This window comes from Lottia gigantea (genome assembly GCF_000327385.1).
Source record: "Lottia gigantea unplaced genomic scaffold LOTGIsca_112, whole genome shotgun sequence".
NCBI lineage: Eukaryota > Metazoa > Mollusca > Gastropoda > Lottiidae > Lottia > Lottia gigantea.
In genome coordinates this window covers 319,762-421,065 of record NW_008707048.1, presented here as the reverse complement: position 1 = coordinate 421,065, position 101,304 = coordinate 319,762, and the positions used below count along the sequence as shown (strand labels likewise).

Here is a 101,304-nt window from a genome sequence, read left to right as displayed (position 1 = left end):
TTTGGGGGGGGGGGGGAGCAATAGGCCTATACCCCCTCGATATAGCCTAATTCTGACAACGGTCCAATTCCGTTACTGCGACACCATACGATATTCAATATTTTTTATTTGCATCTTAGTTTTAAGGAACATCTTCATAAAGATAACAGAAAAATTAATAAAAAACCAACAGGAATGTAGGCAATTTACATTCACCATAGACCTCGACTTTTTATGAGGAGTTCTCTCCCCGGAAAGCGATTAAAGCGACACTGTCAGGACATTGAACTGATCTATATTTACATCAGACTACAAAATATGCGACTTAGTTTCCTTTTCATCGTTATGACAGTCAAAATCTGGTATGAATTTGGTTCTTTTAATTGTCTACCACCTAATTATTTCCCTGTATTGTTTTACTTCGAGAGTGTGTTTAATGTGAGACGGAGAATGAGGAGAGTAGGGCCAGGAGGAAGGGGTGTAGAAAATCCAAAATTGTCAAATGAATTCCTCTACTATTTTGTCATATATAATATGGTGATATAGATCTTCTATTCTTTCTTTACATATTGTAGGCTTGTAAGGACTAAATCATTAGGATTAAAATAATAAGTAAGGTGAAATTTGTAACAGGGGAAAAGCAATGTCTTGCGTGAAAATGGAATGGGGAAGATAAGATCACTACTAGACCTACTGCATGCCTTTTCCTAATCCTGGTCTTTTTTTATTATGTCTGACAGACTATATAGCATAGACTCTTGTAGGTAGTAGAGATATTGACATGGACTGCCTGAACCTTACAGCACATAGGACCTACAGGGTCAGTGACAGTGTCAGAGTTTCTCAGATTAAAGTAGGCCTTCCTGTATAAAGGAGACTTTTGACATGATATATCTAGTTTTAGAAAGAACTTGCATTTATCTATTATATTTTTTTTTTTATTCCAGATGAGATAAGATTAAAAGGATCAAAATGTATGACAGACCAGTCAGTTTACAGGGGTGTTGTGTGGACTATATTTGTGATAATTTAGATTCCTTATGTGAAATTCAGTCATCACCTGAATGCCCACAACCAAAACATGTTTTGAAAGACCCTGATGTGTTTTTTCACAGTAATTTGTCTGAAAAATTGCTAGAAACGCTCAATGACAAAGGTAAATTGAATGACAGCACCATTAATATATTTCAACCAAATGTGACCTCATTAAGGCATGTATCAATTAAAGATGCTTCACTGACGACTAAAGGATTGAGAATTTTTAAATCTCATAAGATATCAGAGTTAGAAATCACTGGTTTGAAGAGTGTCACTGTTAATGATTTGATTGGTTGTCTAGGAGAATGGACTTTGACAAACTTGCGACTACTCAATGTTAGTAATAGTACTTTCATTAACAGTGCTAAATTTTGTGTGGTGGTTTCTCTTTCCAAACTCAGAACTCTGCATTTTCTCAACGTAAGCAATACAGAATTTAGTAAACATGGTCTAGAAATAATTGCTGAAGACTTGCCATGTTTGGAATGTCTCGATATATCAGGAACACCTATCAACGATATTTCACCGCTACGAAAGTGTAAGGATCGATTGAAGATGTTGTCAATGTATAATCTTGTGATAAGTAACACAGATGATCTGGTGACAATATTATGTGAACTCCATAAACTTGTCTATTTGGATGTATCTGTCAATAATTCAAACTCTTCTGGTCCTCAATTCGTAAATTATCCTCAGACAAAGTTTGAAATTTCTCAGTTATTATTGAAGAAAGATTGTCATCCTGGTTTATCATCATTAGATATCTCTGGTAGAGATGATGTTCCAGAAAATGTACTCAGGTAATTTCTTCATTATAATAAGTGATACAGATTAGAGCCCAGTGGTGGTGGAATCAAGAATGTTTTTTGCATTGATAGCCATGATTCTTGGATATATCAACTCACTTAGTTGATTTGGTAAAGGTGCAGGCACACAAGCTGTCCTTGGTCGGAGATTTTTGGCGCTGACTCGAATCTTGAGTAAAATCTTGTGTGTGCCAGCGCTTCCACGACAAGATTATATTTATAATATGAAAAAAAGCTTGATAATTGTCTCCAATCATCTGCATGACAGTCTGTCATCATCCAATCAGATTCAGTTTTCTTTCAATTGCCTGCTCTGCACATGATTATTGACGAGGTGGAAAACGACCGACTGGAGATTTTTGTCTCCTCATCCAGTTGTTGAAACTGACTCTAATCGACGACAAAATTCTCTGACCTAGACCCCTCGTGTTCCTGCACCGTAACAGAAGTTTAATGCTTCTGAGTGTTGTCTTTAGCAATCTGCCCCCATGCCTAAATGTTACTATGTTTCCCCTGTTTCTGATTCAAACAATCAGTGTTTTCAAACTTCATACTTATTTTCAGAGATTATATGGACAGTCATAACAAGTTATCTTTCCTTGGTTTAGCTTTAACCCATACTTGTCAATATTCAATGTTTCTGCTGGAATCTCCTGACTTTAAACAAGAAATTGTGGTAAGTATTTTGTTGGATAGATTTAAAATTTATAAATATCAAGAAACTTTCACAAACTTAAATTACGGTACCAGTAAATAAATTTGGCTGATAAATTCTCTTAGGGCCCATATTTATCCAAGACTGAAGAATAAATTCAAATTTTTTTATCTATTTTCAGATTAGATACGTTATAAGCTTATATATTAAATTGGTTTATCTTTGAAACCTCATGATTTTGATTGAATTATGAAATTTTGTCCATTTGTTTTATTGCTTGACAAAGTTTTTCATAGCGCTATCTTTGTTTTTATTATCACATATCGACACATGTATTGTTTATTACAGGTGACAGGTGAAGCTGATGAAAAACAAATCAAAGAATCTTTGAAACGTTATGTGTCAAGATATATGTATATGCAGAGAGCTCTGTATAGATTATTTAGCTTTTCACAACATATGACAGAGCCCAGGGAAGATATAATCAAGGTGATTTATTTTTCTACTGCTGGTATTATTATAAGTATTATAATAATAACTGTGATATATATATTCAGTAGGGCAGCAACAATTCACCGAAAAATCCACCAACGGGTTTTCTTTTCTATTTGTTGATGCATTGCGCTGGATAAAACAAATCACAATGTATCAGCATGATTATTTCTTATCCCCTTTCAATAACAAATGACACAGAATCCTTGTGTATAAGAAATGATGTTATGATTTGATTTTTAGTATAATTTTAACATAAATTTTAAATAAAGCATTTCTGACTTCAAAAATCCAAAATTTTCTTTCCCAATTCGTTACGTCTAAATGTTCTCATACGATATGCTAAATAGTGACAAAAATGTTATAAAAATTTTTGCTTTTTTTTCTCTTTCCTTTTCAAATATATAATTGCGATAATTACTACAATAAATGGCAACTTCAAGAATTGTTGCAGCCATAATGATATTTTCTGCTTCATTTTGATTGATTGCATTCCAAATTTGGTCAAAAAGCCATGTAAAGAAAGAAAGAAAAAAAAAGTTTCGAGTCTTGGCTTGTGTTATATCTCTATTTTCTCAGAGAAAAAAAAAATTTTTTTGGTACTTAGTTAAAAGCAGTGGTTAATTCAAATTATTATTTTAATATTTTAGTTGGTGATTCCTGCAATGAAAGCTCATCCTAAAGAATTAAATGTTCAAATGGCTGCTACAGCATGCCTGTATAATTTGTCTAAAAGTGAATTAGGCTTAAAGATACACCCTGCTTGTCTTCGTGATATTGTAGAATTAACATTACAAGCTATGGAAAATTATCCAAGTCATCAACAGGTAGGTTTACTTTAAGTGTGTTCAAATTTGATTCAAATTCTTCATTTGTTTGTATGCCTAATTGACAGGAGACCTATATGTAAATGGTTTGCACAGTACCGAAAAATATTGACATTGCATAGAAATTGCAAGAGTGGTTATCTTAATTTTGAAATAGTACTACAATCATTTGTAGTAATATTAGTAATAAAGGACTCCATATCTTTAAAATAACGAAATCTATTTGAATTTTTATTGAAACCTGAACACCAGTTTGAATATTCATACGAAGAAAGACTTTTATCATTAAAACTTAACAGATACTTGACCAAGTTTTTAGGATTTCTAAATACACGTTGTTGTTGTTATTTCTTATATATAATATGGTAATGTTATTTTACAGTTACAGAAGAATGCTTTATTAACACTATGTAGTGATAGAATTCTACAAGATGTGGTAAGTTAGACTATTTTTCATCTCGGTTGGCTTCTGAAAGTCTGAAAAAGTCATCTTTCCTCATTATTCCAGTCCACCCAGCTGTAAAAGGGTATGGATGATCTGAGAAAGATCAGCAACAAGTGATCAAGAACCAGCGGTTTCGCTGCATCCTCATGTTTTTATCTGTGTTAAGTATGATTGATTTCACATGTGAACTCTTTCTTTTTCAAAATAAGTCAATATGTTGTCTATTAATTATATGTTGCTGGTTTGCATTCTGAAAAGTGGTACAGATAGCTTAGATTGAGTTCTATCAATTCTGTTGTTTTTTGTAGACATTTGATAGATTTCGATGTGCTAAGTTAGTAATGGATTGTTTATGTACGTTTGAAGATCAGTCTATGAACAGAATGTCTGTAGCTATTTGTTCTATTTTAGCAGCTAAGGTGAGTATTGGAGATTCATTTACTTAACAGCTTGAAATCAGAAAATGCTACCATTTGTTGGCAGAGTTGCCCTCATTGTATACTGCACTATGTTGGCTGTCGTCCTTAGCTCAATTGGAAGTAGAAAATTTTGAGAATAGAATGTGAAACTCCCATTTCATTTCACTCATAGCATCTAAATATGTATGGAAATTCATGGCATAAGTAATATCCATTTAAGTTTAGGATGTTTTGATGGTTTTTTGTCCTAAATACTAATTAGGACTTGTGAATTCAAAATTTATTTATTTAAGGAGGTTTGGATGAATGAAACGCCACTTTCATATTCACAGGAGAAGGCAGTCAAACTTTCCATTTCTATTGCAGATTACAACAGAAGAAACATCTAGATTAGGAGCTAAGTCACGGAATATGAAGAAGTTATTAGGTTTAGTAAAACAGAAGGTGGAATCACAGAGTATAGATATTACATTAAAATTTACACTGAGTTGTTTATGGAATTTAACAGATGAATCACCACCAACTTGTCGTGTATTTTTATCAGAAAATGGTTTAGAATTGTTCATGTCAACACTTCAGGTAACATTATTTACTTGTGTGATTTTCTATATCACTGACGAAATGTCCCACATTGCACACTGCATACAGATTTCCATTAGGCTAATTTGAATCACACATGTAGACAGTTGAAATGTAGAGTTAGACTCAAATTGACCAATCAGATGACTTGAGTCAAAATAGTCTTTGTGTTCATGAAATAGGCCTCCATAGATGCAGGTAGAATTGACTTGGGAAAAGTGTCAAGGCCTGCCTTTGATTTTCACACAATCCATTATTCTACCGACTCTGAAAATGTCATGTCTATGTTTTATAGGTGGTTGGAAATATTGAAACAGACAATAGAGTACAAGTTGAAACTAAAATTCTCGGATTATTGGTAAGACTTTTGTTTTTCGTCTAATTTCATTGACTATCACATGAATGTAAGATACATAAATAATATCTTCAGACTTTACATTCTAGTATTATTTAATTGTGGACACTTTAGTGAAGATCAAGTTTGATTGCTATAAGAAAAAATATACAGTAGATCTTCAAGCAAATTTCATAATATTTGGATTTTTGTCTCAACCAAATTTAGGTAAGGATGCTATAGACTTTCTTTACCTATTGTAGAATAATATTGCTGAAGTGAAGTTTTTAAGAAAAGCATTGATGAGGGAAGACTTCATAATGATTACAAAGTATGTATTAAATTTGGTTGTTTTTGAGTAATATTCACTTTTTTCTTCCATTGTAAGCCCTCCCTGGCATTAATCATTTATCAAAAGTATTTTGATATTAAATTGAAAAACAAGGCTGGTATATTTAGGAAGAGTGAAATTATTAGTAGAAAATAAATTACAATGAAATGTAATATCTCAGATAGATAATTGTATATGAAGATATAGATTTCACTGTGTAAAAATGATGTATTTTATTTCAAGTCGTCTGCTAGAAGCTGAACATATTGATGTGAGTTATTTTGCTGCTGGTATTGTAGCTCATATAGCTAGTGATGGTGAGGATACATGGTCAATATCTTGTACATTACGTACTGAAGTTCTGGATAAACTGGTAAACTTTTCATATTTTAACATCTCTTACCTTTGAACGTTAGGTATCTAAACTTACCAATGTTGCACAGTTTTATGTCACATAATTTTGTGAACATAAAAACAGCTGATTTGGTGAGAGTCAATAGAGGGGCGGCGCGGTGCTCAATTGTACCCCCACTTTATTTTCTGCAAATCTAAATATCTAACTTTTTTCTCCAAAATATGTGTTAAGAATGCACAAAATCAATTTATTTTTTCTAAAATTTTCTTGAGAGAACCCTCTAAGACTCTCTATAAGCGGCTTGTGACTATGACACCACCACAGAGTTTGAAAATTTGATCAGCCTCAGCAGCTGTCCCCCATTGAGTCAATCTGCCCCCAGACAGAAGACATTTTCTCAGTTATTGTTGAGATGGAAAAAAATACCCTTTTCAACTCAAATTCGTCTAATCCAAAATGGCCTAATCTAATGCTGTACACAATATTACCAATAATCTTAACTAAACAATCCCATTTCATAGGCTAAGATATAAATGACTGGATGGATTATGAATGTGCATCTTTAATATATGATGCCACCAATGTAAACATGATTGACAGATGAGTTGAATATATGTTCATTTATTTATAGGGTCAAGTTGTTTTAAATTGGGAGCAGCCTAAAGGTGAAATGGTGGCTTATAGGTAAGACTTTAATGATAAATGACATAATGTCATGTTACCTTCATACTGTTATAATTCTTGGATTACTCGACACTTGATCAATATATACCTTCAAATATCTGTGAATTCTTTACGATACTTTTGATTAGTCAATCATGCTATAAATAAGGACAGGTCATGAATTATTCATGAGAATTAAGTGAGACCAAAGATATCTTTAGTAACTGCAGACTTAGAGATGTTCTTGGAACAGTGGTGAATTCAACAAACAAGTGTTGTATGATAGTTGGAAAGATTGCTGAAAATATTCTATTTAAAGTCATACTACATCTTAGAATGAACATAAATGAAAACACTTAATTTAATAATATTGATAGCAAGAGTTTTTCAATAGTTAATTGCATATTTATGGATAATTACTAAGTTTTTTGGATTTATCGGATTATATAAGGGTTATGTTATTTATGATGCCAGGTATATCTACTGATGAATATATATCCTCTTATTGGCCAAGTTTTAAATTCCTCAATTTTATGTTCATTCTAAGATGTAGTATTCCTTTAATAAACACAATTTTTTTTCCTTTTATAGGTCTTTTAGTCCATTTTTTCCACTATTAGAATGTCATGATTTACCATCGGTACAGTTATGGGCTGTTTGGGCAATTAATCATGTTTGTACTAAAAATGGTAAGAAAACGAAACTATATCTTATACTTTTGAAACTACAAAGGTCCAGTTGGTTGTTAAAAACTATGGATAAGACCATATATATATATAGACCATGATATACTTTGTGTTGAAGGGAGCGAATTTTGTTGATACTAAGAGCTCAATATCTAGGTTTTGGTACATGAGCTTGCTTTGACAAAATTTTCAGAACTTTTTTTTTCGCAAAAAACAAATAAGCATTTGGCATATGATTTACTTTTGGTATAGAAATGTTTCATTTTAAAAATATTTTGAACTAATTTTCAGAGAAAAGATATTGTCCATTGCTGCAAGAAGAAGGTGGAACAGAAAAACTTCATGATCTATTAGCAAATGGGAGTAAAACATCAAAAGTTGAAGAAATAACATTAAATATTCTGAAATTATTACAAAATCATGCTAAAAATCAATGAACCAAAATAATCTATTCAACGAAATATTTATTCCTAGAGTAATTGCATTTTATGAAAAATTTGCATTTCAAAAGGTTAAGACTAAATACTAGAAGATTTTGTGTTGGGATTTCTCTCAGTTACTTAAGTTTCTCATAGAATCTTAGGATCAAAATGTAAAGAATTTTGAAATATACATGAAACTTGCAATGAATTTTAATTGTAACTTTTTTTCTGAAAATCCTTTTTCTGTGTGTGGCATTTGTTTATGTAATTTACTTTTTTTCACGCATTTTTATTGAACAATTTTTTAAGAAATGGGAGATAGCTTTTTTTAACAGCTAATAAATAGATTTGGTAAGTTAACATATCCCTTATATACAGTTGGATTTGGCAAGTTGTCTCAAATTTGACTTTTTTTGTAGAAATGATTAAATTGATAATGGTAAAAGGTGATAACGTGTTGGTAGTTGACTCAAAGACTTAATTGACTGTTTTGTTACTTTGTAATATACATATTTTTATTATTTAAACATCTTGTGTTCTAAACTTTGATGTGAATATGATTAGAAATTGAAATTTAAGTTGTAGCCATTTCAAAAGTTAAAGACTTCAATAGGTTTTTCTTGTTTGAAAGCCAACATTGCTTCAGGTTTCAACTAAGCTGGCTTTTGCATCTTTGGGGCTTTTTTTTTTTGTAGGTCGGAATTTTTCTTTGCTCATATGGGTGAAAACTATAAGCAGTTCAACTATTTCAAACTTTTGAAGAAATTTTACTCTTTGGTGGGTGTAAGAAAACTACTGTACAGATTTAAATATTATAAAGGCCAAATTCAAGAGAAATATGTCTTCTATGTATTCAAAAGGTTTCAACTAATAATATCAAATCTTTATAAGATGCTTACTTAAGAATTAGTACTCTCTGGTTTTAATTAACAAAGCATATTTTAGAAATATTTCCAGCTATAACTTATGTTTTTTATAATGAAAACAGGCGGCTTCAACTAACTGACTGAGCCATACCTCTTCCCATGCATTTATATTGTACCATACTCAATTTTTATAGTTCAGAATTAATTAGTGAATTTACAATTAAGTATGACCCTTTTCATGTTGTTGTTTGTTTACGATATTTTTGCATAGAATTATGTGTTGACTTATGAATGTGAACCCTATTAATTCTTTCTGACTAATTCTGACTAATTTTTTGGAATAAGAAGATATAATGTGTTCAGTTATTTTTGTATGATATTTGTATGTACTTTATCAAACAATGGAAGAATTCATGTTAATTATCTATTTAGTTGACAATGTTATTAAAACACATCTAATGAAAGTGATAACAGAGAAATTGAAAACTATTTTCATAAAAATAAATGCCTGAATGACTCACTGACTTCTATTAATAACATAAAGATTTTTAAAAACTTCCTTATTGGCTATAGATATAGGGACAGGTTTGCCATTTTTCGGGGGTTGATTTGAGTCTTGAATATATGCAAATAACCTTCAGAAGTTCTAGAAATGTACACATAATTCCTTCAAAAATACCTCAAACTAGGAATTTCACTTTCTTTTTCTATATAGTTTTTATAGAGAATGTTGATAACTCTGGACAGTGGACACACATAGATTTGGTGGCTCAAATTCCAACAGTGAGCTATGAACACTATTACTGATTAGCTTAGATAAAGAATTCTTGTTTATGAGACTTCGGTCAAACGGATGGTGAACTTGTCCCTTTAAACATATTGAAATGAGTATTTATAGTCTTTGAAACAAGCCTATTTGACATTTGAATAGCTTCTACAGCATCAAGCTTTCAATAACAAACTTGGTACTGGCCAGGTTTCTGATGAAGAAAACTAGTATTATAATTCTCAAAGTGTTTTCTTGGACTATGATTTGATAAAATCCTGATGGTTTGTTTTGGAGGCCTATTGTAAAAATTTGTTATTGTTTTAAATAAGTGCTGTGGTATATATATATTAATTGTTATTTATTTTCAACTTTAGATCAAATCATGTATTATGTTTTCACCTTGTGAAATTGTGATGATCCTAATAAAATATATTTAGATTGATTTGTTTTGTTTTTTTTAATTCTGAAATTGTCTTAACATTGATCATATTTTTCAGTATCTTTCAAATCAGATCAAACTTTCATCCCATTTTTTATAAGCTTTTATTTTTATATATCCACCACAGTAGGGGTCACATTAGAATAGTTAACGTCAGCTTACAGTAAACTGACATCGAACACTGAGCCATTTTGCTTAGTTTCTTTTAATAATAATCATAACAATATTGGAATCTATTTAATTTTGCTCCATGCGGATATTATTGACCAAGTGGATCTAAATTCCGGCACGTTAAGTTGCGTGAACACCGTCTGTAGCGCCGCCTACCAGTCACATTATGAAAATATTAGCAGCCAGTTTCCAAATCTGAAAGTGGATAACCATGCTATAGAATTAGAGACTAAACATCATACAGAACATATTATTGACAAAGGAGATTATCAACCAAGACAGGTACGGTATAAGAGTCTGGTATATTCTTTATGTTGAATGTTGTCTTTATGATGCCGGCAAGCAGACTCAAACACTATCTGAACAGGACATTTAATGTGAAGGTATCTGTAAAATGCCGTTTAACTTTAACCGGTTTTTCCACCCAAGAAACTGCACAGCAATAGACCTTTGTTTTTATTGCAAGTCGTTTTATCTTCTTAATTCATTCGAAGTTCAATTGACCAGTTTATATTCAAAGTGATAAGACTACTCTCTGTATGACACTGTTTCTCTCTGAAATGAATTTTGGCTATCATTTGAATTGAAATATCAATTTTTTGGGTTGGTGAAAATGTTAATCACTGGAAAAGTTATATTTGTAAACGTGATTTTACAGAGGGCAATTTTCAGTCCAAAAAGTAGGTTATTTTCACATGAATTTTCTGGGAAAGAAGACATTAGAACTAAGACAAATGGCATACAGTTGAAAGTATCTTGTTTATGAAATGGGAGAAAAAATTCAATTCAAAGCTCAATGTAGTTGGGGAGAAGTTAAGACTATTTGGTCCATTTGAAGTAGCCCTTAATGCTTCACACTCAAAATAATTTTTTTACCCAAAAAAAAAACAAAACTTTTCTAACATGTTCCAAATTACAGTTGAAATAATACAAACAAAATTGTTATCTCTGCATGCAAAGTAATAAATTGGTTAAAATTTAGTTATGATTGATACTGGTTAAATTATATTTTGATCTGTTTCTGTCCTGTCAACATTAAAGAAATAAGAAATGGTAGGATACATAAGCTTACGTGAGCTATTGTTCATGACATGTTCAAGCCATTCAGGGTTTGCCTGGAATAATCTTTTGGTAGAAAAACTCATGAGTTATCATCCATAAAGCATGATGACTTGAATTTGATGTTAGCTTCAACTAGGCTTAGGATTTTTTAACTTTAACTCGTAGGTCTGTTACCTTGCCATTTTTTACAATGCTTAGTCTTGAAAACATTTTGTTATTGAAAATTTGATTTGCTTGTTTTAGAGTAATAAGCAGTTTATATACATTTTTATTCAAATTGATGGGCTATTCAGCAGAAGTTTCTAGATATAACAAGAAAAGAGATTTTAATGCCAAATATTTTATTCAGGTGGCAGTTTGTGCTGTAGCCTGTATTAATGATCACCATTGTTTAAATATATTGATTAATCTATTATATAGTCAGTTAGATAGGACTAGCGAGACTACTGATTATTTACTTGATTCATATCTCTCCTCTTATTATTGATTTCTCTATTAAATTTCCTGACCCTGTATATTCAGTAGATTCATCAAACTTTTTTCAAATGAATATCACGACCGCTGATTCAGTATGCATTCAACCTTTTTATTATTCAATTTCGTCTCTTTGTTCAGGCTTATATTCTTTAAGCCTTTCTAAGCTAATCAACAATAATGTTTACGGAATTATACGATTTTCATACATTTCTGGTACCGGTACCGTACTTTTGAAGACTATTTAGTTAAGACCAATATCATCCCTGAAAATGCCCTTTAGTAGAGTCTCAATCAACTTTGTTTGTGACTAAAATAGTCTGAGAGCATCTAGATTTTCACAACTGTTGGCAACTGACAACATCTAAAAGCATCTGAACCTTATCTTGCAAACTTGGGGTTTATGAAACAGATGCAAAATTTCAAAATTATGCCATGTTATGTTTTCGATTTCAGAACTTAAGCCTATATAATTATTTTGAATTTATATAAAAATCTGTATAAATATGGTTAAATTGATAATAATCTTGTGTATAAATCATTAAATAGTTCTGTTACATTATTGAACTGAACCTATAATTCTATACAGATCATTATATACAATCTGTTACCATAATGGTTCACTTGATTAAGTTAATTACAAATTATATATTGATTGATTCATTACACATGTTTACTTTGTAAGATACAGCAAATCTAGTTATTAAACAAAGAGAGAAGAAATAACTCTATTTTACAAGGATAACAACTTAGGTTAACTGTTAAGGATCTTTTCTACCGGCTGGTCCTTGACCAAACCTCTTGGCATTGATGTTTCCCGGATTATCCTTACATATTTACAGCTGGGTTGACTGGAATTATGAGTGAAGATGACTTATTCAAGGTCATCAGACTTTCACACGCCGATCAAGATTGGAACCCACAGCCTCCATTTGCTTGACGTAATCAACTGCGCTATAGAACCTTGAATTGAGTCAAAATTATGATAAAAGAATGGATTAGATTGTATGCTTATAAATGCTTATTATATTCTTTTTTCATAAAAACTTGATTTTGTCTGAGCTTTTTTGTAAGATAACTGATCAACCCAGCTTTTTAAGTGCAGGAAAAAAGATTGACATTGAAATGAGTGCAATAACCATACTAGTTATTAAGTAATTAGTAATAAAGCTTTGTGGAAGAGACCAACAAGAAAAGTCACATTTTATTCAGCAAGCTCTTATATACCTATCGACCATCCTCTCTGCATATCCTGAAAAGGCCAGAGAAAAAAATCCCATATTTCTGTTTGTAATGCCATTTAAACAAAATCTTAAAAGATGTTTTTAAGTGGAACTGATTTTATCAACTATATATTGATAATACAGGAAAATAGGAAAAAGAATTCCAAGAAATCAATGAGGATATTTCCTACTTTCTCTCAGATTAAAGTGGCTTGTTACAGTCTCAAATTACCTCCAGGCTTATTTAATCCTTCAAATATTGACAAGTAGCACAATATTGCTACCTTGTATCAGGTCTTCAGTACAAATAGAAATTCTATATATTGATCATGTATATAACTAGATTTTGTAAGGTTATATTATTTTCTTGTGGACAATCAAGATTAGTCTTAAAGGGACAGATGCACATTCTTTTTGACCAATCATACTTAAGTCTCAGAAACGGGGTTTTTTTTTATCTAAGTCAATCAGTAATAGTGTTCACGGCTCACCATAGAAATTTGAGACTTCAAATTCAGGTGTGTCCAGAATTATCTGCCTTTGAATGTTAAATGATGATTTGTCATTTTAAGATATTCTGTGATATATAGAAATAATAAGCAAAATTCCTAGTTTGAGTTTATATATTTGAAGAAATTTTGTAATTTTTGTACAATGTCTAGTACTTCTGAAGACTATTTGCATATTTTTAATTCTCATCTACATCCCAAAATGCTGCATTTATCCCTTTAACATTGTCTTTTCAAGATCTTATCTTTAGATCCATCAACACACAGGTCTACCTTTATGTCTCATCCAAAGTTGTACACGACTGGAAATTACAGTACATTTGTACAAACACTCAAAAATATGACTTTGCTGCACCCAATTCACTGCGCTGATTTTTCCTTGAATATAAGACTAACAAATTGTAAATACATTCTATGAATTTATTTAACATCAAATTGAGTAAGATTATAAACATTAAATGATGTTTTATACATGTTATTAATGTTTATTATTTCTCAGTAAATTGAAATGTAATAAAAGATGTATTAAATGTTGACTGTAAGCCAGACAGAACTGGAATATTCCATTTCCTGAGCATGAATGTACAAAATGATGATGTTGAAATATTCCACTTCTTGAAAATGGAATTAGGATGGTAGTATGAATTTACTACATATTTCAATTTGAATGGAAGAGTGCTAATTGATCAGTGAGGCTGTCAGGCTACTGAGACTAAGGGCACAACTGGGGTGCAGAAAAGAAATGTGTGGAAAATCACATAATACTTTCGAATTTACCTCAAACTAGATATTTCACTTTCTTCTTCGTCATTTAAACTTTCAAACATGGATTTGTCTGAACAAACATGGATTTAAATTCACAAATTTCGGCAGTGAGCTGTGAACACTGATGTGATAGCTCAAAATTTCTCATTTCTGAGACTATGGTACGAGTGGTAAAAAAATTGGCAAACATTGGCAATATGATCATATTGTATCTTTGACAGGTATCTTATCTTCATCTTCATAGTCTAAAAACTCTGAAGTTTGGCCTCTAATACTTATTTTAAATGTCAATGGTTATTTAATTTGAAGTCAAGGTTTTATTAATTAATAGTTATTGACTCCACGCTATCAATATAGATCAAATATATAGATAGCCTAGTCTCAATAGACATCTGAGAATGCAGGGCTTGTACAGTATAAATTGCTATCTAAATGGATATTAAATGTCTAGTATATTGACAGCTCAACTTGCATAATTTATTGATTCATATGACTTTTGGTTCCCATCCATTTTATGTGTTCAATGAAAGTTGCAGAATATCTGTAGCCTGCATAGATACATATAGTTAATTGGTATGGATTTTCATAGCTTTTGGATTGTATACTTAATAAATATAATGCAAGAAGGGCATTTAAGTGACTTAGCTAAATATGACTTTAGTGTTGGCAAATTTTCTGTGAAAATGACTGTGACATTGCCTTTTTTTTAAGAAGCACCCTTGACTAAAAGGTGTAACATATATTGGAACTGTGCCTATTATCAAGAGCACCCTAGACTGAAAGATGTTTCATATCTTAGAACTGTGCCTATTTTTAAAAAAATACCCTAAACTGTATTAGGTGTTTCATATATTGGAACTTAGAAGTGTGCTGTTTTTCAAAAAGAGTTTGTGGTAAACTTTTTTGTGTACATATAATTTCTATTTTGTTTATTATAATTTATATTTCAGGTCAACAAAATACCCGAGTTATCAGTTCAGAATGCCCATCCAAAAAATAGTGAAATCTTTTCCATCAACTACCTCCAAAGACCAAGTTCCAAAATTATTCCATGAACCACATGTAGAGACTGGATTTCGACACCTTCATCAACCATGGAGTTATTATTTCTTCAGTGTATTTCAGGTTCATAATGAATGTATGAACACGTGGACCCACCTAATAGCATTATGGTTAATTCTATACCGAACTTACCGCCTGGCACTAGAATTTGATTTTATCAATGACCCTTATATGTGGCCTTTATTAGCTAGCTTATTAACTATGATTATATTATATATTTGTAGTAGTTGTGCTCATTGTTTCTCTAACAAATCAGAATCAATTCACTATACATGCTTTATGATAGATTATGCTGGCATAGGTTTATATGGTATGGGTAGCACCATGCTACATTATGCTTACTGTCTTCATACTGATATGGTTGATACATGGGCCCATCACTGGGATGTAGAGTTAGGAGTTTGTTTAGGTGTTTTAGTAACTGTTTGCTGTTCTATATCTAAAACACGTTATTCTAGACCCTACCCATTTGTGAGAAGAATTTGGCAGTTATCGTCTACATTAGCAGTATATGTGTGGTTGATATATCCAATAGCCTATCGAGTTGCACTATATTTATTTCATCATCAGTGGGATTCCGGATTGAGTCATCATATTCAACAAATGATTTGGTTTTTCGCTGGTGGATTCTTCTTCGGATCTGACGTACCTCAAAGATTTTGTCCAGGGAAATTCGATTTCATTGGACACAGTCACCAGATCTTCCATATCTGTATTTTAATGACATCATACAAACAATTAGATGCTGTTTATGAAGATATCAAAAATAACTGGGCTGAAATACACAGATTACCAGAGCCTACCTTAATAAATTCATTCGGAGCAGTATTATTAACTATTGTATTAAATATGATAGCTGTGATGTACTTTAGATCTGTTGCTTGTCGGAAAATACATGACAATAATCAACAAAATAATAATATTAATCACAATAAGACTGATTAGGGCAGTTCAAGGGTTATTAGTGTTGTATTCAGATAACAAGATATTTAAGATTTATTCAGATAACAAGATATTTAAGATTTATTCAGATAACAAGATATTTAAGATTTATTCAGATAATCTGTTTAAGATTTATTCAGATAACAAACTATTTAAGATTTATTCAGATAAACTGTTTAAGATTTATTCAGATAAACTGTTTAAGATTTATTCAGATAACAAACTGTTAGATTAATTTGAGCAACAAACTGTTTAAGATTTATTCAGGTAACAAACTGTTTAAGATTAATTCAGATAAACTGTTTAAGATTTATTCAGGTAACAAACTGTTTAAGATTTCTTCAGATTATAAGGTGTTTCGAGATTAATTCAGATAAGAAAGTATTAAATATTCAGAATTATGTTGAAATAAACAGTATGCTTAAAAAGGTTTCAGATAATAAGTTGCTAAAACTACATTCAGATAAAAAGGTTTAAAAATTCTAAATGTTATCAAGGATTATTTTAACCTTAGAAAGTGTCTAAACTTTTATTTGAATTAACTTTAATACATATTTACTATTTTAAACTTATACATTTTAGAAATTTCTAATGGTGTACATTTAAAATTTCAAGAGTACTTAAACCTTATGAATATGTCAACACATCATATGTACATGTAAACCTTGTGTTATCCTTTATAAATTAATGTACAATGTACAAAAATAATAACCTTAAAAAAGTAAACTTTATATACATTTATAGTGTAAAATGGTATTAGAAGTATGTAAATTGTGAAAATCTATTGTATTTCAAGTATTTGATATTGATAAGTGTTCTTAGATTATATTGTATATTTTTCAGGACAATGTACAATATAAAGGTTAGTGAAAATTGTATAAAAATATACAAAATTGTATAAATATTTGTATGAAAATAGATAATGATCTCGTAATATATAATCAAACAATGTTTTCTAACAGCATAATATTGTTAATGGAAATGTCAAGTCTAATTCTATGTCTAATTTACTTACATATACCTGTATTAAAGGGATTGTAAAGAGGTTTTTTTAATATTTATGTGTATAGTAACACTGATAGCATCAATTTGCACCATTCAAAATTTCAATCTGAGGTCTGTGGTTCCTGCGATTCCACCATTCTTGAAGGCCCTTATGTGACAAAGCATATCTTGCGAAGTTTTGTTCTATGATAAAATACAAGATTTAAGTAGTAGATAGAATTAAGCTTGTCATTTCCATCAGATTTTATATCTGTGTTTGCTATAGAGTTGTGATAGTGTCTTTGCATCATAATAAAATATTCTCAAATACACATGTATGTATATAGGCTAAACTAGTGGTTGTAGTCAAATTGCAGAATTTCCAGGATATACTTTAAGCTTCCACTACAGAAGTAATAGAGTTAGAAAAGAAAACATCAAATGATGGAATTTAACATAATAACGCTTTTACAATAACAGAATATTTTCAATTTTAAAATAGTGCTCAATACATCAAAAGATATAAATAAATTATTACAGAATCTGAAACATATAACTCAAAGTTTCATGCTGACTGAAATAGATCAGTTGTTTGAAGATTGCATTAATTGAAACAACATGTTTCAGGTTCTGTTTTAATATTTCTAATACAGCTTTTGTGATTTTTATAAATAATTGAGGTATATTTTGAAATACATGCTTAATAATAATAAGTAATGCTTTAGAAATTGATTATTAATGAATATTATAGTGGGGATCAATATTTGAAATGACAAAAATGTAAAATACATGAATGTGAAAAGTTCGTAGTTTATAAGGATAATAAAATGATATTTAAATGTATAAGTCAGGTTGTTTCAACATAAATAATTGTACATGTATTAAATGTATTAAAGAGCTTGGTTTCAAATACATGTAACTGTATCACTTTTTAAAATGAATTCAGATTATGAAGTGTTTAAAGATAAGAAAGTCATTAAATGTATTTAGAGTAATCTTTGTAAGACATATAGAAGCAGGAAGGTAAATATTAAGAACACAAGTTATATGTATGTGTTTCGAAACGTATGTAATAAAACTAGAAGTAGTATATCCATATAACTTGTGATCTTAATGTATTTATAGTGTATGCAGATATGATGTATTATAATAATATGCAAGAAGGAATTTAAGACGTATTTCAAAATATTGAGATAAAAAGTTGACGTTTATCTGCTATTACAGAAAAGCATACCCAAGATAGTGTTAATAATAGCCTTGCTGTTTACTTCCATGTAGATATTAACCATATTGAGATGTCAGCAGTCTGTCTGCATGTGACAATGGTAATAATAACATTGATAATGTCTGTTTTTATGTTTTACTAGATGAAATGATTTCAGGTTTTCGTCTAAAAATGGGATCTGAATGATGTGATATAAGAGTTAGATTATATACTCAATTTTGTTTGAGTTAAATTATATACAAAAGTTTTGCCTTGATTTAAAAAATTTAAACAAAATTTGGCTTGATTTAACAAATTCATAAAAAATTTTGGCCTGATTTAGATGATTTATGTAAATTTTGCCTGATTTTTGCCTGAGTTAAATCATATACAAAATTTTGGCCTGATAATTTATAACATTTGGAAATTATATCCAATATACCAAAATTTTGCATTTTGCTTGAGTTATATTACGTTTTTTGATTTAAAAAAAATTTCCCTGAGTTAATATTACCGGTATGTCACGTACATATTGCCTTAGTTTTTAACATCCAACTTGTTAGTTGAGTTTTATTAAGATTTTTGATGTTTTTTTATAGAGTTTTATTTATATTTAGTACTTCGATTTTGTTTTAAACTTTTATGTGTATTATATTTATTTAAAACGGAGATATCCTCGGGATATCCTCAAAAAGACCAGGAGTAGGAGAAAATGACCAACTGAAGTCCATTCTATAGTCGCTTTCTTGTGACACTGTCATATATAGAAAAGACATCTATAGAAATAGCAAAAGAAGTTGAGAAGGAATTATGCGATTTTCATATATTTCTTGTACCTCCGAAGATTATTTACTTATATTCAAAACTCTAATCAACCTCCCAAAATGGTGCATTTGTCATTCTAAGTCAGAATGTAATTGGTTGATTATATATAAAACTGAATGCATCATTCTAAATGAGTACCACATTCCACCATGAACCAAAATATTGAATCTGTTGAGTATATATGTGAAGTGTATAGTTATGAAGTAAACCTAATACTGAATGTGTCTTTCATATAGATATAAAGATAGAATAAACATATTTTAGAGTTATGTTTTTTTCCCATAGTATTTGAGGGGTAACTTAGCAGTTGAGCCCTGGGGTAACTGACTACTCCACCATCACTTCGTTTACAATGAACATCATGTCAAGAAGGTTTTCATTTCTTGAAGATGGAAATTTGGCTGGATATCAACATCAGTTCTATGTCTAACTAGCTTGAATAGACCGGGTGAGGGGAAATCTGTTATCCCATATCACTATGGTATCAGGCTATGACCAGACAAAATTAAGGTTAGATTATTTTTTGTTGTGGGCTTATGAAAGAAAAGAGTATCATCAGTGGTGAATGCAATTCTACTTTCTTTGCCAAAATGGTGTAAGATTTATTCTCTGTCCTGCAAAATTGGAAAATTCTCAAGGGGCCCCCACCATGACTTCTGCCTTCTAAAATCCAGTGGGGAGTGGAGGTACTCGGATGGCTTCCCAATCAATGAAATCATGGCTACACCACTGTCAGTCAACATTGCCCTTGAAATGACCGAATGTGTCAAAATTTAATTCAAGTGGTCTACTTTATTTCTGATTGCTGCAGTGGATGTGTCTACTTTATTTCTGATTGCTGCAGTGGATGTGTGTTATCTTGTCTGCTGGGTTATCTTTTAATGGACTGATGTTTATTGTATTAGATCTTATCATTGCATGTTGGAATTTAGGCTATTAGTTTTTTAGAGGTCCTCAGTTAATTTAAGATGTGACAGTAATTTAGATTGGTAGCCTACATTCAATTAGAACTCGTATTGGTTGAAAATGTGGTTCATAGATTATCTGGATCAGTTTTAAGCGAGTTTCCCCTGTAAAGACAATACGGCAGAATTTACCTACCTTAGTCCGTTACTTTGTTATAAAGGGAATAAACTGTGCATAGCACCGCCTAATACAAATAGACTATCTCACTAAGTGTAAATGATTGAAAGTTGACCTTGTTCCCTGTTGGCCGCATGATCTATCACATTAAGGAATGTCATTCGTTTTATTTGAAGTAATTGTGCCAGCAGAAAAAGAAGACATACAGAATGTTACTCAGGAAAGACAGGAATCCGGAGGTTCAGACAGTGATATGGACGGGGAGGGAGACACTGAATCTGATGCCAATAATGGTGAAGAGGAAGATGAAATCGGGGAGTGGAATTATTCGGAAGAGAAGTCTAAAATTAATGGAAAGAATGACGGTGAGTGCTCATCTACATACGAGTTCTTGTTTTGTAGCTTGATTTTACAAATGCATTTACTCTACTAAAATAAAAGTACAAAAGTACAAATGAAAAAATATAGTCCGAAAATTTCAGACATAATTGTTTAGTATAAAATTAGATACTTCTATTAGGAAGTACTTCTTAGTTCTTTTATGCTTTGTAATTTTGGAATAGTCCCAATGCAATATAATCCTGTTTCATTAATAGATCTATAAATATTCACAAGTAGGACATGAACTTTTATTATATAGGTCTACTCACTTTATAATCTTGGAGTAATGACAGTCATTATATACGGTACTCCAAGCTTTAATTAAGACCTAAGTGTAGGCTACTTATTTATGAATGACATTGCCCTATTGCCCATGAATGGAAGATCCAATTTATAGTTTCATGCAAGTTTGTTAATCACGTTTATATTCACAAAAAGTTTTTACATGAAAACTTTCAATATTGTTACCTTACTACCGGAACAATTTAAAATTAACATAAGGTAAGATAAACCTACTAATAGCCTATCTATTGATATAAGTAGGTTTTAACCCGAGACCTGATTCGAAACTCAAAATATGAGGGAAAATAATCAGGATAGAAATCATTAACAATTGTCTTTTGTTTTCTTCTGTTCTATGTGTGTTAACTCTAGCCTACACTGTTTGATATCATTTGCTTCACTTGTGTGTAACTAACAGTGTGCCATTGTGAATCAGATTTTTAATACATTTCTAGATACTGATAAAGGATGTAGTGGTACAGAAACAGAAGATTCTAAAAAGAAAGATGGCTCAAGTGAAGAAGTGAATTCAGCTGGTACAAAGTCTAATAGTGTTGGTGTCAAACAGGTCTCTACAGCAGCAGACACAAAGTTTACAGTGAAAAAGGTGGATAAGCATTCCCATGAACCAATTGTTATTACTGGAGATCAACTATCAAAAGAAACAGAACTAAATCTCAATGAAAATAATCCACAAAATGAACCATCTAATGAAAATAAGAATAAAACAGAGCCTGAAAAAAATGGTGCATCTAGAAAAGATGATAGAGACAATCAGAAACAAAATGAAGATCAAGCGAAGCATGTTGAGAAAACTGCACCTGCTAATGGAGAGAAACAGTCACAAAACCAAAAACCAAGCGAAAAAGATGCACAAAACCAACCCCAAAATGACAAGGATAAAACAAATCTCAAGAAAACTGTTTCTGGTGAAATGAAAACACAAGAACAATCAAACCAGAATAAACCAGAAACTGAGAAAACTTCAGATAGACAGAATAATGGAGGTGACAAGGATGAAGATATAAAACAACCTCAAAAGAGAAGCAAACGTAAGAAGAAAAAAGATCAATTTGCAGTACAGAAGGTAAAAGATGACCCAAATTCCACTGAATCAAAGAATCCTGATTTTGAACAAAGCAAGAATGACAAAAAGTCAGAAAAAACCACGAAAACAGATGAATCAAAAGGTAGAAAACTATTATGGATGGATTAGTTTTATTTCAAAAAGGAAATGCTTCATTTTGATTCATATACATTTTTTATGTACAGTTATAAATAATTCTAAACTTTTATTCCATCTGCTTTAATTTGATGAATTACAAAATTGCTTTTCTATGACAAATTCTAACATTTTTTATGTGTATCAGGGACACATATAGCAAAATTTGCACCATTCCAATTTTCAATCAGATGATATCTGTGATTCCTTGAATACCACTAAAACTAAGTGTTTGATGACATCACTAATTGCAAAGGGCCTAATGTGATAAAGCATATGCTGCGATTAATGACTGCATTAAACACTTAGTTTTAGTGGCAAATTGGAATGGTGCAAATTGATGCTATCGGTGTCCCTGATACACATAAAAAATCTAGAAAAACCTCTTTACAATCACTTTGATCTCACTTTATGATTACTAATACCACTTTTTTTCACCAAATAGTTTGGTTTGTGTGTTCATAATTATCTAGGGAAAAGCATAATTGTCCTTTATTTAACATGATATTTTGAAATCATTAAAAAAAAAAGAAGGGCAAAATGAATTCAAAATTATATATAACTGAAGTCAAATATCTGTATATATATATATATAAATGTATTTTTATTTCCAATTTTTAATAGAAAAAAACAAATTTGGTAGAAAAGTACAGTTTGAATCACTAAAACAGAAGTCAGGTAAAAAATCTGACAACATTACAGAAGAAAATTCTGGCTGCAACTCAACTGAAAATTCTGGCTGTGACTCAATTGAAAACTCAACTGAAAATTCTGGCTCCAACTCAATTGAAAACTCGGGTGAAAATTCTGGAAATATATCAGATGACAATTCTGGTTATAGTACCGAAAGGAAATTGTCAACTAGCAGTAGAAATACACCCAAATATGAACACCAATTTAGTATGGTGGAATTTATTCCTGAACAAACTTCAACACTTTTAGAGGTAAGTGTATTATGATATGTTGAAACTTGCTAGTTAGTTCTAAGGCTGTAGCTCGGTTAGTTAAAACATTGAATTTTGCTTGTAAATCACAAAACAACTGAGACTCTATCAATACATTGTGATAGGATATTCCAAGATGAGCATGGTCAGGTATCAATAGTTTACAATCGGTGTATCTGCCTCTGGTAGATATAATGAACAGTTGTATGCTAGTAAAGGCAGGCAGATATTAAAAAGGATAGACACAAATGATCTTATTCGTTCATTTTCTATTTCAGTCAGTAAAAGAAACAATAAGTTATTTAGATATTAAAAATTCTGTTATAATTATGACTGAAGATAAACTTTGTTACAAGGTAAATATTTAATCAATAATTTGGTGGACAAAGTTAAAGGGACAGATGTGCCATTTTGAGGGATTGATTTGAGTCTTGAATATATGTAAATAGACTTCAGAAGTACTAGAAATGTACGAAATTCTCATAATTCCTTCAAAAATATCTCATAATAGGAATTTATTTTCCTATGTCTATAAATGTCTTTTGTATATATAGGGTAGTGTCTCAAATACGGATAATTCTGGACACACACGGATTTGAAGGCTCAAATTTCGACGGTTAGCTGTGAACACTATTACTGAATGGCTTAGCTAAAAAATTCCCTTAAAAGTTACTGAGAATGAGGTATGATTGGTCAAAAGAATGGTGCACACCTTCCTTTAACTGCATTTGCAGCTTAATTTAAACTTTTTTAATACTATCCTTTACATCTTTTGATGAAGGTATGTAAAGATATTTTTATTTAGGTATCATTTGTGGAAGAATCTGGCAGTCGTTGTGAATTGATTTTAAAGTTTTTAAAATCATGTGGAGTAGGTCTTAAAGATAAGTCTTCTATCAGGTTTGTAGTCATGTTTATTTGCTTTCTAAAGATATCCTCACACCATAGTGATCATTGGTTGGATATGATTGCAAATAATGAAAGTTTCAAATGCAACTGTATGCACCTGAGATGTGTTCTCCTCTTTTTGACCTAAATGAAGAGCTTCGGATTCCACATTCAGCTTTGGAGAGTCTATTTTTAAAATGATGAAATGTTTATATTTAATTAATATATATCTGACTATTTCAGTGTAATACCAGTGAGTATTTACTATGATATCGATACAGATACTAAAAATAATGAAGAACTAAAAGAGTAAGTACATCATGTTGATGTAGATACTAATAAATTTTCTGAGAGTAGACAGTATTGGTTTATGAAGGGTTCACATAAATAGTGGCAAAAGCAATATTTTTAGAATTATGTAAGGATAAGACCAAGATGAGACTTTTCATAATTTTCAGTGGTCCTTGGTTGGTAGATGACAAGTTAACATTCGCTTCCAGTGTATACTGATATCACAAACTATTAAGTTGTACTAACTCAGACAAATATTTTCAGTCATTCTAGTGGAGAAGATGTAGTTAAAGATGATGATTTTAAGAAATCAGTGAAATCTAGACTAGTAGTAGATCAGGTTAGCTTCAGCCATCATTCTTCTTTCAAACTTCTTCCTTCTTAAACCCCCAAAAATTGATTAAAAAAAATATAAAAACCTCCAAACTTGAAACATCTCCACCCCATGTCCTCGCACTTTTGTTGGTAGTAATTTTTCAGAATATTATTATGTGAATTGGAACACAAGTTTTGTAAAATTATATTTGGAAAAAGCTAAATATTTTACCTGAAGTTTTAAGCTTGAAGGTAATAAGTTTACTTACCTAGGAGAAAGAATCTATAAGATGTTTTTGTATTTTAGGTTGTACAATCAGTGAAGACTAGTGCAGCATTAACATTTGATTATTTAGTCTTAACATTTCTAGCTAGTTTAATAGCTGCTGTTGGATTGATAGAGAGTAGTTCAGTTGTATTAGTAGCTAGCATGTTGATATCACCTCTTATGGTAGGTATTTCTAAGTTATAATTCACAGATGCGCAAAAATGATTGACAGCTCAATATTGACCAATCATCTGCCATGTTTTACCCACAAGCAACAAAGCTTTTAGAATGAAATTTGATATCTGGTTTGACTGTTATGAAGGAAAAATGTACAGTATAAGTTATGAGAGGCCATTATTAAAGGGATTGTAAAGAGGTTTTCTAAATTTTTTATGTGATAACTTCAATTTGCACCAGTCAAATTTTCATTCCTACGTTTGTGGTTCTTGCAATTGCCCTAAAACTAACACGTTTTATGACGTCACCAGAAGCAAATTGATACTATCAGTGTCCCCAATACACATAAAAAGTTTTGAAAACCTCTTTATAATCCCTTTAATATTCTCATGTGTAGGAATAACAGTCTGATGACAAAGGTTTTGATGTTTCAATTGGAAAGTTAGTATCCATAGCGACCAATTTCCAAATCGGTACACATTTGTAAGCTTTTTTCTAATAATTTCAGGGTCCTATTTTAGCCATTGTGTTTGGGTCTGTTATTAAGAATCCGTCTCTATGGAAACTAGGGTTAAAGAATGAATTGATAGGATTAGCAGTATGTATATCTTGTGGTGAGTGTCATAGAGACCACTTTTTATTCTTAGCTTTTTAGAGGGTTTACACAGCTAATATGTGATGCATGCATTGCTAAAAGAGCAATATGACTATCCTAATGTCTACTACTGTAGTATCATGATGCCATTCCTTGACATTTCTTAGGAGTCACTTGATTAGTGAGTTCTGCACATTTAGGATTTACGGAATCAACTTTCAAAAAAACAAGTTGGAACAAAGTACAGAACGCGTTTCACATGTACCAAACAAATAGTAAGTGCAGACAGAATTAAAAATGGTGTAGAAGGAAATAAATGGACAATTTTGAATGTGATATATTTTGCTTCGGTACCGTTTGATTTAGGGCAGAATTGGAACAGACGGAACTTGTTCAGAACTCTCCAATCGAGCCCCACACTAGATATGTATGTCCTTTGTTTCAAACTTTCTGATGTTAACTCTTATTGAGCAAAATTGATTCAAAACTTAATTGGACTTAAGAAATGGGATGGAAGTTTGATGTAATATTTATTATTTTACAGGTTTTATATTTGGTCTATTACCAGCAGGGTTAACTATGATAGGTACTAGTTGGAGAATCACAGAGGAATTCCCTACTATTGAAATGTCTTCCAGGTTGGTTATATTTTTATTTCTATATTATTATAGTTATAATAGCTCACTCATACTAAATATATATAATTCCCTGTGCTCTGTGTGCATAATTGTAATGATGAAGGTTTGCTGAGAGCACCAAAGACAAAAATATGGCAGTTTCCACCTGGTACCTTTCAGATAATCATTTCCATCTTTCTAGCAAAAAATGGATCTTATCCTCTGGTCAATTTTCTTAGAAATATGGATGAATCCAGTTGATCTGATCCCATCTTCAAGCATGTGTCGAATATTCCTTAGCGTTTTTGGTAAAAGTTATCTTCATAAGGTTTCATTACACTTAGATGTAAGAAATTAACTGGATTAAGGTGTATAAGCAGTGCAGAAGATGTCAATATAAAGTCAATATGAGCATACTATCTGTAATATCATGTTGTTTATATTTGATAGGGGTACACCACGTAGTTTAGGTGTTGGTATATTAATAGCTATACCGTCTGGTGCTGGAGTGGCATTATCTGTATTAGGTGGTAATATGGGATCTCTAGTTGGTGTGGCTATATCTGCTTCCTTACTTCCACCAGCTGTTAATGCTGTAAGTATTGCTGTAATTCATAAATGAATATATTTGAATTGTAGCAAGTGACTTAACAAGTGAGGCACAACTATTGCAATGCCTGTCATGCAATGCCAGTCATGCAATAGTAAAAAATGTTTCATGCTATGGATAGGATAATAAATCAAGTCCCTGTATACATTGAAAATCCCTGGTGTCCTCATTGTACACTGCATAGTATTATAGAACCTAACAGGAAATTATGTCCATTTCCAATGGATAAGGGGAGATTTCTAATTTGCTCACATAACCTGGAATATTATGATGTTGTAGAGTATATTATTATAGGGAATGCTGTGGGCATATAGTATAATGACAGCTATTAGTCCACCTAGTACTGTTCCAACTGATTCAGTAAGTTTTATTTTTATTATCAAAAGTTGCTGATGTATTTAGGTGACAGGTATACACTTAAAACTCTTATTTCCACTGTTCCCATTTTTACGGTCGGAAGAATATTTCTCATGTTAATCCAGAAAAACTGCCAATTTACGACATCACTCAAATTCTATTAGTTGTTTATTGAAATGTCATTTTCAATTTTCCAGACCTTCATTTGAACGACATTCTGCAGATTATGAATGCCTTTTGGTACCTTTTTTTCCTGAATTGTAAACAAACCAGTTGCAGATTTTTATTGTAAAGAGTACTATGTATGGCTAAAATTGTACTTTTGATATATTTTTTGTAGTTAGGTAATCTAACGGATGATTTATGTGATCATTTTGAGTTCATAGACAATACCTATCAACCAAATTTTTTCTGTGATATGTGGAAAGAGGCAGCTATGTTGGGATTTATTAGTTTGATTTTAACTATGTTAAATATAGTAGCTATACTACTCATGGGCTTTTTAGTATTAAAGGTAAGTTAATACTTTTTAACTAGAGGTCAATATTTTAGAGTTTAGCAAATTACCAATCTAATTCAAAAAGAATTACAATTTCGTTTCATTATTTTTTTTGTCGGTCTCTATTGTAATCTAAAAAGATTTATACCCAAGACACATACTGTTGATTTTCATTTCAACCAATCACAACGTCTCATACATCAGTGTCTAAATATTGACTATGAATTGTTGGATACCAATACCCAAAGTAGAACAATAGGACCAATGTGATTATGAGACTGCCCATAATCATTTGTAATAGTGGTTCTGATTGGTAGCAGAGTGGCACGTGATTGTCTGCTATAAATAGCTGGAAACATCGCCAGTACGTCGGGGTATAATTAGCTTTAGATTAAAATGGAGACCGACATAACGAAACAAAATTATAATAATATGGAATGTTAGAGACTAGATGAAGTCAGCAAAAGTTGCCAAAAGGGCATTTGTGAGTTTGATCTTACAAAATATTTTGATAACAGAATATCTATTGGAATGGAATATACTGAAAGTGTTTATTGTTAGGTGAAAGAAGTGGTACCTTTAAAGGAAAAAGATACTTTTACTGAGTTCTTCCATAATGATATCAAAGTAAGTACAAAGATTGGGATTCTTAAATACATTCTTTTTTAAGGGGCCTTTGTCCGTTTCCCTCCTTCTTACTCTCCGAAAGGGCTGACTAGCTGACAGGCCCTGGTGCAAAGTGACATCATGTGTATAAAAAAGTGAGCTTTTCTTTCATGGTCAGAGATATCTGTCAAAGTACTAACTGGAAGCTAGGAAGTGGAAGAAAGTTTTTGAACATGGACTAACATAAAGTGTGTTTTTGACATTTCTTTTATTGCCTAGATTGCAAGAAAGTCTTACCAAACACATAAGAATTACGAATCGAGGGCTCTGTTCCATAGAATCTTGGCAAACAGACAGAATCAGCAAACAGTTACCAAAGATGCAGACAACAATGATAAAATCCAACTGTTCCCTAACAATGTTCAAATGATAAATAGAAAGAAATTAGAGGTATATTTTATCTTTTTTTACAAACTTTAGAATAATTTTTGATGTTATTTATTGTTGATTAAGTTATTATGTTATTTAGTGTTGGGATGATGCTTACTTATGTACCAGTTGTGTATGGTTGCGACTAATGAAAGTGGTTCTGAGGAAGTTCTGAACGCAACTCACAACTCAGTTGCATGAGACTTGCTATTCTTCTTCGTAACCATACTAAACTGGTGATCGCTATGGTGTGAGGGCCTATTTTATTAGTTTCATGGATCTATTGTTTTCAACACCCCTTCTCTCTATCCGTCTGCTGATCAGAAAGTCATCATGTCTGCCATTTTGAATAAAATACTGAGTGCTCTAAATGATTTTTTCTTGAGAATTATACATATATCTAAAATATATATGGACAAATAGAGGTTTTGAACGACATATATGTTATATATTGACAAATATATGGACAACTTCATGCCTTCCTTATGCAGCATTCAGAAACCCAAACTAAACAGAAAGGTTTAAAACTCCAATATGTACCATGTGTTTTCTTTTGTTTGTAGATTATTGCAGCTCAAAAGGATGTACAAGATATAACTCGCCGTCTAAATACAGTTAGTTTAATCTCTATTATTATTAATAATTAGGTCAATTAGCGCTATGGGTAAATGTTTTTTGTTTGTTTGATCAATGACAATGTACATCATACTTCTTTTTGTATTGAAAAAAATGAGAGTTAAACCTACTCAAGGTAAGAAAAATTCTGATACCTGTGCCAGTGCTTCCGAAAGATTTGTCCCAATGTTGGTTTTCACCCCCTAACACCCCATTTTTTTTTGTATCCTTTATTTCAGTCAGTTAACTGCAATTATGATCTTTCTGGGCAGAGTTTGGAATCTTTAGTACCAGAGCAAACTAAAGAGGAAACATTGACTACATCTAGATCCAATCGTAATTTTGAGGTAGTCACCTATCCAGATGATATCAGTAAAGACAAAGTCAAAGAGAATCAACCACCAAAAGCAGATGACGATGATCCGTCCATTCAAAAGGAATTGAAAGAATTGGATCGGATTTTAAAGAAACCATCTTCAATAGATCTAGAAGAAATTCAAATGCAGGTATTGAACAAAGATCAATCAGCTGAAAGAGATGAGAATATTGAAGTAGAGGAGCAATTACAGTTAAAATTAGCTGATTTGTTTGAAAATCCTGAAGACACATCCTCCCAGAATCCTCCCACATTGAAGAACAGTAACGATACTGGTGATACCAATAAGTCAGATAGTGATAATAATTTCATTAGTCAAGAAGCTACATGTGATACAGATTCAGAAGGTGAAGCGTCTCAACCATTATTAAATCTTAAAGTATAGGGAGTATAACTTTCTTATACTAGTCACAAAGGGGTAGCTCGATGCGTGAGGTCTGGACGGTCTGGATTGATGGAATCAACTGGACGTTCCATAAAACAAGTTGGAACGTGTGCCGAAACAATAATAGGTGTAGATAGAATTCAAAATGTCGGAGATGGGAAAATTTTGAAAGTGACATATTCTGCTTCCATTCCCTTCGATTGAGAGCAGAATTGGAACTTGTTCAGAACTCTCCAATCGAGCGCTGCCAAAAACAAAGAGAATCATTACAAAATAAAGATATAGATGATTATGTTTACATGGCAACAGCTACGCTACTACTACAAGTGCCATCAGCTTTCTCTCTCAGTTAGCTTCTCCCATTCCGCTTTCGCTTACTCTTGCTCATTACAACAAATTATTTATTTTAGATATTTTACAGAATTTGATTTTCCTGCTGTTATTTTCAGATATTCACTGTAAAAAAGGTAAAAATCTTCCTAGTGTGCTAACCTAGACCATAGATAACAGAATTTTTTACCTTCACATTTGTCAGAGTAAAAATCTAATTTTATGGTATAGTATACTACTCCTGTGTTTCATCTGAAAATGTAGATTGTTGAAACGTAGGAGTAGTATACCATTCATTGGTGTTTCTTTATTTAATAAAATGTCAATAACATTTAATATCTATGGTGTAGATTTTGTTTTATTATTTGGGAGAATGACAATTATGACCATACAAATGTATATAATATAAGGAATTCTAAAGAGGTTTTCTAAAATTGTTCATGTTTATCAGGGACCCATATAGCATCAATTTTCACTATTCCCATTTCAATCAGCTGTCTGGGTTCTAGCAATTCCAATAAAACTAAGTGTTTGATCACGTCTCTAATCACAAAATATGCTTGTATCACACAAGGCCTTCACAATTAGTGATATCATCAAGCACTTAGTTTTTGTTGAATTGCAAGAACCAAAGACATCTGATTGAAAATTGAAATGGTGCAAATTGATGCTGTCAGTGACCCAATTCACATAAATAATTTAGAAAACCTCTTTACAATCCCTTTAAAGTGATTATAAATAGATTATTATTATAAGGGTTTCTGTATTCATGATTGTCATTTTCTGTCAACTTTTTAGATTATTTCTGATGTACAATATTTTTCATTTTACCTTTTCAAATCAAACTATGGAATATGTTATTCAACGATAAAGGAATTTTGCAAAATGATTTGTACTACATATATATTATAAACCTCAAAAACATTTTATCTTCATATTTTTGTAATATATTATGATACATATTTTGAAATGGTTCGTTATATTAGTACCACATAAGCCTTATTTGTCTCAGGAATTTGTCATCATTTTAAATCTTACTTGTATCTATCTGGAAGTTTTTACTCTTTAACTAATAATATACAGACTAATTTAGTACTTACTTTAGTAAGTAGAAAATATTAAGTATAAGTTATTCACCATTTCCTGAAGTTCCTCTATCTAGGACTAATTGAGTGTTTGAAGTTAATTGATTTTGAGATAGGTACTCAACTTTAATTATCTCAGTTGCAGGACTATTGAGTGTTGGAGTTTAATTGATTTTGAGATCAGAACATGTGTACTTCAGAGTAATTTTGGTGAAAACTGGTTTATATTTTATTAATTCAAGATTAACATGTTTATGTGAGTGAAATGATTAATATTTGTTAAATAACAAACATAACATATATTTGGTAGGGGTTTCATGGAAGATATGAAATTTCAATTCGGAATATATTTCATAGTTAAAAAGTATTTATAGGAGTTACATTTTTCTAGGAATTGTAAGTGTATTTTACTGTCATGGTAACGCAATTTCAGAAAGGAGGGAGCTTTAGAATGACTCAAATTAATCTCTATCTCATGTATAGACTTTTAAGTTATTGGTTTTACAAAATATATCTGTTTTTGACAATGATAATAATTTTTTATTTCATTAGTTTTATAGCTTTAATAATTAATCAGTTTTTTAAGGAGCCTCTCAATTGTTGAGTTCTGTATTCATGGAATCAACCGAACGTTCAATAACAGTTGGAACAGATTTCAAAATGCATTCCATGTGTGTTGAAAAAATAGTAGATACACACAGAATTTAAAATGGCATGGAAGGAAATAAGAACATTTTTAATGAGGTCGAATTGGAATAGATGGAACCTGTTCAGAACTCTCTAATTGAGCGCCACCCTTGTTAAAGGGGAGCAAAAGTATTTTAGCATAATTTGTTCAATTTAACTGTGCTCATGATTTTACTTTACTTAATCCTGATTATATATAATATGACACGCATATTGTGTTTACAACTTCCATCAGTCTATTACACAAGATACTTTTCTTATCTACCTTCAATTTAATAGTATTTTAATGCCCACATGGTTATCTTTTAAAGTAATTGTAAAGAGGTTTTCTAAATTTGTTATTTTTATCAGGGACAAGTGTTTGATGGTGTCACTAATCACAAGAGACTTATGTGATAAAACATATTTTGCGATAAGTGATGTCATATAACACTTATTACTAGTGGAAATGTAGGAACCACAGACATCTGATTGCCAATTTGAAAGGTGCAAATTGATGCTATTAGTGTCCTCCAATACACATGAAAAAATATAGAAAATCTCTTTACAATCCCTTTAAGTTATTTATGAAGACAAATCATGATTTTACTGGACACAGTCCTTTAGTCCTTTATTTATATTTTGCATGATGATCCGAATATATTATATTTTGTTTTAATTGTTATTCGTCCTTGTTAAATGTTTAATATTTAGTTACCTCAATTTAAAGGGAATCAATAATTTTATTTAATGTTGACAATGACAGTATATTCATTACAAATTTAATTTATATTTTGAAAAATTGATACCTCTTTGCCCTGGATTGTTGAATTTTCTGTACATCAATATATTAGGTATATTAAGTTTGTATTATATATTGTATCTATGTGTCCCCATGGGCTGAATATTAGACAGAACCATGTCATTTGGTGTTATGGACCTAATTTTGACCCATGTAAAATAAAAAGTTATTTTACAAAGTTTTAATATACATGTACATAATTTAATTTACAAGCTTCTATATCACTCCACAGTTGAAAATTGGCATTTAAAACTTGAGCCAAGCTTTTTAGATTTTGCTGATATTTTTTCATATAGAGATATTTAGAAGAGCATTAAGAACTATGTACAAAGTTAGAAAGAACTATTTATTTAGTATTTAATATTGAAATTTTCACTGTTCAACAGATTTACCAAATAAAAAATGTTTTTGTTTATTATTTTTTTTTTCTTTAAGGAATGAATAAGTTAATAGCAAACAAAATGTTTTGACAATTTCATTGGTTCAAAAAAAAATTTCTATTTATGCACATTCTTAAAGATTCAAACCAAAGACATAACAGACCACTTTATTTCAAGGGAGTTTAGATGACAATAGCACATTACAGCACTGACCTGTAAAGTTTCATTTTCCATTTATTCTACCTAAAAAATAATGGACTGCTCTTGTTTATGATGGGATATATACCTGGATGTGAACATTATCTGCCAGAGTTTGGGATTTATGTTATCATCACAATTTAGTATAGGTAAAAGGAGTGTGATGAAAATATGTAAAATCAGAGGGTGAGTTGTTGGCTATGGCCTGGTTTTTATATCTGCAAATATGTAAAGAATAGGAAACTGGCTCACACAAAAAGTAAAATTTATGAACAAAATTGATCATAACATTTTTAGTGACACAGGGCTCGGGGATTTCTTAGTTTAAAAGGTTACAAGCATCTATTTTTACATGAAGTTGTTGGAAAATCTGATTCTTAATATAACCTCAAAAAGATTTTTATATAGCACTTTTATATACATTAAACATTTTCATTGACAACAGATAATTAAGGTTTCAGGTGAACTTGATTAAACAATCTATCTTTTATAACTTGTGACATTAAACCATGTATAGCTTCTATTGTAGTTTTACATCTAAAAATAACAGAAAATAAACAATCAGAACAAGGTAGGAGAAATTCCTAGAATAGTTTGTAGAATAATACTGGATACCCACAAGTTTAAACTACTGTACAAATTACTTGCAAATAAAATAAAAATGTATTAACTATTTTTTCAGAAGGTCTAGTTTAAATTAGATTGACTTTGAATAAATACTACCCTAATATTTTGTTAATTTAAAATTGTCTTACCCATCCTTCTTAGCTTTGAGTAATTTATCTTCAGATTTCTTTTCTTGTGAATCAATACCCATAACCATAAAACTACCACGACCTAACTGAGCTTCAGATTGTTCTAATTTATCAGCTAAATCAAAGATCTGATGTGTTGTGTACTCAGCATTCTGAAAAACACAAATAATTTAATGGGCATACTATACATGAATTAAATGCAAGCACAATTTAATTGTTTTATGTAATTGATGACGTCACTAATCGCGAAGGCCCTTATGTGACAAAGCATATTTTGCTAGTAGTAACATCTTCATAATAATGAAATTGCAGCAACCAATCTGAACGTCTGGTTGAAAATTGAAATAGCACAATAATTGCTTTCAGTGTCCCCAATACACATAAAGAGTTTTTGAGTTATACAAGTTTAGAGAAATGTTAGTAATAAGGAAACACTTCATCAAAAAGGGTTTAAAATCATTTCAGGGCAAATTGCAATTTTTACTTACTGTGAGTAAACTTGATGAACTGAGTGTATTGACCCAATATTTATTCCACAAAGATTCCAATAATTTACAATCTAACGCAGACTTAAAATAGGATATATCTAATGAATAATATCTGAAATAGAACAAATAGGATATATCTAATGAATAATATATGAAATAGAACAAATAGGATATATCTAATGAATAATATCTGAAATAGAATATATAGGATTTGAAATAGGATATATCTAATGAATAATATCTGAAATAGAACAAATAGGATTTAAAATAGGATATATCTAATGAATAATATCTGAAATAGAATATATAGGATTTAAAATAGGATATATCTAATGAATAATATCTGAAATAGAACAAATAGGATATATCTAATGAATAATATCTGAAATAGAACAAATAGGATATATCTAATGAATAATATCTGAAATAGAATATATAGGATTTGAAATAGGATATATCTAATGAATAATATCTGAAATAGAACAAATAGGATTTAAAATAGGATATATCTAATGAATAATATCTGAAATAGAATATATAGGATTTAAAATAGGATATATCTAATGAATAATATCTGAAATAGAACAAATAGGATTTAAAATAGGATATATCTAATGAATAATATCTGAAATAGAATAAATAGGATTTAAAATAGGATATATCTAATGAATAATATCTGAAATAGAATATATAGGATTTAAAATAGGATATATCTAATGAATAATATCTGAAATAGAACATATAAAGTAAATGTTTAACATCTAATGAATAATATCTGAAATAGAATATATAGGATTTAAAATAGGATATATCTAATGAATAATATCTGAAATAGAACAAATAGGATTTAAAATAGGATATATCTAATGAATAATATCTGAAATAGAATATATAGGATTTAAAAATAGGATATATCTAATAAATAATATCTGAAATAGAACAAATAGGATTTAAAATAGGATATATCTAATGAATAATATCTGAAATAGAATATATAGGATTTGAAATAGGATATATCTAATGAATAATATCTGAAATAGAACAAATAGGATTTAAAAATAGGATATATCTAATGAATAATATCCGAAATAGAACATATAAAGTAAATGTTAAAATAGAATATATCTAACAAATAATATCTGATAACTAGAAATTCCATATAAGTATGCTGACTACAATAAACTTGACTTACTGTTTACAGTGGACACCAAAATCTTCTATTTTATTGAGAGGAATGGATTGATATTCAGATGGACCTTCATCTGGTGGTTTATAACCCTGAAATTTATCTACATATATTAGACACAATAATAATGTCAATAGAATAATTAAATAAAATATTTTCACCGTTAAAATAGTGCTCAATACATCAATTATAGAGTAATAAAGAATTTCATTCACTTTTTATTGAAAAGAAATGTATTGAAATAATACCTTAGGATAAGTTCGAAAAGCTCCAATATTAACTTTACCAGCTGATATAGTTCTTACTGGGTCAATCTGAAAAGAAATAAAATATGGTTAGTATAAATTGACGAATTTCCAGACAACAATCAATGCTTATTTGTCTTTTGATTGGCAAAGCAATCCTCTTAATATCCCAATTTATAAACCTTTCAAGCTCTTGTTACTACTCACCACAATAGCCACAAATGGTTCTTGAAATTGTTGATTTAACATCTGTGTATTGACATCTATACCAGACAGCCAGCAACCATAACCAGGATGACTGTGATACCATCCTATAGCATTCTCTAACCTTCCTACCTATACATATTCATAAATAATGATTAAGTTCTATCTTCTCCCAGCTGGACTATTTCATTATATTTGGTATTGTTAGCACACAAGGTAAGTTCAGTTGCTTACTTAACACCATAACATATTCTTGGGTATAAATGCCGAATTTTTGACATATAAGTCCATATAGGGCATACATATTGACAATCTGTAATCTCTAATTTCTTCCTGTTGAACCTTGAATGGTGATATATAAGCTTACAATATTAATTACCTGTTTTGCAGCATCAGTGTAAGCTGCCATATATTCATAAGCCTGAGCTTGGGCATTGACTCTTGTTTCTGTACCTTCAACTGGCAGAGCTACACCATCCATAACTATCATAGTATTACCATCTACTTTACCTAATAACAATCCCATAACTTCTAAATTTCCACCAGACCTAGCATGCATTACCATCTTTAATAACGCTAAGGCAGATATCTTAATATGTTTAAAGTGATGGTTGCTGAAATGGACAAAAAGTTGTTTAAATCAATTATGGCACAATACTTTAGTTGATTTGAATTAAGCTTAATCATGGCAAACGTGTCTACATAACAAAAAAATTGACATACTACTACTACTACCAGTATTTTGTACTATTTGTACTTATTCTCACTTGAATCTAGATTAATTACATATATTGAGACTTTAAATTGAGCTCAGCTCAAAGAATATCATGCACATTGAAATAAGCTTGGTTCAACTGTCAAAATTAAACAACAGTCAAAGAAAACTGTAGTGTAAAGGTTCTTGTTTAAATATAGCCTCATTCTTCTTTAAATACGACAAAGTGACATACTCTTTCTCCCACGGCTTAGCTGTAAGGATGTCCTGATGTTGTTTACGATCATATCGATAGATATCATCGATAGAATTAACTGTTTCGATGTTATTTGCAAGTTCCCACGATTTCTGGGCATTATGTGAATCCATTTTGACAACCCGGAAGTATATCTGATGGTAAACAAAGGTCTCGCAGAAAAATATTTCACTCTGAAGAATAAATATAATTATCTATGACCTAAAAATTAAATTTCCGATAATGAACCATCCTATGATAATTGCTATTCGAATTAAGGTGAAAATCATTTAGGTTTATTAAGATTTGTTTTTTTTTTGACATGTTCATATCACGTGACTTCCAGCATGGCGGATGTTGCTGAAGAAAATTGACAACAAATTTATGTCATTGGTTGCAATATTGATTAAAATGTAATCAAAACAAATTAACGATTGCGTAATTCGACGAAGAAATAAACATGTTCTTAACTAGAGCATTAGAGAAAATTTTATCGGATAAAGAAATCAAGAAAGCTCATCATTCTCAGTTGAAAAAAGCTTGTGAGGTGGCACTTGGTAAGTCTGCCCCACCACCTGGATTGCATGCCACACCCACCTTTGAGGTGTTCTGCTATTGAGATCTGTCAAAAGTACAGGAACCTATACCACTGACACAGATGCATTGAATTTAATTAATTTGATTTTCAAAGCCAATTAATTCCCTTTCCCCTGTAGGCTATTATGTAGGTATTTCTACTTAATAAAAAATTGACAGTTTGCTGAAGACTGTTTTAATCATAAAGCAGTAGTGATCAGTTAACTATTGGCGAGAAATCCATGTTCGTTTCTTGATATGTCTTAAGTCATAATGATATTGCTTATTGCCAAAAAGAAGGTAAAATTTGCTAATGTGATGATTAATAAAAGTTAAGTATGGAAAATGTTAGTTTCATTTGGTTACTGTGCATTTTGTCTGATATTACTTGACTTGTATATTTCAGATGAGTTGAAAGATGATGCTAAGGTACAGAGGTAAGTATATTTTATCATAATTTCAAAGTTTGTATCTTGAAAATGAGCAAGTGTTTACATGTAAAACTGAAAACCTTTGGTATATCATTTGAAATTCCATTTGTGAAAGTGGTTTTCAAACACTCCAGAAAAAAAATGTGTGCTCAAGTGGTTGGATTATAACAGGTGTCGATTTTCTCTTTACAGACCTGAAAATGAGTCATCAGCATTACCTCAACCAAAGAGACCTGGTGTGGTGGCTGCTGATAAATACTTCTTACCATTTGAACTAGCCTGTCAATCAAAATGTTCAAGGATTGTAAATACAGCCTTGGATTGTTTACAGGTATGGTGTGTTATCTTTTATGATTCCTAATTTAATCATTTGCTTTGTGATATTTAAGTACTGGTGTTCACTTTTGATGTTGGAATTCCAATACACAAAATAAATCAGTAAAATTTGATTCAGCGATAAAAGTATTAACACAATAGAGGACTATTACTTATCCTAGTTGAAATCGGTTGTTTTGTATATTGTAGAAATTGATAGCATACGGTCATCTGACAGGAAATGTACCAGATACTACCACCCCTGGGAAGCGATTAATAGACAGGATTGTAGAAACTATATGTGGTTGTTTTAATGGTCCTCAAACAGATGAAGGTGTTCAGCTACAGATAATAAAGGTATGTTTTATTTATAGTATAGAGTATGCATAATAGACAATCAAGTAATTACTTTAAGGCTAGCGCACATGAGAGCTCCCAGCTGAGAAAAATTTCATTCGTGTCACCCAGCTTAGCTCGCAGCTTTCGTCGGTTTCCCCCGCACACGCTAAGCTTAGAGCTTTCGTAGACGGGGTGTCGAGTCATAGACGTCTAAAAATAACTAGAGCACGTGACATTTTCACGTTACTTAAACAAAATGTCGGACGTTGACAACCCTTTGAATGATTCAGAAAATGAAGAAATTTTACTTCTTCTTTTGTTGTTGCGTCGTCGCCTACGAAGAATACTTGCAAGCTCTTGTAAGCTATGGATATTCCGGCCATATGTCCACTAACTTGCCTTCGATAACTGCTTCAGATACAAACTCGCATTCACCGATGGGTGCAGCCATTTTTGTTTGATCACGTGCTAGCGCATGCGCCCCAGTTCAAAGTTGAAAGCTAAAAGCTTTCGAGTGCGCACATGGTAAGGTATTTTTCATTCGAGGAAAAAATTATCAAACACGACAGATAATTTCCTTAACGCCTCGAATGAAAAAAACCTTACGTAAACTCCGCGAACACAAGAGCAACGAGCTGAGCTGAGAGGCACAAAGGAAATTTTGCTCAGCTAGGAGCTCTCGTGTGCGCTAGCCTTTAAGTTTAGTAATATGTGAGCTCTCCAAAAAAAGATAATAGGCACTGTCACATCTCGTCTAAGACACCCATTTTATTAAATGAACATTACTAAGCTGCAGTAAGAGAGAGGGGGCAAATATATCACTAGTCCAGTCCTCAGCATGGAAAAGAAAGTTTCTGAAGGAAAGTCAGTGATGCAAGGGAATATAGATAAAAAACATTTTGTGTAGTAAATTTAGGAGCTTTTGGAAAAGTGGTTGCAGGCTTAACACATCACAAGAAATGGAGACTACAACAAACTTTGCTGGCCTTTTACACACGATGACTAATTGATTCACTAATGAAATATTTATTATATATTATAGGCATTATTAACTGTAGTGACATCTAATAATTGTGAGATACATGAAGGTACTGTACTACAGACTGTTAGAACATGTTATAACATCTATCTAGCTAGTAAAAACTTAGTCAATCAGACTACAGCTAAAGCTACACTGACTCAGATGTTAAATGTTATCTTTAGTCGCATGGAAGCACAAGCAGTAAGTACACTTACTCATTTATATATATAATAACTACTCTATACAACTCGTTATACATGATTAAAGTAGTGGTTGAATTAATTGGAATGTGTAAGTCTTTTGCATTAGTGTAGCATATGTAAAGATCTGGAGAAATTGGAATTTTGTTGAGCATTGCCTGATGTCATGAACTGCAAATAGATTGCAGGAAGTGATACATATGACAGAAGAGTAATTAGAGCAAAGCCATTCTGCAGCATATATAGACATATATCAATATTGAGGTATGATTTCTGAATGAATTTCTACAGGAAAGTGAAAAGAAGGAAGAGGTTACTGAAGAAAATTCTGCTGAAAAGAAATCTGAAACAGATGACGTAAGGGACAAATTTTTAATTGCCTTTGTATACTGTACTATGAAACAATGGCAGACGACACTGATGTGTTCAAGAAATTGCAATTAATCAATTGCTGTTATATATGCAACTTGCACTCAAGGATTCTCTGACCTTGAACTTTAATTTAGTGTTTCAAAATTGTCTGAGACCCAGAAAGATGTCTTAGTTTGACAAATTCTACCCTGTCTGATTTTGATAAACCTTTATGTTACTGTAGAAAAAAGAAAATTTAGAAGAAAGCAATGAAAATAAAGCAGCAGAAGATTCTAATTCGTCAGAAAATAAAGAGTCAGTTGAAAGGGAGATAAGTAACAATGAAAATAGGGAGAGATCTGGTAGTGAGAGTAAAGATGAAGGAATTGATGGTGAGTGTTTAAATAATTAGATTTCGAAATAATGGTTAATGCCAAAATGATGCTAAATCAAACGGCATCAAAATTCTTTATATAGGCTAGCAATGATAACTATGCAAATCTGGGGATAATTCTGAACATGTGTTTTGAGGTTAAATATCACTAATTGTAACTTATGCTACATTCGATACCTGTATATCAATAAAAATTCACAACATTAACCCTGTAAACACAAGAAATAAAGATAGGTATCGAATGAGGTATTAATAAACCAGATTTATATTGTTTTTATACTACTTAATACTACAAAATAAATTGAATTGCTCATATTTTGTGTTTCAAATGGTCCCAAAAACTAGAAATATACTGTAATACTTAAATAACTGTTTTGTTAAATGTAGTGAAAGAAGAAAGCTCAGAAGAAATAGCTAAAGGCATAATAGATGATTTGATAGATCAAGTTATAGAAGGTCAGTTTTAAATTTATACTCTATTGAAACATTTTACATAGATTTTCTATACAGGCATTGAAATCGGGGATTGTTATTTTAGATATAATTAGATAAAGATCTAGATCTTTTGTTTATTTTTTTTTCTATTGTGATCACTTACCATCTGTGATCTGACAAAATTCTTATGATCACATGTTCGTGCTTAGTAAGATATTAAACCAATCAAATTATCTGTTCAAGAAAAGATTAACATTATACATGAGAAATTTTGGGTATTCAAAGTTAAAGTAATGTCAGTCAAATTTTAACAGACATTCATAGAAGAATTTTTTCAGATCATGAAGAATAATAACCCCAAGAAAAAGCATGAAACAAAATATCTAATTCTGCACCAGATTGAAATAAATTGGTCTAAATCTTGATCATATTGTGCATTTGAATTCTGCAGATCTGGACTAAATGTTTCTATTGTTATAATTTACTAAATCTTTGTTATTGTTGAATAAATAACATATTTCTAATGCATATTACATTTTCCTTAAGTCATTTTCATTTTCTTGCATTTTTTATTTCATTTGAATGTATGATAAAAGGCAATCCTCTCTACCCTTTTCAAGGGGCTTGATTGATTTTAAGAACAACGAGAGATTGTATGTATTAGAGAAATCGAAAATTACATGCATTCTATGGTATGCTCATAAAGTTCTATAAATAATGAATCCTCTTTGAATTCTTTACTGCCTTCTGATTTTTGTTGGTAAATCAAATTTTACTGACCATTTGTAAATGATAGTCTTGGTTATGCACATGTCATTTTGAAATTTAGTTTTGAGAAATTTGTAGTCAAAATTTGCAACACTTGGTAAACTTTCTGAAAATAGTATGTATTTTTTGGATTTGAAGGTTCAAAATATATTTCTATCAATGCAAATAATTGATGCTAATATTAAAAATAATTAGTAAAATGTGATTTGCAAAGAGTAAGAAGACAGAAGTTTAAAGTAATATTCCAAAAATATCAATACCATTATGACGTTATTTTTAGCCAAAAATGCGGATAAACTTGATGAAACACAAACTACAGAATCTGTGATAGAATCTAGTGATGTACAGAAATCCCCGAAAAAATCCACAGAAATCCCCCCAAATTCTACACTTTCTTCCCCTACAGACCCTATTAAAGGTGGAGGTAACATGAATTCCTCTTTATTTTTTTGATATAGCTATTGTAACAGTGGTTTCAATGTTTATAGACCCATATTTATTTATGGGAGTGTATTTTCTTTATCTTTTCATCAGTCTGTTGGTACAATTTTTGCTTGTGATAAATTCAGCTTTAAATTAAAAAGAAAAGAGAAAATTCACAAAATCAGCAATTTCAATTAGAAAATCTCAAAATACTTGGTATTTGAAAGAAATGTTTTGATTTTCAATGAATGAAACAAATGATTGTCTTTTAATTGATGCAAATTTCCAATTCCATGGAAAGTGCTTTCTAGAGTTGGTCTGATGATAGATATACTGTAATCTTAACGGTTTTTTAAAAGACATTAGTATCTTTACAATTTACCATAGTTTCTGTGTGGTCATATACCATTTGTTTCATTGCTATCTTTTATTTATGCTTTTAACTTAGCTTGCTTTATTTTGCTTTATCATGCTTTTAGTTATTTGCTTGCTTTAGATTAAATGGATATAGTTGTGTAGATTAACCAGCTTTAAGAGCTCAATTTCAGCTATCCGTATCCCTTTTTATATTTAATAACTTACTTTCTGCTTCTCTACAATGAAACAAAAACATAACATGAAAGTTTGAACTGATGCCACTTTCAGACTTAAACATTCTCATAGCAATTATAATGGATGATGTCATACGTAAGTGAGAATTCTAGTCCGGAGGTGATAACATGACAGGACTGGGACAAGACATTAGATTCCTTCTCTGACAGTTGTTAACTGATATTGAACTCTATCTTCTATAAAGCAATTTTCTATATAACTATATCCATGTTATTTTTATCTATAAGTTTAGTTATAGTACTGTTATGTTGTCAACGTTAAATCTAAAAGAGATTGAAAAGAGGTTTTCTAAATATTTTATGTATATGGGGACACTGATAGCATCACTTATTTTATTCCACTAAAACAAAGTGTTTGGTGATGTCATTTACAGCGAAGGGCCTTATGTGATAAAGCATATTTAGCAATAAGTGACGTCATCAAACGCTTAGTTTAAGTAGATTTGCAGGAACCACAGATGTCTGATTTAAAGTTGGAATGGCGTAAATTGATGTTAAAAAATTTAGAAAACTCTTTACAATCCCTTAAAGTTAAAAGTGAGATTTTGTTTTCAAAACATGCCTATTTCATTTCACTGATACATATATTTCAATGTTAGTCTCAATTTTTTTTGAGATTTTTTTATTAACCTGTATGTATTGGTTATATTATGTTTAATATTTAACTAAATATAGTTTGTTACCAATTTAAAGAGACAGGTTTGTCATCTGTTTGACCAATCTTACCTTAGTGTCAGACACTGGAATTTTTTAGTTAAGCTAATCAGTAATAGTTTTCACAGCAAGTCTCTATATGAATCTTTTAATAAATCTGTATTGACAGATGTCTGCTAGCTAGATTCAGGAAAACAAAACATGTTTTGGGTATGGACATAAAAGGGATTAGTGCGCCATTTTGGGGGATTGATTTGAGTCTTGAATATATGTAAATAGTCTTCAGAACTACTAGAAATATACAGATCATACAAAATTTCTTTTTATACGCCCACACATAAGATGGGCGTATATTGTAATCACCCCGTCGGTCCGTCCGTTCACATTTGGCTCGTGCTCACTCTACAGGCTACAGTTCTTTATGGATTCTTTTGATTTTTATTTTGTGTGTCAATGTCATTATGAAGATGATCCCTATTGATTTTCGTGATGATCGGATAATTTTTCACCGAAATATCGTGTCTGACTTGACGTTTTTCTCTATTAGCTATATTGTGCAACTCGTGCTCACTCTACAGGCTACAATTTTTTACAGATTCTTTTGATTTTTATTTTGTGTGTCAATTTCATTATGGAGATGATCCCTATTGATTTTCGTGATGATCGGATAATTTTTCACCGAAATATCGTGTCTAACTTGACGTTTCACTCTATTAGCTATATTGTGCAACCCTGTAGCCACTAAAGACTGTTTAATCATTTCTCACAGCTGCCAGTGGGCGTATGTTACCTTGCCTGGCAAGCTATCTTTAAAATACTTCAAACTAGGAATTTTACTCACTATTTTTATATATTTAACATTCAAACGTGGATAATTCTGGACACACATTGATTTGAAGGCTCTAATTTCGACCGTGAGCTGTGAACACTCTTACTGATTTGCTCAGCTAAAAAATCCCTGATTCTCAGACTATGGTTCTATTGGTGAAAAAAATGGCGCACTTGTCCCTTTTAAGGCATGTTTCAGTAAAACACTAATGCTTAACTAATATGGTTTAAGAATAAAACAGTCTATAAATTGTCCAATGAGATTACTGTTTTGACGAAGTTGTAGGGCCATGTCATCAAAATTATAAGTTTTCTTAATTATATACTTCAATGACATCAACCAATGGTTCTTGTCACTGTACATGTATTATTTTCTAAATTCTAAACTTCTACAGCATGGCAAAGTTTCTTCTATTAGTAATGTTTTTAAGAAATGTTTTGCTGAAGCTTTCCAGATTTATTTGATGTTGTTATATTTAATGGTTTCTTAACCAATCAGTTTACAGTAATATGATTATCTAAAAGTTATGATGTGTCGTGCTACTTGATTGAATATTTCAAATTTAATTGCAGGTTTACCACGGATGTCACCTGACGATACTGATATAGAGGCTGGAGGTGAAGGTCAAGATCAGATGCAAGGTGCATTCAGTCATATTCTACAGAAAGATGCCTTCTTGGTGTTTAGAAGTTTATGTAAATTATCAATGAAACCATTAGCTGATGGTCCACCAGATCCAAAGTAAGTTTTGATGTTTGGTGTGCTTAAAATGTTGAAATCAAATCGAAGTAGGAAAGGAATTGTAATTTTAAATTAAAAAAGTGGTTTACTAAAAATTGTATGTGTATCAGGGACACTGGTAGCATCAATTCGCACTATTCCAATGTTAAAGCAGACATCTGTAGGCCATTAAAACTTAGTGTTTGATGACATCACTAATCCCAAAATATGCTTGATCACTAGCAATTTGTGAGGTCATAAAACACTTAGTTTTATTGGAATTGCATTAACCACAGTTGGAATGGTGCAAATTGATGTTATCAGTGTCCTTATACACATACAAAATTTAGAAACACAATTTAAAAACTGTAAATAAAGGGTATGTAATATATTTTCCACATATATTTCAGATCACATGAATTACGGTCCAAGATTCTATCATTGCAACTATTATTATCTATATTACAAAGTGCTGGACCAGTCTTTAAAACTAATGAAATGTTTATTAACGCTATCAAACAGTATTTATGTGTAGCACTTTCTAAAAATGGCGTCAGTGCTGTACCTGATGTATTTGAATTATCACTAGCTATTTTCTTGACTCTTCTGTCCAACTTTAAACAACATTTAAAGATGCAAATAGAGGTAAGTTAATTATCTTGATTTTGTTTATACTCTGTATGTGCCCTTTAAACGGATAAAGCCTATCTTCAAGGCTTTGACAGGTGTTATTAACTCGTAGTAAACTTTACACTTCGTTTTGTGGGCATGGAAATAAATCAGACTACGTTAAAGGTAGAACAGAAACGAAGAAGAGTAGGGAGAAGCATACTCAATTACGTATGATTCTTAGATTGAAATAACACACACAAGAACGTAGATCACAACCATTTTGAATCACTTCCTCGACTTAATAAGTCGAATATTGATAAAGGTTATAATATTTCAACTAAGATTTCGAATCACACTTGAAGAAATAGAATATGATAAAACCTTGATGTTTATATTGCAGGTATTTTTTAAAGAGATATTTTTATATATATTAGAGACACCTAGTAGTTCATTTGAACATAAATGGATGGTTATTCAAGCTTTAACTAGAATTTGTGCTGGTAAGTCAGATATTTTATTTTACAACTACACTCGTTTAAAATTTTGCTTGTATAGGATGAAAACCAAGACCCTGTATGCTATAGAAAAGTCAAACTCCTTGGGGTCTTCTATTCTGCATGTAATTCAGTTCCACATGTGCTGAAAAAATAGTCAGCGCAGAAAGAATTCAAAATGGTGGAGAATGAAATAGATGGAAAAAGTTTTAATGTGACATATCCTCTTTCATTCTGTTCGATTGGGAAGAGACGGAACCTGTTCAGAACTCACCAATCGAGCGCCACCCATTTCACATTTCTAATAATAAACATATACTCTTTTATTTACAGATGCTCAGTGTGTGGTTGATATTTATTTAAATTATGACTGTGATCTAGCTCTGGCTAATATATTTGAAAGATTGGTTAATGATTTATCTAAAATAGCTCAAGGAAGACAAGCTATGGAACTAGGTATGTTCAATTCTCTCATATGTACAACTGTAGGTCAAATTCGAAGGATGCTTTTGCTATTATTCTTGATTTGTCTCCAAAATTAAAAGCCTAGTGGCTTATTCTTGAATTATGATAACATATTACAGATATGCCTTGTAAACTATGTGAATGCGTTAATTGGCTAAGAGCTAAGTTAGTGCCAGTAGCATGTTTAGGAGGAGTTGGGTCATGACCTCTTAATCAGGCCTGTGATAGATCCCATTTTGAAGTGAAAAAATAAGCCCTCTAATTGCTCAAAATTAATCTCAGGCCATCTGAAATCTATTGACATCTGGAGGCCTCTGGTAGTCCCCTGGTTTCATGGGGCTGTTGCCTTTCCAGCCTCAGCTTTGAGAGACGCCTCTCATATCTGGCCCCTTCCGCAGACACTATCTAGATACACCACTGATTAGTACAATAATAATATTATTAATATATGGAAGAATTATTGTTGATAATTAATGTGATAATCTATATTAACAGGAGCTACACCTAATCAAGAGAAGAGTATGAGAATAAAAGGTTTAGAATGTTTAGTATCTATATTAAAATGTATGGTAGAATGGAGTAAAGATCTCTATATCAATCCACATTCACAATCTAATCTTGGTAAGTTATATTATTGTCAAATATGAAACCAAGTTGACTTTTTACTTTGACAGATATGAAACTTGCTTGATGTTTACCTTGACACATATGAAGCCTGCATGACTTTTATCTTGACAGATATGAAATAGTTTGACTTTTCACTTTGACAAATATGAAACCTGCTTGACGTCCCTTGAAGATATGAAACCTGCTTGACGTCTACTTTGACAGATATGAAACTTGCTTGATGTTTACCTTGACACATATGAAGCCTGCATGACTTTCATCTTGACAGATATGAAATAGTTTGACTCTTCACTTTGACAAATATGAAACCTGCTTGACATCTACCTTGACAGATATGAAACCTGCTTGACAAATATTAAGTCTGCTTAACAAATATGAAACCTGCTTGATGTCTGATATGAAACCTGCTTGACATCTACCTTGACAGATATGAAACCTGCTTGACGTTTACTGTGGTAACTTTATTTTGTAGGAGCAGACAATAAACCCTATACAGAAACAGATAGTGATAGTGGTAAAGGTACTATGAATAGTTATGGAAGTTCTAATTCACTAAGTAGTAATAATAGTACTCCAGCTATCACTGTTACACCATATGATAACCCCGAACAATTTGAAGTCATTAAACAACAGAAAGAGATTATGGAGAATGGTATTGAATTGTAAGTGTTTTTTTCATCCCATTTAAGTCTTGATTTGATCTCGTATTAGAATTTTTATCTTGTTAAATGTCCAGATGAGATGTGTACATGCTTACTCTTTTCAAAACACCTGATGGTATTTCTCTTTGAAGGAGTCCACCACTATACTACCTTTACTCTCGATTTTGCCGTTCTTTGGACAAGTTTTGATTGACAGAATTTTCTTGCTTGTATGGATTTTTATTATCTGAATATTTTTGATTAAAAAGTATTCTTTACCATTTCCTAGATATTTCTAATGAATTTGACTTGTGCCTAAAACCAAAAACGATTTTTTATCTTGTTTTTAAGGTTCCATAAAAAGCCAATGAGAGGTATAACATATTTACAAGAACAAGGAATGCTGGGTAAATCACATGATGATATAGCAGAATTCTTACATTCAGAAGAGAGATTAGATAAGGTAATTTCTGCCAAAAATGCCAGAATTTGACTTAAGTTGATGGAACCAGGCCACATATTTTCGAAACAATCGTAGCGCTAGGATGTCCTAGAATCAATGTTAGAAGATAAGAACCTAGGACATCCTAGTGCTAAGATCGTTTCGAGGATACGTGGTCAGATTTTTTCGTCAGCATTTATTGAATGTTGACATTTTAGCCTTTGATAAAAGTCATAAATTGCATCCACCTTGTATATTACCCCATATTATGCAATGAAATATTTCATTTACCTCTGAAAATGTTTTTGCAGAATTTTTTTTTTTTTGCAGACTGCTATCGGTGATTTCTTAGGAGAAAATGAAATGTAAGTAGAGATCATCTTATATAATATATTGGACTACAAGGCTGTATATAGTTAAAGTTTAATAAAATCAATCATCTTTGATTTCAATAGGTACTTTAGAGAGATAGCATTTAGATAGAGTCAGAATTTATGAGGATTTTAAACTAACCGATTGATCTTTTTTTAAAAAACAGGTTCAACAAAGAAGTTATGTATGCCTATATAGATCAAATTAACTTCAGTGAAATGGATTTTGTATCTGGTTTAAGAAAGTTTCTAGAAGGTTTTAGATTACCTGGTGAAGCTCAGAAAATTGATCGATTGATGGAAAAATTTGCTTCTAGATATTGTAAATGTAACCAAAAGTAAGTATATACTGCTAAACTGGCATCAACTAAGGATCTATCTTAACCTTATTTATTTTGTAGTTTTTGTTTCGAAAAAAATTGTAGATTCTATTTGCATCATTTGGTCCAAAGTGTGAAGTTCCTAAATCTGAAAATGTTACTATTGAAAGCACCAAAAAGCGAGACTTTTGGAAATAATATTTCTTCTATGGCAGCTAACTTTAATGATGACTTATTTTGTATCTTGTATTTCAGTAATGAATTGTTTGCTAGTGCCGATACAGCCTACGTATTAGCTTATTCTATTATAATGTTAACAACAGACTTACATAGTCATCAGGTTAGACTACTTACAAACAAGATAATTTATAGATACAAGTTATTTAATTTCATGAATGGAACTCCAAATTAAGATTTCTGCATCTGAATAATTTATATACATATTCCTCTAATATGCGTGGTAAGGTAAATTTAAAAAGGCACTGATATATTATACCTACTGGTTGGGGCTGGGTGATATTGGTTCAAGTTGATATCACCATATTAAGTACGATTAATATATCACGATATGGGTATATATATCACGATATGGGTATATATATAAGTTTTTTTTTCACTGGTTTTTGAAACAAAATTATGATCTAGAAATTTTAAATGTAACAACAAATAAATAAAACAATAAATAATCCTTAAAAACACTCCAGGTCTTGAATATCATGAAAAAAACGTCTGTTTCAAATATTAAGTTACTTAGAATTGTGTAGATGATCTTATATGGACAAAAATTTGATGATATATCATGATAGCCACCATATATCACGATATGGGGATATTTGGGTATTTTTTAATCAGGCGATATTTTTAACAATATAAATTTCTATACTGGTATTTATGGTGATAACGGTATATCACCCAGCCCTACTACTGGTGCAAAAAAAGAATTTATTCTGATTCTAATATGATATATATATAATGTTATATTGATGTATCTTGTAGATAAAACGAGAACATAAGATGACTAAAGAACAATATATACGTATGAATAGAGGTATTAATGATAGTAAAGATTTACCTGAAGATTATCTTATAGCTATATATGATGAAATAGCTGATCATGAAATCAAAATGAAAACAACATCTAGTCAAAAACCAAGTAAATCAGCTAGTGAGTTTGTTTTACTGTTCTTACTGCCTGTGATAGGATGAAGAAATTGATATCAAAGCTTTAAAATCAGGGTGGCACTCAAAGTGAACTTGTTCTGTCTGTCCCATTTTTGCCCTCAATCGAATGATACAGAAGCAGAATATGTCACATTAAAAATTTTTTCATCTATTTCCTTCCCCCGCAATTTTGAATCCTGTTTGCACCTACTATTTTTGAAGCACAGCAAGTTTGGCAGGTGATTTTTCAACCCAGTTTCCCCCTGTCAGTGATGCAAGTCAGAGAGGCCTTAAATAGAATTAGCATCTAGTTGTTTGCTTGAGAAAATAAAATGTATATTGAGTGTAATGGAAATCTGAAATTCTGAATTTTTCCATAGGATTTAAGTTTAAACCTCAGATTAAAAGTTCGTCCTGTCAGTGATGCGCGTCTGAAGGTCCCACTGATATATTCTGTAAATATTCGAGGTCCTTCGTTAAAAAAATCATATTGGAATGATTTCTTTATTTTGATTGGATGATTTGAATATTTTTGTAGAAGATATAACTAGTGATAAACAAAGAAGATTGTTATATAATACGGAGATGGAGAACATGGCTCAGGCTGCTAAAGCCCTAATGGAAAGTGTTAGTCATGTTAAATCTAATTTTACTGTAGCCAGTCATTTAGAACATGTTAGACCTATGTTTAGAGTAAGTGTACTACATATTTTATAGACAGTCCATGCAAATAAGTCCCATTAACCTGGAAATAGACACCAAGTTTGATTTGTAGCAGAGTTACATTCATCAATATCACCATAATATTCACCATCTTGGATAGAAAATCAATATAGGTGGCCCTTGATTAATGAATTCGGAACAGGTTCTGGCCAGGTAGTCGCAGTAGCTCAGTGAGTTAGAGTTCTGCTAGCTAACCTGAAGGTCTGGGGTTCATTCCCCGCAAATGTCGAGATAATACCTCCAAATTTTTCGACCCGGTTTCAACTTCCAGTTGATGTAATGAAACTCAAACTCGCCAATCAAGCACCTCCATAATATAAATCATGTAAATTTTGTTACAGATGGCGTGGACACCATTTTTGGCAGCTTTTAGTATTGGATTACAAGATAGTGATGATTCCTATATAGCTACATATTGTTTAGATGGTATTAGATGTGCTATACGTATTGCTTGTATATTTCATGCAGAGGTTAGTCTTCTATTTATGTCTGAAATTAGCCTCAGAAAAAAATGGACTAGTTGACTAAGCAATATATGCCAGTCATTGTCTGAGTGGTGCTTAGTAAAAACTTCTAAACATCTAGCTATCTTAAGGCTATACAGAATATATTATACTTAAAGGGATTGTAAAGAGGTTTTTCTGAAATTTTCATGTCTATTGGAGACACTGATAGCATCAAATTGCGACATTCCAATTTTCAATCAGACGTCTGTGGTTCCAGTAATTTTACTGAAACTAAGTGTTTGATGACGTCTTAAAGTCAAAAATTGTCAATGGAAAATTTGTATCTATTTACAGTTGGAAAGAGATGCGTACGTACAGGCTTTAGCTAGATTTACTTTATTAACCTGTGCTACACCTATAACAGAGATGAAAGCTAAAAATATAGATACTATTAAAACATTGATATCAGTAGCCCATACAGATGGTAATTATCTTGGAAAATCATGGCTAGAGGTAAGATAACTTGCTTTGTTTAAGTATACTCTCTGTATAATTCACAGATCCATGAGAATGATTGACAGCTGAATATTGACCAATCCTCATAAAATCAGCCGCCATGTTTTACCCACAAACACAATTCGACAAAGCATGTGTCAATAAAAGAAATTTAGTTTCTAATGACTTGTGTATATCTGACAATATGGTATTGATGTGTCCATGGGTAACTTGCAATGATGACGAAAGATATCCAGAAAGATTGAAGGGGAGTCATTATGTATTGTTGTTTTGTGGTGATTTAACAATTGTATCTATGTGGGCGGAGCTTAAGCTGTTCTCACGAATTTGTGAATTTAGTTTGATTTAAATTTGATAATCGTAAATTGACCATTATCCGTGGTTGGGTTGGGCTATTCTACGTGAAATATCAGATAATGAATATTGTCTTGATTATATTGTAGATATTAAGGTGTATATCACAGTTAGAATTAGCTCAGTTAATAGGTACTGGTGTTAAAACTAAATATATAACAAATCCATCTAACTCATCAGCTTCATCAAGTCATCCAATAGAAGCTTTTGATCCTGAAGGTAAGCTCTCTTAACCCCTTAAATGCCATATTCAAAACATTTTACCCATGTGACTATAACTTTAGTATAACCAAAATGTTTATGGATTGAAAGTCAGAATTTGTTTTCAATATACAAATATTCTATTTTCTCCGAAAAAAATATCAGGCAGTTAAAGAAATTGCACCACATGCCTTATGTTGTATCTTTCAATTACAAGTACCTTATAGTATTGGATACCAATAACAACTGTCCTGATGGCAGATTTTATATCCGAAACATGTGAAAAATATCAATTACTTAAAGTTTGCAGTGAGTTAATTTTCATAATAATTGTTTCAGTGATAGCACGAGGTGGTATACAGAATTTAGACAGACAAAGATTGGCTCATTTTCATGAAACAGTTGGTGAAACTAGTTCTCAGAGTGTAGTAGTAGCTGTTGATAGAATATTTACTGGTTCTGTTAAACTAGATGGTGATGCTATAGGTATGATATTTTTATATTATTTGTAGTCCATGTGTAAGAGGAACTTTGCTGTTTCATCACATAGATTGGAGCTGTGGTGGTTTAGCGAGTTAGATACATGCAGCTAACCTGAGGATCCAGGGTTCAATCCCAGCAATGGTCGGGTAATGCAATTCAAAAGAAACATGTAAATATTGAGAAATGACACAGGTCTGCCTTCTTGAGAGTCTGCCATAGATAGAAATGGCATATATAGAAATAGAAAGTGAAATTCCCAGTTTTTGAAGGGATAATGTGATTTCCGTACATTCCTAGTACTTCTGAAGACTATTTCTGTTTCAGACACAAATCAATCCCCCAAATTGGTGAATCTGTCCCTTCAATATTATTTGAAAAGGTTTTGTGATAAATTTCAGTGGAGTTTACTAAAGCTTTATGTCAAGTATCATTAGATGAATTAGCTAGCCCTACACATCCTAGAATGTTTAGTTTACAGAAGATAGTAGAGATTTCTTATTATAACATGGGTCGTATCAGGCTACAGTGGTCTCGTATCTGGCAATATCTTGGTGACCATTTTAACAAAGTAAGAGATACTTCATTAAATTTTACTTTCAAAGTTTTGCCGTCTCTTTGAGCAAATTAATTTGAAGTGCGAAATGAATTGTAGTCAGTTTTTTTACAGGGAGGTTATGAACTCTTCAATATCAGAAAACAATAATGGTCCTCTCAATAACCTTGACCCTTATGAATAGCTAAGAAGAACTTCAGATGGAGCCATGAAGTTCACACATTGTGCACTTGTTTTCAACATTCAGAAATTCAAATATGTTTTGATATTACAGTTTTGTATATTTTGCTGCCATTTGATGTAACTGATCTAATCAACAATTGATCTATGTGTATTATATTTACAGGTTGGATGTTATCCTAATGAAGACATAGCTTTTTTTGCTGTAGATTCTATTCGACAATTATCAATGAAATTTATCGAAAAAGGAGAATTTGCTAACTTCAGATTTCAGAAAGATTTCTTACGACCTTTTGAACATATTATGAAACGAAACAGGTACAGTTTTAATATTCCATTGGTTTAAATTTATTCATTTACTATGATTTGTTATTTTCAAGAAAAGATTGTTCATTAGGCCGTATAAAATAAATAGTCTGTTTTACAGGCCTTTTTTTTTTTCAAAAATCAGAGTTAGAGGGCGAATTTATTATTTATTATTTATAAGCACTTTTTTAGATTTTCAACTGGAATAAATCAGAGAGAGCCAAAGCATTTATTATTTATTACCACAAATATTTATTTCAGATCTCCTACAATACGTGATATGGTTGTACGTTGTGTTGCTCAAATGGTCAATTCACAAGCTGCTAATATAAAGTCAGGCTGGAAGAATATATTTAGTACATTTCATCTGGCAGCGTCTGATCATGATGAAGGCATTGTAGAGTTGGCTTTTCAAACTACTGGCAAAATTATCTGTAAGTCAAATTGAAATATTGAGAAAAAGAGATTTTGCCTTCATCTGAGGGACAGTCCTCATTCATGTACTGCTTTGTTCTGCATCCAAGTCAAAGAGTGGTGTCAGGTGTTTTTGAAGTGTTTGTATAACTTGTCTCACCAGTAACAGCCATTGTTGTGTTGGAAAATGATTTTATCAATAGATGATACATAGTGCTAAGCTTTGCTCTTGATTTCAACTTTTCATTGCCAAGACTTGCTGAGCATGAATACCGCGAATTTGACAAGTTATCAATAATGTCGCAAAAATCATTCGAAATGGTCTCATAAAAGGAAGGTTGTACCAAACATGACTAGCACCTGAGCAACAAAACAGCCCTGATAGGAATGACAACTATATTTAAGGTTCAAGACAAAAGGAGAAAGATGCAGAAATGTTAAAATTTCATTATGTTTTTCAGCAAGTATTTGTGAGAAGCATTTCACAGCAATAATAGACTCATTTCAAGATGCTGTTAAATGTTTATCAGAGTTTGCTTGTAATGCTGCCTTCCCTGATACCAGTATGGAAGCCATTAGACTGATTAGAAACTGTGCTAAATATGTTGCTGAAAAACCACATGTAAGTTGCCTGTCCAATATTAATTAGTCTTTTGGTATCTTTTTGAAAATGTAGACTGTTCTCTTATTGTCTGTGGATTTTAGTCACACGTGGCTAAGTAAAATTGTTGAATATTAAACATCTTTAATACTTAAAGGAACTTTAAGCAACTCTTTCCCTTGTTATCTGTTAGGATATAGTATTGTTTCTGACACGGGAGCTGATAACCATCAAAGTATCTATTGGAAGGTAGACAAGAGTTCGTAAGTTTCCATCCACTGAGCTCTAAGTATATTATGCATTATGAGTAATTGATAAATATTAATGAGTGTGTATCTAATTGTAGATGTTTAGAGAGCATGCTGGAGAAGAAATGAATGTACCAGAAGATGATAGAGTCTGGGTACGAGGATGGTTTCCTGTGTTATTTGAACTATCTTGTGTTATAAATAGATGTAAATTAGATGTTAGAACCAGGTTAGTGTGTAGTTGTCTTAAAAATTTATGCTCCGGCCTATAAGCAGTTTTTGTCGCCGCTAAAATCTCACATGTGCCCAAGATTATTCCATTTGATATTTGTTGCCAATTGTTTAATCGTCTGAAAGACAGAGTGTCATCATCCAATCAGATTCATTATTCATATTAGATAAAAAAAAATTGATCTTTGTGAGAGACACGTTTGCTTCAACTCCAAATCAATTTAAAAATAACATTTTCAAAACTTTCTGTAATGTAAAAGTAAAAACAGTCAGCACTTCTTTGTTTATCAAGGTAAAATGTCCATCATTGTACACTGCATACCTTTTCTTCAAAGAAACATTAAACTATTCATGTATTAAGAACAAGAGGTTTCAAACTTTTTCAGAGGCTTAACTGTGATGTTTGAAATTATGAAGACGTATGGTGATTCATTCCAACAACATTGGTGGCGTGATCTATTCCGTATTATCTTTAGAATATTTGATAATATGAAATTACCAGAACAACTTAGTGAGGTAGGTAGTTTAAATTATGGTTATTGAAATGGACCCATAACAGTTTGTGTTTGCATAGCCATTTATCTGTTGTTAGTCACAAGGCTTTTGACCACTTAAGAATCTAATTTCCCTTGTTAGTAGTCTGATTACCCAGATGTTTCTTTTCATGATTTTCTTGGACTGTTTTCCTGTTCCAATCATGATCTCAGGAAATTGTTATGCACCACGAGTTCAAGGTCATTAATCAACCAATCAAACACTTCCTTCCTTAAAAGCTTTTGTACCATATTTCAGGAATTTTGGCTTATCCTTATTTAATATTGACTTGTATTATCTATGCTCTCATTTATTTATTTATTTTTTTGCCAGAAATCCGAGTGGATGACTACAACCTGTAACCATGCACTATATGCTATAGTTGATGTTTTTACACAGTATTATGATAATCTACACGATATCTTATTGTTAGATTTATATCAGATGTTACATTGGTGTGTACAACAAGGTTAGTTAAGTTAGTTATTAGAAGGGCTGGGCATTGAAGAGACAGGGTTGGGTCGTTTATAACAGCTTATTGAGTAGGTTTGCCATCCAACTGTTAGTCTCAAAAATGTGAATTTTATAGTTTATCTAATCAGTAATAGCTCACCATCAAAATTTAAGTTTTCAAATCCTTGTGTGTCTAGAATTATCCACATTTGAAAGTTGAAATAATGATTCATCATTTCTTAAAATTCAATATGCTTTGAAGCTCACATGAATAAGAGTGTGCTTTGAACCCCGCTCAAATATAAATATGCTTTGGATTTTTAACAAATATAAATATGCTTTGGAGTTCCAACAAATATAGATATGCTTTGGAGTTCCAACAAATATAAAGATGCTTTGAAGTTCGAACAAATATAAATATGCTTTGGATTTTTAAAAAATATAAATATGCTTTGGAGTTGCAACAAATATAAAGATGCCTTGAAGTTCGAACAAATATAAATATGCTTTGGATTTTTAACAAATATAAATATGCTTTGGAGTTCCAACAAATATAAAGATGCTTTGAAGTTCGAACAAATATAAATATGCTTTGGATTTTTAACAAATATAAATATGCTTTGGAGTTCCAACAAATATAAATATTCTTTGGAGTTCCGACAAATATGAATATGCTTTGGAGTTCCAACAAATATAAATATGCTTTGGAGTTCCAACAAATATAGATATGCTTTGGAGTTCCAACAAATATAAAGATGCTTTGGAGTTCCAACAAATATAGATATGCTTTGGAGTTCTAACAAATATAAAGATGCTTTGGAGTTCCAACAAATATAAATATTCTTTGGAGTTCCAACAAATATAAAGATGCTTTGGAGTTCCAACAAATATGAATATGCTTTGGAGTTCCAACAAATATAAATATTCTTTGGAGTTCCAACAAATATAAATATTCTTTGGAGTTCCAACAAATATAAATATGCTTTGGAGTTCCAACATATGAATATGCTTTGGAGTTCCAAAAAATATAAATATGCTTTGAAGTTCCAACAAATATAGATATGCTTTGGAGTTCCAACAAATATAAATATTCTTTGGAGTTCCAACAAATATGAATATGCTTTGGAGTTCCAACAAATATAAATATGCTTTGGAGTTCCAACAAATATAGATATGCTTTGGAGTTCCAACAAATATAAAGATGCTTTGGAGTTCCAACAAATATAAATATTCTTTGGAGTTCCAACAAATATAAATATGCTTTGGAGTTCCAACATATGAATATGCTTTGGAGTTCCAAAAAATATAAATATGCTTTGAAGTTCCAACAAATATAGATATGCTTTGGAGTTCCAACAAATATAAATATTCTTTGGAGTTCCAACAAATATAAAGATGCTTTGGAGTTCCAACAAATATGAATATGCTTTGGAGTTCCAACAAATATAAATATGCTTTGGAGTTCCAATAAATATAAATATTCTTTGGAGTTCCAACAAATATAAATATGCTTTGGAGTTCCAACAAATTTAGATATGCTTTGGAGTTCCAACAAATATAAATATTCTTTGGAGTTCCAACAAATATAAATATGCTTTGGAGTTCCAACAAATATAAATATGCTTTGGAGTTCCAACAAATATAAATATTCTTTGGAGTTCCAACAAATATAAATATGCTTTGGAGTTCCAACAAATATAAATATGCTTTGGAGTTCCAACAAATATAAATATTCTTTGGAGTTCCAACAAATATAAATATGCTTTAGAGTTCCAACAAATATAAATATGCTTTGGAGTTCCAACAAATATAAATATTCTTTGGAGTTCCAACAAATATAGATATTCTTTGGAGTTCCAACAAATATAAATATGCTTTGGAGTTCCAACAAATATAAATATGCTTTGGAGTTCCAACAAATATAAATATTCTTTGGAGTTCCAACAAATATAAATATGCTTTGGAGTTCCAACAAATATAGATATGCTTTGGAGTTCCAACAAATATAAATATTCTTTGGAGTTCCAACAAATATGAATATGCTTTAGAGTTCCAACAAATATAAATATGCTTTAGAGTTCCAAAAAATATAAAGATGCTGTGGAGTTCCAACAAATATAAATATACTTTGGAGTTCCAACAAATATAAATATACTTTGGAGTTCCAACAAATATAAATATTCTTTGGAGTTCCAACAAATATAAATATGCTTTGGAGTTCCAACAAATATAAATATACTTTGGAGTTCCAACAAATATAAATATTCTGTGGAGTTCCAACAAATATAAATGTACTTTGGAGTTCCAACAAATATAAATATACTTTGGAGTTCCAACAAATATAAATATACTTTGGAGTTCCAACACTTCAATATGAAACTTTAATGAATGATTTCTATGGAGTTTGGCAGAGTTTATTTTGGTTATGTGATAGTTTGTGATAATTAATTTTAGATAATGAACAGTTAGCTAGGTCTGGTACAAATTGTCTAGAGAATTTAGTAATATCTAATGGTAATAAGTTTTCTAGTGCTGTGTGGGATCAAACTTGTTCTTGTATGTTAGACATCTTTAAATCTACCATTCCACACAAGTAAGTTTAAAAATTCAATATATGCCATTAATGATGTGGCAAATCTGATTGAAATAACTCATATAGGTACTCAGATAGGAACTTAGATAGGTAATGACGCAATATGATTGGAAGGGCTCATTTGTAACATTTGGGGTTTTTTTTTGTTGATTATCAAAGTATACTCAGCCTAATAACAGGTCACCTCTTCCATCTTTTTTCACGTGGTTAAACCTTGGTTTATCCCTGTCAGTGATACTGGTCGGAGGTTCTGCCCTGGCAAAATTTCTCTCATTGCACACAGCCTATACTCACACAGAAAAAAGTAAAAACTCCATATTCATTTCATTTGGCTTCTTCTATCTCAAGTACTTATATACTAATATATTTATGTATTTATTGTAGTTTACTAACATGGAAAGCAGATAATGATGAATCTCAGTCTGTATCAAGACAAGATACTAATAATGATAATGATGTGGTAAGTTGATATGGTCTCATGATTAAACATAATTATTATGCTTTAACTCTAGAATACACATAATGTTTATTAGCATTTATAGTGCACAGTTTTTTACCATGTGTATCATTTCCAAACTTGTCTCAAAAGAAAAAGAAAAAGGAAAGAAAGAAACAAGTATATTTTACTAGGATAACAACTTAGGTTCACGGTTAAGGATCCTTTCTACCAGCTGGTCCCTGGCTAAACTTCTTGGCATTGATCTTTTCCGAAAATATTTAACTCGAAATATACATGGAATAATAACTCAAAATGTAGTTCTACTTGTCCAACTTCAGTTGGGTCGCATTCTGAAAATAGGTCAGACGTCTGAAGATCACATAGCGTGAAACTCTGAGTAACAACATGATTCAAGTTCTGTTTTATTCAATTTATATTTCTATATCGGTCTACAATTGATGTATTTTAACAGTGAATATATTATATTTATTATTTATTGACTATAGTGAAAATGATTATATTTTGTATTATAGGATGATAAATCTATTAATTCAGTAGATTCTAGTATGGATACTAATAAATTAAAACGTGCTGATAGTTCTATTAGTATTAATAGTACTGTATCAGTTGACTCTCGTGATCAGAAAATACCTCGTTCGAGTAAGTTACCTTGCCTTCAATTGATGTATCCTTATTGTGGTTTCTCCTGATGAAGATTGTATATCTGAAACATGTGGAGACACCATGAAATGATCTCTTAAAAATAGGCTATATGCATTTGTTCTCCATTCATGCAGAGGTATCTTGAGTTGATGATTTGGGCTTCTGAATGGCATCAAGTTTTCTGGATGATGAACGTACTATGCATTCAAAGGAATAATATATACGAATCAAAAACTATTGACTGCAGATTGGAAGCTGTGGAAAATTGTATCTTGGTTTTATGTCTCCAAAGTACTAGAGGCTTTTTCCATGTCTATCAGTTTGACTCGAATGTCGAGGGATCTGAGTTGACGATCTGAACTTTTCATCTTTATCTAAAAGATATCAAACTATGGACCAGTAGGATAGCTTGCAAGAGCCTGATCAATCTATTGGGTTGAAATATTTTGTATTAAGAATTATGTATTATTTTGTAGAGATCTCATCTGATATCAAGTTATTTCAAGGATTATTAATTAAATGTGTGGTACAACTAGAATTAATACAAACAATAGACAATATAGTTTTCTTTCCTACTACCAGTAAGAAGGAAGATGCTGAGAATTTAGCTTTAGCTCAGGTAATATTCTCTCAGTAGTAGTTATTACTCCTGTTCAGTGAGTTTGTCAGGATGTCAAACTGTTTGCAGTTTAACCCCATTAGACATACTCCAACTGTCCTCTGTTCATAGAGAAGAGAATATGTTGTTTCTCACAAATGATTCTAAGAACCAAATTTTAAGCATCCATTAATCGGTGTCTTTAATACACAAATATGGCCCCTCTAAAAAATGTTGACAACCCAATCAGTGACATTTTTGGGTTGCTTGATTAGTGAGTTCTGCTTGTCGTCATTAATGGAATCAACTGAATGTCCACTTGAATAAAACAAGTTGGAACAGAGTTCAGAACACGTTATAAAATTGCGGAAGAATAGTAGGTGCAGACAGAATTCAAAATGGCCCAGAAGGAAATAAATGGGAAGATTTTGAATGTGACACATTCTGCTTCTGTAACATTCAATTGAGATTAGAATGGAACCAACAGAACCTGATCAGACCTCTCCAATCGTATGCTACCCTGGTGTCTAAAGATGTGAGTATGCCCTGTTGTAAGTCAAGTATTATTTTATTTTCCAGGCTGGTAAAGAAGAAGTACCGTACTATATGTATGATTCTGGTCAACAACATGAAGATCAAGGAATGTACCAGTTCTTAAATTCAGCCCAACTCATACATCTAGTGGACTGTTTATTAGAGTCACATCACTTTGCCAAAAAATTCAACTCAAATCATGAACAGCGAAATGTCTTATGGAAAGCAGGTTGGTTAAAATTCTTTTCTAGCTGCTGGCAAGTTATCTTTTTCGTCTAAATTTTTAGAATTTAACACCCAAACCATAATTGCTTATAGCATAGAAAGACAGAAACAACTATATTTTACAAGGATAACAACTTAGGTTCACAGTTAAAGATCCTTTCCACCAGCTGGTCCTTGGCTAAACCTCTTGGCATTGATCTTTCCTGGATTATCCGTACCCATTTACAGCTGGGTCGACTGAAATTATGAGTGAAGATGACTTAAACAAGGTTATCAGACGTTCACACGCCGATCAAGATTGGAACCCACAGCCAAAGCAAATGATGTCATGTTAAGAACCAATGCTCTATTCGACTGTGCTATAGAACCTCACAAACATAACTCAAGTTACATTATCTTTTAGAAAGTGTTTCTTTTAAAACTAAAAGGGTCACAGTTTAATTTGCAAACCAAATGGTCACGATTCTTTTTGCAATAAATTAATTTATCTTCACCTACCTGACATAGTTTAATTTGATTTCAGGTTTTAAGGGTAAAGCTAAACCAAACTTGTTAAAACAAGAAACACAAAGTTTAGCATGTTTGTTCCGTATATTATTCCGTATGTATAATGATGACTCTAGACAAGATGCCTGGCCAGACATAGAGAAAAAACTTCTAGGGTAAGTTAGTGTCAAATATTTTTATTAATTTCAATTTTGGAAAATATAGGATGTATGCCTGCATTAATATGTGACTTGTCAATAAAAATTTCAGCTTATACTGCAATATTTAAAATGGCTGCTGTTTTTTTATAGGGAACTTTCTGATCAATTCCCTGTTTCATATTAGTGCATTAATGTCTACTCTGATTAAGTTCTTAAAATTGAAAATGGAAATAATGGGGTTGTGATAAGGGATATGACTATTATGTTTGATATCACCAACAGAATCTGTATATTTGATGGTTTTACAGAAAAATTAAAAGAGTTTCACGCTGTGTGATCTTCAGGTTCTGTTTTATTATTTCTATATCGCTTTGCAATTGACATATTGAGCACTTTTTTAACTATGAAAAGATTTTGTTATTGTATTCAAATGTTTAATGATAAATGTATTATTATTTTAGAGTTTGTCGAGATGCCTTAGAATATTTTCTATCTTTACAATCTGACAGTCATCGTGAAGCATGGAGTAGTTTAATGTTATTATTATTGACTCGCTTACTTAAAATGTCTGATGAAAGGGTAGGTACAATACTTTGGAATAAATGCATATTAACCATGGCATATTTCATGCAGACACAGGTTTTGGAAAGAAAATTGTTATCAGGACTGAACTGGAGGTTAACATTTCAATTTACTTGTAATCAAACTCAGTGGATGGGAGTTTTTTTCATATGAAAGCATATTACAAATATCATGTCTTTGGTCTAAGATTGACATAGAGATCTTCAACAACAACAAAACAACATCCCTGTAATTGACTTCAGACTTACTTTTGCAAGTGAAAAAGGACCTATATGGCAGAAATCATCCTTAAGTAGCTACTCTGATACAAAACATGACATAGCAGAATTGTTCATTAATGCCTAGTTCACACCAACGGCGAATGCCGCACTTTAAATCGGCGACCAAAGCGCAATCATTTTTTGTTTACTTTTCAAAAAATATCACGATCCCCTAAGTAATGTTACGCTCTGATAGCTCTGATACGAATTGGTTACGCTTTGGGGACGAATTATTTCCCGATTTGATCACGCTTTGATAAACTTTATTAAGCTTTGATGCGGTTATGACACTTTAAATCACGCTCTGATACGATTATCAAGCTCTGTTGAGCATTGTTAAGCTCTATTACGCATTGGAAAATTTCGAAATGGCCGATTTCATGCCGCTCTTGATCAAGTGATGACAGACCGTGAAGACTGGGGTCCCCGCTTTGAATAAAGCTCTGTTAAGCTTTCCTACGCTTTGAGTCAAGCTTTGCTGAACTTAGTTACGCTTTGTTAAGCTTTGATACGTTCTTGGTGCTTTAATTAATTCGTGACAGAGCGCCCAAAATTTTTAAACAGTTTAAAAAATTTTGGCGCTCTTGTCGAATATCCAGCTTTGCTCAAAGCTTTCCAACGATCTATTACGACCCTGGCGCTTTAGTCGAGCTTTGTTACGCTTTGGTACCGCTTTGTACGCCGCTTTAAAGCGCCATCAAAGCGCCGTGGGTGTGAACTGAGCATAAAGAAAAATACCATATACTTCTATTAATGAATATTGTAATTAGTTGGTCTGATAACAAAAACATTTTTGTTTATTTCAGTTCCGTGTCCATGCAGCTGTATATTATCCATTATTATGTGAAGTCATAATGTTTGATTTAAAATTAGAACTTCGATCAATATTGAAGAAATTTTTGTTACGAATAGCTCCTACCTTTAATATAACAGAGGCATAACTTGTCATTATCTCTATATATATCACGTTATTTATTATTTCTTTAATCTTCAAGTCTGTTTAACTTTCACGTGAGGGAACTGACCTGCAGACGTCTGCTTTGATTGGTTGCTTACTAATTTTTTAATGTTACAATTTAGTGACACGTTCAGTAGATAATTTGTTTGTCTACAGGGTAATTTCGAAAGATTTTTTATTTTCATTCATTATTTTTGTTTGTGTCTGACTGTAATGGTAGATAACTCTAATGCTAGCTGATTCTTTTTTGCTCTCTCTCTCTCAAAAAAAATATGAATTTAAGATTAAAAATTATCCATAATACCATTATGAAACTTATTTGATAATTACATTGGGTTTATATTAATTCATTATAATACCATTGTTTATAATAATTTGTATTTTAGTAATTTAAGTAATTGTATAATATGTTGTGTATATTATACATTGTATATAGTTTTACTTGAGGGCATATTTTTGAGCTTGTATGCATTTAATAGATGTATATAGATTAAAGAGTTTCATTGCTTATGATAATGTTTCAAGCATATTTTGAAATAAAATAAAATGGAAATCTGTTGTAAATGTCATGTAGGCTGTAGTCAGTAAAACAGAAATAGTGCTGATCTTCACATTCCAAAAATATTTTCACATTCATTTATCATAAAGGGAGGCATTCATCTAACATTTTGTCTAACAAGAGAGTTCAATTCTAGAAAATGAATGTCATATTAGGTGTGAAAAATTCAGAGAAATTAATTTATTTAATTGCAGACGTACTAGATTTTTTCTGTAATGTGAATAATTATATCCCTTTAACATTTAAAGACCTACTAATAAACATTTGGTATTATACAATATAATGAATAAAATTGTTGGTATTTTAATAGTCTAATTGTTACATATATTGAAAATGGAGGGTGGTTTATTATTATATATATGGTATTCAGATAAATATATATATTCTTTCAATTGGTGCAAAGTTTATCATAATAATATATATATATAGATAGGGGTTATTCTATATTTTGGGATTTATAATTATTAATATGCTTTCTTAGGTATGTTTCACATAAAATAAAGAAACACACAGACATATAAGAGGTTTTAAGATATTTACCTACATTTGAAAGTTTCTGAATGTAGGTTTAATATTAGTATAGTTTTTTTATTATCTTGTGGTTCTTCAGTAGAGTGACTTCTGAAATCAAAATTCAAAACGTCTTGAAAATATACCATGGTAAAAGCATCATAACTTGTATAGTATTGTATAGAGAGATATATAATATAAAAACATAATATATTAAAGTTGATTGTATAATAGAGGGAGTTGTTATTGAAGGATTAAACCTATTATTTGCTCTCTATATCTCTATAATAGACAGTTTTGTTAATTTGAAACTGTGTCATGGCTTTACATTTACCCTCCGAATTCTTATTTGTAGCTGTATATTATATGACTTGTGATACACTAACAGATACTCGTCCAAATGAAGTGCTTGATTATTATTTATTAGTAATTTTATGAATTTTAATGTAAAGCCTATTTGTTCTGTGTTTAAAACTACATTGTGCAGTAAAGTAGGACGTAAAACTCCATTCATTTCATTTCATTTCATTTCTGAGTTTAAAATGCATGAGGTTAAGATCATACATATATTATTCAAATATAAAAATGAATAGTCCACTTTTTATTTTTTAGGTAGATTAAGTAGTAATGAACACACTTTAGGACCAGCTTATGTAATTTCTATTATCTACCCTTAAACAAAATTTTGTTGAAATTCCTGTTCAAACTTTGCTTGACTTTCTTGTAGGTAGGCTCAAGTCACGAGTTTGTTAAAGAAAAGGGATGGAGCTTCAGTCATGCAATAACATCAAAATTAACTGATTGTAGCATAACTAAGCTCCGCCTACTTTCCTCTAAGATTCTCTTTGACTTTCTTATTGAGTTATTCAAGTATAGTATAACAACAAATTGTTGATAATAGACCATGGGTTTCCTAGAACACACTTTTTAAAAAGTTTATTTCTTAAAAACATCAAAGAAAGGCATGTTTGTAGTGAATAAACTATTGTCTGATAATTATTCCTTCAGTCAAAGTTTAATTGAAAGCTTTAAGTTAATATAATGAAAGCTTAATTTATGTTAAATAGAAATTGTTAAACCAAATTATGGCCATTTTCACCTTCTGTATTTTATTGTTGTAAGAGTTGTATGTAGCATGGAAAATACAATTATTTATCTTAACATAATGTTTTATTAATGGTTATATTTTTGAAACCCATTGGGCTGATTACTGGAATGTCCATGCTGAACTACTTATTGCTCTTAAATGGAAATAACATATTCAAATTTGTTGTGAACTACTTTTGTGTGTGTTATTTCTACTCTATGTGTTATTTTCCATGTAAGAACCATACATAGTTTCGTATGTCTTACCAAAAGTACCGTAATTACTAGACTTGCCTTCAGTGTTTGGAGCATTTGTACCCCTACTTGCAGAAAAATTGTGACCATTTCTATTCAAGTCTCCTTTTGTTTGTGACATGGATTTTGGATTTGAGAATGGTAACTCCATGCAGTGGGCAATGCGAAATGGAATGTATTTTTCCAAGTTTGAAAATTACAGAATATGATAATTGTCTGCAGTTTCACCTTTAAATTTGACTAAGTAATGGATCTGGATCAAAGTATTTTATTTAAAGGGAGATCAAAATTACTACTGAAGTTCCTAAGTTGCCATCCCTTGGATGAAAATAAACCTTTCCCAACCCAACATCCCTTGAAATGAAAACAACCCTTCCAACTCTACATCCCTTGAAAATGAAATGACCCCTTCCAAACCTACATCCCTTGGAAATAAAATAACCCATTCCAACCTAACACCCCTTGAAGATTGAATAGACACTTCTGAACACAGTAATCAGTCCGAGCACAACTCACAAATCAAGGTCATGACCTGATTAAGTGAGTGATTTATGAGTAGGTACTCAGTAGAGTGAGTAGACTTCGAAAACAGTTCACCGATTTTCCAAACTTTTTGAAATAATTTGGAAATTTGTGAGCTCTAGTGAGCACTACTCAACATCACTCACTAACAGTTCACCAATTTATGAAAAATTATGACTTGGCTGAGTAGAGTTCTAAAAACAGTTCACTCAGCTGAGTAGATTTCGAAATCTACTCACAAAGTTTCAAAATTGTCAATTTAAACTGGAAATGTAGTGAGTAGTAGTGAGTAGTACTCACAACAGCTCACCTGCTTTTCAAAAATTGCAAAATAATTTGAAAAATTAGTGAGCTCTTCTCGAAAATCAACTCACTCAGCTGAGTAAATGTTCACAAATCACTCACTTAATTAGGTCATTGACCTGATTAGTGAGTTGATATTGGACTAGTCTATTGTTCTAACAGGAAGAGGGGTGTTAGGTTGGGCCAGATTCATTTGAAGCCCAAAGGGGTGTTTTTACTTTATAATTCAAATTTCTTTGCTTAGTCTTGATATAAGTATTTCCAAGCGAAACAGACATATGTCAATTTTGCAGTCATACAGGAAATACATCAAAATAGATGTTAGTTGGGGAAAAATATAAAAAAAACTATTTATATAAAGCAAAATAAACTATTTATGTAATTAATGCAATATAAAAATACATAATGGCACTTAAATAAGCATGCAAGGAAAACTACGTCTTAGAATGAACATAAAATTTAAGAATTTTAAACTTGGCCAATAAGTTCATATATTAGTAGATATACCTGGTGTTATAAATAACATAACAGTATCCTTATATAATCCAATAAATCCAAAAAACTTAGCAATTATCCATAAATATGCAATTAACTATTGAAAAATGCCTAATATTAAGATTAAGTGTTTTTCAATACTTATTTAGTTTTATGAATTTTCCAGATTTTACAAGGATTCTGTTGTAACTTTATGACATCAGGTAAATTCACTGATGAATATATACTCATATTGAACATTCTTGAGAACTTAAAGACATAGTATCACTTTAATTGAATAGATATACATATACATTTGAAGAAATGCAAATTGAAAAAAGACTAGTATAAAATTTTTAAAATTAAACATGGTAAAAGGGTTGCAAGTTTAAAATTCAACACAAAAAATAAAAATGAAATGAATGGAGTTTTACGTCCTTCTCTTCTTTACCTAATGAAATCATTCAACAACATGCAGTGTGCAATGAGGGAAATTTGCCAGGACAGCAACATTAACATACTCTTTTTAAATTTCCAACTGTCGAGGGATCTTGAACCAAAAATAATATGAGGTCAATATATTGAGAATACTGACTGAAATATTTCTATAAAGTTATGCATATTAACTAGGGGACCTAGTTAGAGCCAGGCTCCCATGAAAAATTTTAATGAAAATAAGATATACATGAAAACATTCAATAATTGGTAGACATGTAGAATAGAATGTATTAGATTATAAAATAACTAAAAGAATGAAATTTTGTTTCTATTTTTTTAATATTTAAAAACAAAGCTACTTGAAAATGTGGAATTTCATATCTGTTTTGAAAGTTAATATAAAAATCCCAAATCAAAATAAAACACTAAAACCTAAACTTCATAGCTTATAAAAGTAAGGTCCATGTATCACTAATTTCTAGGCATAACATAGAAATTTCTAAGCATACAATCTTCTCAAAATAATGTAGTAATTTCTAAGCATATATTCTTTTAAAATAACACAGTAATTTCTATGCATAATTTCTAAGCATAACACAGTAATTTCTAAGAACAATTTTCAAAAATAACACAGTAATTGCTAAGCATATTTTCAAAAATTACATAGTTACCTACTTTCTAAGCATATTTTCTGAGCATAACATAGTTACCTACTGTCTAAGCTAAACACAGTCATTTCAGGGCATAATGATAAGTAACTTCTAAGCATATCAAATCAATTTCTTAGAAACTTTTTAAGCATAACACAGTAATTTCTAAGCATTGCAACTAGTAATTTCTAAGCATAACAATAAGTTAATTCTAAGCATAACACATTAATTTCTAAGCATTGCAATTCATAATTTCTGAGCATAACAATAAGTTAATTCTAAGCATAACACAGTAATTTCTAAGCATTGCAATTAGTAATTTCTAAGCATTACAACTAGTAATTTCTAAGCATAACAATAAGTTAATTCTAAGCATAACACAGTAATTTCTAAGCATTGCAATTAGTAATTTCTAAGCATTACAACTAGTAATTTCTAAGCATAACAATAAGTTAATTCTAAGCAGAACACAGTAATTTCTAAGCATTGCAATTAGTAATTTCTAAGCATTGCAATTAGTAATTTCTAAGCATAACAATAAGTTAATTCTAAGTAAAACACATTAATTTCTTAGAACAATTCTCTTTAGCTCATTTGAAATAGACAAGAACAATGCTGCCAACACAACCTATAAAATAAAACATAGTTTATGATAATAACCTATTTATCATGTATAGTTCGGCTAACATGTTTGATATAAATATACCCACAAACATCACATGTGATGTTCCTACTGTGCCCATATTTCCCCTACCAGTATATATTGTCTTTCAAAGTACCACAGTTCAGAAAGCCTTGTCAACAAAGCACCAATTTCAATGGCATCTGAAGGGTTACTTATAAAGACATCAATAGTATCCATACAGCAGCCTGATAATATTAACCTTTGAAATAATAATAAACTTGTACATTGTACTTACCTCAAAACGTCAACAATATAAACACAATATAGGGGGAATCTGGGAATGGTGGGCCTCGTATTTCCAGGTCCAGTTTCTTTTAGTGATGAGCACCATATTCAGACATTCTTTTGGTGACCTTAGTAATCTGTGTTAAGAAATTAAAAAAATATTATTATTATGTCAAATTGTGAATAGCTTCAAATTCAGCTTATGACATCAGATAATGATTAAGTTATCAGGATTATTCAGAAATTTCTAGACCATAGTGTCGACGTTTTATTTTTATTTTTTATTTTTTGGGTGGGGGGATTTGAGTCTCAAATTATCTCAAACTAGGAATTTCTTTTCCTATATCTATAGATGTCTTTTCTATATTTGGCAGTGTCTCAAGAAAAGACGACTCGTCTTTTTAACTTTCAAACGTAGATAATTCTGGACAAACATGGATTTGAAGGCTCAAATTTCGACGGTTAGCTGCGAATACTATTACTGATTGGCACTTAACAATTCTTGTTTCTGAGACTAAGGTTTGATTGGTCTTAAAAGGGGCATCTGTCCCTTTAAATACGTATATACGACTGCTTTATTCTGTCCAGGACAAAGTATACATTGCTCTCCTCAAAAGCTGCACTCGATATAGATTTGAGAAATGAATACTTCATGTTTTAACACATAAACTGCAACATATAAATAGCTATTATTCCTTTTTATTGGACTAAACTACTGAAAGGTATAATCATCTTTATATTTTCTTTACCATCTGATAGAGCTGAATTCAAGCTATCCGAATTCCAAAAACAAACGTTAGATTCTCTTTGAATCAAAAAAAAACGTTCCATGGATGTTTATAATTTCGTCACTTACCTTAAACACACTGTTCCCAAACCAGGGGTGTTTTTAAGCCCTGGGGATGTAGGACTAGGGTGTCAGGGGAGTGGCCAACTGTTGTAGTAGAAAGAATTTATTTGAATTGAGAGAGCACCTAACATCATCACATGCTGGAAATGTGGATGAAACAAATTTTTGGGGTGTGAAAGGTCCAGGTGATTGCTCCAGGAGTGAAAAAGGTTGTTAACCACTGCCTTAAAGTCATGATCATGACGTCATGGGAAATAATGAGGATTTAATACTAACCCCGCTTTAAAGCATATTGGTTAAGTATTCGAAACTTTAGTGTTTTTATTTACTACTTTCTTTCTATTTTGATGCAGAGAATATCCACTTTATATGACAGGTCTGAGAAACTTCTACTTAAGTATACCCTTGACTTAAAACACTTGTCTTTCACCAATTGATAACTTAATCATTTCAATTCATTTCAAATGACATAAGTGTTGCATATTTCAGAAGCCAAATTATTTTGTTAAACTTAAGATAAATGCGAGAAGCAGCCGAACGTCTGGCACATAAAAAGATGGAGTTTTTTTTCTATGAAAGTAGCGTAATTGAAAGATATGATAACATTAAGAAATAATATGATAACATTAACGAAATAATTGGGAATTCGATGTTTTACTTGTGTAATTAGATGTTAGTGATTTGCACCTAAAAACTTTTGTCTGAACATTTAGTGCAGTCATTTTATCCAGAGCTTTTTACTGGTACATCACCATTGGCCTGACAGCAGAATGGTACTGCGGTATTACCTTTTGCCACTACGCAGGTATAAAATTGTGTGATATAGCAGGCTAAGAGTAATGAAGATAATACTCTTTTATGACGATATTGATGAGACTGAATGGTACTTTGGTATTTAACTACTAAGTGCCTGGTGCAGTCACGAAAATGCAGTCATGATATCCCGAGCAGTTTAGCCGTGCTTCGTACTGGTATGATATCACCATTGGCCTGTTAAAATGGTTCTCTTGTATTACCTTTTGCCACTATACACCGGTATAAAATTGTGTGATATAATACGTTAAGAGTTATTCTTAAGATATCACTGAGACAGAATGGTACCTAAGTGCCTGATGCAGTCATGAAAATGCAGTCATGACATCCCGAGATGTTTAGCCGGGCTTCTTACTGGTATGGTAGCACCATTGGCATAACAGAATGGTCTTATGGTACTGCCCTCTGCCACCTGAGCACTTTATGCAGTTACTGAATTGTATGATATAATCAGAGTTAAACTAAGATACCCTTTTATGAAAGTATTACTGAGACAAGATGGGGTATTTTGTACTGACTTTTCTGGTATCCTGAGCCAACTGGATAAAGGATAAAGCTTATGCTTGTTTAAGTGCTGAGCATATATGACTGTTCGACTGCAGATGATCTTACTTTAAAGCTAGCATGATATTTTGACTTGATAATGGTTGCTATCATTGTAGTCTCCAATTCATAAAAAAAAGGTTAGTAAATCTCTACAAATTCTTTACAGTCTCTTTTACAAAAAAAAAATTGTTGCTCTTTCAATATACAAGTAATATTATGAGGCTATATATTATCCAATGTGTGTTCATTTTCAAATTTCTGAACTATCGTCTTTTAGTTTAATGTTTTGGGGTCTAATCGGCTCTCTGATTCACTGACAATGAGACACTGTCTATTTAAATATGATTTAGTAATGAATGTGTGGGATTAAAGCAATTCTCGTATGAAATTGAATTTGATGATGAGAATCAGTCTAAGATAATCTGTCGTGTGTACGTGAATGACGACATTCTATAAGGATTAAAACTAATATGTTTCCTGTTCAAATAAAATCAAAGAATTATCACCGAGTGGCTAGTGTCGATAAGAGAATTAGGAGGCGGGTAATTGTTAAAATGATTGACAGTTGATCAGATAGAGAATCGAAATCGATTAACCGTGATATTAGAAATAAATTTGCAATCGTTATATTTGAATTCATTTCAGACTTTTCGATTTAATATTTATTGCCGTGATTATTTCTTTAGGAAATTAAATTGAGTGAAAATAATACTGTTATCTATATGGCAATTTCTTTTTAAAGAGACTTACATCTACCTTTATTACAGCCTCTGCGATAGCTATTTTGACAGTTGTCGAAATATCTATCAGAGGTTGGAATGAAGGCAGATGCTTCGGTCTAAGGGGCCAATAATATAATTGGTCGATTAATTCCAATACTGCGTGAATTTGCATGAGACATCAAAAGAATAAACCGAAAATACTAATTATCATAAACGATAAACATCATCTAACATTTTAGTCACATAATACCCCCTCCCGCCTTTGCAACCACGACCACCAGTTTTCGAGAGGATAACAATGCTATTATTATTCGCAAAACAACATGCGTTAGCCGGTGATCAAGGCCCTTTTGCCTTTACACCATACAACCAAAGGTGCATCGTCCGAGTGGTCACGATTGTAAAGATGTCAAAGCCTCACCATTATATTATTATACTCCAATGAAGAGAGTGAACATTATATGAACTCCTGGTTGTAGTTTATCAATGATGCAACACAAACAGAACAGAACAACAATTCTTTAATATATTTATATATCATTAAATGCATTATTTCATGGCACAAAATAAATAATTTAAATTCTTCCGTTCCGATAAGTCTTACTACTCTGATTCCATTTCACAATTCACGATATCACCACCGTCCTCCTCAAAACTACACGCCGAAGACGTAGGAGAGAGTGAATCGTCCACAAAGGAATGACGATGTACGTTACTAACCTGATCCAAAGAATCCATTGATATAGAGAGACAGTTTGAACTTTCACTATTGTCCGGTCGTTCAAAGCCATTTTGTTTCTGGAATTCGAGAACTTTGTTTAAAAGTTTGATATATTTTATTGACATTCGGAGTATTTCGTTTTTACTAAGTTTCTTGTCAGGAGGATGGCTTGGAACCAATTTCCGTAACTCTGCAAATGCACCGTTAACGTTCTGCTGTCTCCATCTTTCGCGACCATTTGTAAATATACGACGCACTGTATGTTTCCGAACAGGTGGAATATGTGTAACAGAACTATTAAATCGTCTGCGAGAGATACGCGAAGCGGGAAAGTCTAAAATATGTGTCCCGAGAACAGCAGGACTGGAATTCAATATGGCAGATCTTGGTGGTAGTATAGATTGTAGACAGATATATCCAGTATCTTTTGTTTCTGAAATATTGACGTCCGATGAAAATACGTTGTCGTCTGCCTCTTCCAAATCTCTTCTCAAGGCATCTTCTTCAACACTGTCAATAGTAGCTGAAGATAAGTATCTAAAATCATCATAACCATTGTCGTCTGTTATATCTGATGCTTTATCATCGACTGTCTTCATGTTGGTTTTGGAATCTGTCTTGATGATGACATTAGGGCTACCGACCTTCATTTTGCCCAACTGAAATGAAAAAAAGTTTCCCATCACTCAAGTAACCTCACACATACGACAGCAAAGAGTTGCAATATTCACATCATCTTACCAGGAAAAAAACGTGGTACGCTACGAGTACACACAATTTTAGATGAAAAAAAAAACAATTAATAGTGCAATGCATTTCTGGATGCATTAAATACCTCCAGTTTTCAATCGACGCACTGTGCATATATATGACTACTTGACTGAGTTACGGTTTCAACGTAGGCCTGTCATTCACACAGAACTACTGACAAGCCTATGACCAATTTAGGCTATCAACATAAATGAACTGTGTCAAATTGTGACTCGGTTTAAAAGGACTTTCTTGGTTTCTTCCTGAAACCGGAAGTAACAATGTTATCATGTACTTGGTACATCTTATTTCTTGGTTTCCGCCCATTTGACAAAATATCAGTGTTATTCTTGAATACGAGTAATTGCTGACGAAATATCAGTCGGAGTAATCTCAAAATGAAACTTTGCACAATAACATAACTGCCGTGCAAGGGTCCCTAGGTGGAATATCCAATTCCAGAGCATCTTTGGGTACATCGTTCATCAATTTGAATTCTCGTAGAGGTATGGGCTATTTAACAGATGAAGTGAAGAGAAGGAAGATCTCTGGATAGATTCTTATCTAACTGACACTAAGTTTTTGAGATGTCCACAAAGGCGTGTAACAATTTAGGACTCCCGGCCCACCCCCACTTCTCTAACGAAATAATTTTGATCAGCTAACTTATGTTAACTAAATATGTTAATACGTTGGTATACTATCTACTTGAAATAGAAAGTTACGATATTATACGGTCATTATTGTAATCGCATTATATACATTATTACCGGATTATGTTATTTCGACCTTTGTATCAATGGAACCGATTAGACTTTCTTCAGGATTTGTCTATATTTTTCCTTATTTAATGTTGACATAAAACTAGATCCTCAACGTTCTTAATATTTATCTTAAGATCAAAGATTTAATTAATTTCCTTTCACTGATATGCATCCGGAAGCTGTAAATCCTGTTCAACTTCTAATCTGATAATAAAAGAATTTGTCGTCATGATCCAAAGCAGACGACATTAGCAATTAACAGACGACATTTTCAACATGTCTGCACGTGTGCCTCATCTCAAGATCAAGTGACTTTTGAACCGAAGCACAAGAAAACGATCATTCCATTAACGTTTGACAAACGACTTAGGCCGTAGAGCGCGAACCATGAAAACTAACGAGTGTTTTTATTTCACGTCTGCAAGGCCATGCGCGTGCAACCTTTGCATATCAATGTTATTGTACAAAATTATGATAATCATCCTATTGTTCATCCTTCACTTCGCTGTTATGTGAAATAAAAGAATAGCAAAGTAAGGGGATCATCCTTGGAGATCCTCTAAATTGCCATTACAAACCATTTATCGCATATTTCATTGGAGCAATATCAACTATATAGCTAGGCATGAATGCGTTTACAAGTATTTAAAAGAAGTTGATTTGTCAGATTACAAAGCAAGAATATTACCAACAAAACAATGTTTATATTGTATATTGATAAAACTTATAAACGATGAAAGGTGGTAACATCTTAATGTAAACAAATTCCAGTTTAACAATTTATTTATTTAGCTCCTGTGTTCTAGGAACAGAACATTCTAAACGACAAAGGGGGAGAAACGTCTATATTTTTGCAACAATTACAACTTAGGTTCCCACCTAGGTATCGACAGCCTCGCCCTTGCCATTTACAGCTGGGTCGTCCGGTACTATGAGGAAAGATCGTCATGTTCGCAAGTCGTTGTATCCAGTTTGTCATGCAAAGTAGAAATAAATTGTTTCCATTTTAGGAGGCAAAATAACGAGTACGACGATTATCTCCCTTTGTTATTCCTAAACGCAGCCTTAAAGATGGATTTCCTTATTTTGTAGTGTCAAATTAAGCAAACTATTTGATTAAATGGTGCTTCTTATGAATTATCGTATATTCTTACTCATATCATTATGTTCTTATTGCATATAATAAAGAGTTTTAACCAATCATAAATGTCCATGTATGTATACAGTCTGGATAAACCAAAAGAGATTTTTTGACCTTTCTTGATCGGTCACTCATTGGAATTCTGCGGGTAATTCTCTTCTATAATTTTCTGTGAATTAATTATGGGCATGTGAGACAAACTGGTATTTTTCGAAGTCATTAGAACTCCTCTAATTTATATTCATGTAAGTATTAGCAAAAATGAAAAAAAGAAGGGAACCCATCTTTAATTGTTCTTCAATATTGAGATCTGTGTCATTGGCAATTTGAAATTCCGTTTATAGAGAAACTTGGTTTCGATTGTTTAAGACCTAGCCTACAATTCTTTTCCTACGTAAATTGTGTTTGGTACAAATGGAAGTTTCAAAATATACAAGTGCGCTTAAGTTTAAAGTTAAATTTTGCATCTAGCACGACTCTCTGAACCTGATTACTCAGTAATAAGAAAAGGCAAGAATTATCTCAAATTTGAGTTAAAGAGATATAGAACGATAACATGTTATTTCATGTTTTATCATATTCTATCTATTTTCAAAAAATGACGGTTTCCACTTTTTCTTACACGAAATAAAAGGTTTTAGTGTTTCTATGATAATCTCAACTTCATTTTTCTCTTTTTCTTATCTTTAACATTTTGATAAGGACGTGCCGAGAAGCACGTGGACGCATAATTATTTGGAAACAGTAGCACCCTTGATGCTTTTCGCATTCCACATTTTAACCATTATTTGTGTTAACATGCGTTTTATTTTGAATCTAGATTTAAACAAACAACCCCACCCAGGCTGGATTGATGAAAAGATGGGCGGATTGTTATAGACTTGTATAATTATATCAAAATGTCTGTCAATTTCATTTTCTGTGAGAAATTCAACTCCGTAGAAAAGTTTATCGAGATATCTGTCTATTAACAAGCTCGCAACTCCTTATAAGAACCTTAAAGGGAATGTAAAGAGGTTTTCTTTCAAAAATTTATGGGACACTGATAGAATCAATTTGCACCATTTCAATGTTCAATCAGTCCTCTGTGGTTCCTGCACTTCCACTAAAAATTAAAAAAATCTTTACAATCCTTTAAACGGGCGGACTGGGCCATAAAAAGGGTATGGGAGCATATGGAAATTCTCTAAAATATGCTGAATGGGTAAGTATGGACTATCTACGGTATTCTCAGACACACCCGATATCACTATTCCAGTGGGTTTATCAGCCCTATACATCTTTTCGAAGGGTTCACTATAATTTGATCGTAATACGTTTCTCGAAGGCCAAGTTTCATTTTCTTCAGGCCAATTTTTGGTCTCAACATTAATTGAAATAATTGGATAATAACTCATAGTTAAAGTTATCAGAGAATTTGGAACGAATGAAAGCTAAAGTTAGTTGTGTTTGACAAATTATTATATAAAACATTATAGGGTGAAGAACCCACTATATATAAAGATAAATTAGATGGCTTATATAGATTAAATTAAAGGTGTAATCCCGCGACCATTTCGGTACATGGAAGCGTACAATGTACACAATGAATTTGATATAACTTCTGGTCTATCTTACAGAATAGCACAATAATAGACAATATTTCTATAGAGCTCTGATTGGCTTATTCCCTAGCGTGCAATACAATAAAATCATTCCATACAAGATTATGGCTTTTGTAGTCAAGGTATAAGACGAAGTTTACAATAGCTTGAAGATGGGATATAGCTACATTCTTTCCAAGGCTATTGTCGCTCAGATATCAAGCCTGGGACAATATCGAGCTTTTACAATATCCGAGCAATTTTATCCAATTTATTCAATTTGAGACTCTTCCACTGAACGTACTGTTTTCGAGTGTATATTCGGTAAAGAAGCCACTGTTTATTGGTATAATTTGTTTCGCGCTATATAATGGGTTGTTCTATCTAATGTGATGCTAACCAAGTAATTTATGTGTCATGAAATATCTACATTTTGCGATAACGCCCTTTGATGGTGTTGATACATTCAGATAAGCTAGCCAACATTGTGGTTTGGTGTGTCTGTCTCTGCACGTGCAGGTGCGAGATATTTTTTCTCAGCGCATGTATGTTGGTGTGAACAGGTGCCATGTATCAGTGGCGTAGGTTTATTATTCTCACCAAACTAATGATTTAGAACTATAAAAAGTAAAGTGTGAAACTAAAATTAATTATGCTATAAATGTCAGAAAATCTAAATATTGTGTACATTTGGATAAACTTGACATATATTTGATAATCTTAACTGATTCATCATCTGAAAGATTTTGCTGATATCGGGGTTGTTCCGTCCTCTACATTTTTTTTACCAATCCCATACAAACTATAGTTCAGTGTACTATCGCTTCACGATATTTGAGCCTCGCCAACTATGTGTATAAAATTTCCCGAGTGTTATGGCATGTAAATATGATCGACTCCTCGAGGGCGACATCGTTTGATCAGGTTCAAATGCAAGCGAATCGGGCGATCTTCTTAAAAGTAGTACGGGTACAACTGAAATTAAGTTATTTCAATTCAGATTCTTTTATTTGACTCTTCCAAAAAACCAAGATATAAGGTAGAAATATCATTACAGCATTGCTCTTCTAAGTAAAAAGTCAAACAAAGCACGTGTCTGTATCATTATAAACAATATTGCTACTATATCTATAGACTATATCTAGCCCATTGTTCAATTTTTAAGAATATTGCATAATGAGAGAAGCTGTATATTGAAGATAAGTTATTATTAATTGTCTAATAATTCTTATACTTGACATTCTAATTAATCATAACATAACTCTTAATATTATAACTTATAACGCAATCGGTACCACGTGGTATATTTCTTACTCCTGATTATAAATTAGAAATGAAGTGCTATTTACAATCGGTACCGTTCGGTTAATTTTTTTCCGACTTAAGCAATAGGCTACCATACAACCTAAATTTAAATTTCAAATTCATACAAGTTTCATTATACATGTTTTATAACTTAAAATACAAACGGTACTTTACAGTGAACTTCTCGTTTAATAGTAATACATGTATTATAACTTTTAAAATAGTTCGTTTTCTTTTAAATTAACACAGGTATCTAGTAAATCTAAGAATACAACTTGTACTGCGTACATCTTATTTAATACATTCAATACAGTGAAATTCTTTTCTGATACATGTATTATAACTAAGAATATCACTGGTACTGAACAGTGTACCTATATTTCTATTTTAATACATGTACATATATCATAACTTAGAATACAATCGACATGGTACAGTTATATAATTTAGAATGCAGTCGTTATTGCACCGTAACCCACTGTTAAGATACTCAAATAGCTTCCTTGGCAATTCGAGGTCTAGTTTTTATTTATGATTTTTTGTTATGTCCATTTCATACTCTTGACATTATGTACTTGTATTTAAGTAATATAAATTAATATAAGTAGTATTTTTCTTATTGCTATAAGTATTTGTTTTTATTAGTAAACCACAATGTTTCAAACTGATAATATTTTTTATATATATAAATATTTTTGTTATTGATTTATTATCGAAAACATTTTGGAGAACTTTAAAGGATATAAAACTTGTATTAGTGGCAATCACATGAGTTGTAGCCATAGTCGAGAAAGCGTCTCAAATATTCAACATTTTAAAAGTATCACATTCAATTATCAAATTTTGATCTAAATTTCGAATTTTTTCTCTGAAATGTGACATTGAGAGCTGAAATTAACTTCTTTCAGTTGCTTAGAATAAACGATATCCAATCCGTTTAACCAACGATATCCAATCCGTTTAACATAAATATATTTTCATATTGACGTTCAAGTCTTCATATACAGTTTAAACTCTTTCAAAAATTAATATATCACTATAGCAGCATATTTTAATTGCTGTAAGCCTATCATAGTATATATCGCTTAGCTCAATGCTACATGTAAAATAAAATATATTAGACTGTTTAAAGGGCAATTATGGAAGAACATATTTTGAATATTATTTACATTTAAAATAATTTTTTTGAGTGTAAAAGGTTGAATTTGTACAGTGAAGTTAGTTTTGACTCCTGTAGATATTTTGATGTATATTAAGTTTAAGATGATTGTAAGATAATCGTTTAATCAAACCAGTTCTATTTACATTATAACGTGTTGGCATTTTAATATCTGTTAGAATAATTACACTTTCACAGTATATCTGTATCATTTTATAAAGACCTATATTACTGCAAGACATATTCAGTGGCACAACTAGATGAGTGACGACTGGAACTCTGTAAAACCTTTTTTTTTTTAACTTATGCTCTCCTGCATTCTGAGCCCCCTCTGTATTTCTGAGCCCCCTCTGTATTTCTGAGACCCCTCTGTAACCAAATTTAATGATTGTTAATGGAAGATTTAAATATTTTGAGTTGGCAGTTAATGCTATTCCACTAATGATACTTACAATAAAATTGTGCATTTCTTTTTTGAGGAGCTGGGAGCCCGTAGACTTGGTTCAACCAGTCGTGTAGTTGAGCCACTGGGCATTTTCCTTTTTCCATTTTTCAAATGTACTGTAGGCATTTAATGTAGGCCTATACACTTTCATCAATGAAATACTATACATAATTATATCAAAAAATATAAACTGTTTGGAGTCTCCTTCATGAAGCCGCGTTGACAAACTCAATCGTAGTGAGGCATCATGTGTTCTGGAAGAGTGAATATTTACCACAGAACTGGCCTTATAAAAACCATATAATTTGAGCTCAGACTCAAGACCTTATAGGTTAAGATTAATAGGTTAAAAACGGGACAGCTTTTTCGATACCTAAGGCGATCGTAAGGACGCGCCCATCGATCGAAAGTCGTAGCCTACAATAAATGTTTTAAATATTTTAGATAAAAAATTTGTAAAGCTAATTTTTCGATATTGGGATATATTATTCCAAGCGAATGTAAATTTATAGTTTTCTGATGTAAACAGTTGGACACATTTCTCCCATCAATACAGTCTCATTACTAGCTCGCTTGCTTTGGCTCTGTTGGTGTCCCATGGATTTTATTTTGGGAGAAAAGAGAAATAGATAGGATGAATAGCTGTGCTGTGAAAAATGTTCACACATGTTCTGTGTTTAGTTTAAAAACAGTTTAATGACGTCTTTCTTAGAAAATGTTATGATAAATAAAAATTATCTTCATGAAATCTTTCAAAATAAGTCATTACAAGCCAATTAAGATCGTCATGTAAATAGTTTAACTATTCAGAAATCCTTCTTCTACATCCGTAAAATGCAAAACTTGTCATGGTTTTAATATTTAGACTACTTAGCACAATTTGCTATTTATATATATCGAATGAACAGATACAAAGTGATATTTATATATATCGAATGAAAAGACACAAAGTGATATTTATATATATGTAGAATAAAGGCACAATTTGATATTTATATCTATCAAATGACAAGATACAAAGTGATATTTATATCTATCAAATGACAAGATATACAAAGTGATATTTATATCTATCAAATGACAAGATATACAAAGTGATATTTATATCTATCAAATGACAAGATATACAAAGTGATATTTATATCTATCAAATTACAAGATATACAAAGTGATATTTATATCTATCGAATAAAAAGATACAAAGTGATATTTTAATATATCGAATGAACAGATACAAAGAGGTATTTATATATTTATAGAATAAAGGCACAATTTAATATTCATATCTTTCAAATGACATGATATACAAAGTGATATTTATATCTATCGAATGAAAAGATACAAAGAGTTATTTATATTTATATAGAATAAAGGCACAATTTGATATTTATATCTGTCAAATGAAAAGATACAAAGTAATATTTTAATATATCGAATAAACAGATACAAAGAAGTATTTATATATTTATAGAATAAAGGCGCAATTCAATATTTATATCTATCGAATGACAAGATACAAAGAGTTATTTATATATATATATATATGTAGAATGAAGGCACAATTTAATATTTATATCTGTCAAATGAAAAGATACAAAAAAGTATTTATATCTTTCAAATGGCAAGATACAAAGTGATATTTATATGTATGTAAAAGGCATAATTTAATATTTATATCTATCAAATGGCAAGATACAAAGTGATATTTATATGTATGTAAAAGGCACAATTTAATATTTATATCTATCAAATGACAAGATACAAAGTGATATTTATATTTATCGAATGAAAAGATACAAAGTGATATTTTGATATATCGAATGAACAGATACAAATTGATATTTCAATATATCGAATGAACAGATACAAAGAAGTATTTATATATTTATAGAATAAAGGTGCAATTCAATATTTATATCTATCAAATGACAAGATACAAAGTGATATTTATATATATCGAATGAAAAGATACAAAAAGTTATTTATATATATATATATGTAGAATAAAGGCACAATTTGATATTTATATATGTCAAATGAAAAGATACAAAGAGGTATTTATATCTGTCAAATGGCAAGATATATTTATATGTTTGTAAAAGGCACAATTTAATATTTATATCTGTCAAATGAGAAGATACCAAGTGATACTTATTTATACAATATAAAGGCACAATTTAATATTTATATCTATCATTCATTCATTCATACGAGAAATGTACAAATTCTACCTGGCCTAATTTTGGACAAATTTAACCTTCTATGTAAAGTAGCATTTTTGCACTGTTTTAAGTAAGAAATATTTTGCTGTGAAAAATACAAAACATTGAGAGCGGCAATAAAAAAAGTGTGTATCACCGAATCATAACGCGACATCGAATTCTTGAAGATAATTTGAGATATAATAAAAAAAACAGATCAAGAAATTCCATGATATATATCAGATTTGAAATATCAACAAGGAATTTCTTTCAAATTATAAAAACATAATTTCAACATTAGAAACTGCATTCCAAGAAGTAAATAAGCCGATTTTGCAAAATTATTAATGGCTATTCAACAAAAATCTCAAATAAGAAAAAATTATCAAAATATGAATAAAAATGATAAAAAGCATACTTACGTTCAACAAAGACACTCTCTTTTTCTTTTAATTTCTATCCAATTAATATCTTAACTTCATTTATGAATAAAAACATACGAGATATTCCGCATATATTACCATGGAATTGGCGAGCTCCGCCCAGTCACGCGCTTAAGGCGGAGTTATAGAAGTCACGTGAACAAATTGAATCAAAAAGTATGAATGAATGGTGATAATAGATGAGACAAATTTTCCACAAAAAAAAAAATCCGTTTTAACTTTGCCGGAACTCTTTTATCAGATTTACAGGAACATTTTCAACAAAATTTTCATAAATTCAACAAATTTCTATGAAGAACGAATAGTTCAAATTAGTATAATCAAAATAAAAAGACTAGTCTTTTTTGACCGATTTCTGTGGGAAATATTTTGACTCAAGGATGTAAACTGAAGTTTTTTTTTTTAGTTCAAAATACGGTGTGACATGTTAACGTCTTTAAGAAACAACTTTGTCAACTTAAAGAACTGTAAGTTACGGATTTGGTATATACGTCAGTGACTATACATTTACATAACCATGACTATATGACTATTATCAGCATAAAATTGCTTATAATTTTCCCCTACCTTATTCTTCAATTTATGATAAGCACATAACAAAATCCTTTATAAGGCCACCCAGATTTCTCTCAACGTGAGAGATGTTTAAAAGAGCTGGTAAATAAATCCCAGTGCCATCAATGGGATCATTGATCTCGAAAGATTTTGGGCCCCTGCATCTGTAGACCTATTTCGGAACGCTCGAAACACCAGTTCCGCTCTGAACGCTGAAAACTGCAGAATCTGCGATACTATAGAACGAAATATAGTTCATATATGAAAAACTCTGGAATTTTTGTCTGGAGGCTTTAGTCTTTGATGTCTTTTAGTCATCCGATTATGTCAAAGTGCTTCCGCCTCTCGACAAAAGAGATTATCTGATACGGACTATATAGGACATCAAAGGCCATCTTTATTTATTTTTGGATTATTGCCCCTTTAATAATGTTTATAAATGAACGATTTTCCCAAATAGGTTCCTTGGATTATAAAAACTTTTCCTAAAATTGGTTTAACTTGAAGTTTGTAGGCCTATAGCTTTGACTTGATGTTGTAATTAGTTAAAAGTTGATTTCGAGCATTTTATTGCCTTATAGACTAAATTGACAGGAACCATGAAAACGTCTTTGATGGAAATCTTTACTGTCTAGCTCCAAAACTCATCATTTTACAAGTGATTTTTATACTCAGAAGGAAAATGTTTGGCAGACATTTATCTAGGATGACACCTTTAAATAATGCAAATTCGTGTAATACCTATATAGGGCCTAAATAGTGCGCGTTATACTTATAGTCTACTTAGTATATTAGTCTTATATAGGCAATATTCATAAAGAAAATTTTAAGATTTTTTTAATGAAATTTCATTCATACGAAATTGTTTAATAAATTATTTACGAGGCCACATCAAGATAGATAACTTAAATATGCACTTAAGGCCTATAGTTTAGGGTCTATGACCTATCTAAATTGGTTGATAAAACATGGTAAATACGAACGCGATATGTTTTCTAAATATTTCATTAGGACAAAAGAATCACTGTTATTCAAAGATTGACACGCGCATGTAATAAATTGCTCATTATATAATGTTGAAGAAAAGCTGTTTGAATAGTTTTTATCATAGACATCATTGAAGATGTAGAAGAGCGCGTGTCCGGAAGTGTTGATTCAATAGTAGCGTCGTGTTGCCATAGTAATATTATATGGAATATCATACAGGTGTGTACAGTGTTTGATTTCTGTTTCACCGTTTCTGATCACACCTAACATAATTAGATTTGTTAATATTGTAATCATTATGTTAAATGACGTTTAAATCAAATATCGCCCGATATCAATCTCTAAACGCCTAAATCATGACTTGTATTCAATCAAATCCATCTGTGACTCAGAAGAAAAACATTCTTAGCCACACGGAATTGATTGTATTCGCCGACTTTTCCCAGCAAAAGAGATGTTCGGTAACATACGCCCATAGTTTGATAATCATCATAGGCTATAGGCCTGGGACATAGTTGCAGGTCATTCAGAATCTGGACACGCCAAATCAGAAGCTGAGATTTCATCCTTCTATAAACTTTGTCTTTGAAAATCTCAGACATTTAGACCTATGCCCAGTTCCTGTCAATATTGAAGCGATGTATACTTTTGTGCTCATTATCATTGAAAATGCATAATTTAATTTATCTAGCACCGAAATCTGTCGTGAACCTAGATTTTATCTGATAAGTAGAGGAACCTAGTCCTCTTTCGAGACCTGTTCGTTAAAAATGTATTTCATTGTCAATCTTGACCCACAATATACATGTTAAAGAGATACGAAACAGATAAATGGATAAATTTCTACAGAGTACTTATCTGTAGTCTTAACTTTTTATAAATTACCTCCCTTTTAAGCTCTTCATTGTGGAATACACGTTAAGCCTACGTTATAAACAATAATGGCGGACAAAAATGAAACAGAATTATCCAAAGGTATTCATTTAAGAATCATTGCTTTTGAACTCAGTTATTGAAGATACAAACCTTACCGTGGTTATAATAAACAATATCAGATTCCTTTTCATCAATTGTCCTCGTTATTTACCACCCCTACCATGAGAAAATCCGGAGAAATTGCATTTGTTGCTTCGACATCATTCATTCATTGGCATTAAAACACGAGACTAGTGGCATAATTTGTTTGATTCAATGGCCTTGGCATTTATTCATCTTAATCTCATTCATAATTGAAAGCTTCATGATTATAAAACGACAAGATTTCTAAATGAAAATTGTGTTTGATTCATTTCTGACATCTTCTGATCCAGTTCGGCGGTTGAGTAAGTTTACATATTTTATTCTTCACACAGATGGAACACAGAAGAAAGCTCGAACTTTTGATTTCATGGCTATGTTTGAAGAAGCAAGACAAACAGCTATTGGTAGAACCTCTCATAATTTAGGTATGATAATTTAAGCTGTGTTTTATTGTATGGTATTGTAACTGCCACTTTTGATAAGAAACATATCATTAACATTATCACATTATGTATTTTGTATTATATTCGAAAAACAAATTATACGTCATAAGATGGCATGGCATTTTTCATATCATAATAATATTGTCTGTTGTTGAACATTGGATTATAAGTATAATGTCTCTTTCAGAACAAGATGAAGATCCCACTGACAAAAACACAGAAACAAAAAGTAAAAGTCAAAAGAAGGAAAGTAGTGACTCCAGTGAAAGTGACTCTGACAGTAACTCAGAAAGTGACTCATCAGATGTTGAGAAACAAGCTAAGACTAAAGGTGATTCTATTGGACCACCACTTCCTCCTGGGTTTAAATCTGTAGATCTAAAGCCTGTCACTGAACATGGTGATGATGACATGATAGGACCTCCTATACCAACTAAAATGAACACAGATAATGATGATGATGATGATGAAGAAGATGATGATGACACCAAGGATGATGAAGATGTAAGTAGCCTCTGATATTTTTGACAATATTGGTAATAGCAATGTGTGAATCCTCTTCTTAAATGTGTTCCAGTCAAAATGAATGTGGTGGTCATTGAATTTTTTTCTATTTAATTTCTTTGTATTTTCAGAACCTTCTCAATACGATTCCATCGAGTCATGAAATAGTTTTAAATCATGGATCAAAAACAGTGAGTAAATTTTTTCATCATATTGCTCTTTGAGTTTGATCACAATTACTGTGCAAAAATATTCCTTCACAAGGCTAATGGAGATTGAAAATGTCATGCATTTTGCCAAAACAGATGCACCAAGTTGCCCATTATTTTCTAAAGATACTATTTTGACCTATGGTTATGCGAACCTCAGACATTTTGACCTTGAATAACATGCAAGCACCTAACTTATTTCTAAGTTGATAAAAATGATGTAAAAGTTGATGTAAATGATTATTGAAGGTGTCAGCTCTAGCATTAGATCCAGCTGGAGCTAGACTAGTTACTGGTGGCTATGATTATAATGTAAGATTATATGATTTTGCTGGTATGGACTCATCATTTCAAAGTTTTAGATCCTTACAGCCCTGTGAAAGGTGAGTTATTTATATAGATGCTCCATAAACATTTTTGATATGATTTACCTATTAAAGATGAAGTCTTAGAATTATCACAGTCAGACATTTTAGAGCCATATGTCATCATATTTGGTACCAATAATTGTCAAGAACATGATCCTAAACAACCCATTTTGCATGAATATTTTTCTAATGATCAGTACCAGTGCTAAGCATATTTCAGGTCCAGACATACATGACAAAACTGAAAGTCAAAACGTTCTAGCAAACATATTATTGTTCCAAACCAGATTTTGTTTACATAATTAAACTCTGAACAGACATAAACATCTCAGAGTTAATTTGCTAGCTATGGAACATTTTTAGGAATATGTTTGAACTTGCTGCTATAACCTATTGATATGAAAAGAATCGTTGAATAAAAAACAGCAAAACATTTGACTTAATTTTTATGAGTTCATATCTAACTCCTTCCAAAATAATATAAAACATCTGAATTTCAGTCATCAGATTAAAAGTTTACAATACAGTACAACTGGTGATACTATATTAGTTATTGCTGGTAATTCACAAGCTAAGGTATTAGATCGAGATGGTTTTACTGTGTTAGAATGTGTGAAAGGAGATCAGTATATAGTAGATATGGCTAGTACACTTGTAAGTATACAGAGCATTTCTTACAGACTATTTATTGCAGACTTTTAAGGATTTGTAAAATGTTTTGTTTGTTTAAAAGACAATCTTATATAATACTTTTAAAGCCAAACTAAGTCTATTACTATGGTTTCTACATTGATCTGGATGAGCAGAAATATATTTGTTCGACTTTGCAAACTTCTTTAAGGTTGTATCAAAAAGGTGTTTAATAATTTCAGGGACATTGTGCAATGTTAAATAGTGGATGTTGGAATCCTAAAATACGAACAGAATTTATAACATGTTCAAATGATTGGTGAGTTCAAAGGTCAATCTGACTTGAAAATTTTATGAACCAACAACTTTGATCATGGACCAAAGAAGAAAAGTGGACATCTATGTTGAGATTTCGTCCTCATGGAAGATCTTAAAGGTGGACTCCTATGTGTAAAACACAGCAAAATATCAGTGCTATTTTTGACATGACCAGTCAACATAAATCATATGCCCTTGATATGAAAAGTTAAATCTAAATTGTGTTACCTTGGCCAGTGTATTTATGATCATTTTTGTTTCAATTTGATCATAGACCTTTTTTTTTTCCAGTACCATGAGACTATGGGATATTAATATTAAACATAAACATAAAAGTATAATGAAACCAAAAAATAAACAAGGTAGAAAGACTATACCTACAGCTTGTGTATTTAGTAATGATGGTAGATATATGGCTTGTGCTTGTGATGATGGCTCTATACAAATGTGGGATCATAATAAGCCATTTTTAGTAAGTAATATTAGGAATTTTTCAGTTTTAAAGCTATCCACCTCTAGTTGGCAAGATTCAGTTACTGTTTATTCTACCAGTAGATAGCTCTAGTTCATGTTTTGAGATGTCTATCAATTACAGTGATACTAAGAACAATTTCATCACATCATAAAACTATATTATTTGTAAGTCTTCAGATGGTCAAGCTGAAATTTTTTGTTAGTATTCATATCTTTTTTTCAATGGTAATTGTAAACTGCATTGATTGTTTATGTTATATATACATGTACATGTAGTTGAATGTTTTTTAGGTAAATGTAGCTATGGTTAACAGAGAAGCTCATACATTAGGTTCAGAAACCAGCAGTTTAACCTTTTCATATGATGGTAATATATTAGCTTCAAGAGGAGGTAGGTTGTCTTGTTATTTGTTAATTTTTGTGATATTTTGTTTCACTTGCTTTTTGAGAATTTTGTTCACCATTCAAATTTCCTGTCAGAGGTCAGAGAGTCTTGCAGTTCAACTTAAAGTAAACTTTTTATGACACAGCTATTGCAATGACCCTTAAATACATTATTAGTAGCTTTTGAGATAGTGATGATATATACATGAAGCAATTTTATAATAACAGGAGCCTCAGACATCCGACAGAAAATTGAGATTGTGCAAAAAGAGGCCCTAAAACACATGAAAAAGCTTTCAAACCTTTGTCCAAAACTCATTCATGCTGTTTTTTTACTGTTATAGGTGATGATACCTTAAAATTATGGGATATTAGAAAATTTAAAAAACCTTTAAATGTTGTCAATGGCTTAACCAATTTCTTCCCAATGTAAGTTACATCTGTTACAAGCTTCAAACTGAATCATTTCGTAGTTTTGAGGGACATTTTTGTGATGTCATTTAACCTGTAATATCCATTATCAATTGCTATTTTTGGAAGTGGAGAATTTTTAAGAACTCAACTGATGCTTTGCAAAGATTAAGCTTTTTCTATAACACTGATGTACCTTAAGGATAGACATAGTTTGTCCTTATCCTACAAAAATTGTCTTCACATTTTGTCTGTATTTTACAGGACAGATTGTGTGTTTAGTCCAGACAACAGATTAATAGTTACTGGTACTTCTGTTAAAAAAAATCAAGGCTCAGGCAAACTGTTATTTTTTGAAAAAGAAACACTGAATTTAGTCACAGAAATGGAAATCTCAGATTCTGTAAGTATTCTTTTTAAGGCATGTACAGTGTGCTCAGAGTTTGTCGTCTGCTTGGCAGTTTGGTGGTAGGATATCTCTCTCTTGTGGCAAGGAGTGCTTGCTTAGATATTGCTCATGATGCAATTCTTTGGGCTGAGTACTGTCTGCAAGTGAGAATGTTGATGATGTTTGGACATCAAAGCGAGACTAAACTTAAATCGTACATTTTGGCGGAACCTTAAGTTGGATTTTAGTTCTGAAAAGTGATACAGATAGCTAAAATAATAACAAGTACTTGTTATATTATAGAGTGTGGTAAGATGTTTATGGCATCCTAAATTAAATCAGATGGTAGTTGGTAGTGGAGATGGTATTGTTAAAATATATTATGATCCAGCCAAATCTCATAGGTATATAATATATATCATTGTTAACTTATTTCAAAACTTAATCAATATCATCTCAAATCAGTTTACATATAACAGCTTTGTTTATTGATATTAAACCTATCCAATCAATTTAAAATGGGAATTTTAATACGTGGATATAAATTTAATAAGTTTGACATCAGATCCAAGCAAATTAAGTCACCTACAGCAAAAAGTGAATCAAAATATACATGTTTTTGTGCTGTAAATAAATCCTTTAAGTTCTATCCTAACTGTATATAAATCTTTTGTTTTAGGGGTGCTATGTTATGTACAGTTAAAAAGAAGAAAAAACAGAAAGAATTACAAGGAATGACATCAAAACAAATCATCACACGTAAGTATTAGTTTAAATTTGGTTTATAAGAGCCATCCCAATTTTTTATCTTAATTTAATAATTTGAAGTGAATTTGAATATGTCTTGTGACAAGTTTTGCAAAGAAAGTTTGATTATAGTATGTAATTTGTAAAATAATCAGCATTACAATCTCATTGTTTTTAGCCTATGCATTGCCAATGTTTCGAGAAGGACGACCTACTACAAGTAGAAAGGTTGAAGAAAGATTACGTAAAGATCCAGCTAAGAGTAAACGACCAGATCTACCAGTAAGTGGTCCAGGTACTGGTGGAAGAGTTAGAGAAAGGGGAGCAACTCTCTCACAATATGTCGTACAGTCTATAGTGTTACGGAAACCTGATCCACATGAAAATGATCCTAGAGGTGCTATATTACGTCATGCTGAAGAGGCAGAAACAAATCCTTACTGGATTACACCGGCTTATAAAAGGTTACTAACTCTTATTTCATTTTTCTGACTTTGTTCCATTTAGTAGTGTTGACATGGAAAAAGCATCTAGTCTTTCGGATGGGACAATAAACTGAGGCCCTGTATGCTACAGGCTGTGCACGTAAAAGATCCCTGGACAGTTGGAAATTGCACTTCCATGGCATTTCATGGGCCAGAAAAGTAAGACATTAAACTCCATTAAGTAGCAATGTTTCAAGCTAAACTCAATATTTTGGCATTCAAATTATTCTGCAGACTTCATGCATGGTATAAATGGAGAGTTAAAACTTTGATTTAACGAAATACACAAGATATGATAATCATTCAAAACTCCACGGTTCTTACTTGTATTTGATTTTTATTATTGTAAATTTATTTCAGGAATCAACCACATCCAGTTTTTCAAGAACCAGATGAAGAAAAGAAAGAAGATGATTCAGGACCATTGTGGAAGAAAACTAAAATAGGATGAAATATATGTTACAATCCTCTAAAGGAAAAGATTTCTGTAAGAATTGGTGCTAATAAAATACTAGTTCTGAATAATTGGATTATATGAGTGTTATTTTCGAGGAAATTTGTCATGGCATTAGGTGAAAATGTTTTTGAATATGAGATAACTTTGTAAGATCTGATATAAGTGGAATAACCTGCTATAAATAAGGACTGTTCAAGAAATTTTATATTTTTTGAACTTTAATGAAATGGATCATTCAGTTTTTAAATGAATGATATTTTATAGATATTTGTTATAGTTTCTATATACCGGTATATGAAGAACGAGTCAAAAATGAAATGAATTTTATAGTGTTAATGATATACTGTAGTGACTGTTGAGATAGAGTAAAGCTTAAAGAATATGACTTGCATATTGAACATCAGGAATCTCATTAGGCACGTGCATGGACATGGATTTTGGAATTGTTTGTTAGGAGCATTACACTGTGATTCATTATGAAGTTTTTGTATACAAACTACATCTTTTCAAGACCTTTTTGACTCCCATATTATGTACTTAGCAATTCACTTTGTTCCACAATAAGAGAAAGTAAAAACTGAAACTATCAATGAAAATTATTTATTATTTCCCAAAAAAAATCTTGACCAATGATGCTTACACAATGAATTAATATCTGCAACTGAAATTAATGAATAATATTTGAAACTATTCCATTCAGAGTTCCTGAAAATTGGTTGAAAGAAAATTTGGATAAAACTCTTTCCTTTCCAGACTTTCCAAATATCTGTGATTTTTCTGGATTATTAACAAAAAATTCCATAGCTTTGGCAAATTTCTCAGGAATGGGTTCACATAAAAATCCTGTTTTTCCATCTTCAATGGTTTCCAATGGACCACCACTATTGACAGCTATTACTGGACATTGCATACCCATAGCTTCTATGGGAACGATTCCAAAATGTTCTTTATCAGGTGTATAAAGAAGACAAGTACTGTATTTGAGTAAAGTTTGTTTTTTGGCATCACTTAATGAACGATGAAAAGATACATCATTATCAAGATGATAATCTTTGACTAATTGTTTTAATTCTTGATAATGTTCTACATTTTCTGTCACTCTTTCATCATATCCACCAGCCATGATTAAATGGATATCTTTATTATCAGCATGATTTTCTCTTACTTTAGCTAAAAAGAAAAAGAAAATTTCTATTTAGCCTAGCTTGTAAAAATCAGGGAAATGGTAAAGATGAAGAAAAGATAAAGGTGAAGGGACAACAGGCTCCCATGTAGAGGTAAAAGGAGAGAATCTACCATTTAATTATGTTTTTGAAGTCATTTCCTAGGCTAATATTGCGAAATGTGTCAGACCAGGTGAATTATCGAAAGGAAATTCTATGGAGATCTTAAGAACACTCTAGTTTTCCACATCTTCTTCATCATGGTTTGCTTACTATTATTGATATAAGGGGAAAAGGGTTAAGAGATACCCTTCAAAATCCTAGTATACAATCTAGAATGCTGTTGCTCATAAGAAGGCACCTACGAAACCTCATTTCCTGACAGATGATAATCTTCACTCACAACTGACTAAGTAATAGATTAGTCATATGATTTATAATATTAAATAGTAAGGGTTATATAAAACCCTGATTTGAGAAGGCAGGACTAAGACTAACCCAAGTGTATATCCTTCTGACTTGTGATGTTGATAAATAATGATGAAAACCAACTATAAAACTTAATATATTTCCAATCTTTTTGACACAATGATTGAATGACTTTTACATTACACACAAGATCAATGAAAAAAATTCATCCAACACACAAGGGATTTATATGTTATATCGGCTTTCAGCAAATAAAAACCATAAGCTTATGGGAGACAAAAATAACTAGCAACTGTCAATCAATTCCAAGAAAGAAAACAAGGGATGAGCCAGCACAAATACTGCAATCCATAACATCTAAATATTCTAGTCATCAACCATAAGACAACTATAATTTACATACATAGGCTCACATATACATGTAGTGCTTCATGTTGAAACTTAACTGAACATCAACTTATCAAACGAGCACACAAAAGCAAGGTTAAGAATATCTTTAATTTTGAATTAAGCATGAATTCAATGACCTGCTATATTTCCTGTTTATCTGCTCAATGTACAGTACTTATCGGCAATTTTGTATGATATAGTCTGTATTTTAATGTTTAAATGTAGTTTCCTAATTATTTAACTGGTAGATTAGGTAGATCAGTGGATTTCAAGGCCATTTAGATTTTCATGTTCATGATCAGAGATGAGTGTTAGATCCAAATTTTCATACAGTCAAGGAGAAAAATTTAAAACACTAACTTACCAAATGCTTTAATAGCTAAGGGTAGATTTTTCTTGCGTTCATATCTATTGATGGAAGTAAATATTAGAGATTTATTAGAAGGGATCAGATCATCAGTTGGTTGGTCCACTGGTTTATCAAATATTTCACAATCTGGTACTGGATATAGAACTTGTGGTGTTATATTTGATAGTGACTTGAATGTTTCATGGAATATACCAGCTGGAAAAGAAAACATGAAATATATAAGATGTGTTTTGTCAATAAATATAAATCAAAAGTAGTGTGGTATAATAAAACAATCAAGATATTGGGTATCAACATGGATTGATGAAATTGGAAATCCTGCAAATGGTGGTCCAATACATATTGGTTCAGTGTGAATACTTTAGAAATTCACCCAGAATTTACCTGTAAAATTACTGTTGACTAGTATAGTATCAGCCATTCCAGTGGTTATTTCTTCAAACCAGTCAATAGGACCTCGATATAATTTCTTCATGAAACTTTTCCTTTGTGTCAACAGCATGTCAGGGAAATGGCAATAAAATAAAATCTTTGCCTTAGAATGCAACTTGAGAAATGGAATACAGGCTGATATTTGATCACAGAAAAACAAGTCCACATCTTTAGAAATGTCACTAAATAAAACAAGGTAAATGGCAGCATAAATCATACGAATGTAAGCACATAGGGCAGCAAATTTTCCAAAGATACTTCGAGGAAGCCAGTCACCAACAGAAGTCACTTTGAAAGACCCATCAGTTGTTTCAGGAAAGCAGTGATTGGGATCATGATGAGAAGTGACAAATTCTACTGAGTGTCCTTTTCCTTTCAAAGCCAATGCAGCATCAATGACAGCCCTTTCTGCTCCTCCGATGCCTAGATCGGGATGCAAAAATACAATTTTAGTCATTCTAGGTATATTCTACACTTATTCAAAACCGCAATTCATAGAAATAAGAAATATGATGAAAGCTGTGTGTTTATTTTTGACGTGTCGGAAGTGGGTCTTTTTCTACCTTCAGCCACAAAAGAGTGCGTTAAAGGGGGGTAATTAAATCAAAATCAACATTGCCTTCAAACTGCAATTAATTCTTAAAACCTGTTTTTATCTCTTTCTGCCTTTAAAAAAATTGTCATTTTGCCAAGCAGTGACTCATGTAATCCCGATTCATTATCATTTCACAAATGTAGGCATATGTATGTCTGGTATGGTACTATTTATTCTTGAAATTTGTTAGTTGGACAGTCAGTTAACTAAGATGTAACAATCAAATCAAACCAAATAATATTTAAAGGATCTGATAATGCAAAGCCTACTGCACTTTGCCTTAAAAAACAAGAAGACCGAGTCTAAGCAAATAAAAGTTTGTAGATTGTAAGTTTGCTGAAGCTATAAGACAGGCACGATCAGGAATCCAACTGCAGAGAGTTCACATATTTTAGAAAGCAACATTTGAAATAACAAACAAATTTTTTAAAGTAAGTTTAATTGAAATGTTTTTCGGGACATTGACATCACATTTAATATTATAATATTAATAATAGCATACAACTTTCATGGAACACAATCACCCATATATCACACACTAATAATCAAAAAACAAAACAAACATAATCAACATAGTCTAATACAGGTTAGGCAGTCCACAATATTTATGCAAATAAAGGCATCAAAAACCAAAGCCTGAAAAGTGGCAATAATGTACTATTTTCTCAATCCAATCAACATAAACTATTTATGTTTTGAATGTCACAAATAGCTAATAAATTTTTTGATAAATTAAAGCTGTGAATTTTCTTAGTTTTATACCCTGTTCATATGTTTTGGGTTTTTTTTTTTTTTTCATTTTATTCCAATAATACACTGTCAGACAAAAATTGACAAAAAATTATACCTTTCACACAGAACGCTTTACTTGCTTCACAAGCTGATTGAGCTTAAATTCAGCACTATTCAGAATTATAATCTGACACCTGGTTAAGGAACAAATCAATTGTAACTGTGGCGGATTAAACTTGTCCCTTCTAGCTTTATTAATGATCACGGATATTACTGAAGTTAGGTCAACAACACCTTCAAAGTTTCCAAAGATTGATTTTGTTTAATTGTAGTGTAACTTGATGTCAGATTTAATTCTGAAAAGAATTCTGAATGGCTGAAATGACCATTTTTAGCTTAGATATATTAGATCTGATGAAGAAGATCATCTTCAACTAGGTAGATATCACTAGAAATATACAATGTTAGTAATGGTATAGAATCAACAGTTACTATTATGAGTATATTTCATTCATTATTTCATACTGATTCAATATTGCACATATAAGAATATTAAACATGATATAATATTGAACATGATATAATATTGAACATGATCTAATATTAAACATGATATAATAATAACCATGCTATATAATATTAAACATGATATAATATTAAACATGATATAATATTAAACATGATATAATATTGAACATGATCTAATATTAAACATGATATAATAATAACCATGCTATATAATATTAAACATGATATAATATTAACCATGCTATATAATATTAAACATGATATAATATTAACCATGCTATATAATATTAAACATGATATAATATTAACCATGCTATATAATATTAAACATGATATAATATTAACCATGCTATGTAATATTAAACATGATATAATATTAACCATGATATAATATTAACCATGATATAATATTAAACATGATATAATATTAACCATGCTATATAATATTAAACATGATATAATATTAACCATGTTATGTAATATTAAACATGATATAATATTAACCATGCTATATAATATTAAACATGATATAATATTAAACATGATATAATATTAAACATGATTAGTTCATACAAAAATTTATGCATAAAATTTCATCTTTCATGTAGATTGTTCAAGGAAATGCCATGATTAAATAAGAGAATATAATTATTATAATTATATAGCTCAATTATCATTCAAATAAGAGTTATTGGAGTCTTGAATTTCTCTGCATAATTTTGTAATTGTAAAATTGCACCCCTTAACCAAATTTGAATCTTTAATCAAGTGATGAGCATCAAACTTTCAGTAAGGTTTGGCATTTCCTCATGTAGTTAAACCTTAACTATATATCTGAAACTATTTTCTACTACACAGATTATGCCATTTCATAAACATGGAATTCAAAATAATATCAGTCACCATCGATTGTAAGTTAGTTTCTTATTCACACATTTTAACCCATAACATAAGAAAATAACAAAAGCATAAAAGGAAAAACAAGGACATAAAAACCAATAAAATGCAGACAAAATATTAAAGCACTATATTATGACTTAAACAACATTGAAACAAATATTTAAATAATGGGAGTGATTTACATAATATACATTCAATATGTACATAAATTTACATATCATTTATATAATACAAAATATTTTACAAATTTGACATTTTTTTTTAGTCAAAACCAAATCAAAGCTTCAACTTATAAAGAAATACTTATAATATTTGACAAGATTTGGATAAATACAAATTTGGAAGTACAATTTTCACATGAAGAAACATGAATTGACAGTATGTTGTCAAACAAAGAAAAAAAGGAACATGCATGTTTGACAAGAATAAATTCTTTCATTTGCAAGTCAGTTCTTTTTCAAACTCAAAACTTATTTTCAAGTGTTATTGATCATGTTATAACAACATTTTTCATAACATTTGAACTCTGATAAGCATTCAATTTTCTTAAATTTATCAGCTTAAAACAAACAGGTTCTGACACTCATTGATATACAGTAATAGTGTTCATCACATCAGTTTATCTCACTTAAATACTCAGCAAATAACATTCTTCAACTTCTTTGATGAATACTATTACAGGTTAACAATTTGTGTCTCAATTCTTAATATATCACAAACAAAAGATATATAATATTATGCCAGACAAGTATATATGCCCATTAAGAGAAGATTGAAAATAAATTAAATTAAATACATTATTAGAATGGCCATAGGTGAAAAGAAGTATCTTACATATTCATCATTATACAATGATCCAAAACTAATTTCAAGCTTCCAAAAACAGATCTAAAAGTCTGACAATAATTGTCCAGCTTAAAGGGATTGTTAAGAGGTTTTCTAAACTTTTTATGTGTTTCAGGCTATTTATCTTTTATTAAGATCATTCCAATTTTCAGGCAGATGTCTTTGGTTCCTGTAATTATACAAATGCTGAACAGTGCAAGACATCATAAATAGTTTAGTTTTAGTGGAATTGCAAGACCTAAAGACGTCTGACTGAAAATTGGAACTATCAAAATTGATACTATCAGTGTCCCTGATACACCCGACAAAAATCACAAAACCTCTTCACAATCCCTTAAAGAATATAGCAAATGTTAAATAGATAACAAGAATTCATGCATCATTCATGGATATATGAACACACAAAATATCAGCAAATATATAAAAATTGTATCACATTTGTTTCATTAGGAAAGGTACACAAAATATGATAAAAATAATTATGTAATTATAAGGGTAAGTGAAAGGAATTCGGGGTTATTTACACATGTACAGCCATTTTATAAATTCATAGATAGGCGCCTAAAGTCAAATTCTGTTTTTATTTCAATAAAGTATTAAAAACTTTCTCTAAATAGAAGTATTGCTTCTATTACTTATGTTATTTCAGCAAATTGTATTTGTAATTGAGTTTATACACTGGGAAAATGGAATCAAGTATATCTTAAGCTCTATAGGATACAGTATTCAACACATTGGATAGAGCAGAAATTCAGCTATATGTGTCACTTTTGAAAATTGAGATATGACCTCCAGTTCTCTTACAATTCAATAGAAACATGTCATTTGTTATTACTACTTTTATAACATCATCAGTAATAAATGCATGCAAGATCAAAAACTTAAAAACAATAATGGTTCAAGCCTGAAAATTCATCTCTTTTGAATTGTAGAAAAACATGACAATGGATCTTAATTCTTCATAGTGTTAAGGGTAGCTACATTTGAACTTTTCAAACTAGGAAAGCAAATACAAGACAACTGTACTTCTTCTAGCAGTGGTGTTTTTGTTTTTGATCACTTTAAATTATTAGAAAAACTAGATTTAACTAAAGGCACCTATGAGAAGATACATTAAGTAACAAAATAATCAAATTATTCCAAATAATACATTGTCATGGATAAAAGTATTTGATTTACAGAAATACAAAACTGTACTTTTATTGTACACAATGAACAGTAGCTGTAATCAAATTTAATAAAAAACTTAATTTCCTTTCAGAATTAGCTACTACATTAGAATGTTGACATTTTCAGTACAGGTACATTTTTTGCAAATTCTGAAACAGTTTAAAGTATACATTTACTATATATAAAACCTTTAATAAGAGTTTTTAACTTTAATGCAAGAAAACTTGACTTGCACTATTACCATTTATATCCTGATATTATACCCTGAATACCTAAATAAATGCAACAATTTGTGACCTAGTTTGATGCTTTACTACAATTCAATGCAATTTTATAAATTGAACTTTGATTTTTGTGTTTTTCTCTAAACATAAATTACTGAAAAGACAGTATATTTTTGTTTAATTGCATAAGAATAAGATGTACATTTTGAAAAATTTGAAAAGATCTATGTATGTGCCAATACGTGTATTATAAGAGTGTTTTTTGTCTAAATTGTTTGAAATCATTTTACGTGTTACAATATTGATGTTATCTTTCAACTGTTTTAATCATCTTAAAGTACACAGTAAGTAATTTATATTCTATTTATCCTTTGAAAAGCTGTCTTGATTTTGTGAAGATAATTGTTTTTATCTAAAGCCAAAAAAATCTAATTTTCTTGAATCTGAAAATAGATTATGAATAGGTAAAAATTCATTGTTTTTTTTCACTTCATTTACATCAATTTCTGTCCTTACTCCAACAATGGCAGTATTTTTAGCTATCTGAGAGTCACTTAACTCAAAAAATATTTTTCAGTCTTGAGTTATAATAATAATAATCAATTTGTCCATAACTAAGATAATTAACCAAATTATCATATTCATACCATCAAAATTATCATCATTAGCCATTATTTTGTATCATCAAAATTAATAACTTAACTCCTCTAATAAATTACCAGCTTGTGAAATATATCCAATATTCATATCATCAAAATCATTAACATTATTCAGTTTTTATTGACAAAATTATCCTATATTCATATCAACAAAATGATCAACTTTGCTTTTGAAAATTATCCTATATTCATATCAACAAAATCATTATCATTATTCAGTTTTATTGACCAAATTATTGATTTGAAAATGAACACTTTTCTCTGAACAAATATTGAAGTAGACAGAAGTAAACATTTCATTCTTTTAATCTTCTAACACTTCTATTCAAAATGACATGTTTTTCTTACTGGAGAAGTTTGTCCTTTTTACCATTGTTTAAAAAAAAAGGTCAAATGGATGTCTACTAGGCACAGAGACTAGAGTATTCATTATCATTAATTTATGCTTTCTGTACTTGCTGGTAATATTACAATATACATGTAACAAGGCTTTTTAACTCTAATTTTGTCAGTTGAGTTCAATATCCGGAGTCATTATTTTGAGTTTTGTATTAAGATAATTTGCAAAGCTTTTGTTTTATTATTCCGTAATTACAGGCCGTTTAAATTTTATCATTTTGTTTCATATTTTACAGCATTTCAATGCTGTAAACCAAAACCTTGGAAACAATGATCCGAGAGGATTGCAAGCGTGGAGCGTGGTGCGCAAGTTCAATAACCATACATAAATTTAAGCCTTTTCATTTGAAGTACACACACTCAATATATGTTCACTATTTCATTTCATTTATCAAATCTAGTATGTATTGGTAATATCAAGTCATTCTGTCATATTTTGC

At 31.2% G+C, this 101,304-nt stretch overlaps 9 protein-coding genes across 9 annotated transcripts; 6 read left to right on the top strand and 3 right to left on the bottom strand.

Annotated features, from left to right (window-relative positions):
* Positions 1 to 951: 951 nt before the first annotated feature.
* LOTGIDRAFT_137121 (hypothetical protein) lies at positions 952 to 8,046 on the top strand (the record flags this gene model as incomplete). The annotated part of the gene is made up of 13 exons (XM_009047458.1): positions 952 to 1,817; positions 2,388 to 2,499; positions 2,827 to 2,967; positions 3,621 to 3,797; positions 4,180 to 4,233; positions 4,551 to 4,661; positions 5,028 to 5,256; positions 5,567 to 5,598; positions 5,838 to 5,905; positions 6,149 to 6,278; positions 6,892 to 6,944; positions 7,515 to 7,612; positions 7,901 to 8,046. 13 exons carry the CDS (start codon positions 952 to 954, stop codon positions 8,044 to 8,046), a joined length of 2,217 nt encoding a protein of 738 aa, XP_009045706.1.
* Positions 8,047 to 15,290: 7,244 nt separating this feature from the next.
* On the top strand, positions 15,291 to 16,316 carry LOTGIDRAFT_137083 (hypothetical protein; the record flags this gene model as incomplete). Its single annotated transcript, XM_009047457.1, has 1 exon — positions 15,291 to 16,316. The coding sequence occupies one exon, from the start codon at positions 15,291 to 15,293 to the stop codon at positions 16,314 to 16,316; it is 1,026 nt and encodes a 341-aa protein (XP_009045705.1).
* A 4,247-nt stretch (positions 16,317 to 20,563) lies between these two features.
* LOTGIDRAFT_171267 (hypothetical protein) lies at positions 20,564 to 30,266 on the top strand (the record flags this gene model as incomplete). The annotated part of the gene is made up of 17 exons (XM_009047456.1): positions 20,564 to 20,774; positions 21,528 to 22,262; positions 22,919 to 23,238; positions 23,517 to 23,594; positions 24,044 to 24,138; positions 24,370 to 24,435; positions 24,682 to 24,757; positions 25,040 to 25,183; positions 25,686 to 25,791; positions 26,317 to 26,410; positions 26,840 to 26,984; positions 27,294 to 27,359; positions 27,697 to 27,870; positions 28,417 to 28,482; positions 28,741 to 28,911; positions 29,454 to 29,504; positions 29,745 to 30,266. The coding sequence occupies 17 exons, from the start codon at positions 20,564 to 20,566 to the stop codon at positions 30,264 to 30,266; spliced, it is 3,120 nt and encodes a 1,039-aa protein (XP_009045704.1).
* Positions 30,267 to 34,111: 3,845 nt separating this feature from the next.
* Positions 34,112 to 37,705, bottom strand: LOTGIDRAFT_224262 (hypothetical protein). The gene is made up of 8 exons (XM_009047455.1): positions 37,556 to 37,705; positions 36,985 to 37,219; positions 36,609 to 36,737; positions 36,405 to 36,470; positions 36,163 to 36,248; positions 34,971 to 35,082; positions 34,483 to 34,634; positions 34,112 to 34,264 (listed from the first exon to the last, which is right to left on the bottom strand). Exons 1-8 carry the CDS (start codon positions 37,687 to 37,689, stop codon positions 34,177 to 34,179), a joined length of 1,002 nt encoding a protein of 333 aa, XP_009045703.1. The 5' UTR covers positions 37,690 to 37,705; the 3' UTR covers positions 34,112 to 34,176.
* A 310-nt stretch (positions 37,706 to 38,015) lies between these two features.
* On the top strand, positions 38,016 to 52,309 carry LOTGIDRAFT_180087 (hypothetical protein; the record flags this gene model as incomplete). Its single annotated transcript, XM_009047454.1, has 15 exons — positions 38,016 to 38,112; positions 38,567 to 38,568; positions 38,792 to 38,893; positions 39,088 to 39,234; positions 40,259 to 40,438; positions 40,729 to 40,732; positions 41,094 to 41,184; positions 44,115 to 44,118; positions 45,567 to 45,643; positions 46,033 to 46,267; positions 46,635 to 46,734; positions 47,062 to 47,184; positions 47,689 to 47,762; positions 51,947 to 51,948; positions 52,279 to 52,309. The coding sequence occupies 15 exons, from the start codon at positions 38,016 to 38,018 to the stop codon at positions 52,307 to 52,309; spliced, it is 1,269 nt and encodes a 422-aa protein (XP_009045702.1).
* Positions 52,310 to 52,883: 574 nt separating this feature from the next.
* LOTGIDRAFT_171263 (hypothetical protein) lies at positions 52,884 to 64,480 on the top strand (the record flags this gene model as incomplete). Its single annotated transcript, XM_009047453.1, has 17 exons — positions 52,884 to 53,013; positions 53,335 to 53,481; positions 53,877 to 54,046; positions 54,378 to 54,529; positions 54,779 to 54,951; positions 55,393 to 55,553; positions 55,879 to 56,009; positions 56,398 to 56,527; positions 56,879 to 57,014; positions 59,453 to 59,591; positions 59,976 to 60,051; positions 60,564 to 60,690; positions 61,170 to 61,312; positions 61,871 to 62,054; positions 62,574 to 62,712; positions 63,159 to 63,276; positions 64,346 to 64,480. Coding segments are annotated over 17 exons (2,391 nt in total), but the record flags the coding sequence as incomplete, so codon positions are not given.
* Positions 64,481 to 73,942: 9,462 nt separating this feature from the next.
* On the bottom strand, positions 73,943 to 74,110 carry LOTGIDRAFT_59839 (hypothetical protein; the record flags this gene model as incomplete). The annotated part of the gene is made up of 1 exon (XM_009047452.1): positions 73,943 to 74,110. A coding segment is annotated over one exon (168 nt), but the record flags the coding sequence as incomplete, so codon positions are not given.
* Positions 74,111 to 86,456: 12,346 nt separating this feature from the next.
* LOTGIDRAFT_224256 (hypothetical protein) lies at positions 86,457 to 92,615 on the top strand (the record flags this gene model as incomplete). Its single annotated transcript, XM_009047451.1, has 14 exons — positions 86,457 to 86,634; positions 86,852 to 87,156; positions 87,288 to 87,347; positions 87,615 to 87,748; positions 88,234 to 88,387; positions 88,606 to 88,682; positions 88,973 to 89,157; positions 89,457 to 89,546; positions 89,884 to 89,968; positions 90,215 to 90,353; positions 90,642 to 90,742; positions 91,018 to 91,097; positions 91,264 to 91,549; positions 91,931 to 92,615. 14 exons carry the CDS (start codon positions 86,457 to 86,459, stop codon positions 92,019 to 92,021), a joined length of 1,965 nt encoding a protein of 654 aa, XP_009045699.1. The 3' UTR covers positions 92,022 to 92,615.
* On the bottom strand, positions 92,612 to 95,352 carry LOTGIDRAFT_224255 (hypothetical protein). Its single transcript, XM_009047450.1, has 3 exons — positions 94,764 to 95,352; positions 94,374 to 94,574; positions 92,612 to 93,197 (listed from the first exon to the last, which is right to left on the bottom strand). The coding sequence occupies exons 1-3, from the start codon at positions 95,266 to 95,268 to the stop codon at positions 92,695 to 92,697; spliced, it is 1,209 nt and encodes a 402-aa protein (XP_009045698.1). The 5' UTR covers positions 95,269 to 95,352; the 3' UTR covers positions 92,612 to 92,694.
* Between the last annotated feature and the right edge of the window lie 5,952 nt (positions 95,353 to 101,304).

Coding starts and splice junctions, on each gene's coding strand:
- LOTGIDRAFT_224262 (XM_009047455.1), bottom strand. CDS start 37,689: ATGGATTCACATAATGCCCAGAAATCGTGGGAACTTGCAAATAACATC. Junction 37,220..37,555: donor GCTAAGCCGTGGGAGAAAGA/GTATGTCACTTT, acceptor TGTCCATTTCAG/CAACCATCACTTTAAACATA. Junction 34,635..34,970: donor GTTCATCAAGTTTACTCACA/GTAAGTAAAAAT, acceptor TGTGTTTTTCAG/AATGCTGAGTACACAACACA.
- LOTGIDRAFT_224255 (XM_009047450.1), bottom strand. CDS start 95,268: ATGACTAAAATTGTATTTTTGCATCCCGATCTAGGCATCGGAGGAGCA. Junction 94,575..94,763: donor AGTCAACAGTAATTTTACAG/GTAAATTCTGGG, acceptor TTTCTTTTCCAG/CTGGTATATTCCATGAAACA. Junction 93,198..94,373: donor CTTAGCTATTAAAGCATTTG/GTAAGTTAGTGT, acceptor TTTTCTTTTTAG/CTAAAGTAAGAGAAAATCAT.